The sequence below is a fragment of the Sylvia atricapilla genome, chromosome Z, assembly GCF_009819655.1.
Source record: "Sylvia atricapilla isolate bSylAtr1 chromosome Z, bSylAtr1.pri, whole genome shotgun sequence".
Lineage (NCBI taxonomy): Eukaryota > Metazoa > Chordata > Aves > Passeriformes > Sylviidae > Sylvia > Sylvia atricapilla.
The window spans coordinates 30,442,162-30,586,340 of NC_089174.1; the positions used below are offsets into that span (position 1 = coordinate 30,442,162).

General features: G+C 37.4%; 2 protein-coding genes across 3 annotated transcripts; one reads left to right on the plus strand and one right to left on the minus strand.

Moving 5' to 3' along the window:
• The first annotated feature begins 11,581 nt into the window (after positions 1-11,581).
• TMC1 (transmembrane channel like 1) lies at positions 11,582-75,111 on the plus strand. The gene is made up of 20 exons (XM_066339554.1): positions 11,582-11,615; positions 19,716-19,773; positions 19,914-20,282; positions 26,014-26,154; positions 45,611-45,701; positions 46,391-46,472; positions 49,081-49,187; positions 51,976-52,074; positions 55,690-55,832; positions 58,244-58,388; positions 60,335-60,529; positions 62,520-62,699; positions 62,917-63,069; positions 64,386-64,514; positions 67,727-67,794; positions 69,311-69,550; positions 72,055-72,180; positions 73,678-73,756; positions 73,852-73,987; positions 74,843-75,111. The coding sequence occupies exons 1-20, from the start codon at positions 11,582-11,584 to the stop codon at positions 75,109-75,111; spliced, it is 2,844 nt and encodes a 947-aa protein (XP_066195651.1).
• Positions 75,112-105,201: 30,090 nt separating this feature from the next.
• Positions 105,202-135,874, minus strand: ALDH1A1 (aldehyde dehydrogenase 1 family member A1). Of its 2 annotated transcripts, XM_066340056.1 has the most exons (14): positions 135,790-135,874; positions 135,370-135,488; positions 128,586-128,690; positions 124,587-124,727; positions 121,613-121,742; positions 120,483-120,544; positions 118,744-118,872; positions 116,161-116,274; positions 114,455-114,557; positions 113,712-113,896; positions 111,432-111,596; positions 109,469-109,626; positions 107,904-107,978; positions 105,202-105,764 (listed from the first exon to the last, which is right to left on the minus strand). In XM_066340056.1, exons 2-14 carry the CDS (start codon positions 135,457-135,459, stop codon positions 105,692-105,694), a joined length of 1,530 nt encoding a protein of 509 aa, XP_066196153.1. In that variant the 5' UTR covers positions 135,460-135,488; positions 135,790-135,874; the 3' UTR covers positions 105,202-105,691. The 2 variants fall into 2 exon arrangements, with proteins under 2 accessions (XP_066196153.1, XP_066196154.1); XM_066340057.1 differs by lacking the exon at positions 135,790-135,874 and having other exon boundaries at positions 135,370-135,549.
• Positions 135,875-144,179: the final 8,305 nt, after the last annotated feature.

The window sequence follows — 144,179 nt, forward strand, 5'->3', positions numbered from 1 at the left end:
AGGTTGCAAATGGTGTGTGCATATATGAATAAATTATTTTTTTATGATCAATGTAAAACCAATGAGTAGAGAAACTATCACCAATAATTGTACACACTGATAGGGGTCATGTTGATGGAGGAAAACCTGTTTCCTACTGTACAGAAAGAATACAAAAAAGATAAAATGATGATGTTAGTTAATTAATATAGATACTGAAATTTGAGTTATATATATACACACCGTGTTTAACCATTAGCATAAAAAATGGAATTTTGTATTATTTTTTTCTCATCTGCATTACATAATTATGCCAATGAAATTTTGGCTTTAAAAATTAATCCCTAAAACAGTAGCATATTAGTACAAAAATACAACAAAAAATTTATTCTAGTTTCCTCTCATCAAAAGTCAATCTTTTTTTGTTGAAAATATGTGTAGTACTTTTTAAAACTAAATTATAAGAGAAGGAAAAGGAAAATTAGCAGGAGTAAATTGCTTACAAGAGACTAAGATGTAAATTAGTTAAGACAAATATATATTAGGTTCATCATAAAGTCTAACTGAATAATATGTTAAAATAAGGAAAAAAGTCACAAAAGATCTAATATTTTTTCTTTGTTGAGTTACACAACTTGTATAGCTTCAAAATGGAATTTCAACAGATTTAAATGTCTAAAACCAGAGTAATGATGTGGTGAATAGTGCCCTGCCATGCATGTGGGGACTTGCACTCCAGTGTCTGATTTGAACACTCTTTGAGGCAAATGTTCAGTGTGCTCTCTAGTCACTGGCCTTGACATGATCTGTTCTTGATGGGGTTTTTGCGTCTGGCTTTGCTGAGAAGCAAGCACCTCATGCTTATACCACTTGTTAAGAAGAAACATGATTAGTCACTTAAACATCTAATGGCTAATTTTTTTCACGGATGATACTGTGAAATACCTCACATGAGCACATGCTTTGATTTTCACCTGAGCTAAGGTCTCCACTAATCATCTAGACAACCTCTATGGCAGTTTGCTGGCTCTGCTCAACAATGACTCTTTTTAGTCCTTGAGAAGCTTGATACACTTTCATTTTGTGCTCACAGAATCTCAGAAAGAAAATTACATCACCGTATGCTTCAGTTAATTCCTAGAAAAACACTATAAAATATTAATAGAAGATGCAGAAATAGAAAGAAAATAAAATAGAAATAAAAGAAGAAAGAAAAGAATTGCAATGTTTTCTTACTCACCTGCTCCAGTACAACCAGGCTGAAAACTTGCTGGATGAGAAATGCTGACTACTGTTGTCTCAAGTTTGCCTGTTTTTTGCTTTTTGCATTTTGTTCTCACGCAGCTTCAAATAAACTATGTATATTATTAGAATTGTTTACCTTCCTCCTCTCTAGGAGGAGAATGATGATTGATGGTGATGGTCACCAACGAAGTCGAAGAAGTGGCTACCTGTGTAGCCAATCTTAACCTGTCTATAAATTTGTATATATACGAAGTCAGGAAAATAAAGTAAAAGCTTTCCTGCTTGACCTCCTGCTGGCCTGCGTCGTCCTTTCATGCTCCTAACAGCAGCCGCAAGTGTGACCCTCCGTCACAGACTACAGTTTGTATACAGAACCTAGCTTGTACAGATGTAGTGTCCTGTCACAATATCTCAAGGTATTGATTTGCACAATTTACTAGAGTGTGTTTTTTAGGGTACATAAGATTGACATCAGTGTAAATTAAAAAAAGGTTTTCTAAATCTAATATCTGTCCCAGCTGAAACCAGCACATCCCCTCCTTACTCCATATGATTTGCCTCATGTACAGGTCCTATACAATCCCAGTAATGACCACCCCACTTTCTATTCTTTTATCTAATATACACACATATTGCTCTCTTAGTCTAGGACCATCCCTGAAAAATGTGCATAAAGTATCCACCAAATGTCTGTTGAATTAAATTAGTCCATAAGTTTGGGATCCATATGTTATGGTGGAGAGAAGAGCTGGTGTGTTGCATGGACTTTCTGAGCACCAAGGTTACATCAGGTTTGGTCACTGCTGCACTGCAACTGCTTCTTGCAAGGCTCCTCTTATCATAAGAAGTTTCTCTTATCATAAGTCCTGAAACACGCAACTCAAATCATGGCTTACAACAATTTCAAGCTATATCCATTACAATCTCCAACCTTGGTCCTTTTAGAGCAAGTTACCTGGTTTAACCCTGCAGTGAGCCCCTTCTCTTGTTCTCAGCTTGTCTAACAATGAGGGGCTCCTTCCAGAGTCCACCAGTAGCACAGTCTACATCCTAGTCCTCTGTGGGCTGCTGGTGGATCTCTGTTCCATCATGGTCTCATTCACATCACACTCCCTTCAACTCCTCACACTGGAGCTCCATCCTGTCCAGTATCCCAGCATAGACAGCAGCAGCACCGCGCTGGCCACCACAGTCACTTCACCATGGTGTTCTGGGTTGAGCTGCCTCCTATCCCATATATCCATCCCATATCTTGGATATGTTGTTATGTCTCGCAGCTGGCCCCGCCCTCTTGGGCAGGTGCCTGCAGTTCTTTCTTTTTCTTTCTTGGCTGTTTCGGCTGTTGCTTTAGCTAGCTCGGCTGCTTTTGCCTTCTTCGCTTCGCTTTGCTTTGCTCTCTGGCTGCCCCTGCCGCTGTTTTTCTTCCCCCCCGCTGCTTCTGTTTGGTTTTTTTTTCCCTCCTTCCTTCTTCCTCCCTCCCCACCCCTCCCCCCCCCCTCGGTTTGAACGGGCTCCGGACCTGACCTGACCTGAGAAGTTGGAGAAGTCCTGGGCCAGACAGAGACGCGTCAGCACCCTCCTCATCATCACAGTAACCCGTTTCCCACTATTCGGTGTTGGGGAGTGTATTTTTGTCAATAAACCGGTTTTTCCACTTTCCTCAGAGGTATTTTCCTTCCCGAACCCAGGGCTGGGGGAGGAAGGGGTGGTGGAGGTTTGGTTTAGGGGACACCTTTTGGAGGTTCTTCCCTAATTTACTCCAAACCAGGACACATGGTCATAACCAAAGTGTTCCCAGGCAGAGCACAGGAAGGTGATTAGCAGTACAGCAGCAGCAAAAGCAAAAAGTGGCCACTAACAAGCACTAGACTCTAATATTCAGTCAAGACACAGAACCCCATGGCAAGCACAGGAGTCTGCTCATTTCCAGCTGAACACCGCTAGCAATATAATTTCAATCTAGTACATACCAATCAAATCTGCCATTGTCTCAAGCCCCTCAAGCCTCACATGGGGAATCAAAAAGGATTGTCATAGGTTGACCTTGGCTGGATGCCATGTGGCCACCAAACTGCTCTATTTTTTCCCTTCCCAGCTAGACAGGGTAGAGAAAAAAAGAAAATGAATCATAGGCTGAGATAAGGCAGTTTACTGAAGTAAAGTGAAAGTTTGTGCAAGCACAAAAAGAGGAAAAAGAAAAAAGGGTTTACTCTCTACTTGCCATCAGCAAACAATGTTTGGCCACTTCCCAGAAAGCAGTGTTTCAGCATTTGTACCAGTTGCTCCAGAATGCAAATATTGTAAATAATGAATGCCTGCCTTCCCTCCTTCCCCTTTCCTTTCCTGTTATATCTGAGCTGATGTTATTCGGTATGGAATATCCCTTTGGTTAAATTGGATCAGCTGGCTTAATTGCCCTTCCTCCAAGGACTTCGCTCACTCTAGGCCCTTGACAGGGGAGAATGTTGGAGAGGGAGCACTGTTGCTTTGCCAGCCCTGCTCAGCAGCAGCCAAAACACTGCTGTGTTATCAAACACCTTCCAACCAGTGCAGAGAGCAGCGCTGTGAGGGCTGCTATGGGAAAACGAACTCCAGCTCACCCCAACGCAATAAAAATTATTTGCCCTTAGAGAAGAATTCTTGACTGTCAGTTATTACTACTTTTAATGTGTAGGAGAATCTGTTTCATGATCTTGCTGGGCACAGAGGTGGGACTTGAAACTGTGGTTCTTTGGTCTTCCTTTTTTCCTTTTTAAAAAAGGACCTTTTTAGTGAGTGGGATCTTCACCAGACTATGACCGGACTAGCCATGCAAACCTGATGAATAGCTGCTTAGATATCTCATATTCCAGTTTCTTCAGGATCTGTGGATGCATATCATTTGGTACCACAGACTTGAGCACCTTCAGCTTCCTTAAATGGTCTTGAACTTGATCTTCTATATGAGAATGGGCTCTTTATTCTCCCAGCCTCTGCCTTTTCCTTGTGCCACTCAGGTGGTGTGGCTAGCGTACTTGCCAGTGAAGATTGAGGCAGAATTTTGTTGAATGCCTCAGTCTTCCTCATATCCCAGATAATCAGGTGTCCAATTTCCTTCTAGTGTGGATTCACCATTTCCCCTACTCTTCCTTTTACCGCCAGAACACCTGTAGGAATTTTTCTTGTTGTTCTTGATGTCCTTGTAAAAGTTTAATTCTGTCTTGACAGTAGGCTTCCCAACCCATATTTCCCCCAAGTTTCCCTGTTTCCATATTATCCCTGTTTCTATCATCTGTAGGTTTCCTTTTTTTTTTCTTTTTTTTTTTTTTTTTCTTTTTTTTTCCCAGGAGTTTCTTGTTCATATACACAGGCCTCCTGGATCTTTTGCCAGACCTCCTTTATGTGAGGATGCATCACTTCTGAAGTCCAGGGTGGTGAGCTTGCTTCTTGTCTTTCTCACTGCTGCAAAGGTCTTGAATTGCACCATTTCATGGTCACTTCAGCCTAGGCTTCCCTTGAACTTCACCTTCCTTGTCAGCCCTCCTTGCTGGTGAGAACAAAGTTCATCAGAGCACCTCTGCTTGTTGGTCTTTCTCTCACTTGGAGAAGGCAGTTGTCATCTGTGTATGCTGGGAGCCTCCTGGATTGCCTGTGCGCTGCTGTGCTGGCCCTACAGCAAACATCAGGGTGTTTGGAGTGCCCCATGAGGACCAGGGCTCCTCAGTGTGAGGCTGCTCCTCTCTGCCTATAGATGGTCTCATCTACTTGGTCTTGCTGGTCAGGCATTCTGTAGCAGACCCACACTATTATGTCACCTGACCCATAAGTTCTCAGCTGATCCCTCATCCATCACCAGGCAGAGCTCCACAAACTCCATCAGGTCATCAACATGGAGAGAGACACTGCTTATCCCCACTGCCTGTCCTTCCTAAATGGCTTATGTCCATCCATTCCAACATTGGATTCACAAGAGCCATCCCATTACATCTCTGTGATTCCAGTAAGATCATAGTCCTGCAGGTATGCGAATGTCTCTAAATCCTCTTGTTTATTCCCGATGCTGTGTGCATTTGCATGGAGGCATATGACTCCCTATGAGGCTGGTTTACTATCTGGACAGGTCTCAGCTCTCCCGCTGACCTGTGATCCCTCTCTAGACTATGAGCATCTGTTGCTGGTCCCGGAATGAGACTGGTAGAAATGGGATGGATTGAGGTTCCCCTCTTCTGGCAACTTCAGTTTAAAGCAATATCATTCTTTATTTCTCTGTCTTGAGTTGATAACTTGTGTTTAATGATGGCAATGAAAAATATTCTTTACAATTACAACAAGACAAAAATTTGAAGAGGATTTAAGCCTTCAGCAGGACCTCATTATTAAAATTAAAAGTGAAAAGGACAAGAAATGATATGTTGTGCAAAAGAGTTTGAAAGGAATAGTATACTTGACAACAAACCTCATCCCCTCTCCAATTTTTGATGTACTACATGAAACAAAAAATTCAAGAAATACTTGCATTTTATGAGCATTTTAATTTCAGTTTCTTCATTAAAGGTATCAGAGCTCATTGGAAAGGTTTAGTGAAGCCTAGGGGTGCTCCAGTGCTGCCTCTCCACCTTTGGCTAGGAACGTGTCCAGGCTCTGCAGGCTGCATCTGAAGTGCATTACTTCTGCCCATTTAACTACTTCAATACAGCCCAAACAGTGCTGCTTGACAGGAGAGAAAAAAAATTGTCGGCTATAATTTTGAACTGATTGATGTTGGTAAAATTATACTCCTTCAGGAAGCACTCAAAAATGTTGAATCCTGTCAGAAGACAAGAAGAATCTGCATTCACAGCACAGATATCCTTTTATTGTAATTTTCCTGAAACACTTTTCTCTGTTAAGTCCTTGCTGACCCTGGTTCCATGAACATCTTGACTAACTGATTTTGTCAAGCTGGAGTGAAGAAACTTCTGTGATTCAGTGTAGACACCGCAAGGTCCACGAACACCTTGGGGAGTGTGGAGACTTCCAGGAACACTTATGCTCACTTCTAGGGAGATGCTTTTTCGCTGCACGTGTGTTTGCAACATAACTAAGAGATTCAGATTTTCCTTTGTGAATGATAAGCAGGACATAGCATCCCATAGACAAGTAAAACACGGGGTGTTAGATTCTTTGTCAAACCCAAGAAGAGTATTACATATGCTGGAGTGCCATCTACTGGCTCCTTTCCTCTGTAATAGGTAGATAAAAGTGCCAGCTTTGTGTGTGTGTGTTACTTCATCCAGGACTGTAAGGTAAGTTACATCCCGAGGAGGATCCTTCACTTCTCCCACTGCATCCAGGACTCAGACGCCCAGAGACCTCCACCTCCTAGATCCTCAAAGTCTTCATGTTGGTATTCAGGCTAACACTATACATTTGTCAGCATTCTAGTTCTTCTCTTGTAGTGGTTCTTCCCACTCCTTTCCATTTCTTCTACCTTTGAGGTTATCTTGGGGGAGAATCTCAAATGCCTCCACTGAAACATGCAAACACTGTACACGGTGAAACAGTTAATCATAGAATCACAGAAACGTGGAATATTTCAGATCAGAAGATAGCCATAAGCATTGAGTGCATCTCAGTACTAACCCTAGAACTAGAGCATCATCTATAATCTCCTTGACATCTGATAGACTTTGTGCTGTGACCACTTTCCAGGAGACCATGTTCCAGTGACTGACAATGCTTTCATTGAAGAATCTTTTCCTGAAGACCAATCTGAACTTCCCCTTAAGCAGCTTCATTCTTTTCATCAGCTCTGGTTCCCAGAGAGAAGTCAGCATCTCCCCCTCCACTGCTCCACTTCAGTGGGGTCCCCCCCAGCCTTCATTTCTCCAAGATGCACAAGACAGGTGATACCAATGTTCCTCTTAAGTCTTGTCCTTTAGTCCTTTCACCCTCGCCTTGGCCACCCTCCTCTGAATATACTCCAGAGTTTGATGTTCATATATTGATATGCCCAGAACTGACACAAGATTCAAGGTGAAGCCACCCCAGTGCAGTGTAGAGTGGGACAATCACATTCCTTGACCAGCCAATGATTTTGTGCTTGATGTAGTCCTGGGAATAGTTGGCCCTTTTGGCTGCCATGGGATACTGCTGACTCATGTTTGATTTGCCACCAATCCAGATCCCTAATTCTCTTTTTCTTGGACAAATTCCCTGCCTCTTATCCCCAGGTTTGTACATATGCCCAGGATTTTTCCATCTCAGATGCAGAATCCAGCACTTGCTCTTGTTAAATTTCATATGCTTCAAGGTTTCCCAGCTCTCTAGTCTATCCAGATCTCTCTCTAAACCTCTCTACTTTCACAGAAGTTCACAGTTGCTCCCAGTTTAGTATGGTAGACAAAATTATTGAGTGAAATTATGTTTGATTCCTGTGTCCAGATAATTTATAAATATTTATAAATTTATAAAAATTTATTAAAAAACACTGGCCCTAAATGCCACTCTGTTTGAACCCAAATTACTATCACCCTTTGACCCAGCCCATCAGACCATTGCTCACCCAAAGTATCATCACAAGGGGCTCAGAGATATCTACACAAAGTAAAGATCTCTCTACATGTAGATTTAGGCTGTTATTCTTTTCTCAGTCAATACCAGTGAGGCATCAGAGGAATGTTACTCGTGTTTCTGTTTATGGCATTCCCTAATCAATGTTCAACAGCTGAACTCATTGACTTGAGAATTAGTATTCAAAAATAATGCAAGCCAGCTTTTGGAAGGTCCTGGCATGAAATCAACCAATCTGATTTGTCATCTGACTGTGCCTTTCACCCTCACCAGGGTCCCCCCGGTGCCTGTGTCACCTCCCTGCTAGCACTACTGCAGGGCTGCTGCCCCTGGGGGAAATTTCGACCCCCATCCCATGTTAGCTGTTTCCTGGTGCAGCCTCCCTGCTGCTCCCAGACAAGATTGGCAAAATCATCCACTCGATTGTGAAAAAATGTGGGATAATGAGGGTAGTAGGCACAGACTTACCAGTTAATGCTGTTCAGATTCCTCTGAGTCATTTGAATTCAGAGTTAGGGAAAGATTAACATTAATCAGTACATTAGAATGAAAAAGGCTTTTCTGCTAGCGCGGCAATGTCATGCCTTCAGACTGTTTCTGTATGTACTTCCAGAACTCCCTGATTTTATCATGTCCTTCGACAGGCAGAATATACCTTTTTCATACCTCTAAACAAAATGGCATTTTAAAATCCTATCCTGAAAAGAGTAACCTTTAGCAAAGTCTGTAAGAAAATAATCTACTGCCCTCTGTTTTGCAGTAAGTTTAGAATTAGAGGAAAAAATCACTCTGAAGCATGTAAAAATCAACATTCAGTGTAGTTCATGGTTGTATAAAGGATTTTCAGCCTCTATGTGGAAGTGTGGAGAAGGAAATTACAGTAGTTCTTTGTGCATAAGTCATGGCACTGTAATTTAAAAACTGTTTACAAGCAAAATTGATGCTTGCAGATTTACTGAGGCATTAATGTTTATATAAAACATGGTTAAGTCATCATTCTTTGGTGTCATTGCTCTTTTCCCCAGCTGGATTTATCTGTTTGGCAGATGGATATCACTTCAACAGTGTGCAGAAAGGTATGCAGACTTTCCACTTCATTATTGTGGGTTTTCAGCTGAGGTAGTGATAATTAATTGTGTATTGCCATCCTCAGCTTTTGCCTACCATGAGTGCTTCAGCTCTTGGAATATACAGCAAGGGTTTCTGAAAAAGAGATGCAGATTTGAACAAAGGGAATAAAATGTGACATGTTTGCCAACAATGAAAACATCCACAGTGTTAAACAAACTCACTCAGGACTAAAACCAGTTCTCTAAACCTGTCTAGAGAACCTATCTAAACCTGGGACTATTTTAATATATTTTATTTATTAATATCATTCTATATTGTTCTGATTTCATTGCTATTGTTTAGAGCTAAATTAAAGGGATTTGGGGTTTTTGTTTGTTTGGGTTTTAGTTTGTTTATTTGGTTTGGTTTGGTTCTTTTGGGAGTTGTCTTTCAAGCCTGGTGTACTGTAAAGAGAACCTAGTGTAAACAAGAACTGTTTGTTTTCAATCTTTGATTAGTATTAGAACTCCCAGGGTAAAGGAAAATCTAGCACATATCTCCTTGCCGTGTTAGCTCCAGTGATACGTCTCTCTTCAAAGGTTTGCAGCCTCTTTCTGTCTCCTGTCTCCTGACCCTGGCTGCCCTTTCCCACATCATGTCAAAATTTGACTACTTCTTCTTGTGCTAATACAATTGTTTGTGGACTGTGCTGTGGATGGGATCACTGCACTAAGCTGACTTAAGAAACTGATTATTTGCTTTGATTAGTGATCCAGTCTGCACTGCAGCCCCACAGTGACATATTGATGAGGACAGCAAGTAGTGGAACCTAAAGAAACATTTAACTCTACAGCCACAAATATAAACTACAAACCAGACTGAAAACACTAAGAAGTCATACTGTGATAAAAGGACTTAATGACATCTGATTGCTGACTGAGCCAGGAGACCTTGAGAAACAAATAAAATGGAAAGTGCAATTAATGTATGTCATAGCAAATATTCACCCACAGACAACATTCCAACTGCATGCATAATGGGTTTATATATATATTTAAATACTGCCTTTGCATCTCTGATTTTCATGTTTTGGAGTTATTTAGGGTGAGATTGATAAGTCCGTATTCAATATTTTTTCCCTTTCCTTTTCATATATCCAGCAAAATATTTTCCATTGTGGCCAATAGATGTAAGTGAGGCATTATTAACTTTATATTCTGAAGAAGGCTTGTAACTCCAGTGCTATGGTCCCATTTTGACTGCAATTACAAAATATCTTGTTAGAATTTTTTGAGTCTTTCTTTTTGCAAGTACTTGCAAATCCATGCTCATCATTCTTCCCAAGATGTTCTTCTTTCTGTTATTAAAGAAATACAGATATCTACCAACTGAATTTTTAGAACAAGATTATTACTTTTCTGAATACTTGAAAACATAGTCTAACTAGGGATATTCAGATATGATTTGAATGTTTTCCAAAATTTCCTGTTTTGTATTAGAAGTCTTTCCCAAGTATATAAAAACACAGGATCTAGGATATTATGCAATGACTAATATAAGAATGCAGCAAAAGGAAAAAATACTAGTTCAGAAAATATGTTTTATAGCACAGACTCTTACAACTGTAAAGGCAAACTATCTCCTGGGAAATATTTCAAACATACGATGTCACTGTTCTAAGAGAAATAGCAATATGTTTCAAAACAAAACGAAAACCCCTCCAGCTCTGTGATAAAGCTTGAAAATGAAAAGGTAAGGTAGTCATCCCCACTGGATTAATTTCCAGATAAGCTTCCTTCAGATACCTAAATGACAGCTGCAAAGAAAAAAAAAAAAAAAAAAAAAAAGGCCTTCACAGCCTTGTGTGTAAGAGGATCCAGACATCACTCAGGAGTGTCTGAGAAGGGAGGCTATTCTGCAGATGCTTACGCTCTTTTTCAGCTGGGTCACACTGAAAGAATTTCAGAATAGGAGTTATGATAGAATTGTCTAGTTAAATAGAAGTACTTAATGCAACAATTTTACTAAGAATTTTTTATGTTGTTTTATTTGTAACATATTCTTTCAGATTTTTACTTCCAAACTTGTCTTATATTGTAAACTACATTTTGGCTTTCTTTCATTATTAATTTAGATCAAAGGCCAATCCTGGCAAAACTGGTAAACTTAGGGTGTAATATGTGGATATAAGAGCAGAAGCAAGCGTCTTAACAGAACTGCAAGGAGGTGCAAATGTAAACCAACAGATATATCAAAATCTGACTAATTTTGCTAAGATTTTTTAAATCGGTGTCAGGCTGTTCTATTAAAGCTACACAATTTAAGCATGTCTATGGTAAAAGCTGATTTTTGTGACAGAATAACAATCTGTGTAACTTTCTCCATGTGCAGAACTGTAGATCTGTATACAGCATGAGAGCATACTGATGTGGACACTGCAACCTCCTTCCTCAGTCAGGCACTTAAGCACTTAAACATTAGTGTTAGTCATCAGTAAGTAGGTTGCAGAAGAGGTTTTTCAGCAATAATGATAAAGAAGGTTCTTTGATTCTTTTAATTCTAGCATGCCAAACCTAAATAGTAAACTAAACACTCATGAAAGATTTATCACTTAGGAAATTAGTATCTTCTTATATTTCAGTGAGTGAAACTCCACCAGCACCATCCGTTCAGTGACAGGCAGGATGATATTGTGTCATGCTTCGTCTTGAACCACCCAGCCTTCAGACACTCTCCTCTACATCCAGCACCTGCAGCAGCCCTGTGGAATACCACGATGACTAAACAGAACGAGTCAACAGAAAGAAATGGTAATTAGAAATATAATTATGCAACTTAAGCACATACTCATTTTATGCATGTAGCTCAACAGTGTGAAAATTCTGTTTTCTTCTACTTCTTTTTAATGTAAAATCTTGTTAGTCACAATTAGTTATCTTTTGTTCAGAAATGTGTTTTGTTTGGAAGTTGACTAGTTGTAGCATGGTAGTGTGGCTTTCCACTGATTGGTAAATCAAAAGATTGTGACTACATCCCTGTTACTTGTCTAACATTTATGTACAGTTTGTAGGAAAGACTAAGAAAAAAGTACTATATTGTGGCTTCTGTAAGGTACACAAAAACAATGCCTCCTTTTCTTACTGCTTTCAATATTTATTATGAAATGTCAAAAATTCTTCACAGTAAGATTAACAGTATTTCTAATACTACTCTGGATCTAAGAAATGTTTTTGTAAGATAATAATGCCTAAGGTCTCATTCTGGCAGCGTGCAAGGCAAGTCTAATAGGAGAAGTGCTTCCAGTTTTCATGGGCAGTACTACTCTTTTTAAAGCAAGGATCTCCATTGTATGCAACAAGCATGATTCTTCTTGTCTTCAGCATGGAAGAAAATTACCAGGGACCTTATTCTTTAGGTCTTGCTAAGTACCAGGGCTGGTGCTATTAAACAGGGCTTTCTAGATTTTTTAATCCATAATTTTAACACTCAATAGTAATAAAATACATTCTACTTCAATAGAAAACATCAGAAGGGACTGCTGAGCATTTTGGCAGAATATAACAGGCAGTTCATTTTAAAAGTCCATGGTATTTGTTTTCCTTTTATTCTTATATTTCTTCACCTCAGTTTTTCTTTTCTATAACACCCTTTACTGACCAATTTAGTTTTCAAGCAGTATATGCTAATGGAACTCCTTTAAACAAAAGAGAATCACACCATTTAATGCAGAATAGGCAAAATCCTTAATGACTACAAAAAATTTTTTATTTCCATAAGAAACATTATGCACATGACCAGAGAACATACACATTTTTGTAAGCATTCATAATGAAAAACTTCTAGGGCTAACAAGGTTCTAAGTTTGCCATAAATATCTGAAAAAACCTGACTGAATTGACTTGTATTGTGATTCAGTGACTTTATTATTCATTTGAATTATAGAGCATATTATTCCCATGGCAAGCCAAAACTTCACTCTTTTTACCTGGAGAAGCTAAAGATTTTTATTGCTGAATCATAGTCACTCTTTGATACTTTTTTCCCATGAAGCTTTATCTTGTATATATAACTTTCCATAAAACCTAACAATCTTATTGACAGTTCTGTGTGTATTTGGAGATGAGATCACATAAATAAACTTAGCACTGCATTACAATTTCAGAACACTTGAAAAGCTGGACCTCCATTACAAGTAACTATGAAACACTTTCAGAATGTAGTTCTCAATCCACTTGTGACTTAAAAAGTCCAGGGGCTGGAGTTATATAGCACAGAACTCAGGAACTAATCTAGTAGCAGTTTTTTTACAGGAAGTTTTGTATCATCACTGGAGGAATATTCTTGCAACAGTTTCAAATAATGCATTTTTGCTTTTTTGTATCTTTATCTCTTGTGAAAACATTATTGGTTGGTGATTTTTCTTGGTGGTTCATGTCTGCTGCAAAGTCTAAGATAGCAGGAGATGTATGATTCATTACCCTGAGTTTGTGAATGTGAATTCATTGCTCCTGGCAGCTCATACAGGCAAAGACAACCTAGGGCAAAAGTCTTTGGAGTGGATTTTTCAAAGGGAGCTGTTGGAAAGTGCCTGTTACCCTCTAAATATAGTAAAAAGAGTATGTGGTGAGGTGAATAGCTCTAGTTATCAACCTTAAAAGATCTTTCTTCTCATGATATAGTAAAAAATACAATTGACATCATACCCACTAAAAGCCCTTCATTTTTATCTTGAATTTAAACTCTTTTCTCCATATTATCACATGCTCCTCCCGTTTTAACAGCATTATTAGTGAATGACAATGAGCTAAATAAAAGCTACTTCAGAACTGGAAAAGGCCGGATTGGTATAGTTTACTGCAGTCTCAGACTTCTCTGGGTGCATTTAATAGTCTGATTCTAATTCTTGCAGTAAAGTCTGCAGCAAAAATGGAAAGTTGCCCATCACTAGCCACTGTGTGATGAAGACCAAATGCAAGCCTCGAGTCTTGTTGTTTTACAGTACTCAATGTGCCCTGCAAGCTTGTCAGCTCTCTAGCCTTGGATAAGGCAAAGCACTCCAAGGTTAGATCTTTGTATGGCACAGGTGAGCACTTTTATGCATGTTTCCCTGAAGAGGTGAGATACTGAAGAGCTTCTCATTGAACTGTCTTCCCCTCTATTTTTTGTAAGGTTTATAACAGTAATATCAGATTTTAGAATCCTTGTACTGAAATCATGCAATAAACAACTTATTTGTCCCTGAGGGGAGAATTAGCCTAGAAGAATTCCTGACCCTCAAACTGAGAGACATCTATCAAACCTTGCCATGTGTAAGTATAGCCCAAAAGGAAACCAGAAAGAGGAGAGTGCAATCAGATGATGTATTCTATGCTAGCTACAGTGTCAACATGACCTATGTGAGCTCAGTCTCTGTCCTTTCAGTAGAAAATCAGTAGTTTTTTCTTACTAATAGAGAAAAAATGAGCTATTTATGGATTGAATTGAATGGATTTCATTTTCTCCCTGTGGTCCCCAGCTGTAGATTTCTAACATCAATTTCAAACATTACAAATATTATGTGAGCAAATATTCTTTACTGCAGAGAGCGAAAACTTATTGCCCCAGAGACAATTTCTGGGAACTATTCAGGCATACAGGTCTGCAGGGTACAACATTGTACATTAAGACTAATAAGTCTTCCAAGACCCAGATGTTTCTTATGACACTGAAGCATGAGTATTCTACCTACTTTGATATTTATGACATGGCCAATTTAGATGGGAAAATAAGCAGTATATTATCCAGTTTGTGTGTAACTGAATAGTAATTATTATTTTACTTTATAAATTTATAGCTATTGGTGGTCAGGATACATTTTTTGAGTTGTGTGATTTTTATGTTTGTTCATTGGAAGTAGAATTTGTGACACTGGGAAAAACAGGAAAAATAAAACATGGTCTGAAATACTGAATGTTATAGTTGCTCTATAAAAGTAATTATTTGTGGTTTCTGTGTTTCAAGCTATCTTTTGTGTCCGAGGTGGGCCAAGGTGTTCTTCTCAATGTCTGGAAAGAGACTAAGAGGATGGGGTCTCTAGTGTTAAGGTGTCATATCTTGGATGTTGAATCTGCACTAATTCACTTTTCCAATAGACTTTCTATGATGTCTTGATATATTATTTCTGGTCTATTTCAGAGGTGTTACTTCTAGTGATATTTCTTGTTACAGAAGTATTGTGAGATACTCTCATATATCCATGATTAGAAAGAATAATACGGAAATGTATGTAAATATACAGAACTGAGTACTACGTAACACTTCCCTTTTTTGGCTGGTACTTTCCAGGTATTTATTGTCTAATACAATCTTGCATTTCTGACATTTTCTCTTGTTGAACAATTAGTTTATTAGCTGTCTAGGCTTAGGTCTTTCCAGCACTGAAAAGACATGGTCCATTTCAGAGGAAAACACAGTAATTGCTTACAAGGCTCTGTTGGCAGGTGATACATTTAATTGGCTTGACACTTAATTGAGAAAGTAATTTATACATTTATTTTATAACATATACAAAAAGTCAGACAGCATTTTTTTATATGCTTTGTATTCCACTGAATTTTTTGTTCTACCAAAATGCAGAATTGCTCAGCAGCAGTCAGATTTACACAGTAGTAGTGGCAGCACAGATATTACAACAGTGGGCCATGTTCTATGAGTTAGTTTCAAGAATTATTATCCCTGTCACAGTGAAGGAGCCATAAAACTATGTCAATATAGAATAAGTTTAGCAAACACAAATAATGAAATCTCTGTAGTAGCTTCTGATAGAAGGTGGATGAACAACTTGGAAAAACAAGATAAGGCTAAAACAATTATTTTAATCTGCTAAATGGATACGTCATAGAACAAAGACAATGGTGTTGTGCATTATTTTTCTGGTCTTAGTATTCTCAGCAGCCAACATGTCAATGTTTGTAGCCCTCTCCTGACCTGTCTGATATTCCACCTTGTGTCTGTGACTTGCAGGTTGGTCTCAGCTCATATTCAGGACACCTTCTTTAAGGCTTGTAGTCTTATTTATGGCTACAGTCTAAATAAGACTTAGAGTAAAATGATAGCTTACTTAGATTACACTATCACTGCCCTTAATCTGGAAAGATGAGAAAGTTTCCCTTAAACTACTTGGGGAAAAAAAAGAAAGTGATTGGATTTCCTAACTAAAAGGAGTTATGGACTGTATCTTCAAATATACTTAGTGATACATATGCAAATATATCATCATTAGGACAAGATGATGTATCCTGGAAGGTGTAGCAGTTGAGCTTTTGCTCTGGGTCACACCAATTCAAGTTAGCTGAGTCAAAGGCTGCTATTAGCCTCATGAATATTAACACTGTGAAGATAAGGGGTTCTATCAACCCTTTTCTGGAAAAATTAGTAACTCTAGACAGTGCTTTGTGACAGTTAATTGTTTTTACAGGCGGCTTCACTGAACTTTTGATAAGTGGGATCACATGATCTTTTTAAAAATTCCCAGGATTAGTATATGAATTTCCCATACAGTGAAGATTTTTTTCCTGCAGCGAATACTTCAATTTAACTTTAACAAACCAAAGCAAAAAAAGGACATTTTGAGCCCCTTTAGGATGTTAATATGACACCCAATAAATGCATTCTACTGTTTGTCTATGTTGTACTTTACAGCAGAGCATTTAAATTAAGTGCTAAACTGCATTTAGATATAGTGTCATCATGAAGCATAATTTGTGTTTGAATATTGTTGAAATGCTTCTCTGGCAATTCATTGAGACAGATTTTTTACACAAGCACCTGAATTGCTGCATTGTGAGTTGCATAGCCTGTTCCCTTCCTCTTTGAAAAGTATCATGACTCGAAATAGCATCATCATCATCATCGTGTTGCATATTTTAATGTTTCTTTATCTCTTACTACTCATATACACAGCTAACTATCAACATCGGTCTTTCCATAAGACGTGCAAAACAATCAGACACAAAAAGTTATTAATGCAGCTTGTCTGAAATACAAGTTGCCAGAGGTACCTGCAATGTTTGTGTGGTGTGGGACCCATGCATTTATGTGGTTCAGCACAGTTTTCAGGGGTGACAAAGGTCTTTGATTCCTGCTCCTCAGTGATTTTTTTCTTTTCTAAACAACACCAACTGCTATCACAGTTGTCACAATCAATAATTTTTAGTTCTACCTTGAGCTTTGGCAAAAAGCTCTCTGCATGCATCTGTCATACCCAAGGACCTGGAAGAGGTCTCTTTATTTTGTAGATACACCAGAATGAGAAGGACACCCCTCTAACAGTTTTCATATTAACACACTTTATCTCCATATGAAGTTCAGTCTGGGCATATAATTTTAAATCTTTGCAGGCATAAATTTTGAAGGTGCACTAGTGTTTGCTGGGCATGTCTACAGTACTCATGTCTATAATCACATATAATCACTTGGTCATGCTTCCTAGGTTTTTTTATGGCAATATCTATTTCTGTTTGATTTAAGCCTTTTTTTTTTTTTTTTAATTGTTCTTTATCCCTCATGTGCCTGATAATTCAAATAAAAAAACCCCATAAATATACAGAACCTAATATTCAGGTACACTCGCCCATAGCAGTGTTTACAATGCTTTTTCCAAGCTGTTTGAAATCTGTAAATTAGCTTAGAATTTTATCTCAAATTTTCATGTAGTGAATTCACTATCCTTAGGCTGCTAGAATTAGTATAATAAACAGACTCCAGCATCTATCTTCAACCTTGTTCAAGTCTCTGTGTCTCACAATCCCTTGTCACTGCCACTATTATACCAATAATAATATCATTTTTATGTCAATATGACACTGTAATTATTATGTCAACTCAAGCCTGGTAGACTTCACTTTTGATGCATATTTCAGTATGCACGTGAGAAGCTTCCATATGTTTGCCTGTTGTATGGGCTCATCAGGCTGCACTGAGGGTGATCTCTAACCAATAAAGCGCATTTCTGGGAATTTCTGTTTGGCCATAGGAGATCAGCCAAAGCATTTGTTTTGATAAGAGATAGTGCCCTACTGTTGCATATGAAGTATCTCTTTAGAGGTGTCTGTCTTCATCTTTGCAAGCTATCAATAGCAGCACAATGTGTATTTTATCAAAGGAGATCTCGTTACTGTCAGCAGCAGAAGGCACATGTCCAGGCAGAATAAAGGAGCACTTATTGTCATATTTCAATGATAATATCAAATGACAATATATTTTTGCATAATCTTAAAAATTATGGTGCAGATGCTGTGGAAGTGGTAGAAAGCATTAATTACAATCAGATGTTTTGTGGAGGGATTTTTAGTGGAGTTTTAGTATGCCAGTTAAATCCTAGTTAATCATGCTTTGCCTGTTATTACATAATGAAACAAGACCCTGGATTCCTTCTTGTTTTGCAGCCTGACATATTTTACTCCTTTTCTTTGATCCTAGGCAAAGCCAAGGAGTTGTCCTTCATAGTTAGCCACAGCAGTCCCTAAATAAATCAATTTGTGTATAAATTTTCAATGAGTTGAAAGTGGCTTAGTCAAATTTAAAAAAGAAACTGGGGAACAAGGGAACGTGTGAAGAAAGAATAGAAAGAAAATTTCAGAAATGTTAGAGATGATTGAAAAAGGAGGATACTTGCAATGTCTTGCCAGAAAAACATAACTATAAGGATAACTTTCTGGAGGGGACTTGGACAATGTTCAGGAAACAGATTATGGAATGAAATGATGGTAACATACTTCTACTATTTCATGGTAATATCTGTTAGTCTTCTCATTAATTTCCTACTACCATCTATTTCTATACACACCACCAATGTGTCTAAAGAGTTTTTTCACACATAGAAGCTCAAAAATACCTCAAAAGGGCCCATTAGAACCTGGCTTCTCAGGTATTGCTTCCTGAGAAGAAACTCTCTTAGGGAATATCAGTAGCAGTTTCAGAACACTTACCTGTTAAGTAATATGTTCATATCAACGTATTCAAAGAACACATTAATTAGATATTAATTAGATACTATGATATAATGATATTATGATATAATACATATGAGAGTATTTTTATTATTTAGTTTATTCTCTATAAATCCATGATTGCAGTTTCAAACTGTACCAGACATATAAAATGGATATTTTTCTGCTTATTGGTGGGCAGCACAGACATTGTCTCTTATTGAAAATGAAAAATTAAGCAAGAGATCCACTCCAAACCAAAGATCTTTCTAAGGAGAAGCACTACAATCTTCTATAAATAAACTACATGTCTAAAGCCTTCAGTGTTAAAAACATCTCTTGGGGCAGAGTGGTTGAATAGAACATATATGTGGTATAGCATGCAAGTGAGCTGGATCAAGCTTTGTCCCTGTGCTTAGAGATTTGGTTGTTGGAACTGAGAGTAGGACTACTCTCTCTTCTGGAACTGCACTCTTCAGCTGTGCTGCAGGTCTGGAGCTTTATGCCCTCCAGTCAGTCAAATCAGCAAATGATTCTTTTAGTATTTTTTAATCTCAGCCAGTTATTTACCTCTCATGTTTAAGAAAATCTCAGAGAATTGTCTGAGCAGCATTTTCATTCTTGTTCTCCATATTTTAGGGTGTTTTTAGCCTCTTTCTCTCCTATTTATTGCTTCCATAAGAAAGAGTTCTTCCTAATGTACCTTTGAGGCTTATTTATTTGAGTGCTGAAGGAAAAGTGTAGATGGTTTTTCTGTCATCTTACCCCTTGAAAACTGTTTGCCATTTTCCAAAAGGCTGGGTTCATAAAATGTTGCAAAGAAGTAAAAGCAGTACTTGCCAAAAAAGTAATTGCCAAGAATTTCTTAAAACCTCTGAATTCCTAATGTTTGATCTACCCTTCACATGCACTGACTTTTTTTTTTTTTTTTTCACTTTACAGATGGCAGTGATGACAATAAAGAAGGCAGTGCAGTTGAGAATGAGGAAGCTGCCAAAGGAACAGGTCAGTCATGTGGATTTGAGGCCAGACACAGATGCTTTCTGATTATTAGTAAGAATGAAGGAGGAGGAAAGGTCTTCCTTATGTGCCTTCTAACATGTACCCTCCTCTCATGTGTTTTTATGTTTTTTAATCAATCACGGATAAAGGGAGGAAGAAAGCAACACCAAGAACCAGAAGGACACACGACAGAGAGAGGCATGGTGATGAGGAGGATGAGGATGATGAATATGGGACTAGGAGAACTGGGCATCGCAGGCACAGGAGCCGTAGACGAGGACGAGCCGCTGGAAATGAGGCCAGTGATTCTGATATGGAACCTGAAAAAGCCAGGAAGAATCAGGCAAATCAGAAATCCAAGGAAGATAATGATGAAGACGAAGATGAGAAAGGGGGTAAAAGCGGGAAAGGTAAAAATGAGAAGAAAGGGGACAAAAAGCCTGATAAAAAAGGGAAAAAAGAGAAGGCCAACAAGAAGAAAAAAGACAAAAAGAAATCAGGATCAGGGTAATTAAGGTTTTTTTCTTGTAATAAAACCACAGTTATCTTACATAAAGCCTGTTTTCTCTTATAGCTGTGAAATACCAAGAGTCAATATGACTACTTATTGTGACTGTCAGATTAGAGTTGGACAGATATTCTATGGCCTGCAATGAGGAAATGATGGCTGAGTTAAATGAAAACTTTCCAGAAAAGTCATATCTAGTTATATCTCAAATTTAGGAGCTGTTTTCTAGAGAAAGGGAGAATGACAGAGGAGAAGAAAAAGCAGTAGAGGGAGGTGATAACTGCTGATGTTTTTCTTTTTGCAAAACTAAAATACCCCAAACTCCAAGCTGATAACCCTCAAAAAACCAGAAGTTTTATTTCTAGTATAGAATTAAAATCTCAGTGCCTCTCAGAAGATCACATTTTTGTTTCCCAGCCAGTTTTGAGACAGTTTTTTAAGATCAGTGCCAAAATTTCAAGAACCCAGAACCAAAAACTGAGATGGGATTTTCCCATCTGTCTCCCACTCCCTCTGAAATGTCACTTTTCAACTTTCCAAAGTATCTAATGCAACCTGGAGTCTTTGGGAGACTCCAGCGACAGGGGGCACTTCAGAAAAACATTTCTATTTCTCTGTCATCCTAGCATTCCCTTTATCCTTATTCCTTCTTGTGCTTTTGAAAGGAAGCAACCCTTGGGAGCAATGTATAAGGGAGTAAAGAGTGTTAGGCGCACTTATCTCAGTGGAGAGGGAGAGAAACTTCCATTCCTCATTCAGCACTTGTTACAGCTGTTTGTATTCCCAGAGGCATCACTGGAGAGCACAGCAGGAGTAAAAGGAAAAAAAATACAGTGAGTTATGCTGTTGTATCAGTTTTTCTGTGATCCCATTTCTACAGGTGTCCACTTCATTTCCCTTCCCAATGAGGAGGAGAATGCCTAAAATCTTTCCTTCTGCTGGATCTTCACTTTGGTGGCAATTATACTTCTGTGTGCAGCACAGTTTCCTGCGTTCACAGAAACTGTGAACTGTGTAAACCTATGTTCCTTTGCTTATTTTTGTTTTTATTGTAAACATTTACAATAATTTTTAAATTTACAGTAATTTTTAAAATGCCATTGAAAAAAGACAATTTAACAATGATGCAGTGCTTTTCATTGTCTTCCAAAGTTCTTAATATCAAAATACATGATTTTGGGCTAAATAACTTGAAATTGCTACCTGGAACAAGACTTTGTTCCTAAAGTAGTAAGCCTAACAACATTTGATGAAAAACTGAGGACACTCTCAAACATAACTCAGGAATATTATATTTTTAGACTTAAAGGAGCTGCCAGAAAGATTGCAGAAAATAAGAATATTTTAAAAATATTTCAAAAAGAAAAAACAAAATAATGTAAGAATGAAGGATACCAGGCTGGTGATCAGTTTGGCTGTGATTGAGGTAAAGGGTTTGCAAAGCTTCAGAATGGAAAGCAGGGTTGGCAGTATAGAAATACAGCAAGTCCCTGTGGACCCATCACAACAAATGCTCTCTACTGTTTAAATGCAGATCTTACTGATGCAGTTTTTTAGTTTCCAAGGTGTTTCAGCATGAAATATCATGAAAAGAACAAAAAAGTTGAGAAAAAAGCACAGAAAAAAAATTTCCTTAAATGAAAAGTGAAACTATTTAACAGAGAGAAAATATTGTATTTACTGCTGTCATTGTGGCTTGCGCTAAACTCTAGCAACATTGCCTTTTTTGGTGAGGTCACAGGACAAGTCAGTAGAATCTGCTGCAGTTGCCCTCTTTCCCCTCTCTCTTTTTCATTTAAATCAGGAAAATCTCTTCGTGCACTGCTTATTCTACATAAAGGACATAAGGGAATCCTGGAAGAACTGTGCAGAGATTTTCTGGTTTTGTTATTTTGTTTTTGTCAAGACTTAACTATTCCTCTCTTGGTTAATTTGTTGTAGTGTGTTCTTTCTGGGTGAATTTTAAGTCTTCTGTTCTTAGTTTTTAATGGTTGTCGATGAGGCTGATTGTTACCTGCTATTGAGTGAGGAGGGCCTCCTCTGCACTGTTGATAATCATAAACCCCAAAATATTAATGATAAATTGATCCCTTAATCTCACTGTGGGGGTCTGAGTTGTTCCTGGGTTAAAAAACAGTTTAGTTCTTTACTGCCTTGTTTCATTTTGTCTCGTTGATTTTGGAAACTCTGTGCAGTCATGTGAGAAAAAAAAATATGAATGGGAAAATATTCTTCTTACTGCATAGCTCATTCTGCAGTAAATAAACTGACTTTTATTAGGTACGCTTGACAGTATAAAACTTCTGGGGAAGCTTGGAGGGACATGGAAGATTAAGGCAGTACCTGTTTTTTCCCAACCGAACAGCATTTACTGACAGGCAATGATATGGGGATTATCTGTATAAATAGAATAGAATACATAATAGAATATTTTATAGAATAAATAAATATAAATCTATATAAATGGAACATAAATCTATCTATATAAATAATATATAGAATTATCTGTATAAATAGAATATAATGCAGATTATCTGTATAAATAGAAAAAAAAACTAAAGAGAAAGATTTTAAATTTAGTCAAATTTATTTAATTGCTATGCTATACTTTTGAAGTCATATCAGTCTTATACTGTAGCATCCAAACTCGAAGAATATATTTTCATGGTAATTTTTAATGCTATACACAGAAATAATGAGAAAAGCACATTGCATCCATAAAGAGGAGATGAAGATAAAACCAAAGGATAGATTTATAATAAGGTAGTAAAAACAAACTAGAGATGAATAGAATGAAGAAGCTTATTATGTGTGTAACTTGAAGAAGCACTTGATTTCAAGAGCTCTACTGACTTAGATGTGTATTGAATTGGAACCAAGTAGGGTGGGGGCTTGATGTCAAGACATTTATTGGCACCTGATGCTTTATGTTAGCCTGCAGATCAGGCCAGAACCCTTCTGGCCTTCAAATGTGTGATTAAAAACCTTTTATGAGAGGCTAAGACTTCTGGTTGCAGAAGACAGAATTTTGATTTCCTGATTTGAATAACATGGTGTTTAGCACTTGAGCTAAAGGAAAAGTCTGCTGTCACTCCTCCAAGCATGGCTGCAAGATGTAAACACACTAGAAAATACTGATATCTTAAAGAAATTCTGAAATTTGGATTTTTTAATTATTTTTCTGTTTCCAAAGGAAAGTGAATTATGGAAGATGAAATGTGTTTGTAAAGACAAACAAAGCAGTAGCTAGCAAAGGGCACAAAGCCCATACTATCCTGACTTGACCTCTTATATTCTGTTAAGCTTTCTTTTCTCAGTAAGCTCACTGCATTAGCACAAAGCCCTCATATTTCCCACCCAATTGCAGCATTGTAAACCAGCAAATTTCAGCTTTGAATAACCCAGCAATCTTCCATCAAAAGAAATGTTTAATATCAGGCACGTCACACTGCTTTGTAAAATTCAAGGCAACTAAATGGAACAATGCATTCTGAGTTCTCTCAAATCAGGCTCATTTAATCCTTCTGTTCTTCATGAAGACATGACTCTCCTTGCATTCTCCCTCAAAATTTTATGCACAAATAATTTTGTTATCCTTTACCCATTTGACTTCAGTTTTCATACTGTTTTCAATTTGCTCTTCACAATAGTGGTAGGACAATAAATAGATGTGGTGTTCAGTAGCAGTTTTTCTGTATGTAGTTTTAAGTTTTCTGTGATACTGTTTTCTGTCATGTGAATCCCAAAATGGTAAGATTGGTGGGTACAACTTTCTAAGCTGACAGTCTGTTCTGATACTCAGAGGGTTGGAGCACCTGTCCTACAGGACAGCCTGAGAGAATTGGAATTGTTCAGCCTAGAGAAGAGAAGGTTTGTGGGAGATCCCTCTGTGCCCTTCCAGTTCATTAAGGCAGCTCATGAAAAGGAGGGAGAAAGACTGTTTACATGGCCAGACAGTGACAGAACAAGGGGCAAAGGTTTAAAACTGAAGGAGAACATATTTAGATTAGATGTTAGGAAGAAATTCTTAACTCAGAGTATGGTGTGACACTGGGTCAAGTTGTTCAGAGAAGCTGTGGATGTCCCACAACTGGGAAGTGTTCAAGGCCAGGCTGAGCAACCTGATCTACTGAATGACATACTTGCATATGGCAGAGATGGTTGGAGGGAGATGATTTTTGAGGTTCCTTCCAACTCAAACCATTCTGAGATTCTATGGCTCTATGATAATAAGTAGCATTTTAACCCTTAATATCAGGGTGACCCACAGCTATGGGGGCCTCTTTCTTTCCTTTGCTAACTTCTGTGTGTCTGAAAGTTTTCAGGTCATCCCCTAATCTTTTGCTATAATTAAGTAAAATTTGTGAAGACTATAGGTAGATGACCAAAGAGAAATTTGTATTTTTCTGTTTTCCAAAGAGTAAGTTACTTTTGAAAGTTGCAACTTTCAAATAGTTGCTTTTATTTAATTTGTTTGTTTTAAATCCTATCAGTATTCTTGTAAACTCTTGTGTCACTTGCATAATTTAGATCTCTAAAAAGACCTGTGTAATCTGTTTTGGTAGAAGAAAAATTTTATAATTTTTAAATTATTCAGGAGATAGAACTGAGTCATTCGATAATGAATCATTCAGCTCTCACGTCAGATTTTGGATATCTAACTCTCTGCAAGGTGAAGTATGAGCCAAAGAGTCTGAAAGCTACTTGCTTGATAAAGTCAGACTAAATTTTTCTCCAATGAAGTCAGAAAACCATTTAAAAAAACCCCAAAAATTTGCAGTACAGTTTCAAACATTCAGAAGACAAACAAACAAGCAAGCAAATCAACAAAAGAAACTAAAGAAAGCCCAACAAGAACTGGTAGAAATGCATCACACTGCTATCACCAAGAGGTCACTTAGTGGTAATTGTCACTGTCAGCTTTTTAGAGGAGAAAGTCAGAGTCTATTGATTTCCATTTTATTATTTTCCTGTTCACTGGCATAAAGAGGGGAAGGACCTGTTGGTAATGAATTGCTACATGTCATTATATGAGATGCAAGATTGCTCACAGAAAAGGGTATCTATGCAGATTTTAGGAAAATGAATATTATTTTAATCAGCTATTCTTTGCAAAGATACTGCAAATTGATATATGGACAATAAGTTCAGACCACAGACACAACATACCTGGAGATGCCATTAAAATTACACCTCCTTTCGTGGATTGCTTGCTGCTTTCTTGTGGTTGTGCTGCAATGTATCTTTGAATTTTGAGCATCTATGGTTGTCATTTGTGCATGGGTGTTTAAATTTGTCTTAGCTGAGGCTAAGGTGGTGTTTCTACTCTCTACTGTGACACACTAAGGTGAGGGAGTTTGCTGTTATGGCTGCACTTATAGCATCTTCACTTGACCATTGTGAGTTTGGGTTGGACCCTTAGGAGGCTGATTAAAGTTGCAGAAACCATAAGTGACTCTCAGATTTTACCCCATGAGTGCTGCTCACCGTCCCTGTGGTTTTGAAGGTGTGCTTCTTCACCTTCAGCTTTGCATTTTGTGTGCAGGCTTTGCCTTTCATACTAAAATTAATAATAAGTTTAAATGAAGAGTGCTCTCTCTTCTGTGCAAATATGAAGGCACTTACCTTGTCTCAAATTTTACAGAAATTAACACAAAGTATGTTTTTCTGTGAAAACTTTTGTCTTATGTGAGTTTTGGTGATGTTTTTTGTTCTTGCCTTTATTTGAAGCTCTGATTCTGAATCTGAGGAGGAGCCAATTACAGAGGAGGAGTTGGCCAAGCTGAAAGAAGAGGTAGAAGAAAAAAAGAAACTCATTGCCACACTAAGGAACAAGCCATGGAAGATGAAAAAGAAGTTGTCTGTCCTGAAGTATGGTTTGATTTCCATAATGAATACCTGCTGTCTGCTCTGCACTGTTTTTCTGAATTTTCACTTTAGTTCTGCACCTACTTACAAATTGAATTCAGTCCACCTATTATCTCTTCCCCAGGACGTATTCTCACAATAAGTAAATGGTGTTGTAGATCAGAGCTTTCCTGTCACAGTAGAGATAAAATCAAATATGGAAGGCTAAGATATTTTCGTTATTTCCATTAAAATCCAACTCAAAATCTTTTCCTTTTCTTCAGTTAGGTTGATGCTGATTTATTCTTGCATTGGTGAAATTAATATTTCATTAATATCTCTCAGAAAGATGATGCAATTGCAGGATTACCTCAAGATTGCTAGAGACAGAGGATTTTTCTCCCTAGTTTGACTTTAAGGGAAGAAAAAAATTAACTTATGAAAAAGCAAACTCTTTGAAGTAGAACTTGTACTTTCATGCATTTTTAGTCATGCTGCATAGAAAACTGTATTTTGCCCTAGAAAACCTATTGCTATATTTACTTGGAAGCCAAAAATTAAGTATTCATTTACATTTAAATTTCCACCAAGCACAGGATCTGAGAAAATAGAGAGAACTTTATTCTTTTGACAAAACTGCTATGCTCCCCTTTTTTAGATAACTTATTCACAGTGGCAAAACCAAGACACCAACAAAACATATCTAGCAGAGAAAGGATGGTCTGTCCTGCAGGGAGTTTTTAATATGAACAGAAAACACAGATATGAAATATAGTGTGGAAAGGCTATAGATTTGTCCTTTTTGAAGGTAAGGTAATTTTGGAAAGGGTAAACTAGCAAAGAGATAATGAAAAGAGTCAAAGGAGGTAAAAGGGAACAGTATCTGGGAGATATAGAGTAGAAGCATTGTGAAGATAAGAGAAATTTTGCAGAAAAAAATGAGCAGATTAAATTTTGAATAGTCTACAGCTGAAGAATCCCCATGTACATAAACTTGACATTTGTTTGTAGTCTTACTATGGAGAATGTTTTTATTTTTACAGCTGTTCTATCTATAGATAATTCCTAGTAATTCCAAGGAAACTTCATTACTTGGTATCTCCCTTAGACTATTTTACTTTTTTCTTTTTCATGTGGGCAGTGATCATACTGCAACATGTGGCTAAAGGGTGATCTAGAGACACTTCTTGGGATATCTGGTAAGGAAAGCTGGTGTAGAGGTGATTTTTTCCTCTGTGCTTCCAGTTGTGGGCAGTGATATTGGAAGGAGAAGATGCACCCAGTCTATTACTACAATAATTCACAGAAAAAAATCCTCCTAGAAACCCTGCTAATGCTCTTGAAAATTGAGGAGGTGATTTGAGACAATAAGGACGTCTCCACCAGGGAAAAAAACTTCCTGAACAAACCTTCTGTGATGAAGTTACTACATTAGTGGACAAAGAAAGGACTGTGGATGTCATTTAGCTGGACTTCTCTAAGGTCTTTGACACAGTACCCCAGAAAATCCTTCTCTCCAAATTGTAAAGATATGGATTAAATGGGTGGACTCTATGGTTGCTAAGAAATTTCCTGAGTGGTTGCACCCAGGGAGTTGGTAGTCAATGGGTCAAAGTCTGTTTGGACATCACTGACAAATGTTGTCATTCAGGGATTCATACTGGCACCAGTGCAATTTCATGTCTGCATCAATGACATGGATGGAGGAAATTTGTGGATGACACCAAGCTGAGTGGTGCAGTTGACACACCTGAAGGACAGGATGCCATCCAGTGGGACCTGGACCAACTCAAAGACTGGGCAGCTTGGAATCTCATTAGGTTTAACAAGACCAAGTGCTCCAGCTTTGTTGGGGTAATACCCATCATCAATACAGGCTATGAGGAGAACAGATGGAGAGCAACCCTTTGGAGGACTTGGGGGTGCTGGTGGATAGAAAGTCAAAAAAAAGCCTACAATGTGGTTTTGCCCAGCAAACCTAATGTGTACAGGGCTTCATCAAAAGCAGCATGACCAGTAGGGTGAGGGAAGGGATTCTGCTTCTCTAAACCACTCTAGTGAGATCCCAGCTGGAGTGCTGTGTCCAGATTTGGGGTCTTCAGCACAGGAAAGGCCTGAACCTGCTCAAGCTGGTCTGGAGGAAGGCCACAGAAATGTTCAGAACACTGGACCAGCTTTCCTATAGAGACAGGCTATGAGAGTTGGGCTGTTCAGCCTGGAGAAGTGAATGCTCTGGAGACATCCTATAGCAGCCTTTCCATACTTAAAAGGGGCTTTTAAGGAAGACGGGAACAGATTTTTACAAGATAATGTGGTAATTAGACAAGTGGTAATAAAACCTTAAAGTGAAACGGTAATGAGAACTTCAAGAATTTAGATGCAGATTATATCTAGGGAAGATATTCTCTATGGTGAAAGTAAAGAGACACTAGATGGAGTTGCCTGGAGAAGTTGTGGATGCCCCATTCTGCGAAGTGTCCAAGGATGAGCTGGATGGAGCTGTGCTCAACCTGGCCTAGTAAGAGGTGTCCCTGCTTATGGCAGAGGGTCTGGAAATAAGTGATCTATAAGGTTCTTCCCAGCCTAAACCATTCAACACTTTTCTGATCCCAAGACATACATACCAAAATGCAGTTACAGAGTGTGTTTTTTAGTGTCCTGTTTTTGTAATTGTTTCTTTGGTGCCTAAGTTCAACTGAGTTGCAAAACAAGACCTGGAGTTTTTATACTACTTAAAGTAAAAAATTTATCTTATAAGTGGGCACGCTATTATGATTACAGTTACAACAGTATCAGCGCATTTTAAAAATCTACATTCTGTATTTTAGCAAGTTATGTAAGATTTATAAGAGAATCATTAGTCTGATAGATTGGCACTACAGACACTGTTTTTGTACATATGAAAAATGAATATATGCTGGCTATAAGAGCTTTAAACTTCTAAATCAATAATGTGACTTTTGTATAACCTTGTGCTAGCATTTCTGGCTCTTAAAACTCTTGGTTAGCAGTAAATATTTCCTCTTGTCGTTTGCTTCTTTCCCTGTGAAGGATTCAGAATATCATGGGATGTGTGGTGAAAAACAAAAACGATCTTCTTACAGGTAGAAGAGCAAGTTGCCCTATTCTTTGTCTTCTAGCTTTCACAATTGAGAGATACTTCATTAGAGGAGTTCTCAGCATGATAAAGGTTACAAAATTATATAAGCTAACCCCAACTTCCGTGTTTGTTCTATATTAGCATCTTTTATTTCCAAGAATGGGAAAGAAGTGCTATCCAGTATTACTCCTATATAAGACCAAAAAAAACCCTTTAAAAATATTATTTTAAATGGTTAATATTAGCATCAATTAGGACTTTTCATTTTAAACATTTTTTAAAAAATAAGTGCTGTCATAACAAACAATTTTTTGAGAAAATTAATTTCCACTGAAATCTGTGTTTTTTGGTTTTTTTAAAAGACATTTTAAATAATTAAAAGTTTTTTAAAACATTTTCAAAGGAACATTTTTTATGACTTAAGCTGTATAGGGTGGGAAAGATGATTCACACTTAACTCTAGTGATTAGTTTGTAAAATGGTAAATATTTTCCTTCATTCTTTGGAAAATGCATGAATAAACAATAATTTTAGAACACAGATGTAGAACTAGTTATTCTGCAGAAAAATCCTTCTGTCAAAACATGGCTGAGAGCTCACTGCAGAAATGGCATTCTTAATAGAACTACACTGGCAATTTAGATAAATTCTAACTTCTAATTTACAGTGTCTAAAAAGATACATTTCAGACAACCCATAAATATTCTTTGAAGAACTGTGACTTGATGAGGATGCTGCTCATGAGTATCTTCCTCTGCAGCCTGAAGTTGAGCTGTGTTGATATTGGCAGACTCTAAGCTCAGCTTGAGACATCATGGTCAGACCTTCATGGGTCTGGAGATGTGAAAAAAGAGAGAAGACATGGAGCGGGGTGAAAAGATGTTACAACAACATCCCCACTCGCCTAGGCCCTAAGCAATAGATTTGTTAGGCTGTGGGCTGGGGACACACTGGTCTGTGTTACTGAATACATGAATGTGCCCAGAGTTCAGATTTTTCTCATTACCAAGACAAATATCCTCCTTCAGAGGAGTTCTCTTGTTCTAGTAATTTACCCTCTACTGGTTTACATGGTTTGTGAACAGTGTTGCTTTGCCTTTTCTATGCGGGATGAGAACTTGAGATATTTCTTCTTCTCACTGCCTACTCAGGTCAGCACAAAGTTGCCTGAAGAGCCATCGGGTAATAATGACCAATAATTCTCACTTTCAAAGAGAGAGGTAAAATGACTGATTGATAGACAGAGACCCTTGGGAGTCAGTCCTGAAGGGCAAAGGAGTCCAGGAAGGCTGGATATTTTCCTTTAAAAAGGAAATTGGTAATAATTCAGGAACAGACTGAATGTGCAGGAAGAAAAGTCACTAGGGGAAAAGGAGAACCTGGTTAAACAAAGATATTAGGCTGATCTCAAGAAGAAAAGAGAATCTATTTTTTCTGGAAAGATGGATAGGAAACTTGGGAGGACTTCCAGGATGTTGAAATTTCATGCAGGGAGATTAGAATGGCCAAAGCCCTAGTAGAACCTGATTATTGTCTACTTTTAAAGACAGTAAAAAGTATCTATAAATAACATTTTCAGTAAATGGAGGGTCAGAGAGTGTCTCCATTGCATGTTGAATGTGAGGGGTAGTGTAGTGACAGGTAATGAGAGAAAGGCAGAAGTACTTAATGCCTTCTTTGTCTCAGTTGTCAATATCAAGACTAGCTGTCCTCATGATAGTCAGCTCCTTGAGCGTGAAGTCATTGATGGGGAAACGAGTGAAGCCCCCATAATCCAGGAGGAAGTGCTTACTGTCCTGCTATGCCAATTAGACATGCACAAGTCTACACATCCTGGTGGGATCCACCCCGCAAGAATAAGGGAACTGGTGAAAGAACCAAAACATTCGCAATCATCTACCAGCAGTACTGGTTAACAGGAGAAGTTCCTGCTGACTAGAAATCAGCACATGTAACACTCATCTACAAGAAGGATCAGAAGGATGATCTGGTGAACTACAGGCCTGTCAGCATAACCTCAGTTCCAGGCAGTTTATGGAAAATATTATCCTGAGTGCCATTATGAAGGACAATCACAAGATCAAGCCCAGCTGACACAGGTTGAAGAAAGGCAGGTTGTGGTTTGACAAATTGTTCACCTTCTATGGCAAAGTGATCTGCTTAGTACATGAAGGGAAGGCTGTGGTTGTCATCTGTCTAGACTTCAGTAAAGCATTTGATACAGTCTCCCAGTGTATCCTTCCAGAAGAACTGGCTTGGGTGGGTGCACTCTTCAATGGGTAAAAACCAGCTGTTTGTCTTAGCCCCTAGTGAATGGAGCTAAATCCAGCTGATGGCCAATCAGTCCCCACAGCTCAGTTTTGGGGCCCATATTGTCTAACATTTTTACTGATGATTTGGGCTTGAGAACTGAGTGCACTCTCATTAAGTGCACATGACACCAAGCTGGGTGGGAGGGTTGCTCTGCTTGAGGGGAGGAAGGCTCTGCAGAGGGACAGGCTCAGTCACTGGGCTGAGGACAACTGCAGGAAGTTCAGCAAGGCTGAGTGCTGTGTCTTGCACTGGGGTTGCAGCAGCCCCTGTGCAGTGCTACTGTTCCTGAGGTGAAGTGTCTTGGGAGCTGCTCTTCAGAAAGGAACTTGGGAGCTGCTGTTTGGACAAAAGTCAGCAGTGTGCCCAGGTGGCCACACAGCCGGTGGCCTCCTGGCCTGTGTCAAGAGCAGCGTGGCCAGCAGGACGAGGGCAGTGATAGTGCCCCTGTACTGGGCACTGGGGAGGCCTCACCCAAGTCTGTGCTCAGCTCTGGGTCCCTCACCTGAAAAGGGACATTGAGGGGCTGGACCCTGCCCAGCAAAGGGTAACGAGGCTCCTGAAAGGACTAAAGAACATCTCTCATGAGGGACAGCCGAGGGAGCTGAGGTTGTTTAGTCTCATGAAGAGGAGGCTCATTGCTTTCTACAACTCCCTGAAAAGAGGTTGTGGTGAGTTGGGGGTCCATATCTGCTACAGTGCCTGCAGTGAGAGGACAAGAGGGAGTGGCCTTAAACTGAGATGAAGGAGAGTCAGATTGCATACCAGAAAAAGTTTTTGTGCAGTTAGGTTTGCCATGCACTGGAATAGGATGCAACAGAGAGGTGGTGGAGTCACCATCCCTGGAGATGTTCAAGAGGCATCTGGATCTGGTGTTCAGTGATGTGGTTTAGGGGTTTGGAAGTTACAGTGGTAGTGCTGGGTTGATGGTTTCCTGTAAGGTCTTCCTCTAGAGATCTAGAGATCTAGAGAGATCTTCCTCTAGAAGATCTCTCCCAACCTTGATCATTCTATGTTTCTATGATTTTTGGATTAGAAGAAGGTACAAAAGAAATAGAACTAATAGGCCAGAATTTCAGCTGTTGCAAACTGTAAAACCTTCAAGGAAAGCTATCCCAGTTTAAATCTGGGGGTTGGATTTTGGGAATTGCATCCCTGTTTGTGCACTTTTCTTCCTGAGTTTTGCACCAATATCAAGAAAAAGGGAAGGGTTTAAAATGCTATGCTACTGTTCTTGCCTCTGGTATACTCATCTCACTTCTCTTCCCCTGCTCATAGCATTTTAGATAGACAAAATTTTGTGCTATAAAAACACAAAATGGATTAGGCAGTGGGTAGTTTATATTCAACAGCAATGCTTCTTATTGTGCCATATAAATAGAGGACTGGGCACAAGAATCCAGAGATGTGTTAGCTGTGTTCTCTAAGGAAATTTGAGAACATTTTTTCTTCTAGGAAAATCAGAGAGTGCAGAGTCTGTACTTCACTCAAAATTATAGGATGGTTTGGGTTTGAAGGGCACTTAAAATTAAATTTATTGCAACCCATTTATTCCCTTCCTGCCATTGGAAGGCACGCCTTTCACTAGACCAAGTTGCTCAGTGCCCCATTCAGCCTGGCCTCAAACACTTCCAGGGATAGTGAATCCACAACTTCTCTGGACAACCTGTGTCAGCACTTCACCAACTTCACAGTAAAGAATTTCTTCCTAATATCTAATACAAACTTCTATCTCATTTGGAAGCCATTCCCTCATGACTTGTCACTACCTCATCTAGTAAGGAGATCCTCCCCTTTCTTGCAGGTCTTTTTTGGGTACTGGAAGGCTGTAACTAGGTCACCTTGAAATGTTCCTTTTCCAGTCTGAGCAAACCCAGCTCCTTCAGGCTTTCCTAATAGGAGGCTGGCTCCATCCTCCTAACCAAGTTACTGTAAGAGCAACGTGGTGGTTGTCCTTTGGACTAGCTCCAATAGGTTCCCTTTTCCACTGATGTGGTCAGTCCACCATGGCAGATCACATGCTAGGGACAGAATATATTATGGGGATTTTTCAGTCTTTTTGTAGCATAATTAATTTTATTACAGGACTTAGACTGCCCATTGAGACAGATCAATTGGAAATAAGATATTCTATATACATACAGACCCAAAGATGCATAAGGTACGTGTGTGGGGTGGTGGGAATTTCTCACCTTTTGTTGCACACTTTGTACTCCCATCAATCAGTATTTCATCTCTCTTACTGTGGACATACTGACAGACTGGTTGTCTTAAGGCCAGATGGGTATTAAATAACACTATTATTTGCCCACTATTATTGCTGAATTGCTTTTCAAGAGAGCTATGCTTGACAAAATTTGTTTTGGAGTCTGTTTTCAGCCAATTTTGTAAGACTTACAGAAGTCCTGGACGATCAGTATTTCTTTTTATTGAGCTTTCAGTTCTTAGAGTCTGAAACCTTCCTGAACTGTTACTGAAAAATGTGATCAATCCATTCAAATTGTACTCATTCGCAACAAGCTCTAAGAGCTGTAATGCATCCTCTCTCCAGCACAGAAGTGCCTGAGGTACCATACACCTAGCACTTTGGAAGCTGTAACTCCACACCTTGTATTAATAATTAACTCAGACTTCTCTGGGACAATAATGCCTGCCCCTCTGAAATATTTATTAGTTCTAGCATCTGTCATTCAATTAATAAGCTTTCTCTAAAGCTTCTTTAAATTCACAGTTTGCTAGTGGGGCACACTTCGGCCTATCTTGTGATACAGATAATTTACCTCTAACACATGATACCAGTGATTACAAAGCTTGATTTTGTTGGTCTGCATTGTTTCTGACACATCCTCGTGTTTGTGAAGTCTCATTACTTCCAAGTGGGCATGAATATGTATATACGTACTTTCGGTTTTTTGTTGTGGTTTCTAAAGTATTTCTAAGACTTGCTTATTCATCCTGTTATCATATTTTATTTACAGCACAAAAGAAATGGAGGAAAGACAAAGTTTGACAGAAGTCCACAGGGATGTACAAATAGAGGTCTTTCATTTACATAGTTTAAACAAGGTAGAAATTAGTAATTTAATTACCTTAATTTAGTAATCTGTTGAACTATATTTAATTTAGTAATCTGTTGAACTATATTTAACAAGAACACGGGTCACAGATGTGGAAAAGACATGGGAAGCGTGGTCCCCGACTGAATGACGCCAAGTTGATGCTGAACTTTTAAGGCCAGGAGGTTAAAGTAACTTACAAACCACAGAGGTCAGGAGTAAGTAGTTAGCTGAGTAATTAGTCAGTGGACTAATCTGCTGCAGAGCTGGAGGGGGAAGAAAAGCTAAGAAGAGAATAAATACATATTCTGTTTGATGGCACCAGCATCATAAACAATATGAAAATGTTATTTAGAATGTTATTGGTAAAATTACCAAAATGTAAGCTATGCCTGTAGAACATCAAAGGTAACTTGATTTCCTTTATTCCAACAGTGAAAGAATACTTCCACTATTATTTCACAAAGTAATTTTTTTTTTAAAAGTAATTTCTTTCAATTGCATAACAATAATAAAAAACAACTTAGATTGGAAAGGATCTTATTATCATTGAGTCTAGCCACAGCACTGTCGAGTCCATCTCTGGTCCTAGTCCCTCATCATCACATTTACACACCTTTACGAAATCTCCTGTTCCAATGGTTCCAATCTCAGCCTGTTCCAATGGTTGACAACCCTTTGCTGGAGATATTTTTTATGATATACAATCTAAACCTCCCCTGGAACAAATTGAGACTGTTTCTTCTTGTCCTGGCTCTTGTACCTGAAAGGAGAGACTGATTCTTTCTTCACTACAACCTCCTTTGAGGGGGCAGACTGACTGAGGGTGCCCTTTATCCCCTCCTCCAGATCATCAAAAAAACAGGACTGTCCTCAGTACTGAGCCTGGGGAGTTCCACTTTGTCTGGATGACAGATTTAATTCTGTTCACTCTCTTTTGGCCCTATGACACCTTTCATTAATTATATGTTGATTATTAACTATGTGATGACTTTGACTATAGCTTCAGAAGATTGGAAACATTATTGCCAAAATTTTTAATGCATGTTTGAAACATCTTCTAGTCAGGGTCAGTGTGCTTTAATGGTCAATGCTTTAATGCCAGCGATTCTAGTAATCAAAAAAATAAAAAAATTAAAGTGCATTGTTATTATAACAGAGTAAAATTCAGTGTAAATGAAAATAATACTGCAAGTCCACCATTTGGACTTAGCTGGTTTCTTTCATCATTTATACAACAAACTTTTAAGTATGGGAAAACAATTTATTAAGATAGTGAAAGGAGTTGCTTCATGCTTCTTTGATGAAACATGAAAATAACTTCATATATATTGTGCATATATGTATACAACAGTTTTTTTGGTTCAGTCTTTCTTGTGTAACTCAGCTGACTGCACTTGTAACCACTCAGTAAGAAATGGTTGTTTGTGATACAATGATGATCTCAGTCCAGTGCAGGGAAATGGTATGAAAATCAGTGAAAAATAGATTATAAAATGTTTAGGGAAGAAGGGAGAGAGGAAATTTCAGCCACTGACAAAGAAGAATCCAGGGAAGCACTCAGGAGCATCAGCAGCATAAAATTTGTAGGTCCAGATCACCACATTCAAAAAGCAATTTTTTGGTTTGTCCTGGAGAAAAAGCCAAATACCTATAACACTTGAAGGATTGCTTGGTGGGGGTCCAGGTGGCAGATGAGGATAAGAATGATTAGCTTTAATAGAAAAACTTACAAAATTAATTTCAAACAAGTAAAAAAATGGGTTTAATATAAATAATTTTGTGGAATTTAATAGTGGAAAATTCCTTCCTGTTTTGGCTAAACTTTGTTTTACATCAGAACAAGTTTGTGGAGAGCTTGAGTGTTTCACTTATAGATGAAAAATGGACTTGTATATGCTATTATTGTGGTTTGAAAACAAACCAAGTGAGAGGCTCTAAGTCAGAAATAAAATTTAATGAGAAGAAAAGGAAAAAAATTAAAATAAAATAAAAGCAATAATACAAAAAGAAAAACGACTGACAGAGTCAGAATACAACCTGAGCTGGGTGATGGAAGCAGTCCAGATGAGGTGGTCTTCCTGAAGAAGTGCTCTCATAGAAAGGTCTGGTAGCTCCAGTGTTCTGGGTGTCCAGTGGATAAGGGCTGATTCTACTATCCCAAATCCCAGCTTATATCTTGATGGGAATTCTTGGCTCCTCCCCCTGGGCGGAGCATCTCACAATGGGATGATGAGTCATACAGGAGGTCCTTGATGGCCTATTAAAGAGAGATAACTCCCGGCGGGAGTTATCTCTGAGTCATGCACAAGACATTGATGGGCCATTAACTGAGGATGGTGATAGAAGACATCCTAAACTACAACCCAGGACAGCTATCAAGGTATTTTTAATGTATTTACTGCTATTTTTATATTGTGTCCTTAAATGTCTAACTTATTGCTTCACTCTGGAAAAAAATCAACTTAAAATTTGAAAATTTTATATTTGGCAATGTAATATAATTAGTGACTGAGAACACAAATTTTCTATTCTGTAGGTTTTGGTTTCAGGAAATTTTCATGAACAAGCCTGAACTACCCAGTAATAAGTGGTAGTAGAATACAGTATCTCGACCTGGGAGATTGACAGATGTGCAGTTTATTGAGTCTGCATGGTTTTATGGCACTGTTTCTGCACTGACTGCTGAATTTAGAAGGAAGCTGCCATCTGCTGTAGGGTGTTGTGGTTTTGAAAACAAACTAAGTAAGAGGCTCTAAGTCAGAAATAAAATTTAATGAGAAGAAAAGGAAAATAAAATAGAATAAAATAAAATAAATACAAAAAGAAAAAACACTGACAGAGTCAGAATACAACCTGATCAGGGTGATGGAAACAGTCCAGACGAGGTGGTTTTCTTGAAACAGAAATTTTGTAGAAAGGTCTGGTAGCTCCGGTCCTCTGGGAATCCAGTGGGTGAGGGCTGCTTCTACTGTCCCAAATCCCAGCTTATATCCAGGTGAGAATGCTTGGCTCTTCCCCATGGGCGGAGCAGCTCACAATGGGATGATGAGTCATGGAAGAGAGCCTTAATGGCCCATTAAAGAGAGAGATAACTCCCAGAGGGTGTTATCTCTGAGTCATGAAAAAGACATTGATGGGCCATTAACTAAAGATGGTGATAGAATACATCCTAAACTACAACCCAGGACAATCCACTCCTTATTCTATTACCATCTACAACATGCCTAAATCAATACATTCTTACAGATGAATGCATATATACATACAGAATGAAACCTTACACACTGCTCTCACATAAAATTAAGTCTCCCTGTGGTACACAACGGGTTTCTCCATTTTTCTGCATTACCCACCAAGTGTAGCCAGGTTTTTGAGCAAAGACAATCCCATGGATGGGTCTGCCTTTGCCTGAAGTGGGATTAATCTAAACACTCTTTTCTAAAATGCTCTTCATGTGTACCAGAGGTACTTTGTCTTCATCCACTGTGTGTAAGGGTTCAGACTGGGCAGAACCACCTCGATTGATAGACCCTCGGGTGTTAACCATCCATGTGACTTTTGCTAGGTTTAGTTCCCAATTCTTGAAGGTTCCCCCACCAAGTGCCTTCAGGGCAGTCTTTAATAGTCCGTTGCACCGTTCAACTTTCCCGGCAGCTGGTGCATGATAAGGAATGTGGTATATCCATTCAATACCATGTTCTCTAGCCCAGGTGTTTATAAGGTTGTTCTTGAAATGGGTCTCATTGTCTGACTCAATTTTCTCAGGGGTGCCGTGTCTCCACAGGACTTGTTTTTCAAGGCCCAGGATGGTGTTCTGGGTAGTGGCATGAGGCACAGGGTGGGTTTCCAGCCATCCAGTGACTTCCACCATGGTCAGCACGTACCGCTTTCTTTGGCGTGTTTGGGGAAGGGTGATATAGTCAATTTGCCAGGCTTCCCCGTACCTGTACTTCAGCCATCGTCCACCATACCACAGAGGCTTCATTCGCTTGGCCTGTTTGATTGCAGCGCAGGTTTCACAGCTGTGGATGACTTGTGAGATGTTGTTTATAGTGAGGTCCACCCCTCGGTCATGGGCCCATCGATATGTTGCATCTTTCTCTGATGACCAGAGGCATCATGGGCCCAACGAGCTAGGAATAATTCTCTCTTGTGCTGCCAATCTAGATTCACTTGTGATACTTTCACCTTGGCAGCTTTGTCTACCTGCTCGTTGTTGCGATGCTCCTCATTAGCCCGGCTTTTGGGTATATGCGCATCCACATGTCGAACCTTCACGGTCAGCCTCTCTACTCGGGCGGCGATGTTTTGCCAAATGTCAGCGGCCCAGATGGGTTTTCCTCTGCGCTGCTAATTGGCCTTTTTCTAGCGATTTAGCTATCCCCAAAGAGCATTAGCTACCATCCATGAGTCAGTGTAGAGATAGAGCCTCGGCCTCTTTTTTGTTCATCAATTTCTAAAGTTAGCTGGACAGCTTTAAGCTCTGCAACTTGACTCGATCTACTTTGTCCCTCGGTAGCTTGTGCAACTTGTTGTGTGGGGCTTCATGCTGCAGCTTTCCATTTTTGGTTAGCTTTTACAATTCGGCAGGAGCCATCAGTGAACAGAGCATATCGTCTTTCAGTCTCTGGTAGCTCATTATATGGTGGGGCTTCCTCAGCATGTGTTACTTGCTTTTTTCCTTCTTCTTTTTCAGATGATAATCCAAAAGTTTCACCTTCCAGCCAGTTCGTTATAACTTCCAGAATCCCAGGGCGATTTGGGTTTCCAATGCGGGCGCACTGTGTAATGAGGGCAATCCATTTGCTCCATGTGGTATCGGTGGCATGATGTGTGGAAGGAACCTTTCTCTAAAACATCCACTTCAGCACTGGTAGTCGGGGTGCCAAAAGCAGCTGTGTTTCAGTGCCAATCACTTCTGAGGCAGCTTGAACTCCTTCATAGGCAGCCAAGATCTCCTTCTCTGTGGGAGTGTAGCTGGCCTCGGAGCCTCTGTAACTTCGGCTCCAGAATCCCAATGGTCGGCCTCGAGTCTCCCCAGGCACCTTCTGCCAAAGGCTCCAAGACAAACCATTGTTTCCAGCTGCGGAGTAAAGCACATTCCTCACATCTGGTCCCGTTCTGACTGGGCCCAGGGCTACTGCATGAGCAATCTCTTGCTTGATCTGAACAAAAGCTTGTTGCTGTTCAGGTCTCCAGTGGAAATCGTCCTTCTTGCGGGTCACCAAGTAGAGAGGGCTCATGATTTGACTGTACTCAGGAATGTGCATCCTCCAAAAGCCTATGGCATCTAGGAAAGCTTGTGTTTCCTTTTTGTTGGTAGGTACAGACATGGCTGTGACCTTGTTGATTATCTCTGAGGGGATTTGGCGATGACCATTTTGCCATTTGACCCCCAAGAACTGGATTTCTTGAGCTGGTCTCTTAACCTTGTTTCTTTTAATGGCAAAACCAGCTTTCAGCAGAATTTGGATAATTTCTTCTTTTTTCTTGTAGACCTCCTCTGGTGTATTCCTCTATATGATGATGTCATCAATGTACTGCAGATGCTCTGGAGCCTCACCCTTTTCCAGTGCAGCCTGGATTAGTCCATGGCAGATGGTGGGGCTGTGTTTCCACCCCTGGGGCAGTCGGTTCCAGGTGTACTGCACGCCCCTCCAGGTGAAGGCAAACTGAGGTCTGCACTCCACTGCCAAAGGAATGGAGAAGAAGGCATTGGCGATAGCAATGTTTGCATACCACTTTGCTGCTTTGGACTCCAGCTCGTACTGAAGCTCTAACATGTCTGGCACAGCAGCGCTCAGTGGTGGCGTGACTTCATTCAGACCACGGTAATCCACCGTCAGTCTCCATTCTCCACTGGACTTACGCACCGGCCAAATCGGGCTGTTGAAAGGTGAACGGGCCTTACTGACCACCCCTTGGCTTTCTAGTTTACGGATCATCTCATGTATGGGAATCACAGAGTCTCTGTCAGTGCGGTATTGCCGACGGTGTACTGTTGCTGTGGCAATTGGTACTTGTTGTTCTTCTACTTTCAGCAGTCCCACAGCAGAGGGGTCATCTGAGAGACCAGGCAAAGTATTCAACTGTCTGATGTCTTCTTTCACTACTGCGGCTATTCCAAAAGCCCAACGATATCCTTTTGGATCTTTGAAATATCCATTCCTGAGATAGTCTATGCCGAGGATGCATGGGGCCTCTGGGCCAGTTGCGATAGGGTGTTTCTGCCACTCGTTCCCAGTTAAACTCACTTCGGCCTTTAATACAGTCAGTTCCTGGGATTCTCCTGTTACTCCTGTAATAGAAATGGGTTCTGTTCTTTCATACCTTGATGGCATCATGGTACATTGGGCCCCAGTGTCAACCAATGCCGTATATTTTTGTGGGTCAGATGTGCCAGGCCATGGGATCCACACAGTCCAGTAGATCCGATTGTCCCTTTCCTCTTCCTGGCTAGAGGCAGGGCCCTCCTATTCCTGGTCATCGCATATGTTGTTCTCTTCCTGTAAATGAGTTGCTGAGGTTCCTTCAAGAGGATCAGTTATATCATTATTCTTGTACTGTCTGGAGTTCTGTGCACGAGAGACTGGAGCAACACTGATTCTAGATGAGCATTTTGTGGTAGGTATTTCTCTTTTCAGTTCACGTACCCGGGCTGCTAAGGAGGAGGTGGGTTTTCCATCTCACTTTTTCATATCTTCTCCATGCTCCCGAAGAAAAGACCAAAGGTTACCTCGGGGTGTGTATCTTCTCTCCCTGGCTGGGGGATGCCTGCTCCTAATCACAGAGACTCTCGTTGGCTCTGGTGAGATATTGTAAATTTCTTCCTTAAGTTCTTTTTTCAGTTTCTGATGGCTTTTTTCAATTAAGTTCCTGACTTGCTCAGCCAGTCTTGTTTCCACAGATGAGACATGGGCACGAACTGGGGCAGTGACAGTGTCCTCGTAAATCTTTAGTTTATTAGCCAGGACACCCGTCTTGTCCTCACCTTCTCTCCATTGCAGTGTTGCCAGGTAACGTGAGTACATCTTTGGTCCAAGCCATGTAAATCTTAACCACATCCGTGATGTGCACTGGACATCATCTGGGCTCTTAGGAAATCTCTCATCTGCAAAAATGATCTCCAGCACAGCCAATTCCCTTAGGCATCGGATACCTTGTTCTATTGTGTTCCATTTTCCTTGGTGCACTAGGAGGTCTTCTTTACAAAGGTATCTGTCTTTCACACTTGTTAGCAGTCGCTGCCAGAGGCTGAGAGTTTTTTGGGTTTTTTCAATTCCCTGGTCAATGACCACATCCCGGGACAGTGATCTCAGTTGCTTGGCTTCAGTTCCATCCAGAATGGTGTCATTGGCTGCAGCATCCTAGATGTGGAGCAGCCAGGTGAGGATGGACTCGTTGGTCTGGCGGGTGAATTCCCTTTGCAGGTCAGGGAGTTCACTCAGAGATAGAGAGCGGGTGATGATCTCTGTCTCTGTCTCTTCAGCTGAGTGCGAAGGTCCTGCTCCATCCTCGTCAGTCGCTATGCGGACTGATTTGCTCCTTGATTTCTTTTTCTGAGTGGTGGCAACTGCTACTGGTTTGGGCTGTTCCGGTTCAGTGACGGTTTGTGTGGAGATGCTGACAGCACTTTTGGTTCCTTTCTCCTCTGTGACAGTCTGTGTAGTCGTCGATGCTGTTGCTTTGCTTCTTTTTATTTCTTCTACTTCTTTAAGAACATGCTCCAACACACCATGTAGTGTTTTGATTCTAAGCATGGTGCAGAGAAAACAAAGCAGGACTAACAAGAACATCATGCTGTCCTTGGCATCCAGAGGGTACTCAATATTTTCAAAAATTGCTGTGTCATTCCTGAAAAGTTGGAAAAAATCATTCTTTACTCCTCCCCACAGGGGCTGGGTGAGATTGTTGAGGCTCCAGACGTAGCATCCTAGACTAGAACAAGAATACAAAACTGGGTATATATTCTGAATAATGTTCATTGCCTCAGATTTTATCAAGGAATGGACATAATAGAGCAGTAAAGCAATTTTGGTACCATATCCTGGTCTACGCAGGAGTATTAAGGCCGGCAGATAGTGCCCCACGTTCGGAAAAATATAGAGAGATAGGTATAAGACACATGTAAGCATGTTGGGCATCATAACAGACAGGTGTCTTCTTCAATAAAATTGTAATTTCTGACTTTTCTTTTTGCCTCTGCCTCACGTTGGGCGCCAAAAATATGTTGTGGTTTTGAAAACAAACTAAGTAAGAGGCTCTAAGTCAGAAATAAAATTTAATGAGAAGAAAAGGAAAATAAAATAGAATAAAATAAAATAAATACAAAAAGAAAAAACACTGACAGAGTCAGAATACAACCTGATCAGGGTGATGGAAACAGTCCAGACGAGGTGGTCTTCCTGAAACAGAAATCTTGTAGAAAGGTCTGGTAGCTCCAGTCCTCTGGGAATCCAGTGGGTGAGGGCTGCTTCTACTGTCCCAAATCCCAGCTTATATCCAGGTGAGAATGCTTGGCTCTTCCCCATGGGCAGAGCATCTCACAATGGGATGATGAGTCATGGAAGAGAGCCTTAATGGCCCATTAAAGAGAGAGATAACTCCCAGAGGGAGTTATCTCTGAGTCATGCAAAAGACATTGATGGGCCATTAACTAAAGATGGTGATAGAATACATCCTAAACTACAACCCAGGATACAGGACTACCTTATGTTTGTTGACATAGCAGCAAGATTTAGGATTCTGAGGCTTGAGTTTAAAGGTGACCCTTGGACACAAGTTTCTGAAGATAAACTAATCTATTTTCTCTCACTTACTTTGGAAGCTGAAATCTAATTATAGATTTTTCTGAGAATCAACATGAAAAATGTTATGTGAGCAGTGTGCTGTAAAATCTCTATGGCACACAGAATGGCTTAGAAAATAAAGAATCCTGAGTCAATGTCAATGTTATCTAAATACAGAAAGATCAGACTTAAAAATCCAGTATACAAATGTGACCAAGAAGCACAGGTTTGGAAACAAACGATCTATACCTTAAAAGGACATGACTTGATCCTCAAGGAACACTTCTGAGGTGATGAATAGGTGTGTTATGTAGCTGTGGGGGTGGCTGGGTATTTTTATTTTTTCTAATCCACATCTTTGCTTTCCTTGTTTTATAGAGCAAAAAAAAAAGAGTAATTAGATTAGCATTCATAATTCCAAACATTGGGAAAAAGTGTGCAGAAGTCCTGAGAAGGACAGATGAACTTACACTGGCCCTGATATTTGACCAGCGGTGTTTGGGTGAAAGCATTTGGAAGGAGAGTGCTCAGAGGGCTCTCAAATAAGGAAAGCTCTCAGTGACCGAAATTAAATCCAGTAATTTAATTTTGCACTTATGTGCACTTATTTGGATCCCTGGTACTGCAAACTAAAGCCCCTGTTACAGTGGGTGTCTAAGTCATGAAAGGCCTCAATAGATCTTTAGATTGAAGATAGCCCTAAGAATTTGCAGTTACTTAAAATACAGTTACATCCACAGATTATGAGATTTTTAACTGTTAAATTAAAAACGTTGTGACATGGCTAATGGCCACCTTGTCACATAATTTTAATTCTCCTTTTCTCAACTACACTTCTATACAGTCATTAACACTGCTAGATTTTGCAATTTAACACTAAATTTTTCCTTCCTTGTTTAAAATATACGCACAGAAAATATAGACATGATAATTAATTTCCCTTTGTAAACTTATTTGTTGCAGTTCTGGAAACAAAGAAAGAAATGTGCAGCAAAATCAATATTCATCAATTAGTATTTTCCCAATAATCTACCTTTCCCCAGGTGCTTTTGCAATATCATATAATAATAATAAATATAATACAAAGTGGTTTGAAGTTGTCCAGTGTGAGAACAAAACAGTTTACACCACTGTGTGTACACTGACAGTTAAAAATTCTTAGTCTGTATTCCAGTGGTTTAGGACATTTAGCCTTTGGAGCACATTTTCTCAAGAGAGACATAATGGAAAGTCATAAACGGAAATTGGATTAAATGGAGGAAACATTAGTATGCTCTTGATCTCATCTCTTTATTGTTTTAATCCATAGACATTACGTGTCTTATAAAGAGTGTTAAAGCCTTCCTTTAATCTTTATGTTATTTAACTTTTGTATCTATATTGGCAAAATCTTAGCTTTTTGGGGATGAAAATGAAGCCAATGAAGCTGCATTTCAAAGAAATTACTCTGGGAAGCTGGAGAAGATGGATGCAAAAACTCAGAAGAGCTAAATTAAGTGCAGTATTGAGAAGGGTGGGCACAAGGGAACCAAAGCTCTGGTGTACACACACATATCTCTCCCATCCTGGGAATGCTTCCTGAACTGCCAGTGCAGAGGGGGGAGGTTTGAGTGCATCCAGAGCCAGACTAAGACACAAATGAGATCAAATGTTGGTAATCAAAATTATAATTCACTTTAATTCGCTATCAAAGAAGAGACCAAGGAAGAAATTAGAACAGTAGGAAAAAGCAAAGAATTACAGAAAGCAAGGAAGATGATCACCACCAAGAACCTGCATCCTCCCATGAAGATCCTTCCTTCTTCTGTCGGAATAACTGTTGGAATAGCAAGAATAGCTGTTTGTGCATCACGTAAATGGGCAGTGGCTGAACTGCAAAAGTTAGTTTACTGACTTACTGTGACTAATCATATTTGGTAACCTTAACTGGACATAGGCAGGTCTTAGAGCTCCAAATATGTTTGTATTAGATCAGGTGACTGAAGTTTCTTGTATTTTTGCATTACATATACATTAAATGTATAGTCTTCTGCAAAATACAAAATCTCAGAGCTTTCCTTTCCTAACATTACTACGGGAACAAGATTTTACAAAGTTTTATGAGGAGTAAAAAAATAACATTAATATGATAGATACAAACATAAACATAAATATAAACATAAATATAATTATAAAATTCACTATAACATAATCTGTCTCTCTCTTTTTCCCTTATTTTACAGGGAAGCACAGCTTTTTGTTGAAAAGTTTGAAGGTGCCCTTGGAAAAGGAAAAGGAAAAAAATTCTACGCATACAAAGTGATGATGACCAAGGTAAATTGACTGTTTCAGTAACTTCCTGTGAAACTGATGGGAAGCCTTCTGGAGATAATTGCCATGGCTACTCATCTTCCACAGTAGTATTCCTTGTCTTTCTATGGATTTAAAACTTATTTTCACTGCTCTTTCATCAAAAAAATTATAATGAAAACTTGTGGTTTGCTTTTGGAAAGTTGTCCTCAAAACAAAAATCAACTGCTTTACAGGAATTTGCATGAGTTCAATATCTTGTGAAAGTTAATTTCTCCTGGTGTTGATTGGGTATGTGTGGATTAAATCCAAAGTTCAGTCTTTCCCTTGCAACAGCCCTCTGTAAAAGATAAAGAAAAAAAGAGAAGGAGAAAGAGAAATAGAAAGAAAAAAGGGAAAGGGAAAGGGAGAGGGAAAGGGAAAGGGAAAGAAAAAGAAAAAGAGAAAGAGAAAGAAAAAAGAAAAAGAAAAAGATTGGCATGAAAGGAAGTGGTGAGCTAATAATTCTTCTTGTGGTAGAAATAGGAACTTCACACAAATCCAGTAGAAAACATATTAAAACAAACAAAAGGAGAATGTTCTTCAGAAACAATTATTTTGTGGACACTGTCAAATGATTTTGTGATGATTAAGGGGTTACATTAGCTCAAGGAAGAACTGGAGCACCTGGGCACTGAGATGATTTTTTTTTTCTTTTCTGTGACTCTTTTCAGAAATGGATGAAATTTCAAAGAGATTTTGAAAATTTTAAGACAGCCTGCATACCGTGGGAAATGAAAATAAAGGAGATTGAAAGTAAGTAAGTAAGATTAGGATCGAATATCATATTTCTGATGCCTGCCAAAGAGAAATTTCTTTAGAATATATCTATATTCAATGTATAGTTTAAAATCAATGAGTATTCATTTTTCATTAATATTTATTAAGCTTGATAATATAACTAGTTGGAAATTTTCTTCAGAGAGTATCACTTTACAGATAAAAAAAATGTCATTATTCAGGTAGTAGTTAAAGGGCCAGTGTTAAAATTAACCCTAGAAAAGTGTAATTGGGATTTAGCCATCCACTTTATTCACCTTCACTTTATTTTGTCTGTATTTATGTTACACAGATTACACTATATAGGCTGTACCACAATTATTTATTTATGCCATTTGTTCATTATCTTGAGCTTCGTGTAAGTTGTATTTCTCTCATTGTCAGCCACATAATAAAACAGAGAGAACAGTATTGGTCTTGGATGTCCCAAAAATAAATGAGATGGTGTAGTTGGTTCTATGGGTATATTTGAGAGTAAGGGTCTGGTCACAAGTGAGTTTTGTGTTGCAGTTCCAGCACTGAATTTAAATTGCAGCCCTTTATTTGAAGGAGATTTGACTTAAGTACATGGACCCCTGAGTGAAGGTCTGCCACTTAGATTCCCTTTACAACAAATGCTTCCCACAACAACACAAAGAGCCTTTCTCAGTTGAGTTTGACTCTTCTAGTCCTCCAGCTATCTAGAAAGATCAAGTAACACCTTGAAGCACTGGACTATCTCAGTTGCTTCAAGATGAGAGTCTCTTCTAGAGCAGGAGACTGGCCTCAGAACAAAGGGCATCAAGCTCTGCTGTGCTGCATCCTCATGTTTGCAACAGGCCAATCTGATGCTGGAGCTTTGATGTTTAAAAGAGAAGCTGACAAATTTATGGAGTATTGATATTTAGGAAATAGATGGTTCTTTTCCTTACCGAACAGTATAATCTGTGCAAAAGATAATTTTCCTTAAAAACCAGATATTCGGTATTATCTGCCTCACTGCAGATGCTCCTGATGGATGCATAGCAGAGGTTTCATCAGGATAATTGATACAAGAACTGTAGCTCAGTGCATGAAAAGAAGGTACTCCCAACACAACAGGAGCATAAGGATTTGAGCAAAAGAAATAATGGGACATGGAGAAGTCTAGGAAAGTAATCTGAAATCAGAAATATTCATAATTTCCTGCACTGTATTTTTTGAGTCCATAGCATCCCCCAAAGGCTGCAGTTTGGTTATAATTGGGTAATCTGCATCTCAAAACTAGACAGACTAACTCAAAGTCTCCTGATTTTTATCTCTCCAGAGACTTCCCAGTATGTCAGTCACTGCTAAGCTTGGTCACTTTGCACAGAATTTCAAAATAATGGTTTAATACTGAATGGTGAATAAAGCAGATTCAAAATGCTGAAATCCTTGACAGAATGGCGTGTTTCTTGCTTTGAACAGCTGTGATAAATGTCTCTTTTTGTACTTTGGTATCATTCCTGTGTAATTGTATTAAATTTCCTACTTATTAAGCTGTTTAAGTAAAATATGAATATATGCATCCCAAATAACACAAGATATATTAGCATCATATTACAGACTAAAAGAATTGCCTACACGCCTGCAGAAGAGTTTGGAAATAACACTATGAATAAGTCTCTGAACAGAGAGATCTACTTTTCATTTGCTATCAGCGTGCTACAGGCTTCCAAACTAGCATGTGAAAACCTATTGAAAGGTCAATTCTTCCCCTGCAAATGAATGGCAATGGAACTGAATTTAGTACTTTTCTAACTGACAGCTCTCCTGTAGTCAGCAGAACAGTGCTGAGGCAAGCTGGGGTTGAGCTTTTATTTTTGTTTGCCTTGATCTGCAGAGCATGGGTCAAATCAGGCCCTTGGCTCTCAGAGCTTCCCCTGCATCCTCTGATCTGTGCACAGGCCTGGGTCTGGTTGGGGTGTGTGAGGTCAAATCCCTCACCTAGAGATGGGACTGCCTGCACATCTGGCTAAAGACAAAGCACATAAATAGAAAAGTAGGAGAAAGAAAAAGTACAAACACTTGCAGATAATGTTTTTCATCTCTTGTAAAAAAATCTGGTAAGCACTCTTAAAACAGCACTGACAAGTGTTTCATTGTCTTGGAAAGACTTTCCCCACTGGCTAATTCTGAACTGCTTCCTGTTAAAACTAGGCTGCTTCTGCATGACAAGAATGCTTAAAATCCACATCAAAGAGAAAAACATATAAAAATAATTGAAATATACTTCTAGAGATAACTTAATAATAGCAAGTATCACAGCTTTTGTATGACCCTGAATACTACATTTGGCTAATAATTTTACATTTTTGTTTCTGTTTTCTCAGCCAGATCAAGACATAGTAGTATGCAATATGCAAAAAGTTATTAAAATTATGGTAATAAGGAAAAAGTTAAATTTAAAATAAATTAAATTTAGGATTAATTAGATTTTTAAATTTCATTAAATTAGAATCAACCAAATGTGAAAAGCCTTTCCTAATTTTATTAATTTTATATAAATTTTGTACATCCTTAGATAAAACAACTTAAGAGGACTAGCTAATCTGCCTTTTCATCACATCTCATGTTCTCACAGGTCACTTTGGCTCATCAGTAGCATCTTATTTCATATTCTTGCGTTGGATGTATGGAATAAACATGATTCTCTTTGGACTGACCTTTGGTCTTGTAATGGTGCCTGAGGTGGGAATCTTTTAAATTATTTTTGAGGATTGCTGTGTGGATTTCTGGCTTTGCAGTGAGACTTCATAGGACTAGAGCTTTAAACAAGTTTTAATCTCTTTATGCTCCATTTTTTAAGTATTAGACTGTACTAAGCCTGTAAAGATGGGCTTCTTTTGTGGACAGTTGTCTCTACAGAGAGATGACTGGAATTAGACAGGATAGGAAAACATAAAATATATTTAGGATTGTCTTCTGAAATGGTTTTTGAAGTCTGGGATGACCTAGGTGTGAGTTTTTTTGTTGTCTGGGGGAGTGGGTTTGTTTATCTTTTTGTTTTAGGTGGGTCTGTGCATAACAAAATAGAGGAACTGAGACTAAGAAAAAACCAGGGGAACTATCTCTCCGGAATGTGTATTGCAATAAAAAGATGCATCCTGGGGCTCAGAGGATCCTTTTAGATGCAATACTCACATGCTGATAAAGTGTAACAGGACTGTAAAGTCACTAGAGACCCCTCGTATTTTGCACTGTGCAACGTCTCTTTTAAGAGTGGTGCTAGATCAAATATTGGACTCAGACATGAATTAGTTCTATGAAATGTGATACTTCTTAAGTTTATTTGAGCCATCATAGTGCCCTTCAAAAAGCAGGGCTTTTATGAAATTAAAATTATTGTGCCATCTCCCTGAATTCAATATCCCATATTACTCTTATTTTTCTCATTTTGTAGTAAGCAGATAAGAAAGAGTCAGGTAGGAATTTCCACCAACTTCCCAGCCCAGCGTCTGAGTAGCATGATCTCTCCAGCTAGACCCCAATGAGTCTGTAGGGTTTGATGGTATTCATTATCTGATGCCATTGCAAAAATATCTTTCAATGATTTTTGAGTGGTCTTGAGAATTAGGAGATGTCCTAGCTGACTGGATGCTGGCAAGTCTTGTTCCGATTGTCAAGGAAGGCAAGAAGGAGAACCTCAGAAACTACAGGCCTGTCAGTCTCACTTCAGTGCCTGGTAAAGTTAAGGGGAAGATTTTTCTGTGAGGTATTGAAAAACATCTGAAGAACAATGCAGTGATTTACTGTGTAAGAGGAAATTCTGGCTCTTTTATGAGCCTGTGATCCTTTTATGACAAAGATGATCAAGGGAAGCCAGTGGATGCACTCTTTTTGGACTTCAGTTAAGCTTTCATTGGCTTTTCAGTAGTGTCTCTCCCAGAGTCCTTATGGATAAAATATGCAGTACACAGCTGGATAAACACACCATGGGATGGGTGAGCGACTGGCTCATGGGTCAGGCACAAAGTGCCCTCAGTGAATGGAGTAAAATCAGACTGGTGACCTGTCATCAGTGGAGTTCTGCAGGGCTCTGTTCTTGGCCCTGTGCTCTTCATAAATTGGTTCAGTGTAGGAGTGGAAGGGATACTAAGCAAGTTCACAGGTGATACAAAACTGGGAGAACCTGTTGACTCCCTTGAAGGGAGGGAGGCCCTGCAGGGAGATCTCATCAAAGCAGAGTGCTGAGCAGTCACCAGCTGTATGAAGTTCAACAGAGGAAAGTGCCAAATTCTGTACCTGGGAATGGCAATCTGGCTGTACACACAAACTGGAGAATGAGGAGCTGGCGAGCAGTGCTGCAGAAAGAGACCTGGGGGTCCTGGTCAGTGGAAGTTGAACATGATCCAGCAGTGCCCTGGCAGCCAGGAGGGCCAGGTGTGTCCTGAGGGGCATCAGCCCAGCATGGCCAGCCAGGCAAGGGAGGGGATTGTCCCACTCTGCTCTGAGCTGGGGCAGCCTCAACCTGACTTCTTCCTTAGGTGCCACTATACAGAACAGACATTGAGCTGTTAGAGAGCATCCAGAGGATGATGAAGAGCCTTGAGGGGAAGACATATGAAAAGCAGATGAAATCACTTGGTCTACTCAGCATGAAGAAGAAGAGTTTGAAGAGAGACCTCATCACAATCTACAACTTCCTCATGAGGGGAAGAGGAAGGGCAGGCACTGATCTTTTCTCTGACCCTTGACAGTGCCCAAGGGAATGGCCTGAAGTTGGTTAGGGGAGGTTTAGGTTGAATATCAGAAAATGCTCTTCACCCAGAGGATGCTTGGGTACTGGAACAGGCTCCCCAGAGAAGTGGTCACAGCTCCAAGTCTCAAAACATTCAAGAAGTTTTGGACAATACTTTCAAGCACATGGTGTGACTCTTGAAGATGATCTTTTGCAGGGCCAGGAGTTGGACTCTACAATCTTTGTAGGTCTCTTTCAACTCAGCATATTCTGTCATTCTGTGATTTTTTGAGAAGCCAAAACAATAAATATCAGTGTGAGCCTGGAAAGGACTCCATGAGGAGACATGTCTGAACAAGGTCTTGCCAGCAGGAGGGCAACTGTCAGAATCCAAAAACTGATTCCCTAGCATCTTCCCACACATTTCATTTAACATATCCCAGAAAAATCCCTAATGCAAGAAAAATTAATATTTTGGTCTTTTTAAGATAAACTCCACTCTTTAGAGAAATATGCTTGGACTTCTGTTTTGACTTTGAATGTAAGAGGCACAGTTTGGCAATCCATTGATACTAGCAGAACTTTAAATTTAGAGCACATGACAGAATGCATATGCTAAATGGTTTCAATCTGTAGCATGAGGAGCAGTGAAAGGAATTGCATAAGTAGGTCATTCCCACTAAGCAGTTTAGGAGCACAAAACCAGTCTTTCAAAGAAATGACTGATCACCGTCCATTTCCTTTGCTGCTATTTTGCTTTAAAATATAAATCACTCTCATTTTTTGTTTTGTTTTCAGGCTTTGATGGGTAAGCCATATGGCTCTTTGCCTAGAAAAACTGTCCCAAGAGCTGAAGAAGCAACAGCTATGAATTTTGCTACTCTCTGGGATTTTAGTGTAAGTGCATAATCTTGCAATGTTGCATTATCCACATGATTTTTATTCACAATTACTTCATTATTTAATGTTCAGTTATTTAATATGAAGTATTTCAGGAGACAGTTCACAGGAGAATTAATTTACATTTTTTTTTCACAATCTCTCTGTATAGATGTTTCTTTCAGATAAAAGACATAACGAAGCTTGATGTTCACAAGCATATCTCACTATACGTAGCAACCCAAAGACACATAGGGAAATATCTCGAAGCTTTTTTACCATTCTGAAGTAGTAGATTTCCATTTAAGTGTGAATTTGGTCTTCTGCTTTTATATGTTTAAGATTCTGAGTTTTAAAATGCAGCATGAATTAAGAAAAATAGAAGAAAATATATTAAAAATAACAGTGAGCTATATACATTTTATCCCTTTGATTACATACGATGCCAGTGGTGGATTCTCCTTAGATAGGATAAAGGATTGGAAGATCTTTCTGAAAACCTGTGTATGTAACATTTTGCAGTGACTACTTCCTGAAATGATATTGCATCTAGAAGTTGTATATTTTATTGGCAGTAAGAATAAATCTAAACATGTGGCAGGGAACTTAGGTAATGATAATGAAATGATAAAATGGGAAATAAAAACATCAGGGAGATATTGGAGAAAAAAGGAATTATAGTAATTTGAAGATTTTGTAAAAAGGACAAGCAAGAAGAGCTTTCTAGAGAAGATCCGAACAAGGCTTATAAAATAAAAGTATTTGAGACAAGATGGATGAAGGCACGGTGGAAAGACAGGAAAAGTTTTTAATAATTGCTGGAAAGATAAGCTGGCAGGTGTGAAGAAGAAAGTACAATAAATAAAAAGGTAGCAGTTAACAGAAGGAGAAAATGCGAACATAATAAACATAGAATAAGGCAATGAAAGAGATGGATCTCCTGAAATATTGAGGAGAAAAAATTTCTTGAAGCATGTTGAATTGACAAATATTCCTTGAAGACCATGATATCTTTGTTTAAATAGCACAGGAAATAGTGCCTTTCATCTGCTAGCAATGCTTGTATGTTACCAGGTAAGTTAGAAATAAATGACCACACATCATGTATCAACATATATATTTAATACATATAATATATATAATATATACACACCATATATATATATATATATATATATATATATATATATATATATATATATAATTTTAAACAAAACTCCAATAAAACCCAAAGAACTCCAAGCCCTATGTAAGGACCTATAAAAGGCAGCAGGAAACAATGTCCCCATAAGATAAGCCAACATAACAGAACCTGACATAAGCACAGATGCTGCAGTAAGAAGGAATTAATTCCAGGCCTAACAGGAGTGATGGCTTGGTTGCCCTCTGGACAAAAATTCCCACTGTGGCAAATTGGGAGAAAAGAAGCAAATGCTTGTCCACATGCCATCCCAAGTCATGGGAACCTTGTGGACGCCCGGAACTTGGACTGTACAAAGGTGATACCACAGGAGGTGTTGAGGCCCCACCACTGAGAAGACCAGGGTGAAAAAGGACTGTCAGGATGCCACATGAATCCATATGGTGATAGTGTATCTTTCTACTGGTGATATCTTTCCACTTAATCTCTCTGTCTCTGTCTGTCCATCTCCCTTTCTCTCTCTTGGTCTCTTACACCTCCTCACTCCCATTTCTTTCTCTTCTCTGTCTCTCTCCTGCTCACACTTACTGTTAAATAAAATCTGTACTGTTGAATTCAGAGTATGATCTCTTACGGTCACCTTATTTTGGGCAAAGACATCTCTTTATAAATGGATCATAACACTCCACCACCCTCTAAGACGAGTAAAGAACAGATGAGTTCAACATGCATATTCTGCTTTCTTTTGTGCTTGAAATTGTGCTCATATTACTGACATGGCAAAGGGAAGTGTGTTTGGATTTTGATATATTCTACTTGGAATTTAGTTTTGGCATCTAGTTAAATAAAATATTAGAGTCATAAAATATTACAGTCTCAAATCTTATTGCTAAAGTGCATTCAATCATAGTCTTTTATGTCAGGCTCAGAAAGGAGTGAAAGGGATCTTCCTACTTTTACAGAGATGAAGTTATTTCTATTCTGGTGAAGTGCTGTGGAATCAACAAACTGAATGATACACAGTGCAGGAATTAGCCCTGATATGAAGAACACAGAAACTAAAAAAGCATTTTAATAATTTTGGGGACCCAAAAGGTGCTCCAGAGCTGCATAAGGCTGTATTGAAATCTGAGCTAAAATGGAATTATAGGATGCTTTAAAAATATGCAATATATATACCTTTGAATTTGAATGTGTCCTGACTGGTGTAGATGTTTTACTAATACTTAGCAAGAAATGTGCTCTATTAGAATACTTTCCTTATTAGAGATGAGCATATTTTTATCCTTTATGCATCAGCACATATCTCAAATCAAGTCAGAAGTGAAGAAAAACGAGATGCGTGGATCAAGATATTTTGAACAATATTTATGTGTGCCATATATTAATATTAGATTTTCAGCTTAGAATTGTGAATTAGGTTTTACAAAAATGCCTGTGACTCATAATGTAGAGTAAAAGCTTCAATAAATCAAGTTTATACTTTGAAAAAACAAACAAGAGAAAGATGTTGCTAATTTAAAGGGAAATGAGCAACTGAAAATCAGAAGGGAAACAAACGGTTTTTTAATCCACTAACCCTTAATCTAATTGTATTACTGTCAAAATTATGCATGGTACATCCTCCAATTAAGTGGTCAAATATTGCATATTGCACTTGGAATTCTTACATCCAGTTGGAGGTTTGCCACTGCTGTGCATGCACTGAGCTGTCTTGGTAAAGGCTCTGGCTTTGATCTTCTTCTAGGAGGTGAGTTCTTGCACTAATCTGAAAATTACCAGAAAGTGTTAGTTATTTGATGCATGCAGATGCCAGCAATTTCTTAGAGTTAATAAAGCGCCAGCAAAAATTTTGAAAATCATCTGTCTGACCAGCAGAAGAGAGGGTAATTAATATTAAGATATTTAGAAAATAAGATTGATTTTGAATTGCCGAGGAAGACAGTAAACTTATACTGCATTTTTGACAGTCTTTCAGCTGAGTCTAAGTGTGCAAATAGTCACCCACAAAAAGCCTCTGCCTATTGGTTATCATACATACTGAATGATCACCCAATGAACAGTAGACAACTGTTATTAGACAAAGAATGCATATGATATTTTCATGTCAAATTCATGCAAATGAATTTTAGAAAGGGGGAAAATTAAGTTGAAAAAATTAGGGATTTTATCTGCAAGTAATCTTAAAACAAATTTTGTAAACCAATATGATTCTTTTAGAAGAAGTATGTTGATGAAGAAGTTTTGACCCATTAAATTGTAGATGGATTGTTAATGAAAAATTTTAAAAGATTTTGAAGTTGCCATGAAATATTCTATGTCTTTTTGAAATAAAGGGACACATTTTCTCTTCTGCGAGCTTTATTATTAGTGATATCTGCAGCGGATTTGTATTCAGTGAAATGTATGCTTTAATACATTGCTATTGATACATTTACTGCTTATGCGCATAATTAAGAAAAGTAACATTATGATTTTTTCTGACTTTTCAGGGCTTTGCACAGTACTCTGTACTCTTTTATGGTTATTACAATAACCAGAGGACAATCGGGTGGCTCAAGTTCAGGATGCCTCTTTCATATTTCCTTGTTGGAGTTGGGTCTATTGGCTATAGCTTTATGATTGTCACTCGAACGTAAGTTCTCCTTGCCTCTGGAAAAAAAGTACATTCAAAAAGGCAGCTAATTCCACTGTTGATCCTGGAGATGGTCTTATTTTAAAAAACACTAATTCTAAGTACAAGACAATGAAAGATCAAATGTAAGGTCAAAATTATGTAAGATTCCTTCAACTTGTGTTCATTTATCTGTTCTTCTGCACCAGAAGTTGTGTTACAGTGTTGTGAAAGTGGAAATAAATCTTAACTGAAATAACAAAGCACTTCTCTCCTGAACTTCAAAATTAAAAAGTGAAGTCACAAAGTAAGGAAGAGATTTGTCATCTTTTTATAATACTTAGCATCTAATCGATTTTCAGCTGAAATCCAGGAAATTCAATAATTCTAACTTTAGTGCTACTTTATGTGAATTAAATTCTTTTCTGAAGGAAGAACACAAAAAAGAAGCATATGGCAAATAATTCTGCATGTAGCTCACAGTCCACAGTAAATGCTGCCAGTTAACATAATCTTCAGTACCCTTGGTTCAAGCAATATGACCACCTAACACAGTAGTAGAGTCAGCTCTAGCTGTGATTTTATAAAAAGCCTGTAGTGAAAAAAATACAAAGCTTGCAGTTCAAGATTTGAAGACACTTTTAAATATACAGAAAAATGCACTTAGTTTATATCCATTTTGTTCTAAAGCCAGCATTTTTCACTTGCATGAGCACTAAATTAATTAGTTTTCTGTTTTCAAATTGGCTTCTTGCATAAGGAAGAAACATTTGTGAAAAAAAATTTCTTCAGTCACATGCATGTATTTTTGGACAGGAAGCAAACTACTACAATAAAATAGCAATTGTTTTAGTAAAAAAAAACCTAAATATTTTTGATAAAACATCTGCCAATATTAGAAAAGTCTTAGTCTCAGACAATTTTATTTTAATGACCCTCACTCAGACAAAAAAATATTCCTGATAGCAATAAAACCCTGTAACCAAAAAAAAAAAAAAAGAATACCCTTGAGAAAAAAAAGCATCATATGTGCAAACTTTCCATCTGGCCATATTACAGTAATAATGACCAATATTTGGGTAATCATATAGACTGCAGAGTTCATGTAGTCTTCTGCTTTTTTTCTATTTCTCCAGAAATGAGCAATGTAATGAAAACAGTGTAACAGGAAGTGCTATATTTTTCTGCTGTTGTCTGAAAACTGAGGAAGGTCTATATGAAGGAGATAGTGAGGTTATTAGTACTAATATTTAGATGTAGGGCTCCTCTCTTCAGGTCTTGCAGTCTATAACATAAAATGGAAATATTTCTGATCTCAAAGAAATTATATTCTAACCACAAGGATGTTCATTATTTCATTAAAAACTCTTGAGAAAGAAATATCTTAGTCTATAAACCAAAAGCAGGGCAGACTTTACCAAGAACCTTTCATGATCTCTGACTCTTCTGGATATGACCAACTCTGGTATTGATTTTTGACCTCTCAGAAGGTTTTTCTGTATTATTTACTTACTATTCTCTTCTTAGATTTCAGAGCATGTATTCAATTGGGCTTTTAAACATGTGGTATGTAGAATGCATTAATATCAATAGTGTAACTCTGCTGCATTATTGAGATTGAAAATAAGGGGTGTCTTTTCCTGACCAGAAATACTGAAGACTGTGTGATTTGTACCTCATCAGCACACTCATTCCCTGTGTTTAATGACTTGTATTAGGAGACAAAATAAGCAAAACAATACCATGATTATTACATGAATGAAACTCCTTTAAAAAAGAGAATGTTGAAGACAAGATTAAGTTTAATCTGAAGAAATACTTCTCTGCAGAAAAAAATCTGATGTTTTTGGACACTGTAATATAACTTTTTGTATGTCAATGGGAGATGACAGGGAAGATAGCTGCATGAGTGCTATTTTATATGTTACAGCCACCTTTTCTTCTGTCCTGTTATTTTAGAATATTTATAATATTTTAAATATTTATTTTGTTTTGTTTTAGTTATATATTTATTTTGTTTATTGTTATTTTAGAATATTTCGTTTAGTAGAATTTTTTCTTTTTCTATTTGTGAGCTCTTTAATGAAGTCTACTGCAGTTCAGGATACTCTGCACCTTTCTATTTAATAGGTGTTCTCAATATTGTTTTTCTATAAAGCTTTTATCCAGTAGAGTTTCTGCCAGAGGTTAATGAAATACATTCATTCTTTCTCATCAAAATGTGTGCACTGACTTCATAAAGTGTCTAAATATGAAAATCTTCATCTTGTGCACTTGTTTCAGAAAAAAGATTTAGTAAAGCATAACTGACAAGAAGAATGATGTAGAGATTTTCAGAAAAGAATTCAGAATTTGGGAACCATTTAAAAGTCATGTCCACAATGCAGAGCGAGTGCTAACAAGGTCTTCCTGTGTCTTTCTGTTTTATGTAGAATGGCAAAGAATGCAAATGATGATGGTGGTGGGGATGACACTAGCTTTAATTTCAGCTGGAAAATGTTCACAAGCTGGGACTACCTTATTGGCAATCCTGAGACAGCAGATAATAAGTTTGCCTCCATCACAACAAGCTTTAAGGTAAAACAGAATTTACTAAGGAGTGGCAACATGATTTGGCTTTTATACTGATGTGAATCAGATAGAATCAGGATCAAGAGTTTGGTGTGCTGAGGCTCAGAAAAGTTGGCATAGATACATCCTTCTGGATCTCTGTGTTTTGCCATCAGATTTTTTTATTCTTAATTGTGAAAGAAATAACATGAACATCTTTTGTGTCCTCTCTGCTGACAGTACCAGTTTTAGTAAACTGGTTCTACTGTAAAAATAGTAGTGCTTTTCCTCATCTCTGATGGCTTCCAATTTCTCTGGTATTTATCTGAAAAACGTCTAAAAATGTTGCTCCCTTTTTTCCAACCTCACATTGTCAACTTCTCTTGAAACAGAGAAGAGATATCGTAAGACAAAGTAATAAAACAATCTGTATAGGGCTATTTATGAGAAGAAATGGCCTCAGAATTTTGAGTTTATACTTGTTTTTCAATGTTTTAATTTTCAAATTAATTACAAAATATATCCCAATTTACAAGGCAATGTTCTTTGGCCTCTTTCCAGTGTGTACGGTATGTTGATTTCAAGAGTAATTGTGTAAGGAATCTGGGGCAAGATGTAAGATGCAGGGCTGTGAAAACAGTGGAGGAGATTTATTCTATATGTGGAATGATAAAAAACATGTTTGTGCTGTAGGTTGGCTGGAACACACCAGTGTAGCATGCAAAGGAAAATTTCATTTTGGATGTAATAATGTCCAGGGAATACACAGGCGAAATGTTGTGAGGCAGTGAGGGAGGTGATAAGGCTTGCAGTCACGCTGACAAATGTGACACCACAGGAGCTGGAGCACTGAGCAGCTGTACCTCTCCTGCCTGCAGCAGGGCTACAGCCACCACACCCCCTCACCCTGCCTGCCTCCTCAGCTGCAGGCATGACAGAGAACTGCCCTCAGGGGTAAGTCGTTAAGAGAAGATTCCAAGAAAGCAAATTCTGGAGAAATACTGATTGAAAGCGCTAAATGTGTGTGACCTTCCCTGCCTGCCTGCTAAGAGCAGATACTGAAAGCTATTTGGGAAAGAGTACAAATCAGTCAAGAAAAAAGGCTTAATTTTGTGAAATAAATTAATGAAGTTTTACTGTAATTCTGCAAGCAAGGAACCTCAGAGAGGCTGAAGTCTTGGCTTGGAAGTGGTCATGGGAGATTTGTTTGAAACCTGACACAGTCTCCTGTTTTTTATGTGACAAAACACATACTGTAAAAGGAGCAGAGCCATGAAAGGCAATTATTATGATGCACTTTCCCCTCTGGGCAAATAATCTCTATACCAAAGTCAGAAGCTGTAACAAAACTTCCTTTCATGAGGGCACTCCAGACCAAAAGATCTTTCACCTGGCAAAAGTAAAAACTGGAAATCATCGTCGCCTCAGAGTCTTAATATTTATCAGTTATGATCAAGGATGAATGTGGGGAAAACATTTTATTCTGCAGCTTGAAGCTCTGCACTGTCCAAATTTTTTGGGATTCCTATACCTCAACTGTTTTTTCATTCCTTCTGACTTGCTGACTGATAGAGTAAAATGTTTTCCTCTTTTCTCACAAATGCACATTTTTAAAGCATTACTTCCTTTTCTGACTGACAATCACACATTTATCCTGCTGTATCAATAAACCTCCTATCACTTTGCAAGCTGAAAGAATGTGCTGGGTTTTGCTGCCACATGAGTACAAATGTAACAAGACTCACTGGGGACACTGGGGACCAGGGCAAAGGAAACCCTGGGGAGCCAAAACCCCAGAATCTGCCAGGAGCTAAACAAGAGTTTATGAGATAACATATATTCATCTCAAAACAGGAACCCCAGGTGTCTGTTTGCACCTTTGTAATTTATTTGTCTTCTAGCGATTGAGGAAGGAATGTGGGGCCTTGACCATTAAAGCATTCATAGTATTCTTTTCTTTCTAACAAGTGCAGGAAGCAATCGTGGAGGAGCAGGAGAGCCGAAAAGAAGAAAATATTCATTTGACTCGATTCCTAAGGGTTCTTGCTAACTTCTTAGCCCTATGCACACTTGCTGGAAGTGGCTACCTCATCTTTTTTGTCGTCAGAAGATCCCAGCAATTTGCCTTGGAAGGTCTGGAGAACTACGGGTGGTGGGAAAGAAATGAAGTTCGTGCTATTTCTATAATAGATGTGGTTTGGAACTGTGTTCCTCTGCTTTGCATGTTGCCTTTTTCCCCCTGGTAATTTAAATACTCTGAGTGTGGGTGGGAAGTGTCTAACAAAAGAATTGCTTATGTCTCTCTGCTTCTTACTTCATCAAATTTCTTCTTTGCTTCTTTCAAATATCCCTTAGTATTTAGCTTTCATTTGAGGCCTTTACATTTCCTTCTCTTTGTTCTTAGGAGTGTTTTCTAGACACTGTATGGAATCATGAGATCTCTTCAAGGAACCCACTGTCTTCTTTTGCTGGTCTAAGCAGAGGGATTGATCTGTGCACACAGAGAAAGTTATTTGGGACCTCAGGGATACATACAATTCTGCAGTGTAGCAGCAGCTTAAAACGGATGCTTTCCAGTTTCACTTGCCCTGTCTGAGAGTCCCATGCCATTATTTTTAGTGCCTAATCTGTGTCTAATGCTTTCCTCAAAAGCAGATGCAGCCTGCCTGATAGAAGTATACAGTGAAGATGGTGATTTTGTGTGCTATGACAGTGTGCAGTGTGCACCTGAAGTCAGTGTGCTCTACGAAAACCTGGGAAGATTTTACTTAGCAAAAATGCTACTGTGCATATTGTAAAAATAGTTTGTTACTTCAAGCTTATCTTCTGAGCTGGAGGGCAAAGTACATACCTGACTTAAAGTAAGCCAAAAAGATGCTAACCTCATAAAGTTGATGAGATGGGCCATGATGAAACAAGGAAAACCAATCCAGAATTCTCAACACCAAGGCCTGACTGAGAAAGTAACATTGAAATATGAAATAACCCACCTCTGGAATCCAGAGAAAAAGGGCTGTTGAGAGTGGATTAAGTTACTTGTTATCACATTTTAGTTTGATGGGAAAGGAAACATTGTGTGCAAAACTCGATTTGAGGCAGCACCAGCTTTGAGACAACACAGCTTGGAAGAATTCAGCTTTCTCTCAGTTTAAAGGTGTGGTAACAGATCTGTACTAACAACAACTGTGCTACCAAAGGCTGTTATATCACTTTATGTTATAATCTGGGAAATAAGTAACATCTGTCTTTATGCTCATAGTTTTGCTTTTGTATCTGTAATAAAAGTATACTTCTAAGGTGACAGAGAAGATCTGGAGCAAGTGTGTCTCTTAAAGGAGAGTGGGTAAAGCAACTCTGATATTATTTAGCTAAAAAAATTATCCAATTGACAGGTAAGTAACCTATTTGTGAGTACAAAACATTGCTCTTGATTGATTGGATATTAATATGTAATTGCATAAACATATTTGCCTTCTGAGTGAAATTCACACATTTTCTCTAGTTTATGGATAATTTTTTTATTTTTACAGCATTAATATGAATCGATTGTATATTTGCTATGATCAATTTGAATATATTTGATCAGAAAAAAATCCCAGTACCTAATGTATAACTTACAGTAAACAAAAATGCAGGTCCTAAATATAAGGCAAGCAGAAGTATCTAAAATTTTACATTCTTCATTAAAGTATTGAGCTGCTTTTGTAGAAAATTTTGTTACACTAGATTCATCAAGGGGGTGAACATTGCTTACAGGCAATTATATGATAGAGAAATCCATGATAAATATAGTTTTTGTCATCTGTTCCTGAAAAGGGCTGCTGATGACTTTGTGGAAAAGAACTTTTTCTCTCTGACCCTTCTCCTCTCTATTAATGTTGTAAATTTTTTATCACCCTCTCCATATCAGCAGTATCTAGTTCTGCCAAAACACAGTTCAGATACAATTGTCTAGTGTGTCATGAAGAGGAGGATATTAGTGAAAATAGGGAGACTGGGACAGTGTGTGGATTTCAACTTGTGGTACTCAGACTGGATTTTGGATTTTATTAAATCAAAACCCAAATAAAAAGTAGAAATGGAAATGTGTTTTTCACCCAAATGGATAATAATTTATTTCTAACATTTCACTGTAAACTTCTTTCCCCTCCTCCTCAGGTGAACACGGTTATGTCACTTTTAGGAATGTTCTGTCCAACTTTATTTGATGTAATTAGTTCTCTGGAAAATTACCACCCTCGAATAGCTCTAAGGTGGCAGCTGGGAAGAATTTTTGCTCTTTTTCTTGGCAATCTCTACACTTTCATCATCGCCCTAATGGATGAAATCAACCTCAAGGCAAGATATTTGCTTTCCTTCACCATGTTTGACATGTAGCCAGACAATGTGGAGGACCTCCAGCCAGTCAGAGACATATCAGAGAAAGACATTATTTTTCTGTCCTGTAAATTACGTCCATACCTAAGCTAGAAATGGGAATTTTATAATAGACAAGCTTGAGGGTTGGTAGCAACCTGATGTTGATTTTTTCCCCCTGATTTTTTTCTTTACTTAGTTGGAAGAAGAAAAGATAGTCAAATACAACATGACAATATGGGAAGCCAGTCTGTACAATGGTACTATTCCAGAGAATTCAACTGCCCCTCCGATACAGGTGGATCCTGCTGATGTCCCTAGAGGGCCATGCTGGGAAACAATGGTAGGACAGGTAATGTGCCTGCTTGGAGCTCTTATTTGAAAATAGGTCGTACAGTCTCTTACAGGATATGACATTTAAATCCTCTTTATTTTTGCTAACAAGTGTCATATACATGAGAAAATGTGAGGAGAAGCAGATGTGTGACTTTCTTTTGAACTAAAAGTTTTTAAAAAATTATTTTGTTTTCTTTGAATCCTGCCAGGATTCAAACAGGAAATTCTTTCTTCTGTTAGTTGACAGAATTGAAAGGATTGCTTTTTTTCCCTCTCTTTTTCTCTATCCTCTTAATTTATCTTCCTCATCCTGATGTTATATTTGCCTTGCTTGTCTACAAATTTTGAAAAAATAGAGGAGCAGCTTGAAAGGGACATGAATATAAGACAGCTCTTACAGCAGTATGCGTTCAAGAAGGCATCTCTATCTTTAGCCAAGCAAAATAATTCAAAAAACCAATAAAAGTTTAGTGGAATATCTGCTCAAATATTTCATTTTATTCAGTTGAATATTTATTCTTATTGACCAGCTAGTATAAAATGTGGATTCCAAACAATTTTCTAACATATCTACCCTCTCTATTTAATCCTACTACGTTGTTGTTGATTTGACCATGACATCAAATTCAATATAGAATCAATTTTGCTGTTTCTCCATCACTCTGACAATCTGTCCTTCTGAAAGAACAAATCACCAGCAGGGATCACACAGGCAGAAAAATTAGCCCTCTCTTTTCACTCATGTTGAAAAAGAACACCAAGAACTCATAACTGAAATAATTTTACCCTTAATTTCATACCAGTGAGAGTAATAGCTTTCTAGGCTATTGGGGTAAGGCCTGTTACAGCAGGCTTTGGTGAATCATAAAAAGCCTGAAATAAAAGTAGAAGCATGAGGATTTGCATTAGGATTTTTTTCATTCCTCTCCATATCCACTGGACATTGAAATTCCTCAAAAAATAAAACATTAACTTTTTATTTATTTATTTATTTATTTATTTATTTATTTATTATTAATATATATATATATAATCCCCTCAAAGTCAAAGATTTCTGTTATAGCAGTGATCTTGGCTTGAAGCTTTCCCCAGTTTAATCATACCCTGGAAGACTTATCTGATAATATGAACACAAATTAGAACAAAGGATACCTTCAGACAATGAGGGGCAGTAGTTCTGGCACACTACAGAATCAGAGAATGTAGAAAGGTTAAGAGTTTTGTCCCATTGAAGCAGGATAGGCACAATTACAAATCTAGTACAGTATTTAATTCTTATTGTAGCTATTAATTGCTAAAATGTATTCTAAAAAGAGAATATTGCTCTAACAGGAATTTGTGCGCCTGACAGTCTCTGACATGATGACAACATACATCACAATTCTAATCGGTGATTTTTTGAGAGCCGTCTTTGTTAGGTTTTTCAATTACTGCTGGTGCTGGGACTTGGAGTATGGATTTGTAAGTATCCGATTTTAAATGTCATAACTGCGAAGTGATGGGTAGCAAAGTAACAAAGTTAATTTTCCTTTCAATGCTACAGAGTTAACTTTTGGTCAGGTACACCAACTTCAAAATCCCTGAACTACATGGTGATAGGTTTTCTTGCATTTTGCTTATGTCTTAATATTTGTTTTCTTCTTTGGACTTTGGTAACTTTAGGACTTCTTCAAATTTATTTTTTTTTAATTAATTAATTTACTTATATGTACATTTATTTATTTATTTTACAAGGACAAAATTAATTTTGTTTGCAAGAACACACATTTTCAGCATATTTACTATGTCAACATTTCACAGAATACAATCTCATTGATTGAATAGGGTCTTCTAGCACATAGTTCTTGTGGAGAAAAGCATGAAAGGTCCTGTTCTAGAAGTATTACTCCCTCTCTCTCTGTCTCTCTCCATTTCATTAGAATTAGTTTAGCTGATGTAAAGTTAGTAAGGGCCATAACTTAGGCAGGCATGGAACTCCTCACTTAGGAATTGAGGCTTCCAGTCTCACACTGACCTGATCCAGGTTAAATTTGCCAGCTTCTTATGCTTCGAGGGCTCTGATGCTGGTTTTCATCTTTAAGGTATTGTCAAAGCTTGTGAAGCTCCTGAGGCTTCTTCTACACTTACTGAAAAATTCAGAAAAGTGCTGTGTAATTTAAGGCTATCAAGAGTACCTCTGCACAAGCAGTCATTGAGGCTGTTATTTTCACCTTCTTTTGTCAAAATTTTGTCTTCATACATGTAAAAATCTCTTGCATTGCTAAGAACTGCGTCTTGAGAAATCCCAGTTTTCCAGAGGAAGTGGAAGTTTTTGTGTCTGCTATTGAAAACCTCTTGTTTCTGGTACAGCAATCTCATTGCTACTTGCTGACTTGCATGAAATTTCAACATTATTTCTATATTTTACATTCTGCCGCAAACAGGGCTAATGTAGGGATGGAGACAAAGACCACCAGCTAGTCAGGTTGTGATCAAACAGGTAATAACTGTTACAATATCTAAATTAAATGGATGAGTTTGAATATAGCATGAGCAGAACAATTGGCAGCAACACATCTGCTTGTAGGGGATTCTGAAAACATTTTATACTGGACATTTTTATTTGGCAGAATAGAGTAATGTCTGAAATGGTCTAGTCATTTATGGCCCTCAAGGCCAGTAAACTGCCTGAAACAACAGCTTTCAGAAGTGGAAGCTTATTCCAGCTGGTCGAGGGGTCCGCCGCTTGGGACCCAGAGAGCCACAGCCACCCCAAAGGATGTCTCGCTAGAAACAGCTCCTTGGGGGGTCAGGGCGCTCCTGAGCTGGGTAGAGGGGCTTCTCAGCATCGGGCAGAGCAGTGATTTTTCAGCTTAGTGATTTCAGCTCAGTGATTTCAGCTCCTGCCCTTGTGAGTTAGCCCCTCTTTTAGCCGGCCGTGGTGAGAGAGAGAGAGGTCTCGTGTGGAATTTCCGCAGGTGGTACTTTATTGGAATGGTACCAGCGAAAGGGGTCCAGGGATGAGGTACCCTCTGCCAACCAGAGGAAGCCCAGGGGTTTTTATGGGACACCAGGGTGGGAGGAAAAGAATACAAAACCAATCAATTGTAACAGATCTACATAAGATCCCGAAGGGGCTTGTGGGTCTCCGGACAGGTCGCCGTAACTAGAAAGTTTGTCTTTTGCCTTAGGGGCTCTGGGCGAAGTTGCAAAATTCTTTGTTAACTCCTCAGCTTAGCTCTCTCCAGGGCAAAGCAGCTGAGGCTTCGCCCACTCCTACAGAAGCTGAAACTGGAAATCACTAAATATCTGGAAATCATTCATCTGAACACCTTCTTTAGGAGTAGCTATACTTGCATCTCTGTGGTTAGTGGCCATACATATATATCCATTTATTTTCAGCCTTTTGCTACAAGAAAAATATTTTTGACAATCAAAATGTCATTTGGTGAGGAATTCCAGAGATTAACTTGCATGTTATGTAGGAAGAGTTTCTTTTTATTTGTTTAAGAATTGGATATCAAATTATTTTATCTGTTAATGCTAGCACCTGTGTTACATTACACAGTCATACATTATACATTATACACTTATGTTACATTATATAGTCCTGCATTATTTGGTTCTTTATGATCCAAAATAAAATCTCCTATTTTCTATCCTATACAGATCTATTTAGTCAACAGCTTTTCATGAGTAATATTAGTAACCTATTTAATTTTTCCCGATGCAAGCAGACTCATAAATCCATGTGACATAAATATATCAGTTCACTGTAAACATATATATGTGTGTGTATGTGCACAAAATTATACAGAAAGAGTGCATGAACTTAAAATATTCAAATAACGCAATGGTGTATCCAGTGTTTATAACTGGAAAAGTTCATAAATAAGAAATTAATAATTAAGGTCAAAAAAGAGATGGATAAGTGATCAAAGTTTTGAAAAGCCAGAATGAAGGGTCAATTTATTAGTTCAGAAATAAAAGGCTGACAAAATTTCTTGGTATTTATGTGTCTACACTGGAAATAAAAAATGTATGATACAGGGTTTTCTTCAGCAAAGAAAGAGATAATGAGACCCCATGGAGTTCTTAAAGTTCTGAATCTCAAAGGAAAAATTAGAACTAAATGCTCAAATTAGAAATAAGACATTCATATTAAAAAAATAAAATGATTGGCAATCTCTATCAATTAAGTTAATTAAAATTAAAAGGAAAACTTTAAAAGTGCAATAGCCGAAATATGAAAAATAAAAGAAAAACAGTGCTAGAGTTCAATAGGGTTAAATTAAATAAATGAAATCACATTCATCATATCAGATTTCACTGCTGGTGCTGTACTGGATGACAAAATATTTTGACAACCAGTAGCCACTCCAATGGAAATTTTCTGAATTGTTGATTTAAAATTTACCCAGTACCCAGAATAATTTTTAATTCTCCATTAGCACCTGGATGTGATCAAATGTCAGAAAGATTTTCAGAAAAATGTTCCAAAGTATATTGAATACTACCTTTAGCATTGAATCATATTATTTATTTCATGATTCACTGATGAGTTGCAAAAAGAGGCCTTGTAACACGGTGCCAAATGTGCCACTACTGCTCAAAGTGAGAGTTTTCATCTGCTCTAACTCATCTTAAAGCCGTTTGTGCAAATCTAATGAAAACTTCCATATAATTTCTTGCAGCCATCATATTCTGAGTTTGATATAAGTGGAAATGTGCTGGGACTGATCTTTAACCAAGGCATGATCTGGTAGGTGTGGCAATATATGTTGTATCTGCAGGATGGTGGGATTTTTCTGTATCTCTGAAGGATTTTTCTGAAATCCTGATCATGTCCCATTTCTTTAACTTGATGGAAGTAAATGCAATGTATACCGAACTCTTGTATGCTGCAATCAGTTGGAACAATTAAACTCTAGTTATAGGCTGATCACTATTGGATCACATACCTCAGGATTTTGCACTGAATTGGTAAGACCAGCCAGTAAAAATCTGCATAGATTAAACTTACTCTTTTGTTCACTGACTGCTTGTTGTAGTGTTTTGCTTTGAATTTTAGCCTTTCAGCATCTCTTACCATTATTTTCCCATGTTTCTGTGCAAGAAGATCTTAAAGCAAATGTATATATATTTATCTGTGCTGTCATGTGAATGTGTAAGCAATGTCACTGCTGCAGCATTAGTCCTTAGAGGTGGAGGAGAAAAGGTGTAGATTTTAATTCTATTTTTGGAGTTTACATGCCTAGTAAAGAACACCAGCATGTAAAGTCCTCATGCAAGTTGCTCAGTCTTCCTTAGGAACTGTTCTCTGCAAGCACTGTTTGCTTCTCAGTTCTTGCCAACGCCTAATTTTTTACAATTAATATGACTTGGCTGATCAGTCTTTCTGTCTGGTAAAAGCTGTCACTTCTGTAAAGCCCTTTAACTTTTCATTTAAGATTTATGAAAAGAGGAAGGGGGTATATTAACATAATAAAGCCTGCCATTTTTTTGCAATCAGGTTTTTCCAACCCTAATGTAAATATATTTCCTATTTCTAAAGAGAACGTCTGAGGCACTCAAGGGCAAAGCACCTTGTCATCTGAGCACAAGGGCAAAGACTAAGGAAGAAGTAGGTTCCCAATCACTTGTATTCTGTACCATTCAGGCAGGGAAATGAATTTAGCTGCTCTTCAGTCAGCATGACACAAGAAACAAGGTGTGATAAAAATAAACACATGCCAACACTTTTGGTGTCATAATGATGCAACTCTATATATCAGGGAAAAAAACATATTTTAATAAAGAGATTGTTGGCATGAAGCCCTAAATTTCCCTGACAACAGCACTTAAAATAAATTTTAATTAAACAAAAAATATTCTTCCCTAAAAAAGTGATAGTATATCAATAAAAAATAAAATTATGAATTAAATTATTTTATTTATACCTAGCTGTAAAAATTGGTAATACCTAGTTTTACAGCAATCACTTTTTTCATACAACACAAGCAAGATGCCACCTGGAAATAACATTTCACCAAGTCAACATTTGATTTGCAGAGAAAGAGGACTTTGAAACAAAAAGTTCGAAGAGATAATTCTCTTCATACACTTTCAACCTTTTTTAAAAAAGAGCAAAAGCCAATCAAAAAGCCCCATAAAGTTGCTATATGAATTTCTGAGTGCAGAGTGTGCAAAACACATTGATAGAGGGAATGCGTGGCATACCTGGAAAGACAGAAGTCCTGTAACATAGCGGTTATTTTATTTATTTGCTTCTCTTCCAGGATGGGATCTTTCTATGCTCCATGTCTCCCAGCAATCAACGTGTTCCGCCTGCACACATCAATGTACCTGCAGTGCTGGGCAGTGATGTGCTGCAATGTCCCCCAGGAACGGGTCTTCAAGGCTTCCAGATCCAATAACTTCTACATGGCCATGCTACTCTTCATCCTCTTTCTCTCCACACTGCCTGCTGTGTACACCATTGTCTCCATCCCACCATCTTTTGACTGTGGTCCTTTCAGGTTCTTTGCATTTTACCTCTATCTTTTGCAGTTATTGTAATGACCTGTTTCCACATATTACAGTGAATGATGCAGTAATGAAAAGGTGCCTCTATAATAAACATTAGCATCTGATATGCTGAGTGTTTAATTGAGAGTTTAATGAGAACATTGAGGCTAATTCCCAAAGCTGCAAACCTGGAAAACTGACTAATTCTTTAGAAAGTTATATCTGATGTGTAGAACAGAAAATATTTTGTTTTTGTCAATGTAAAAAAATTATAATTACTGCTGCACCGAAGAAAAATAAATCTTAAGGAGTAGAGCAGTTGTGCTTGAAAGAGATGGCTTTTAGGAAACGTCTGTATGCCCTGTAGGAAGGGAAGATTGGAATGCATGAGGATGTGATAAATGTACTGTGGTTCAGCCTTTGAATGCTGTTACTCCCTCCAGCACACAGAATTTCATTTGTCTGTACTACCACTGTGAAGCTGAATCTGTATCTGAAGTCTTCAAGGCCTCCATAGTAATTGATCTATTCCAAATGCCTAGGTCTGCCCTTCAAATACGTCTTGCATTCAAGGTAGTTAAGACTTTGCCACATTTTCTCCGTCTGTGCACGGTACCTGGAAAGTCTAGGATCATTTTCATCATCTTTACCTGCCGAGTAACATGATATACAAGTATAATGAGTTGTATCACATGACAACAGACAAGACAGGAAATTAAAATTTTTAAAAGTCTTTAGCCTTTGTTTTTGAACAAAATATTAACAAAGCAAGGGTAGGAGAACCATAAAAGAGAGAATCTTGTTGCAGTAAAAGGTTTAAATAATACTGTTGTGAGCAAAATGACATTTTTATGATCCCCAGTCTACTTTGTAAAGGAGTAGAAGTCTCACCATATTAAATTTGGCCAAGGGCAAAATGACAGATTTTCATTTCAACAGTCACAGGTACCTAAAAGAGAAAATCACATGACATGACAAAAATTCTGATGAGACAGAAAATTGCTTGAATTTAGAGAATAATTTTCAACTAAACAAGAGATACAAATCAAGATTTTTTTCTTTTATTGAGTACTAGCAAAAATATTTAGGTCAGATCTGAGTAGCAGCAGGTGATTGTATTGGGTATTAACTAAGTTGTGAGATTACTACTTTTCAAAATGAAAAGGATAATGCTTGCCACTTTTTCTCTGTTATGTGCAGATATATGTTGTTCTTCATCTTCAATGTAACTTTTAACGGGGAGCACTTGAAACTGATGAAGGTTCATTCAGCCTCAGTATACATAATGTTACAGTTCAACAGACAGTGAATAAATACTGATAGAGAATGCCTCTACACTTGAAAAAGAAAACATTTTCCTGTTGGTAACTTAGTGTCCCATTCTTTTTGAAATTTTTGAAACTTTTGGGGTTTAGTTTTGGTTTGGGTTTTTCTTTTATTTTAGTACATTCATTAAATCAACATACACAATTCAACAGAGACCTACCAAGTGTCTTCCCTGCCAGGGAAGACAGGACTGAACTATTGCAGTAGAAAAAGCTTTGTGCATACTGCAGAGCATGAGGAGAGCAGAGGATGGAATTTCTCATCCACTGTGAGTGGGTAGGGAAAGTAAAGAGACAGAACAGGTCTCAAGAATTCTACCTGCAAAGTTTTTATATTACTTGAAAGGGTGTGATAATGAGAATGAGTTAAGAAAAGGACCCTTTTGTAAGAAACTGTTTACCAGAACTGAACAGCAGTAACAGGAAACTTCTGTGACTGGATAATCAAGTGGCAATTTGGTGACAATTCCTACAACTAATTAAAACTACTAATTATAATTGATACACAGAGACCCATTTTTTCCAGTTTTGTCCTAGGTTAAAAACGACAAACTTCTGTGCCCTGAGGAACAGAAAAAGGCAATATAAACAGAAAGAGATTTTCAGAACATCTGTTGATACACTTCTGGATGAAAATAGTCTAGGGAGAAAATACCTTTCTAAATAAGTTGGAACAATTACATATGAAGATAACTAGATTGCTGCAACAACAACAAAAATATCCTGAAACACAGCCACTGATATTTGTAGCATTGGTAGGCACCAAAGAGAGAGGAAAATTAGGCTGAACAAAACACAATTGCAAGCAGACCACTCTTTGATTGTCAAACATAAAAAACAGGATTTGATTTTTTTTCCCCCATATCTTCATAGAAAACAAATAACACTTCAGTTTTTGGTTGATGGTATGGAGTTCACAATTCATACACTGATTCACTGAGGAATAATTTGGGTGATAACCTGGCAAAATCTATCAGCATACAATAAAAATTTTGGTGTCTTTTTCCCCCCCTTAGAATACATAAATACTACTTTTAGACAATATTCCCTTCAGAGTGTAAAAATTTAAATAATGTTAAAATACAATATATTATCCTTTTTCCAGGTTTGATGTTATGTGATTAGCTTATATATTCGTAGTTGCCATAATATTTGTAATGTGATATATTGTCAACTTTTCTGTTTAATAGTGGGAAGACTAGAATGTTTGAAGTCATATCAGAAACTCTGGAGCATGACTTCCCTTCCTGGTTTGGGAAGGTATTTGGCTATGCCTCTAACCCTGGACTTATCCTCCCCTTTATATTGCTGATGGTGTACGTATAGAATATTAACTCAATGCTTGCACTATCTAAGGCTTGCTAAGTTTCTTTCACTCTGAATCATCACTGCCTGAATATCAAAGAAATACATGAGCATATTTAATGTGTGTTTACAGAAAGGTTGATATCTCTTTTTCCAGTGTTTAATGGCTTTCTTCGTGGTTTAGTTATACTTTTAAAAAATATTCCTGCCATAAAAGATATAAAACTACTAAAATGCAAAAGGCCCATAAGGAGTCTGTAGCGCTGTGACATTGATCAGCTTGTCTAGCATGCAGAACAGCACATCATAAATCCCTAGCAAGTTCAGTAGAAACATGAACATCATGGAGCAGATTTATTCTCAGTAACTTTCCGTGAATATGATCTTCAGTGCCTTTAATTGATGAAGACTGTAAATAATGTTGGGCAGGGGTGTGAGACAGGCCTTGGGAGACTTTGTGAAGTAAGGCTGGTAGAGGTGTTTGTGAATGACTCAGCAAGTGTAAAGAAAAATGACCCTGGAATATTTTCTCTTAAAGATTCTACTGAGAGTTGTTTAATCAAGGCATTTTAACCTGCTTGACTGTGTTATTATGTTGGGTTGTTTAGCATACTGCAGAACTAAAAGTTAATTCTATATGGAGATAATCTGGGATTTAACTTCCCATTGCAGAACTGCAAGTAAATATAGAAAATAAGAGCACAATAGAAATTACAAAAGATTTTACATAAGCAATATGAAATATTGAGATGAAATTTTGCAGAGGTCCACTTAATGCCATATTCTATTTAACCCTTAGCTATAAAGGGTAAGGTCTCTAAAAATAAATAAAGAAAAAAAGATGAAAAATACACGGCAAAATCAGGCAAAGCAGAGGAAAAACATATGCTGATTAATTATTTACTGCTTATGTCAATTAAAGACTTCATAACAGATTTTTTCTTATTAAATCAGGATAGTGAAAATTACTGATTTCATAGAGTTGTTACAATAGTAATTCCATACACTAAAATTGAAAATATTCTGATTTTCTTATTTTTCTTAGTAGAAGGAAGTAATAATTAAAAAAAATTAAAGGAATAAATTATTTTGTTTTTCTTGACAGTATTTGAGATTGCTTACTATATTTGTTCAGAAGCTTTCATAAATATGATTTACTCATTTTTAAGATGTCATGTGATTAATTTTTGTAAGTTATTCTATAGTAGACATTCATAGTTAAGCACTACTTAATGAAGCATATTTCTTAAATATTGTAAGACTGAATGTAGGATAGATAATAGATAGAAAATTTTCTTTCATTTTTTCCCTACTGAAAAAAGAGTGACATTTTCATAATGTAAGGAAGCATATTGCTCATTGTCCAAATATTAGTACTTGTTAAGCTCAACAAATGAGAAAAAGATACAGGCCTTATATTATCACAACTTAATGGTTGTTAAAGCAATGTTTTGAGTCTTTTTGCTTACATCATTGCCTAACAAGAAACTATTATTTTTTAAATTTAGCCTGAGCCTTTATTATCTCAACGCAACATCCAAATCCTACAAGGAAGCTAATTTGGAACTTAAAAAGAAGTTACAAAGTGTAAGACTAGAGAATTATTGATTTTTTGCATTTTGCTAAATATTGGAGAAATTGTTTGAATAACTGAAAGATATCTTCTCTCTCCCTATCATTAGCAAGCAGAAGAAAATAAAAGAAGAAATAAACAAAAGGCACAAAAATCAAATGAACAAGAGGAAAATCCATTTGAGACAGAACCACCACCATCAAAACCTAAAGAAGACAAAAAAGATGAATCCACTCCAAACAAAGGTAATATTTGTTTTGAATGTCTCACGATGAGGAATTCATGTATGGGTGATCCTAGTCTTCCTCACTGTCTTGACTGCTTTCTCTACTATAATCTCCTGAGACACCTTCACAACACTGAATCACAAGTATTAGCCTAATCTCCAGTTCACATTTCTTTCTTTTGCTTCTTTAAGAAATATTGCAACATTATTCCATACCTGGCAACACCAAAGTAAAGAGCTGAACTATAATGAACTGAAAGTCAGAGTCCTGCCGAAAACTAGTGATTAAAACCTGGTCTAAGTGTTAGTGATCCTTCTTACCTGTCACATACCAGACAAAGTCTGAATCTTCTACCCTTTTGCATTTTGTTGACCCAGAACTATGCAGGAATGTATTTGTCACATGTGCCAGGTTCACCTAGAGAAAGTGTAATGAGAACACTATAAGCAAGTTTTATCAGAAAGCCTGGCTGGGGCAGGTGGGTGTCAGCTTCTCCTAAAGAGATTTTCCTGGTTGTTTCTTTTCCCTCATCATGAATGCATGCCCTGCAGCCACTAAACTCCCTCAAGCCTAGGAAGGAAGCCCACGTCTTTGTAAAAGCCATGTGTAATTACTGCCTTCATCACCATTGATAGACCATATCTAAGTACATCTTGAGAAATTGCCCACCTGCCCCCATGGGAGCCTTTCAGAAAAAAGTGAATGGAAAATACAGCATAAAGATCATGAAGGTGCATTACCCCAGGTTTGGGGAAGGGGAGGCTCAGACTTTCTACTGCACTCTAGGATAGTCAGCCCACTGCTGGATTTCCCTCTCAGTGAGCTTAGGTCTTGCATGATCATTTATTAATTCTGTCTCCAAACACATTTCAGACAACAAGAAAGGACAGGATGGCAATGGATCAAAGAACAAAGACCAACCAGAAGAAGCCAGCTCCTCTCAGACACTTCAGCATCCTGGCCCTGTTCTGAATGGCCACTATCCTCCACAAGGCCGAGGAGGAAACCTTCCTCCACCATCCATAGCTGTGACAAGGCCACCGGGGCCCAGGAGGCCTGGGGTGCCAGGTTATCCACCTGGAAATCCATGCCTCCCAGGGATGCAGCCAGCAATGCCCAGGGGCCCTCCCATGTACCGATAAAGAGCCTTAAGGGTAGAATAATACTACACTGAAGGACAGAAGCTTTGTCCTAATCCCAAAGACACTCCTGTAACAGCAGAACCTCACTATGTTTGTTGTAAATCTTCATGTGCATAGAAGTAACCCACATGCTTCAGGTTTTTTTGCAGCATGGGATCTTCAGAAAAAAAGCATGGCATATGTCTTCTTGCATTTGAAGGCATTGCGAAAATGTGTTGTCAATAAATTGCTAAAATTACAAATTTTTATTGGGGATACTTGTTAGAAGAGTGGAAAACAATTTATATTCAGCTGACTTTTCTTAAAAGCTTGAAATTTTTTCCCTAATATCTTTTCCTTTTCCTTAGAAAAACATTACAATGAAAACACAGCTGTGTATAAAGTTTATGAGAACCTGTTAAACCCTGCATATATCTTGCCCTCTGCAGGTCACATATGCTTAGCCAAAGATTTCAGATGTTACATGGGGAAATTAGGACCAAAACTAGGGAAAGTTGCATGATTCCATCTAAGTCTCTGTAAAAATGTTAAAAAGGAAAAAGAAAACTTGTAACTATGGAGAAAATTTTAGTTCTATTGCACTACCACTTTCCACTAGTACTAGTTTGGTCACATTCTTAAAGACTAGAAATAAATTTAAAAATCAGAGTGGTAGAGGAATATCTCCTGTGCAGGAAAACATATTTGGGGAGTGGAGGTAAGACAACTATTCATTAATTTCTCCTAAATGCCCTAGTACTATAGAGACATTTAACATTGCCTAAGATTTGTAGTGCACAATCTTCTCTGTGAATTTATGACTGGATAATTGAATTGGTCTCTATATAGTCCAGGGTGGAACGGTCTATTTCGCTGACAGGTTTTGTGGAAACACAGGATAGATGTAAGCCCAGGGGAAAGCTGACATCACCTAATCCAATAAAACAAGTAGATTTGTTTTGTTCTGATCTCATTTCCTTTTTCAGAACACTGGTCTTAATAATTATTCTAAGGCTCAGAAGCTTAATAACAACAAAATTAATCAACTTGCCATCTTCCAAAACATCAACATGACTGCATCGAGGGCCTTCTGTATAACAGAGATTTATTTTGTACAATAGAAAAATCTTAACCATATCCTAGTATAAAACAAGTCTGTGACATCACAAAATAACTTCCACCCAATTAAATTGTGATCTTACTTAAAAAAGGTTTACAAAACCTCCCAGAATTGTCTGTGCCCATAAACCACAGTGATCCAGATACAACTTCCGGCTCAAGCAGTCTTTAAATCAATTTCCAGAGCTTAGTAGGATTAACCAAAGCAAAGTTCACCTTTTACTTTCCTTGACTGTTGTACTGCTTCCATGAGTGTTCACTAGACGTATCTGCAACTGGAGTGCTGTGAGACTTTTATTTTAAGTTATAGAAGGTACAGATAAGTGCACTGTAAGTTGTTTCATCTCTCTGCTCATCTATGGACTTCAGACTCATGGAAAAAGTACAGTAATTCAAGCTGTTTATTAATTGGTGAATTTTCTAACAGGAGTGACTTTTAAACTGCATGTATGTCTTTAGCCCAGAAACAAAAGATTGTCAGTTGTCTCACTGAAGCTAAACACGGGACCCACTATGGTAATGTTTTCATGCTTTCAAAAAATCCCTTTTCCTACAAGCTGGGCTTGATCTATCCTGAAATATTGTTTTACACCAAGATTTTAGTTCATTGTTTGTCAGCATTTCATAATAAGAAAACTCTGGATATTCCTCAGAAAAATGATGAGTTTTTATAGAAAGGTGAAGAAACTGAGTTTAAAGATATTTTATAGCTTGATGAGTTTTTCAAGAGGTGTTGGAGCAAATTAGAGTTGTAAAGTACTTTTAATGCAGTCTGGTTCCCCAAAATGCAGAGGGATGTTTACATCACATATACAGACATGAACAAGGATTTATTGTTCTGTCAGGAGTGAAAATCTTCTGTGGATGTTAAAGGCTTTCTTATTGTTAATGGGTCTAGTATTTCATTCTGTGGGATTGCTTTACATTGTGAATGGAAGAGACACAGCAAAGAATCCACCACCTGGAATTGTTCTGAGGAGCTTTCTGTTAGATCTATATGCTGTACTGATTTTCAACAATCAATGTGTTCTCATAAAATACGTGTATTTGCAGAGATGAGCATGTAATAGCCAATATGAATAACAATAGCAAAGCTAGATGTTGTTCATCGGGATACTGGGACTGAAAATGAGATATTTATTTTTAGTCTTTGATATTTAAACTAAAGGTATTTCATCACTCTGCTCTGTGATGCCTTGATTTCAGTACAATAGGGAAATGTTGCTAAGTTAGGATGCAAAAGGACTACCAGTATCATATCTGGGTGTAAACATTCTCTGCATAGTATTTGCTTGTACTTACATTATTACAAGGGTTTAGATTACTGTAAAAAGCTGAAAGATATTTGGAATGAATAATAGTTCAGGATAGGAATAAATATAATCTCCCTGTGTGTCTGGGGAACCGCTGGATGTACTGATCTGCACTTAAAAGGTCTGACTATTTTGTTCTGCTTATCATGAAAATTTAAAGAAAGGAGCTAGTATACGACATCAAAATATTTTGGTTTCTTTTGAGATATAACACCTCAGTTGCAGTGCATAGTCATAGAAAGTTATGAATGACATCTGTTGGAGTGTTACAAAGATAATAATAAAAAATAGTATAACACACTTTGAGGCTTGTTTTGGTCATTGACTTTTTGTTGAAGTGTTTTGTGCACTTTTACATAATAGTGTCTGCTCTTAATATCACAACTATGTAAATTTTCAGAAAATATTGGTGATTTAGTTTGGAAATTGAAAAAGAAGAGAGATTTTCCAATATCTGTGGTTGGTTTTCCAGCTTGATCCCTTCTTACATGTGTACATTGGTATCGTACACACCTAATGATATGTTCAGTAAATAATGTTCGTCACTTACCATTTAACTCCATTGTCTGCATCCTTGCCAGCTCTCCAAAGTTGTGAAGAGTTTTTAATATTTCACATTCTTAATCCATTGTGAAGAACTTAATAATAATAATAATAAAAGAAATTAGATCAACCATCTCTTTCTTGGAAATAGATTAGAAAAAAAAATCGGTTTTGTAGTTTTGTGTCATTAATAGTTACAACCAGTTGTCTCAAAATATTGCATTGGTTATATTATAGCAGTTATATTGAAAATATTTGATTTCCATAATTCTTAGAGCTTGTAGTTTTCAATTAATATCAATTTACTTATCCAAACAATAATTTTAATATATTGAACTTTCTGACCACAAAATGGTACACATAGTTATCTCAAGTGATTGATCCACAAGCTGAAAACTCTTTTAATGCAATGAATTATCTTAAAGAGAGGGAAGTGGCTAACAGAAGGTTGGGAGGATTAGGTTGGATCACTAATAGGGAATGGCCCTTGATTTTTAAATGTAAATTTAAAAAAAAGAAATTTTTAAAGACCTGGAAATAATTATAGGAAACAAAATCTTCTAAAATAATTTCATAAGTTTTCAAAGTATGAAGGCCAGTTCTTGAGCGAAACACCAATAACCTCTGGAAAGATTATCTCAGTCTAAACCATAACTTATATAAAGTAACAATCTGATCCTTACAGAATGAAAATACGTAGCAAAATTTCATTGTAATTAACATGGGATTAATTTCTTGCTAGCTGAAAGTAAATGTGATATTTCAAGACTTTTTTATTAAATTGCCTAAGAACTACTCTGTGGATAGAGCCACAGGTCCAGGTGTTTTGGATAAAAATAGTTTTAGAAAGTCTGCAAGCCTCACTCGTTTGTTTAAAAGAATTGTATTTAAAACACTGAGGATATTTCCCCAAAAGCTGGTAAACCTGGTAAGCTGGTTGTTATAATCTGATTAGTGAGAGAAGCCTCTGCCTGAATTAAAATGCACACTAGACCATATGCTGAAATAAATAATATTATAAGATCACAGAATCACAGAATAACCTGAGAATATGGATTTTATTTAACACTAAATATGAGGTAGAAACATAAACATTTATAGAAGAGAGGTGGTAGGGATGGAGATGGGGAGAAAAACAGAGAGATCAAGCTGAAGATATCACCACCCACAGATACAGGGACACCCCACCGGTTCTTTTTCACTTTGGTCTTCTCAGTGGTGGGGATCCAAGAACTGTTCTTCTGGGGATACTGCATTTCTACATTCCAAGTTTTGAGCATCCAAAGGATAGTAACAGATGCTGTTCTTGGTATGATATGAGCAGGTGCCTCCTTTCCCACAGTCTGCCATACTGGGAATTTTTGTCCAGATATGTTAGCCATAATGTGATAACCAGCTCTCACCTCCCCAGGTCTGGAATTAGTATCTTCCTGTCATATTTTTTTAACTCAAGTTCTGGCTGTGGTGGTCCATCTTATAACACATTCCTTCTGTGGCCTTGACAGTGTTTTGAGACATGCAATTGTGTTTTTAAAGTCCTTAATGTGTAAATGACTAGGATTGAAAGACTCTCAGATGTCTTCTACAGTTTTAAAGGCATGTTCTGGTTGCTGGTGTATTGCACCATTCTGGCACCTTCCAGTACCTCAGATGGCCACACACAACAATGATGCTGATGGACCATAAATCAGCTATGTTCCAGCTGCAACTGGGTTAAAAATAGACAAGTGTTTGCTGGGTTTTTTAACAAGAAGTTTCCTACCATCACTATTGGCCTCAATCCTACCATGTAAAAGAAGGCTGACGGTTCTGTCTGTGCCACTGCTGCTCCTGAGTGCTCCACACAGATGGGCATTCTCTGCTTGTAAGCTGTGCCCTCTAATATTATCTGCCAAAATAATCTCCTTGGCACTTGGTGTTTCCTATCCTCAAATGAACTTTGCTGCACAGTGGAAAACAAATATTCTGTCGTTTCCAGAAACAGAGGGAAGTGGCACAACATGTACTGGAAGTGAGATACTCCGAGGCACAGTGACAATTTACTATAAATAACAGCTTTCAGAGAATTTTAGTGCCTACCATCTGCCTGTATAATATGATGCTGCTTTCATCACCAGACAGACTAGGAGTAAATCTAATTATATATCTATATCTATCTATCTATCTATTCATCTATCTTTCAACAGCTGACATCCTAAGTTCCAAAGGATGTTATGTCCTAAAATCTGGTGTCCTCTTCTGCTTCAGTATTGCCTCCCAGGGCAATGATAAACCTGTGATTAAGGTACATCGTCCAGACAGCTCCCTATCACCTGGAATCAAAAGAAAAACTTTCCATACAATATTAAAGTGGTAATATAATGAAAAGTCCTTTAATGAAAGTTTTCAGGTGAACAAAATATATCTGTATATGCAATCACAGTATTGGCTTTCCACACTTTTAATGAGTTTAATTAATTAGTATATCTAGCAGGTACATCCTATAGAAGATTGGTTGTCCTGGTAACCTGCCCTTGGGCCTTCCTTATTGGAGAGACTCCAAGGGGTTCTTCACCCCATATTCTGTTATGTCTCCTAAATGCTGTTGAAAAACTGGGTGTCCTTGTTAGACATTCTTTTCTTGAAACTAAGACTAAACATAATTTTAAAGAGCTGGCGTAAATGTGTGAGAAAGAGTAACCTATCATTCTAAAGAGTAAGGAAGTGTTAAAAGCTGTACAGCTGTATATATATAAAAGACAACCCTACAAAACTATAAATATATAAAAAGCAAAAAATCTTTAGGCATCATCCACTCTACCCCAGCCATTTCCTCCCTATCAGGATGCTGAAGTCACTGGGAATCTTAGTCAACAACCTGTAGTCCCCCATCTTCTAAATATTGTCTCAAAGGAGGACTTAAATCTCTGGGCCGTCTCTGCCAGAATTCTTCAGCAGAGATACAAACATTGTCAGTATGGAGCTGTCTCTAACCTTGGCTTGGACTCTGGTTTGGTTTCCCTTTCAACCAGGTTTTTAGTAATGTTTCCATGGAAGGTTGCAACATAATCATTGAAGAGCAGACAGATATTAATGAGAAGTGACTTTCTTTCCCTTTTCTGTGAAGCATTGTGATGAAGTCTGTAGTTCCACTTTCCTGGTGACAAGCTGGTGCAGCTCTGTCCCCTGTCCCAGTCTGACACAGCAGAAGCAGGATGTTTTTCTTTTCCTGAACTGCCAGCTGTCTGCTTCCTTGAGAAGCTTGTAACCCACTCCCAGAGGGCAGCAGAGCAGCTGCTGTTCCTTTAAGCCCCTTTATGATATCCTTTATATCTGGGATAGAATAGGCACAGCATGTCTCTCATGTCTGCATACCCTCTCAGTTCATGAAATATATCCATGATCTTTCTGTAAAACTGGCAATCCCACTGTAGTAGGCATGCATGTTACACTATTACACTGTGCTGGGATGGTCATGACATGGCTGAGGCAGGAGGAGAGTCTCTGTGTTTAACAAGTGCCGTTGGAAGCTCAGACCAGCCAGGCAGTCTTTTTGTAACTGTAGGACTTATTCTTTTATACATGGGCTCCATCATTTCATTCCTCTTCTTATGTACAGATGAAAGAAGTCCCAGTCGCCTTCCTTTTGCTCTTAATTAAGTCAGAGACTAAAATGATATTTGCTTACTTAATGTATGGGTTTATCTTCTTGTCCTAAAATCAGTTCCATATGCAATTTTGCAGAACACCACTAGAATGTCATATGTATGGTTATTTAGTCCTTTACTTAAATGAATCCAGGCTGGCTTTGTTTACTTTTAAAGAATATATGGTATCCCTGACAGAACTCAAATGCTTTCTTAGAGGCACTCACTAACTCTTTGAATCCTTGTCTCTTTATTTGAAGATATTTATGCCTCTCACCCCAATTAAATTTGGTTGGTACAGTGCTTTCTGTGTTTTTATATTCCAGAGTGTTTGACCTAGGAAACAATTTGTCACTAGGAAAGAGTAGTTCACAAGTTTTAACTGAAGAAAGACAAATACATCACACTTACTAGTATATTAACTTGATGAAATTATCCCTCAATTCTTACTGTCTTTCTCTCTCTCCTGAAATCTTGCTCTTTGTCTTTCTTCCTTGTGAATTTGTGAACATCACTTTTAGTTTAGCTTCTACCGTATTCACTCTATCACTCAAAAAATAGAGATAGAGATCATAATCCAGCATTTATGTTCATTGACTGCAGAAGGGCACTTTGTGTCCTCATTTTATTAATTGCTGAATTCGAATTTAAATTATTTAAAAAAATCTGCCTAGCCACTTGTTTATTTCCAGAATTTTGCACTGTGAAATTTTGTGTCCATTTGTGAACATTTTCAGGTAGCTAAGACTTTTTTTTGTTTGTGAGGCTCCCACTGCAAAGCTGCTCCAATCTAACTAGGAGCTACTAATAAGTGAGGATCTAAGTTTGTGAGTACCTAACCTTTAGTTTAACACTGATATGGGCCATCAGATGTGTATTGATCTGTATGCATAATAAGAAATGGTTTTAAAGCTTACAATGAAGTAAAAAGTGCTTTTCTCTCCCCTCAGCGTGCCTCATTAAAAAAAATAAAAGAAACTACATGTGCCTTTGTCTTCTCTCCAGTAGAGGTCAGAACAACATAAAATAATTCCCACCAACTGTGTATTTATTCTTTCCCACCAACTGTGTGATTTATTGTTTGCTAAGGCAAGTAATTGCCTTAGCAAAGAATAAATCCTTCCTACTTAATCCCATAAAAGTCGACAGAATTAAGGCTGCAAAAAGCTTCAGATACTGGGAATTTGTGAAAGTGCCAGAAGTCTGTTGATATGGTGTTTCTGCTGATGCCAGTGGTACATGTTTGCTGTTCTGTGGACATCTAAAAGAAATAAGAAAATTTATAGGCCATCTGAAATAGTGCATGGGAAAATTCAGGGTCAAAAACCTTTCTGACATAAATTAGAGAAAATAACTGGTACTGTAACTCATTGGGAATCAGTCTTTTAATTTCTGCTTTTTAATCAACATTGCTGAATCATACAATCTGACCAGTAGGTACTTTTTAGACCAAAATAGTCCATCTATCTCTCACTAAAAATGTGACAAAATGTGATGCTTGTTCAAAAAGCCCTTCTTAAACATTATTTATAAGCATACAGAAAAGGTAAGCTCCAAACTCATCAAAGGAAATTTTCATTTCAGAATCTTATATTTGGTCAAAAAACCAATGCCCTCTGTCTTACCTGTCTTGTTTAAAATAACTAAGTATTGATTAAGTACTGATATTCCTTTTCCTGAATAAATGTAGTAATATTCAGGGAGACAAGTCTTATGGAGGATAATTCGGGAAATGGTTTTGCACAGCAATGATGTTCAGATAAAGTGTAAACTGTAGCTTCTTCAGCTGAGGTAGCAAAAACTCTGTAAAAATTCATATCATAGTGAATCTGTAATGGCTGAAACACCACAAGAATGAGAGGTTACATGCAAAGATACGATTAAAGAAAAATCCACAGCCTTTAGAAGCTGTGACAGAACAGGACAGAGGGATTTTCCTGCCTCATATGAATTGTCTACGGAGGTAAACACAAAACTGCTTTAAAAACTGAGATATCTCTTTCAGGAGGTATATGAAGGCATATACCCCTTTAGAATTTTCCACATTATGAGTGAACAAGTTCCAGAATGCTTCAGACTTCACATTTCCATTCTCCAACACAAAAAATTAAAAAAAAAATGCAGAAGGAATTCTGTTCTCAATTCAGTCAAAAACAGAACAGTCAGGTGTCATGCACAACAATGGTATACCCAATTCCCTCTTTGTTTTCAGTTGACTATAATGAATAAATGTACATCAGGAAACAATACTCCATCCAGGAAATTTCTGCACCAGAACAAACCCAAGTAACCTAGGCTCTAGCTACCACTATGCAGTGTGAGGTAAATTTGTTTTGTCTTTTGTAAGTCACAAGAAAAATAAAATAGTACGGGAATCTTACAACAAGAAATCAGGAAAACAAATTTCAGGAAAGTATGAATATAAAAGTCATATAATCATAGAATCACAGGATCACAGAATCACAAGAACAGTTCAGATTGGAAGGGATCACAGCGGGTCATTTGTTCCAATCTCCCTGAGCAAGCATGGTCATCCCAGACCACATGGCACAGGATTGCATCCAGATGGTTCTTAAATAATCTTCCTCCTGTGAGGAAGGCTCCACAGCCTCTCTGGGCAATCTAATCCAGTGCATGGTCACCCATGCAGTTAAGTTTTTCTTATTCAGGTGCATCAACCTCTGCCCATTGCCTCTTGTCCTGTTGCTCAGCACCACTAAAAACAGCCTGGGTCCATCCTCTAGGCGTTCTCCCTGATTGATGTGACCCCCTCTCAGGTGCCTCCTCTTGAGGCTGAGCAGGCCCATCGCCCTCAGCCTTTCCTCCTAAGAGAGATGCTCTGGTCCCTTGATCATCTTTGTCTCCCCCATCCTGGACGCATTCCAGGAGCTCCATGTCCCTGCTCTACTGAGGAGCCCAGAGCTGGATACAGCTGCACTCCAGATGTGCCTCACCAGGGCTCAGTAGAGAGGCAGGATCGCCTCCCTGGAGCTGCTGGCAGAGCTCTTCCTAATGCACCCCAGGGCAATACTGGCCCTCTCGGCCACAGGGGCACACTGCTGGCCCACGGACAGCTTGTTGTCCACCAGGATCTCCAGGTCCTTCTCCACAGAGCAGCTCTCCAGCAGGTCAGACCCCAGCCTGTGCTGGTGTATGAAGTTGTTCCTCCTAGGTGCAGGATGCTGAATTTGCCCCTGCTGAATGTCAGAAGGTTCCTCTCTGTCCATTTGTCCTGCCTGTTGAGGACCCTCTGAAGGGCTGCACAGCATGTGGGTGTCGGCCACTTCTCCCACCTTGGAGTCATCACTGAACTTGCTTAGGAGGCATCTGCCCCTTCACTGAAGATATTGATACTGGGCCCAATATTGGACTTTGACAGACACCTATAATCACAGCCCTTCAACTCTCCCCTGTCCCACTGATTATCAGCCTTTGACAGCTACCATTCAGCTAGTTCTCTGTTAATCTCATTTTCATCATCAGGACAATTTTTTTCATAGCATCTTTTCTAGAAATATTTTAGTACTTATGTAGGATTATCTGTATGTACTCTTTTGTGGCATGTCAAAAATAGATAGCAGAATCACACATTTTGTATTTTAGGTGATGCTATAATCTGTATACCTGTGATGAGCTTTGGATAAATTCCAGCAAGGCTGCTTGGATCTGCTCTTTTAATTTGGCTTCTCTTGCTATGGTTAGTATAAAAATACATGGCCACACAGAGTGATGCAGCTGAGACCCCTCTGATGGCCAAGGAATTGATGGATAATTTCCTGTGTCAGCTCCACCTAGCTGAGAGATACAACTGAGGGTCAGTGCCCAATTTCACAAAGCAGGCATTTAACTACCGCTTGCATGGTTTACATTCAGAATAACAGAATAAAATTTTTTCCTATTCTGGCTATTTTGTCTTAAATTAACTGAAGTTTCTGTGAACAAATCTTTCCACTGGTACTCTGTACCAAATTACTCTGGTACTCATATGTCTGTTAAAGTATTCCTAGATGTGCTTAAAAGTTGATTGTTTCAAGTGCCAAAAGCCAGGCTACCCAATATATACCTAATCTGTACAAGGAGTAACCAACTAAGTTTCAGGCTGAAATCCTGTTGTTACCAAAATATCAGAAAATTGTATAGCAGTAGTTATGCTAAGGCTTCTTGGCTAGCATTAGGGCACTAGGCCTTGGGAAGGTAGCCTGGGAATATGCTGGGTCTGTGGAAACAATAATCAAAGGGATTAGCAAAGCATGAAGAACATGCTGTAAGGGAAAACCGTCTTAAAGATAAAGTTTGAAATATTACTAGGAGGGGGTCTAGTGACGGGGAAAAGTAAATTTTGGTAATTAACCTATAGTTTTAAACAAGACAAGCATGTAGAATTTATTATTTTAGGAGTCTGTTACCTAGTAGATGAATGTTTTTGCTTTGATCAAAGAATTTTTCTGTTTGTCATGTAGTATGATGAAGTAATCTTTGTAAAAAGGTATAAAAACCTGAGTCTTGATGAGGGTCCTTGGGAATCCTGATTTGGGACGTTGGTCCCCAGGTCCCCGGGCCCCGAATAAAGCACGACATCAACTGACTCCTTGTTAGTTTGTGTTTTTAATTTCGTTCCGGGCAACAGTTTTCTGGCGACCGCGGCAGGACTCCGAAGGCTGCTGGGGCGGTTCACGAGCTGATCAACTCCACGCCGGCACCAGGTGATTTCTGGGGAGACATCAACCTGTGCCCGACCCCGCGCCTGACGGACGACTGTGAGGTAAGCCCGACAAGTGCTTTATTCCTCTAATAAGGGTGTCGCCCTATAAGACGGGAGAGTAATTCCCGCAGGGCTGGGTAAAAAGACGTCTGTGGTTGTGGTAAAAGCCTAGGCGCTGGCCGTAAGACACGGCAAGGAAGCTGTGCAGGACCAGCACTTGCCGCTCGCAGTGACGAGAAAAGGCAAGAATTGGTGGAATTGGTGGAATAATCAAGTTGTGTGAGTGAGATAATAAAATTGTGAGTGAGTGTTTGTTGATTAAGTGTGTCATGATGCCGTTTAAAAACTTCAAAGCATTGGCGTCCGTAGGTATGGAGATCCCCGATGATTCTCCGCTTGGATGCTTGCTGAAAAATTGGAAAGTGGGTAATTTTGGGCAAGAACTGTGCAAAAAGAAATTAATGGACTATTGTAATCATGTTTGGCCACAATATGAGACTGGGGGAATGCAATGGCCCCGGAATGGTACTTTGAATTCTGATATTATTACTCCTTTGATGCACTTTTTGCGGAATAATGAGAAATGGGATGAGATACCGTATTTGGATTTGTTTTATTATTTGCAAGGAAAGCCGGAGTGGCAGAAAGAGTGTGGTTTGTTGGTGTTGAACGTTACTGCAGATGACAAATGTTTAGGTTGTAAAAGCAGGGAAAATTGTAAGTGCTGTTCTGTCACATTCAAAGAACCTGAGGAGGATGTTTCAATGCTGGTAGCACCCAGTGCTCCTCCTCTGGAATCTTCAGACGAGGGGGATTCAGAGGAAGGGGATGGTAGAAAGAAAATGAGGGAAAAGGAAAAGCCTAGAACTCCTTTATCGGAAAGGACCAGGAGAGGTCGGGTAGGAGGGAAAGGGGGGAGGATGGTACAACCCTCTTTGATGGCTCCTTTGTGAGAAGCGGTGGGACCGCAGGGGGACAGGATAATGGTAAAAGTGCCCTTTTCCCCGAATGATTTAATGATTTGGAAACAATCAGCTGGTTCGTATCGCGAGGACCCGGATCGGGTTGCACGAGTGGTAAAAATGGTTATAAAGACTCAAAACCCTGACTGGAATGATTTGCAGGTATTGTTAGATACAGTTATGGACTCCACTGAGAAAGAAATGGTATTTAGAGTCATGTCTGAAAAGGCTCGGGAAATGCTACGATTGCGAGTAGCAGATGGCACTTTAAATGATTTAGTGCCCAGGGAGGATCCGGAGTGGGATCCCAATTCGACCGGAGGATACCAGAGGTTGAAGGCTTACCAGGAATTATTGATTGAAGGGGTACGGGCGGGGATCTCGAAAACATTAAATTGGTCAAAGTTGTATTCAGTGCGGCAGGAAAAAAACGAGTCCCCATCGGCTTTCCTGGAACGGTTGAAAGAGGTTGCTAGGCGATTTACTAATTTAGAAGTAGAGGAGGAATCAGGGAAGTTACAGCTGGCATTGATATTTATGGGACAGTCACAGGAGGACATAAGGAAGAAATTACAAAAGTTGGAAGGGGAAGAAACTCAGAATTTGGAGAAATTGTTGGAAGTGGCGTGGAAGGTGTATAATAATCGTGAAAAGGAAACTGCTAAAAGACAGCAAGCTAGCATGTTGGCTGTGTTGCAGCAAGCTGCTGAAGGAACTTTCCGAGGGAGAGGAAGAGGCCATGGTAGGGGCAGAAGAGGAATGGGTATGGTGGCAAATGGTGGGAGAGGGGGATTTGGAATGGCAGGGCAGACTGGGGGACGATCGAGACTGGGATTTGACCAGTGTGCTCTATGCAAAAATCGGGGACATTGGAAAAATGAATGCCCCCTTAATGGAGGTATGGGAGATAACGGGGTGGTGTCCATGGGGAGTCCAGGCCAACTGAGTGACGGGAGTCCTTTCCAAAGAGGACCACAAGGTGTCGCTCAAGCCTTTATGATGGGAAGCTATCAGAACCAGAGCTGACTAGACCGAGATTTAAAAGTAGTTTTGGAAATAGAGGGGGAACCACTGGAGTTTCGGGTAGATACGGGAGCCACATACTCAGCTATAAACACACAGGTCGGGCCATTAAGTGATTCTAAAATCCAAGTGGTTGGGGTAACAGGTCAAATAGAAGAACGACCATTTTTGCGACCTGTGGACATTAAATTTGGGGGGAAAGAATTTGACCACCAGTTTTTGTATATGCCCAATAGCCCTGAATCTTTATTAGGAAGGGACTTGCTGTCTGTGTTGCAAGCAAAAATAACATTTGAAAAAGGAAGGGCGAAATTAGAAATACCAGAAGAAAACATATCTAAATTGTTTTTGGTTAGGGAAGTGGAGTCAGTAGAAGTCCCCAAAGAAATAGAGTTGGCTGTGGTCCCCTGGGTATGGGAGACAGGTATTCCGGGAAAATCTAAGGCTGCACAACCAGTAGTAGTGGAATTAAAAGAAGGAGCCAGCCCTGTAAGAATAAAGCAGTATCCTTTAAAATTGGAAGCAAAGAAAGGAGTGGCCCCGATGATATCCCAATTCCTGACCATAGGTATTTTGCAGGAATGTGAATCTGAGTTTAATACTCCCATTTTCCCAGTAAGAAAACCAAATGGTAAGTATAGGTTAGTCCAGGATCTAAGGGCCATTAATAATATCACTAAGGACATTCATCCAGTGGTGGCTAATCCTTACACCTTGTTAACATCTGTGTCAGAAAAATTTCAGTGGTTCTCAGTAATTGATTTAAAGGACGCGTTCTTCTGCATCCCTTTGGCATTTCAAAGCAGGAAATATTTTGCTTTCGAGTGGGAAGACCCAGAGACAGGGAGGAAGAAACAACTCACTTGGTGTCGTCTGCCTCAAGGATTCAAAAACTCACCTACAATATTTGGGAATCAATTGGCTCGGGAATTAGAAGAATGGAAGACAACACAGGTAAAGGAGTCACCTTTCTCATTTGTGATTTTGCAATATGTAGATGATATTTTTCTTGCTACTGCAGATAAGGAGATTTATTTGAAGTTGACCATCGATCTGCTGAACATGCTAGGTCAGGCTGGATACCGGGTGTCCAAAGAAAAAGCGCAACTGGTAAGACCACAAGTTATCTACTTAGGATGTGAAATTTCTCAAGGAGTGCGTAAGTTGGGGGTCAATCGAATTCAGACTATCTGTGCTATCCAGACCCCACAAAATCATCAAGAATTGAGGTCATTCTTGGGAATGGTGGGGTGGTGCAGGTTGTGGATTCCTGATTTTGGATTAAAGGCCAAACCTCTCTACGAGGCTGTGAAAAATCCCGAACTGAAATGGGGCAAGATTGAGGAAAAAGCATTCCAGGCCCTCAAACAGGCACTGAGAGAAGCTCCGGCACTGGGATTGCCTGACCTCAATAAAGATTTTCAACTCTATGTGACCGAGAGGCAGAAATTGGCATTGGGAGTGCTCACCCAAAAATTGGGATCATGGAAACGCCCGGTAGGATACTTTTCCAAACAATTGGACTCAGTTAGTGCTGGATGGCCAGGATGCTTGAGAGCAGTGGCCGCAACAGTACTATTGATACAAGAAGCCAGGAAATTAACTCTTGGAAGAAAAATGGAGGTATACGTTCCCCATATGGTGTTGACTGTTTTAGAACAAAAAGGGGGGCATTGGTTATCCTCAAGCCGGATGTTACAATACCAGGCATTGCTGAGAGAGCAGGATGATATTGAATTAAAATCGACTAATCATCTTAACCCAGCAGAATTCTTAAGAGCAGAAGAGGAAACTGGAGAACTGGCACATGACTGTGTGGAAGTCATTGAGCAAGTATATGCCAGCCGAAAGGACTTAAAAGATGAGCCCTTGGAGAATCCCGATTGGGGACTGTTCACGGACGGATCAAGCTTTGTGGAGAATGGAACCAGGTATGCTGGGTATGCGGTGGTCACCTTGCAACAAGTGATAGAGGCTAAAGTTTTGCCTCCTGGGACCTCGGCCCAGAAGGCTGAAGTCTGGGCCCTAACACGTGCTCTCATATTAAGTCAAGGGAAGAGGGTAAACATATGGACAGATTCTAAATACGCCTTTGGGGTGGTACATGTACATGGTGCCCTTTGGAAAGAGAGGGGCCTGCTGAATTCCCAAGGATCATTAATTAAACACCGGGAAGAAGTAAAAGCTCTTTTAGAAGCTATCCATAAGCCACAGGCTGTTGCGGTGATGCATGTGAGAGGACACCGAAACGAGGAAGGGAAAGCATTCCAAGGGAACCAGTTGGCAGACTGGACGGCCAAGCAGGCAGCCCGAGAGGTATGGACTCAGTTGGTATTATTGCCCATACGAATCAATCCAGCCACACCGTTTATGGATCAACGACCCCTCTACTCGCCAGATGATGAAAAATTGGCAGCATTTGTTCAAGCTCGGAAAAATTTAAGAGGATGGTATCTAACTTCTACTGGACAGGTGGTACTGCCTCAGAGGATCATGAAAACGGTTTTGGAAATAGAACATAATAAATGCCATTGGGGAACAGAGGCGCTGACAAAATTCTTGAAAAATGAGATAATCTCTAACCAGATGCTAACAATGGCTAAAAGGATCAATGCTATGTGCCCTTTGTGTATTAAGAACAATCCGGTGGTAAGAAAACAGGTGCAAATGGGTAAAATACAAATTGGACCACAGCCTGGAGACTATTGGCAAGTAGACTTTTCTGAGTTACCTAAAGCACAGGGGTATAAATATTTGTTGGTTTATGTGTGTACCTTTTCGGGATGGCCAGAAGCTTTCCCTTGCAGAACAAATCAGGCTAAAGAAGTAGTTAAAACGTTATTGAGAGAAATAATCCCTAGATTTGGGGTGCCATTAGGGCTATCATCAGACAGGGGTCCTCATTTTGTGGCAGGAATTGTGCAGGAGATAGCTAGGATGTTGGGAATCATGTGGAACTTACATACTCCGTGGAGGCCTCAATCGAGTGGACAGGTAGAGAGGATGAATCAGACACTAAAAGGGCAGATCAAGAAAATATGCCAGGAAGCCAAAATCCAGTGGCCACAAGCTTTACCACTGGCCCTACTAAGAATAAGAATCAAACCGAGGGAGAAAGTTGGTGTAAGCCCATACGAGATTCTGTATGGCAAACCTTACCATGCATCCACCTATCAGGGAAAACCTCATTTGGTAGGAGATCAAGTGTTGATGAACTATGTGCTGTCACTAAACAAAACTCTTACAGCTATCCGAGGAGCTCTGCAGTGGAACCGCCCATTGCCGTTGGAAAATCCTGTTCACGACATTGTTCCCGGAGATCAGGTGTATGTGAAGAATTGGAACGCTGAGCCATTAAAAGAAACATGGGATGGTCCTCACCAGGTGATAATGACAACTTACACCGCAGTGAAGGTCGAAGGGATCGACAGTTGGATACACTATACCCGCGTAAAGAAGGCCCCATCGAAATGGGAGGTGCAACCACTATCTGCTACCCGAATGGTGTTCAGAGCAAAGCACTGATAACTGTGTTTTTGTATACTGCAAACCTGTCAAATGCTTTTGTGGTAGTGGATGTTCCTGAGCCTTTAGTGGTAATACCTGAAAATGCTACTCTGAAATTAACGTGTCTATTTTCTGACAATCAGGGAGCTGGATTCACTGACATAATTCCCGGATGGAGACGATCAGGAGAGGTAATAAAGGACGGAGTCACAAAATTTTGGGACGAGAATCAGCAAAGAGGAAATACTACCCTTCAAATACCTGGCATTCAGAGACATCAAGGTGGTCAATTTGCTTGTATCGTTTGGATAAGAAACAGTTTTGCATATGGGGATTTTGAAGTAAAGGTTTTGGCTGAGGATGAGGCAGCGGTCGGAGATTACCCAATATCAGTAATACCTGTAAGTACCCGAGTAGATATATGGGATGGCCCTCCGTTGCGGATAAGCTGTATGTTCAGGTTAGAAAAGATTTGTAGGTGGAAGATACAGGTCAAATGGTGGAAACGGAATCAAGCACAAGGATGGGAAAGTCAAACAAAAGAGACAAGCTGGTGGTTGGAAGGAATGACAGGAAAAGGATGGTTGAATATCACTAATCCTCGAATAGGGGAGACAGAAGAACAATATTTGTGTGTAGTGTCCTGTGGGACTAATGGAAATTATGGGTTAAGGAATGTGGAAGCCAGACCACATACAAATGTAGGGATACACCCTCAACATAGTGTCTATAAAGCTGTCAGAGGGAGAGATGTCATTCTCAGTTGTAACTTGGAATCGGGAAGAAAGTTTTCGGATTACGGATGGTGGTTCAAGAGAAATTTGGTTTCTGGGGAAAAATACAAACTACAGGAAAGACCGGAGTTGTTGACTCTGACTATCAAGGATGTGCAGGGGCGGGTAGATGAGGGAAATTACATTTGTTGGATAGCCCATGATGAATGGTGGGGGATGGGGACAATAACGGTGTCTATCTGGGAGACGGAGACAAGAGTGACTAGACAAACATCAGAAATTGACCATTTAGTCAGAAGTGCTGATCAGGAAAATTTGGTGGTAGGACTCATAAGGGATTTTGGTCAAATTCAGAATGTAACAACCATTACGGCTTGTCTACCTTTACCACACGCTGCTGGAGATCCTATACCATGGGGAGTAATCCCTGTGACGAATATGCCAACCATGGTAAAGAACGGGACCCGGGAATGTAGGAATGAATTACACAATCGAACTAAAACGGTAGAACGGCTGACGGTGGTTCGGAAACAGTGGTCAACTCCAGGACCACGTGCAGATTGTAAAGCACTTCCAAATTCGATTTTTACAAAGATAGGTAGATTTAAGGACGTGGGATGGTGTGAATATGATGAGATCTGGAAAACTGATCAATCTATTGTAGAGCATTATTATGAAATGGTATGTCAAGAAAATAAAGTTCAGTGGGAAAATTGGCAGGCCATTCGGGGACCAAGCTTACTGGAGACATATAGTTACTTGGGGGACATAGGATGGTGTATAGAATGGAAAGGTTTGAAAAATCAAACTTATGGGAGGGTCGTAAGGGAAGACTGGGCTCATCGGAAAGGGAAGGAACAATTAGGGAATTGGAACTGCACACAAGTGTTTACATGTGATAGTCCAGAACACCAAATCGGGTTAGTACCAGTGTTAATACTATTGAAATGGGGATGTGAATGTCGAGGATATAACCATACTATTAAAGGAACCTTAAAAGGGACAACTCAATTGGATTGCAAAAATACAATGGTTAGGAGCCCAGGGAATTTAGTTTGGATTATGGGACACGGACAATGGACTACTCACATGCCCATAGATGGTCCTGTCACTCAGATAACCTTAGGGGTACCTACTTTATGTCCATTTTGGAAACAGTCAAAATTAACAAGTGAGGAAATGAAAGGACGGACCCGACGAGAAACCGGAGATGAGTTAGGTCCCGAGGATGAGTGGCATGAACCATCAGGAGGAGTAAAATTCGGGTGGGTATTAGAATCTTTGTTTGCCCAAATTTCAACTTATCGTAATAGGGAAATGTTATATAAGTTAATGGGACAAACCGAAAGATTGGCTGCAGTCACAAAAAAAGGATTCAAAGATGTTAATTTGCAGTTACAGGCAACCACGAGGATGACAGTACAGAATCGTATGGCATTGGATATGATATTACTCAAGGAACATGGGGTGTGTGGGTATTTGAAGGGTAAGGATGACCATTGCTGTATACACATCCCAAATGTGACTACCGAAGTAGAGAGGGATATTAGCCAATTAGACCAAATTGAATCAAAAGTCCAGGAGGTAGAGAAGGAGGCAGAACATAATTGGGTTGGACCTTTATTTAGCACATTTGGAATCCAGATCTCTGGTTGGATCTCTTCAGTGATACAATATATGATCATGATTGTAATAATCATTATTGTAGTAGTAATCTCATACAGGTGCCTTCTGGGAATGATTATCCGGGAAGGAACTCATACCCGGAAGATCATGAAAGCAGTAACCCGAAGTGAAGTAATGGCTCCAACTTCTAGAAGAACTGCTCCTCTGCCGTATGTTGAAACCACAACTTGAAGAATTGAGCATCCTTGCAAAGAAGATTTTTGAAGAATGCTCAAAAGGGGGGAAATGTTACCAAAATATCAGAAAATTGTATAGCAGTAGTTATGCTAAGGCTTCTTGGCTAGCATTAGGGCACTAGGCCTTGGGAAGGTAGCCTGGGAATATGCTGGGTCTGTGGAAACAATAATCAAAGGGATTAGCAAAGCATGAAGAACATGCTGAAAGGGAAAACCGTCTTAAAGATAAAGTTTGAAATATTACTAGGAGGGGGTCTAGTGACGGGGAAAAGTAAATTTTGGTAATTAACCTATAGTTTTAAACAAGACAAGCATGTAGAATTTATTATTTTAGGAGTCTGTTACCTAGTAGATGAATGTTTTTGCTTTGATCAAAGAATTTTTCTGTTTGTCATGTAGTATGATGAAGTAATCTTTGTAAAAAGGTATAAAAACCTGAGTCTTGATGAGAGTCCTTGGGAATCCTGATTTGGGACGTTGGTCCCCAGGTCCCCGGGCCCCGAATAAAGCACGACATCAACTGACTCCTTGTTAGTTTGTGTTTTTAACTTCGTTCTGGGCAACACTGTCAGGTGGAAGCTTTGCACACCACAGTGTGAACAGTCAGGCTAGGGCTCCCATTTCTCTGTCCTAGAGTCCTGGCAGCAAATGGGTTTTGCTGTGCAGGACTCCAGTGTCAAATCTCTGACCCCAGATTTTTTCCCCAGTGTCTATTGCCTGTCCAGAAAATGTCACTACAGCAGCCTGCAACCTGCTCTGTAGATGGCACTTTCTCCTTTCCTTGTGTTTCACCTGAAGCAAAGCACCTGTGCCAGAGACAGACCCCAGAGCCCAGTGATGATAGGGGCTACTCCCTCAAAATGCAGGAAACTTGCTGCTTACCTCTGTGCTACATTTAGTTGTCTATTACTCATCAGTTTCACAATTCTTATCTTGATGCTTAGTGCAGAGGGTTTTTCAGATTTCTTTTCAAGGTTCCTAAAATGCTCACTTGGATATTGAGAGCTCAGGGTACCTTCACGAACAGCAAGATGTCCTACAAGTAATATTTATGGTATTTTGTTGGTCTTCTAGGCAGTCACAGGTGTGTTTTGAGGAGAGATTATAAATAAATATAAATAAAAAATTATAATTTTTAAAAATTATAAATAAAAAGCCCAGATTTTTACAGTAGCTCTGCATAAAATTTATATGTGATTGTGACATAAAATGTATGATTATCTCACAGAAAGATTATGAAATAAAGTATATTTCAATCCTAGTTTAACATGGAATCCTTTCTCATTTTGCAGTACTTATATAATTTTCATTCATGTGTTCCTTATTGCACTGACAGAAAATGCAAGTTAAAGTATTGTTGTGCCATCATGTCCTTGAGGCTAGGAATACTTCCTTTATATAAATCCTTCTGTGGGTACTCTTTTGACTGATTATTTTTCTTCATCTATACATGTTTTTGTTGTTGTTGAGGAAGTGCTTGCATTGCTTTATGGCAAAGGAAAAATGTATTTACCAAGAAGTAGAAATAAGACCCATCTGTCACAAATGTCATAGCAGCAGAAAAAGATGTCACAGATGTTCAAAACATTCTTGAAATCCACACTTATGAGTGCATCAAAGATTGAGCTGATCAAGATGAATAACATCTTACACATTAGTAGGTTATCTGTGGATGATTCTGCTCTTTTTAGCATCTATTTAATAAGTATTGGGAAGAAAGGAGGAAGTATAATAAAATAACACAGAATTTAAATGACTATTTGCATTATTTTGCTGCATAGGTTCACTAACAGCTTCTTCTCATTTGCTAGCTATGAAGCGTCACTGTCAATGTTACTGATGTTTGCAGGCATTTCAGCCTTTTGGACTTGCATTTCTTTTAAGTTTAATATTAGCTATGAATTCTCTGAACCTGTTCATTATGCCAAGTGTAAATTTTTCTTTCTCTAATTTAAATTCTTCCTATGTGTATGCTGACTTATAGTCTTCCTGGAATTAGATATATATATGAAAGAACCATAAATCATATGACTTGGACTTTTTAAGTGATGATTTAAAAATATCATGGGGATGGAATGTTTAATTTACTTTTGCTTTCAAATGTTATAACTAAAAATGCATTCTTACAAATGTTAAAACTTCCTAACTGATCATATTTTGCTACCTATTAAATAATATGAGACATTTTATTTCTACGTTGGCAAAAGGTTCAGTGTGGTTTCCTGCATCAAGCCCATATTGACAGTGCAAGTTTTCTCTTGACATCGAAGTATATTCTCTCTCCTCAGTAGGGTCCTAGATTTATTTTATATCTTTGATTTCTGATTTCTTTCTCAATTTTTTTTTTTTTTTTTTTTTTTTTTTTTTAAGTCTGAGAAGCTTTTGAAAGACAAAATCCTTCAAAATTCTTCTTCCCTGGAGTACTTCTGCCTTCATATGATTCTTGTGAATGAGATTTGACGTTGCAATCGTGGATTTACCAGATGTTTGTAGTTCATTATCACACACATTCACAGGTTTGTGCATCACTACTTGAAAGAAGCAAGATTTCTTATGGAGAGCACAATGACAAAAAAGTAAACAGATTATTTTTGTTTAATTATGTAATGTCTTATTTATACAGTAAGAATTTTAGTTTTAAATATTTAACTTATTTCTGGATTCTCTAAACTCTGATGCTCTTTTTTCTGCCCCCACTTTTCTTTTACATTTTCCTGGCTGAATACCAGTGTTATTAATCTCATCTTCAAAATAATTTATTCCATGAACCATTCAACACAAAGATTAGTTTTAAAGACGTGCATTTTCTTTCAGTGTAAAAGAGTTAAAGTGTATCTTTCAGACAAAACCATGGTCTTTGAAATTAAAACAGTAATGGCATGCAAGCAGTCCTGAGAGAGTAAAGCATGAGATTCCAATGAAAAAATGTCTGTACAGAGCTTATAAATGTTCACAAGAAATGTTTTTCTGAATGGCAAGGTTATCTGGAGCCATCAAAATTAATAAGCTAGTGGCAACTGACATTCCTCAAAAATACTCTGTTTAAAAAATAAATGTGATTGAAAGTTTTGTATAGGCTATAGAGTGTGCAGAAGTGGTCTCTGTTATAGAGAAAGTGTCAGCTTGGGTAATTCTGAATCCTAGATTTATCAGTGAAAGGTATCAAACTCTGCTAGATTTGGTGCTGATGGAAAGTTTTGGAATCTAGGAGTCAACCATTTTAATATACAACTGGCTTCTCCCATACAGGTCTTCATATGACATGAAAGAACTCCTAATGAGCTGTGAATCTCTTCTTTCCATATGTTTTCCAACTGGTTCAGTGCCACAACCGTCCACAAAAATCTGCATCAAACTGACTGACCCCACTTTTCTTATAGGCAGTTGCTTGTTTGCGAGGGAAGTAGGCAATGAAACCATGAAACCTCTGTGACCTTGACCTGGGCAGGCATGTTTGGTGAGACAGAGAAGGAATATGTCTCTTTCTTTCTGTATGTCTGCTCTGTCAGAGTTTTTTATTTTTATAATCTCCTTCTATGAAACAAAATTTTGTCCTGTTCTGTTGTAAATATACTCCATATAAAATTGCTTATGTAGGATCTCGTATTTGTGTTGCACAGGATTATTACTTAAATATAGGGTTTTTTGTCAGTAAAGCATAAGCATGAAAAAAAAATAGAAATAAATGGCATGTGCAATAAACTGATCTCATAAACATTTATTCATTCGGATAAAAAGTTTAAGAAGTGGTGAAGTGGTATCCTGGTATCCATAAAGCCAGAAACAGCTTAAACAGCCCAATTTCTAGCAACAAAAAAGCCAGTGGAGGTTAGCTATAAAGACTATGTATTCTCAGAGGCAGGGAAAAGTGAAAGATAAAATATTGAACATTTTAAAAGGGCCATCTTAGTTGGAGGTGGCTACCTTAGCTAGTGGTGTTTACTACATCACATAGAGAAAAGGACATACACTAGGTGGTTCTTAAGATAATGACGTATTGTCAAACATGACCTATTTTTGTGAATGCATGGGTGTTTTTTCTTTAGGTATAATTTTGTTAAGATAACGTAGACTACTCTGAAGAGGAGTGCAATTACACAGTGCAGGCTGAAGAAACCTATTGTGAGGAATACACATATCCTGCTTTGCTGTGTGTAAGGTTTAGGCTTCCAAGATAATTTCTCATAGAGCTGATCTTCTCTTTAGGTTAATGGCATCCTTCTTTTTTTTGTTTTTAAGTAGAATAAAACCCTTAATATTAGAAAAGATGACTAAGATAATTAAGGTCTGTTTGTTTGCTGAGGTCTAGAGAGAAACATAAAGAAACCTCACTCTTCCATCAGAAAATCAGCAAAAAATATATGACATGAAACAAGCTGTTTATCAGACCATAAGGTACCTTTAACTCAATGGACTCTTTCCATAATGGCTAATTTGCATGTAAATAACTACAAAATTTAATTTCTCAATCATATTAAAGCTAACAAAAAAGCTATGTGTTTAGGGTTTTTCTTACATGGAATTTCTTTTTAAGAGCTGTGAGTACTTCTCTCCTCTATGCCATTACTCTTACTTTGACCATGATTGTTTGTTCACAGGAACTTTTGCCTTAAAAGATAGGCATCAACACAGTGGATAATAAGGGCCAAAGATCCTTTATGTCAGCTCTCTAACACACACAGTGCTTAGCAATACACCATGCTTGTCCATAGTATGAGTTCTAAAGTAGGTGTTAACATGTCTCTGCATGGGACATATTTATGCTCCAGACAGAGGGTTCATACTTGTTTGTTTGACCCTTTTGTTTCATCACACTCCCAAAAAGTCATTCTTGGATATAGGTAATTGTGGACACTGGTGTTTGTTCTGACTTATATTCATGTCAGACATTTTTCTTTTCTAAAGGCAATACATCTTTAATATTGCTCAAATTTTGCCACTCTCATTCTTGCTGTTACCACTGTGTATTCCTTAGTTATAAGCATAGGACAGTACATATTATAAGGAGCTATAATCAGAATGAATGCATAATCCAAAATACTGGGGTCACTGTGGTAAATGTAATGTATAAATTCGTGTATATAATATTGTATCAAAAGTTTGGACTATTAAAAGCTACTGGAGGGCATCTCTGAGATTCCAAGGCCTATTGTGCAAGCTGTGAAACCACAAAATCTGCAACTGAAATGACATAGCCAGACTGGAGATGGCCCGTTCATCAGGGATGGGCCTCCACTTCACAGCTGCTTGACATCTGATATCAATCTTGGTGGGGGATCTGGTGATGATCAAATCAACACCCCAAAGGAGAAATCCGGGAAGACTGTCAAATCATATTTTCATACTTATGGGAACCCCTTTCAAAACCTCACTTGGAAATAAAGGAATACATGAATATTTGGACTTTCAATGGACTTAACCTTGGAATAAATAAACTGTATAAAAACTGTACGTCAAGACCCAGTGTGCGTGGTCGAGGTTGGATGGTACCGTTGTTACTGTCACTCTGCCCACCCAGCATTCGAATGATGTCCAATTTTACTGCGGCCTTTCAACTTGATTTTGGAGAAATTGCTGAATAAATTCTTTTATTTTGAATTGGCTTCTAATCATTTATAACAGTTGCCAACATGCATGAAGGCCATAGGTAAGACCTTGACAGCTTGAGCCATTTGGCAAGGTTTGATGATCAGAGGCACTGTTTTTTTTGCTGCAGCAGGGTTTGTGTTGCATGGGCCATGCTGTATTATCAAAGCTTTTTAGCATAATATGAAAGTATATTAATAAGGAATGTGAAAAAGTAAGGAATTTTTCTGTGCTGATAGAGAAAGGGAGATATCCATGTGCAATACTATGTTTAATAACTTAAAAGCTTGTTAGAGTGTGTCAAATCACTCTTTTTGTCCAGAGCCATCCTGGATTTGTGTGTACTGACCATTTGTAATTGTGAAGTTATTATTTAGTCATAATCTTATGCTCCACATAAAACTATAAGCAATGTGAGAATACAAATTAAAATAATTAAAAGCCCCTCTCATTGCTTCTATTTGTCCTAGCCTTCTTGCTTCTAAAAAATCCTCAGTACTATTAATTTCTCTTGGGAGAGCTGGCGAATCTATTCAGCTTCTGTCAAGGACAATCTTATGGTATTTTGGTCAATAATTCTGCCAAATCTCTCTGCTTTGCCTGCTGGTAATGTGTAAAAACAGCTATGGTCTCTTCCTTTTGCATGGCTGGTTTATAGTACTGTGTAGGTATCATCTCTGTTGCTGCTCTTTGAGGACTGTTTCACAAGTTGGATTTTCAACAGTCAAATCACCCAACAAGCAGTTCTGTTTATTGGATCATTATGCCTACCCTATTTTTCATGCAATGTTAAACTGACTGACTTGGTTTATGCTGTGCTTCCAGATTTTTTACTTTTGTTTCCAGAACACTATATTCATAAAGTCACTGTTTTTGTCTCAGCATAACAAAAGTTATAATTCAGTCCTTTAGACCTCCTACTAAGTTCACAGGGAACTGTTATTTCCAAATTTTCAGAGACCTCTTTTTACTGCTTTATTTTATAATGAGGACTTTTCTAAATAATGACTTTTCATAATGAGGACTTATCTAAATCTCAGTTTTCAGTGGGAGAATATGTGGAAAACAATTCTAACATCAAGAGAACTGTACCATGACTTAAATGAAAAGAGGGAAAGCAGAAGGATCAGGCAGTTCAAAAGCAGTCTGAGAGCAAACATGGTGAAAGAGGGGCTGGAGAAGAACACTTCATCTATTAAAATTCATGTTAAATCTTTCAAAATTATAGTGAGATCTTGCAGCGAGATCTTTCAGAATCTCAGGGTGATCCTTTGCTTTCATTCATTGGACTCCTTATACTTCTGTTACTGCTCTGTTTCTTTTCCCCTCTTTTTCTTGCACTTGTGTATTCTGCTCTTATCTTTCATGTCCCAGATGGCCTACTCTTCTCCCCAAAAAATCTTTTGGCTGCCAAGTTCACATCTTTCAAATTCCTCCCTAAAACCTATTTCATCAAGGAATTTTCACTTTTTATCCAAGCCAGATGCCTTTCTTGCTCTGAATGCTTTCTCCATATCTTTTCTTGTCTGTCTTAAGGCCTGCATATCTGGCAGTCAAAGATTATCAGTAGTTTTCTTTCTTGAAACAGAATGAGAATTCCTTACAAATTCACTATTTTGACTGAAATAGCCTAAGGGTCCTTCTATCCTTCTGTTGCCAATCAAAAGCTTCCTCTCTGTTAAAAAAAGTGTGTCAGAGGCAGGGAAGGGAGCAGCGATCACCTCACTGATGCAAGAAAATGTCCCTAAGGAGCCCAGGTTTCTAGAGCTTGTTTTTCAGTGCTGTATAAAATTGCTTGAAACAGATAACTTTCCAATAAGACTGCAAAATCATGTCCATGGTCATACTTCCATGAATATTAAAGGTGTATCTTTAATAGCATTAAGGAGATGGAAACAGAGTTCACTATGAAAAGAAAAAGTTCCACTTATAATCTGCCAGAATGTTGCTCTACATTATTTCCATAGACAGCTGTTGCCTTTGAGAACTATAGGAAAAATATAATAGTTTCAAAAATAAAATAAAAAATTAATAACTGTTGCTGACACTAGCAGTCAGTATTCAGGTGCCTGACAAAGATGTATAGCAAGCTCATTTATCTCATTAAATTTCATCCTCTGTGAAATACTGACTACAACTTTACTAACATTATAAGCAATATCTATGTAGAGATCAACTAGTGCTTTTCTCATGTTTCATTCCAGTAAATTTCAAGGGTGCTGCTTTGGCACGTATTGGGAGTAACATGTTAATGATTCAATCCCAGAGTGTGCCTCCTTAATCACCTGTCTAATATTTCCAGAGTTTAAGTCCTCATTTATTTTTGTTCAGATCAAAAGTCATCATACCCATGTACAGATGTAGCTCAAAGACATAGCAAAGATATTTCACCATCAGATGGAGACCCTAATACTAGGAGCATAGTTACAAACTCACCTAATTTTGAAAGGACATTTTTTATTAACAGAGTGATTGCTACTAACAGTGTGTGCATCTTTGAGAGGAATCCATCCCTGACCTTTTAGTCAGTAAACTGAAAGCTGAGGAACAAATGGGACCATATTCTTTTTTCTTACTTGGGCATCATCACTGTGATGATGTAAATCCTGTAATGTGCTCATGTAAGCCAAACTGGATATGAAATTTATTGAGCTCTTGTTTCCTGTTTCAAACATATTTCAGCTCTTTAAGGGAATGACACACATATTGAATTTTTAAAGCTTACTCAATGCCAGAGGTGTGTCTCTTTATGCTGGCATCTCTTGGGAACATCTTCAGTGTGTCATCAGATCAATCCAAATCTATACATGACTCTGATGAAAACTTTGAGGTGTTAAACCTTGGCTGAATGACTGTCTTTGCCTCCCTCCCTTTCTCCCTCTTTCTTTCTCCTCCCTTGACCCTGCCACACATAATACACACATTAAAACACTTCTCTGACTCAAGGCATTTGAAAGACCGCAACTTCAAGTCACTACTAGATGTCACATTTTTATCACAATGAAAAAATGAAATTGACAGAACAAGACCATTGCCAGCTTTCTTTTACCCATCATAACTGTAAAACAGGGAGTAAAATATGTATTTACAATATTGTTGGGAACACTATTAAAATATTTTTAGATGCTCTAAGGAGCAAATAGGTAAGTGTAAATAACAGTCCAGTTGGTCCTTCTCCTATATCCCAGTATTACGCTGTGTTTCTCCTTTCCTGGTGTTATATTCCAAAGTCGTTCTTTGCTTGGTCTTGCAGTCACAGGAACTGTAGGTAGGACTAGATTTGCAGTCATATGCTGCCAAAGGACACTGAGGAGAAGGGAACCAGCTGCTTACATAGCACACATTCAGGAGGGAGTTGCTTCAGATTAGCCCTAGTCTGCTTTTAAGACCTGAGAGGTTACAATGGTTGGACCATACCAGAAACCACACATGAGCCTGCTGGTTTAATGTCACCAAAAAGGGACCCCGTTTTGCTGCCTTGTGTCCTTCTTCAGGTAAAGAAGGTAAATTAGGAAGATCAGGAATATAATTTCGGAATCACTCTTCTTGTCCGAGACAAAATGCAAATGTAGGCTTAATGTAATTTGGCTTGTTTATCCTTCTTTGAGACTTCTACTCTTGAATGCAAAAGCAGAATTTGGATGGTAGATATTTTTGAAGACCCACACCAACTCTACAAATCCTTTTTTCCTTTCTTTTAAAATATTAAATTATTTTAAAATATTGAATTTCCTTTCTTTTAAAATATTAATTTCTTTTAAAATATTAAATTCTTCACTGACACTATGTTCATTGCCACTTTTAAAGACTTTCAGATAACTTTGGTATTTTCTTACAGCTTATTTTTTGAGAGTTTTTTTGTTGTTGTTTTGACTTTATTTGGCATTTATTTTTTTTCTATGCCATCTTTTGTCTACTACCTCTGCAGAAAAATCTCTGCTAATTATTTCATAGTATGCTATTGCTTTTGATTCCCTTTTCCTTCTTTTCCTTTATTAGTCTTTTACTTGATTTTTGTATGGGACTAGAATTCAATTTGTTTGAAAACTATATCTAATGAAGTTATTTTAGAGGCATGAATATGGGATTTGGAATGGACACCTTCCAAAAACAGGTAATGTAGAGGCCGTGGAGAGAAATACCTATGCCACAAATTTTATGTCCAGTTCATTGAAAAAGATGTTCTAAGAAGAGGGGTGAAAGTCTCATCTGTGTTTTGTTTTAACTATCTTATTAAAAATAAAAATAGTTAAAAAGTGACCACTGTATCCAAACAAACAGAATCCTCTTTCCTTTCAATACTGTGCAAAATCTCCATACTGCTTAAAATTTTTTGTTGTGCCATGTTCTTATTGATGGGGATGGCTTGTACTGTGTACAAGGCTGCTGTCTAACAAGAGTTTGCAAGACAATTGTTGTCTAACAAGTTTGTAATTGTTTGAGAATTGTTTGTAAAGCTGAGGTTGTCTAACAACATTTGGCTTGTGGCTCTGGATTCAGTCCTGAGAAAACATGAGCCTGTCAGCGGCAGGCTGTTCTCTGGCTGTCTGCAGCCACTGTCCCAGGGTTCATCTGGTGGCTGCTGCTGCTGAGAGCCCATCTGAGGGTGCTGGCAGCTGAGCTGCTAGAGAACTGTGAAATGCCAGAGCTGAGCTTAGGATCAGCTAGGGGCATAGCTGTCTAAAGAGGGGCTTTATGAGAGTAAGCAGCTATAAGGAAAAGATGAGGAAAAAGGATAAAAAGAAACAATGGATTAGAGGAGGAAAGAAGAGGAAAGAGAACAGGAAATCTACATGAAATTATGTGAACACCGAAAAATGTAGCAGGTATCAATCACAAAGGAGATTGCCTTCCCTCCTCTCCTCTTCTTTCATGTTGCTGTTTCTTGCTCATGTGTCTGTTAAGATTTGTTATGCTCTTACCACTGCAAAGCCAAGCACTGGCTCTTTGCAAATTGTCTATTTTCTGTGTGTTCACATTTTTTTCCAGGTATAATTCTGGCAAAATATTGGAGTCTTTAGCTTCCATATACCAGATGTAATTTATTTGTGATGAACTGAACATGCCACTGGTGCTTCTGTTGTACATATTGCCTAGTAGTAAACTTGTGTAGTAGGAAAGAAGGGAGAAGTACTAGGTTTTGTAGGTGAATTTTAATATTTTTAACATTTTACAGATTACATTCATGTAGCATGATGAACAACTTTAATAGTCCAAGCAATATATCTAGAGAAACACAGAAACATCTGCTAACTACTCTTAAGTGCTTTGTTAAGGCTGCAAAGAAAATGCAAGAACTTGCCATCTAACACAAGAGCACATAAATTCAAACTGTACTTGTAGAATATACTGAAAAAGGAAAATTTTCATAACACTATGGAGAATTACAACTGCAAACAAGAATAATTTTTTCTGAATATAAATTTTAAAATGAGTTAGCTGTGAACCAGACATTAAAGATGTCATAATTAATCACATTAATTTTTTCTATATTATTCCTTATAGGTACCTCATACAGTCAGAAAGCACAAAAGGTAATGAAACACTCGGACAACAAAACACCTTAGAATTAATAGGTTTCTCAGATTCATTTGAAGATGTTAATTTCTGCAACTCAAACAGCATTACGAGTTCTTTTGAGGGATTTTGATTGTGACAGTCTTAACTTCTGTGTACTCATGAAGTCCATATTCTCCCCTAGATAAAAGAGAACCAAGAGCAACATTTATGCTAATGCTTTTTATATGAGTTTTGTTCTGGATGAGATTTTCAGTGGTAGTGTGCAATTGGCTGTATGTATAACAAGTACACTGGACATATTTGGAAGACAGCTGTGCAGCTAGATTGCTCTTGGAAACCTTTTGGAAAGCTACAGCAATGGTCTCTTGAGGAAAATGGGAGAGAGTAGTTTTATTTCTGTGAGTGGTATTTAATTTAGAGCATTTCTGAACTGGATTTCTGTACAGCAGATCAGGAACACATTAGATCTTCAAAAGTATGTTCAGCAAGTTATTTGTAAAGCTCTTCTTCTGATGTCAAGAGCTTTCTCCAGAGTCAAAGAATAGGAACTTCATCTCCAGTAAATGGGGGGAAAAAATTATTCCATTGTGAAAACTCACAGACAGTGAAAAAGAGTTAAAATCTTTGACATATTACAAGCATGTTTCACCTTTATGTTTTCAGTGATGACATGAAGCTTGTTTGTGTTCCTAAATATATGACATCTGATGTAGTCAAACTATTTAGACATAATTGCTTGCTCTATGGAGTATAATGTTGTGTAGTTCTCGGTGCTGTCTTATTAGATAGATATATAAGCAGAATAGAAATCAGTTCTCAGGACACTTGTGCTGGGTGAAAATGTTTACTGATTCCCTTCATTTTTAGAGGGGAATTTTATTAGTATATGTCATTCAGTACTTTAATTAGTAATGGTGTTATCACTCCAAGAATTTTTCAGAGAATTTTTTTCTGGAGATCAAGGAAGTCAGTGGCTTAACAACCACATCCTAAATTTTTTCAGTGTAGGTTTTGCACACATATTTCTACTTCTCATAAAAATTGTCACATATTTACAAATTTTCTCATGACAGACATCTATCTGGTGATGATTCTTTCCTTGACCTTTAGTGAGAATATTGTATTGGTCTGCTTTGAACCCAAAACCTTTGTTAGCATGAAAGATTATTTCCTTCAAAATGTATTATTTCCTTCAAATGTTATAAAGACCATTTTTGATAGTCTTTTATTTCCAGCAAATAAATAAAAAAATATTTCCAAAAAAAGCTTTTATTCAGAATTGATTATGGCACCCAACAAAGGCAAAGCTGTCTTTGATAAAATGACGTAAATTGTTGAAGGGTTTCAATTTCCAGTTTTCTAAAGCTCTCAACAGTGGCTTGACTGTTTCCTTTGAAGTCAGTGGGAGCTTTGCCATCAGAAGCAGATTGTGTGCAGTGAGGAGCAAGTATGAAAACACTTGTCTTTATCTCCAAAGAGACTACATAAGAAGAAGCTCTGAAGTGTCTCACCTATACATATATTTTTTAATCACTTCCATGGTTCATTGGAAGTGTTATGTGTTTATCTTAATAAAAACAATGAAGGCTTACATGTACTGGATTTTAGTAATTGCTTTAAAAATATTTTGTTCTCATATGTATGTCATTTTTACAAAAAAAAAAAAAAGAATACAAGTAAGACAAGTATGATTAAAATTGAAACTGGATTAAAACTTAGAAGTTTGAAAAATTTTGATTAATTTACAGTATTTATATGCCACTCTGTTTCTGTTCTGGGAAAAACAAAGTGTCCAAAGACTGCAGAGAATCATTTTCATCATAACTTTTGACCTGGCCAGCACTTGTTGTAAAATATTAGTCTCTCAAATTTTAAGTGAAAAATTTTGCTTAAATCAAGGATTTTGGATAGTCTTGTGTTTTTAAAACCTAGCGTTCAAAGGGGATTTCACAAACTACCCACAGATTTACCTTCATGAAAATAACAGTTTCTCTATAGATGCAAAAACTGTAACCCACAAACACAATGGTCATTTTTGCTTACCAGTATACTGCGACCACAGTAGACTGCAAATGGATCATATTGAAAAAGTGTGCATCTAAGATTTTTTCGTATTTATTTTGTAGAGGAATTGCTGATTGATGCTGCCTCTGACAGTGTGATGGCCCTAAGCACTCTAGAGACTAAATTGACAAAATCTCAAAATGGACATCTTAGTTATATATATATTTTAAGTTGGGGTTTGGAATTTCATTTTGAATTTCCTGTGAATCTACACTTTCCTGTGAATCTACAGTTTTAAAAGTATTTACTTACATTTCTCGTCCATTTCCCGACATCTTAAAACCTCCAAAGGGACACTGAGGAGAAAATGCACTATAGCAATTAACCCTAGAAGAATAGGAAAATTAGTTTTGACAGTGTGACACAACTTTTTTTCACTTCTGAAAAATCAGTGCTTTTCTGTCACCTCTACGGTAATAGTCACAAACAATACCTAAGTTTGCAAAAATATATATAGTTTGAGGTTCAGGTAAATGAAGCACCAAAACCAACTACAGTTATTATCAGAGTATTAAAACACAACAAGAGTCTTCCAGCAGAGAGACAGTCATATCTTTCTGTGATCATTGCAATGAAATTCCTAATTTGTACATAAGCTTTCTCACATTTGATTATCCACAGATAATTCTTCTTCATATAGCTACCCTTCTAGTAGAGAAATTCAGGATATCTTCACTATATATTCAGGAAGTTTTGTTTGGTTCTACTCAGTTAAACTTAATTCTGTATTGTTGTTGAGAGCAAAGACACAATAATAAGTAAGAAAGGAATTCCACACACAAATTTTTAGGTATGAAGAATTTTGGCAGAATGCACATCCTATTCCTAGCCGAGAAGCACTTTTTGTCTTACAACCTTGTCAAATCAAATATTCTCTGTTTTCATATCTTATACTCTATCCTCCTGCTAGTGTACAGGTTTCAAACAAAAGAGATTCTCTTCACAGTTAAGGATTCCTCGACCACCAATCATGTAAGAGGAAATCCCAACTATTCCACTTCTATTCTAAACTTTCTTCCATATAACGAATACCAGCTCTGAAGTCAAGATTGTTAACTTATTTTTGGAAATCACATGTTCTTAGACCACAGGACCTGGGCAGGAATTTGTGCTGGTTGCAAGCACTTTCAGATAAAATATAAATTGGACACAGGTTTTGCATTCAAGTAAAATTGGTTGTTCATCTTCTGATGTATTGCAGTAACTGTAGGGAAATGCAGGTCTTTGTCAGAAATTGTCACTGGACCCTGCTATGCCTCCTGCTAAGCTTCCACTTTTTCATTTTTTAGCTTTTTCTTTTCCATTTCCATATAGGTTGCCTCTTCTTTTCCATTGCTGGAAATAATTGGCCTTTTAGTAGTTCTCCCAGGTTGTTTGTTCAATTACATTTTATCACTTTCCCTTTACAGATGGGTGTTCTGTTCAGGCTAATGGCCACTAAACTTCAGATAATTAATTTCTTTCACAATACCAAGACTGATCTCATAAATTATCTATTGGGATATCCCCAGATCCTGAAGTAAAGGGCACTCTCACAGCATTTCCTTTTGATTCTTTTTCCTTTTAGAAGTAAATTTCCTTTCTTTGACTAGGTTTATGGGAAAATTGTATGAAGACTAACTAAAAGTAATTATTTAGTAACATTAATTAGGAAACATGTGGGAAAGATAAACAGAAGAGACATTGATCCACTTCTATAAAGATGACAAGGAATAAATATTAAAAAAGGCCACCCAAAATACTGTGAATATCTTATAATTCACATATCCATTGACATCTGCAGATCTAGAGCAAGGATTTAAAAAGACATTACTTACCATACTGTTCCAGCCTGAAGGGCAGCTGCAAATGTCAGTGCTTTATCAATGTCTTTGGTAAAAACAGCTGCTGCTAAGCCATAGGTGGTATTATTTGCCCTTTTGATAACTTCATCTATGGTTTTAAACTTCATGATTTGTTGAACAGGTCCAAATATCTGTATCAAACACAAGTAAACATATGAAATGAAATTACTTCATATTATTATTTGAAGTAATTTATGTATTTTAATTTTACTTCTGTCAGATGGTCTTATTCATGAATTAATTCAGTCAAGAATGACTAAAAAATATTATAAATTTGCGTAAAGATTCTTGCAATATGAAGGAAGTCAAGTTTACATATAGTAAATTGTTCATAAAACAATAAATGAACAATGAAAAAAAAAGTGATTAGAAGGCACCCATTATAAAGGTAGTTAACATGGTACCACAATGTGCTACCTATCTACATGGATTACCAACAAGCCAGTTGGTTTGGTTAATCATGTTTTCTGGACAAGCTCCATTTTCAAAGTCAAGCAAGACATGAATTTTTCCTTCACCTAAATTTATTATTAGTCTTTTATCCCTGCAGGTAGCTGCACAACTGAGACTGCATTCCAAGTGAAATAACTAATTCTCCTCTCCGTATGGGTGTCAGGTAAGAGATTAATCCCTCAGGTTCAGCTTTCCTGCTACCACTGTTCAGAGCTCTCAGCCAGAGGTGCCCATGCCTATCACGGAACTCCAAGACTGTGTAGGTTGGGGGGGCACTACGACATCTAACAAATTCTATTTCAATAGACGGTCAGCGTTCTTCTTGAATGAGTTTTTAGTGCTAGTTTCTAGCTAGAGTTGTAAGGATTAATTTCCATAGACCAGAAAACCACTGAACATTCCTCTAGTGTTCAAGTTGTGAGTTTCAAAACTCAGACATTCTTTAAACTGTCATGTTTATCTCTAGCTTCTTTGTTCGTCACACTTAAAATAATGTGAGGAGCAGTACAAGGACTGCTGACCAAATGGTAACAGAATCAAAAAAATCATAACATTGAGTTATTTCCTACTTGACTCATAGTATGGTAGAAGCAATCCAAATTCTCATACAGCTCTATCATGCTTTACTACCTCCTCCCTGTCACAATTAATTCTAAGTGCTCTTGTGTTCATTTTTACTCATGCTGTTGACTCTTGCTGGATGTAGTAAGTATGTTTAGCAGACTGCACCAGCTTTCTAGTATGAAATAGTATAATGGACACCAATTGCAGGCCAATTACAGCAGTTATTAGTTAAGATAAATGTAAAAAAACCACAATGAAGAGGTCATGATTTGACTTTGAGTCTTTATGTAGGGAACTAGCTCAGCACTCCCAAATGTCTCTATTTCCTTCTAGACAATAACTGGTGCCCTAACATTGTCATCTTAATTGGGACAGCAGCAGATTCTTCAATAATGTGTAGACACATCTGCAAATGGATCTAAGTTAAATAACCCCACAGAGAAAAAATTAAATGCAACCAACAAAATGCCTCTAGAAGCACAGTCCAACCAGTTTCTCATATTGCAAAATATGAGGTGCCTAGTGCATACAAACTCCAAGTTACGTGGCTCCTTAGAAAGTGTAAAACATTCACAAATTTTGCCTCTAAGATTTGCATCTCTGTTACAGGTCACTGTGATGTTGATATGTGAGACATGGACAGTATGGAGCAATGCAAACCATTCAAACCTCAGCATTTATCTACTGCAGGAGCCTTTGTTGGCAGGGCAGCCTCATATTCCTCTCCCTCCTTGAACCATCTGGTGAAATGTGCACCAGAAAATAACAAAAGCACTTTAAACACCACCAAGACATAATAGCAGGTTTAATGAGAAAATTTAATATAGTAACTTGACCTTCTAATTGGGTATTTTGTACAGAAATTTAAACAGATTTAAACTCTTCAAGTGAGAGAATATATTGCAGAATATTTTTTTACCTCTTCTTTGGCGATGCGCATATCATCAGTAACATTAGAAAAAACCGTGGGCTGGATGAAGTAACCCTTGTCTCCCCAGGGACCTCCTCCACATTCCAGCTTGGCTCCTTCTTTTTTCCCACTCTCAATTAGCTCCAGAATTTTTTTAAACTGCTCCTTATCAATCTAAAAGAAAAGATATTTCAGGAATGAAAACAACATACACTGATAACAGTTGGTCTTCTAGCTTATTAACCAAAAGCTGTGTCCCTGTGAGCTGGAAAAAAATATGGCTTTGTCTCTGTGGCAATAGATCACACTGAATACACCTGGTATAGGATATTAATTTTTGTTTCTAGAAAGAATTACTTAAAGCATAACAAAAAATCTGAAGTACAAAAAGAGATATTTAATATAATTACCATAAAAAAATGCAGCTACACTCCATGATCACAATTTTCCATTAAATAGGATCATTCCAGTTCTAAAAGGAGTAACTTTTTAAATCTGTAAAATCATTAAGCTTTGGCTAAAGGTTACTAAGAAGAAAAACAAAATAAGTCAAAAAGGCAAATTATGAGACTGGAGGAGTGTGGGAGTGGGCGGAGCCCCGGCTGCTTTGCCCTGGAGGGAGCTAAGCTGAGGAGTTAACAAAGAATTTTGCAACTTCACCCAAAGCCCCTAAGACAAAGACAAACCTCTTAGTTACGGCGAGCTGTCCGGAGACCCACAAGCCCCCTCGGGATTTTATGTAGATCTGTTACAAATGATTGGTTCTGTACCCTTTTTCTCCCACCCTGGTGTCCCATAAAAACCCCTGGGTTTCCTCTGGTCGGGAGAGGTTCCTCGTCCCTGGAGCCTTTCACTGGTACCCTCTCAATAAAATACCACCTGCGGAAATTCCACACGAGACCTCTCTCTCTCTCACTACAGCCGGCTAAAAGAGGGGCTAACTCACAAGGGCATGAGCTAAGAGCACTGAGCTGAAATCACTGAAAGCTGAAATCACTGAGCTGAAAAATCACTGCTCTGCCCGATGCTGAGAAGCCCCTCTACCCAGCTGAGGAGCGCCCTGACCCCCCAAGGAGCTGTTTCTAGCGAGACATCCTTTGGGGTGGCTGTGGCTCTCTGGGTCCCAAGCAGTGGACCCCATCCACCAGCTGGAATAGAGGAGAAAAAAGTCTTTATGCTCATTCAAATATTTTCATGACTACTTTTTTCACATATTTAGCTTCCTAACATTTTTAGTAGGAGTGCATTTACATTTCACATTTAAATTGTAGCATGAAATTCAAACTCAGTAAAGCAACAATAATATGAGAGAGGATTTCTGTTAATTTTATACTAGCTATACACCAGAAAAATGGAGTTTAATTTTTTGAAACTTCGTGTCCTTTGATTTTAAATTTATTCAGCTGAATTTATTATCTTGTATCAAAACATATTCCAGGATATAAAAACAATATTTTTAAATTTCCAAAATCTTGTGTGGCTTTTTTTTCTTTTAATATACTGGGTGTGTTTTACTACTCAAAACTACTGTGATAATCAATAAAGAATATGTTATTCTATTAAAGGCATAGGAGAGGTTTTGTCTCCTACTTTTTCTTTGTGTCCACTACAGCATTTTTATTCTATTCTTTTATTCCATATCCTGTAGTATAAGCTGATGTGGGAATAAGACTAGATGAGAACTATTGTAACAATGCTCTCAAGTGATCTAATGAGTTCACAGCATTGCGATACCAATACTTTTTAATGCTCCATTTTAATATTCATTTGATGGGAAAGCTGTTGGTACAGTCTTTTAACAAAAGGAGAAAAAATCTCTTGCATTTTAATTGTGTAATATTCTAAAACTGAGAGCAGCATAATAAAAGTCTAGTGCCTTGAAAAAGGGGAGAATATATTAAAACATTTCTTCAAGCTAGTCACTTACAGTGGCTTTATCTGAATAAAAAGTTAGCAAGCTCTAACATGACATGGGTGATTGTACTTTCACTTTTACAGATCTTGCATTGGAGCTTTCTCAAAGCATTTCAATTTTCATAATTGTTCCCCTTCAATAATAAAAAGAACTAGAATAGAGAAAGAGACCTTAGGCCTATGATATCGGCACAAACAACAAGCACTCTGATCTCTTCCTCTTTGTACTCCAGACTATCCTCTACAAAACTGTACTTAGCCTTGGACCTACAGCAACAGTAGGTTTAGAAAGGCATTAAATTGTGATGTCATGAATTAGACATAAACTCTGAATGCATGTCCAGAATTATGCTGGAAATATGTAATATTACTCACTTGAGGGCCTTGCTGTACGCCAGGCTTCAAAGGATCCCCAAGAGTATACTTCTTTGCTCTTTCAATGCTCCGGCGAACAAACTCATCATAAATAGGTTCTTCCACAAAAATCCTGGATCCTGCTATGCAACATTGCCCCTGGTGATAGAACAGACCAATATGGGCAAATTCCACAGCAGCGTCCACTGCAAAGAAATGCAGAGTTTGTCAGATCATAAACCTGAATTGTCACATCATAAAATCTTTATGAACATTTGTCACCCATTTAATTTTCCTTTCTAGCACTTTTTATTTTTATGGCCCTTTAAAACACAGATATATAACCATTTACTTATGTCCAAGTGACCCTTCTCAAGAGCATCATGATACATCTAGCTGAACACACATTCAGATATTCTATGGGAAATGTAGATTTAACATTATTTTCCCTGTCAAGAGTACCAAGAAGAGTATTCAGACAGAAAGTTAATAAACCTGTTTAAGATCCTTCTCTCTGCTTTTCATTCTGCATTCATGTTTCATTAGGATGATCATTAATTACATTAAGAGTGAACAGGCTGTCAGAGGTCCATGTCTATTCGGGAGCCATCGATTTTGGTGGCAACCTAACTTAAAATTATGGCATGATCAGAACATATTAAAATTACTTTTTTGAAAATGTTCAAATAATTTACTGACAAAGAAAGGAAAAAGTGCATTGGATTTGCAATAGTGGTAGTTCATATAATAAAATTGCTACTAACAGTCTGCGTCTGCGAATATAATGTTAGGACTTTTTCCACCAAGTTCCAAGGTAACTCTCTTCAGATTGCTCTTCCCTGCTGCTTCTTTAATCAGCTTGCCAACCTAAAAGGTAGGGAGAGGACAGCCTCATGTCAAAAAAGTTTGTAATTACCTCTATAATACTTTTCTAATTTACTCAAAAGAGAAAATCAGTTGAGAGACTTCTACTTTCCCAGTAATAAAATGAAAAAGTAACTTAAAATAAAATAACTGAAAAGAGTCAGGGTGCCGGGGACCCTATGAACTGGAAATATTTGCTAGAAGAGTTTCCACCTGTAATGTTAACTGCGAAAGATACATGGTGCTTTTTTGGTTACCATCACTCTCCTTACATGTACCTTTAATCTAAAGCAGGCACAGGTTACTGTTCTACCAATTACTCCCATTAGGTTAAAATTCCTTTGTTTTATGCATGAGAAGGCTCTTTAATGCACAAAGTTTATAAGATAATCTACACTGGCTGTATGGACACTCTTCCTTGTTTCAATTTCTCTCAGATGACTGAAAAGGAGGAAATAGACACTACAAGCTAGAACCCTACTCTGTTTTTTTCTATTGATGACATGATTAAAAGAACTACTTGCTATGAATTGCCTGGCAAAGCTGCGAAGTAAGATTCTGCCTGTAGTTCTCATGGCTTTGGTCTCTAACTGGCTGTGTGTATCAACCATCAGGCAAACTTTTTCCCTCTGCCAGCCTTCCTGCCATCATTTCTCACTGCTAAATTACACTGCTAGACTAAAACAGTCATCAGGCCCTAGAATACCAAGCTCATCTGCCTTTGGAGGGTCACTGAGAACTGGGAACTCTAGTTGTCACTGTCTATTGGGAACATCTGTGGGATATTTCCCAGATGTCAGGGTTTTGGGTTGTTTTCATTTCCCATTACTGTAGAGCTGAAGGTTTCTGAGAGTAAACATCGCTCTTGCACTCAGTGTATACTGATCCCTGACATGAGGCAATGATATTTATCTTTGGAGTCTACATCCAAGAAGTTAAGAGACCAGATGGCAGCTTTTTCATTTAGCATGCATAAAGACAGACAATATAATGAGCTGTGTCAAGGGTATAGCTAATCCTTAATCCTATATATAGCCTGCAATGAGAAATCTTCAATTATAGCACTCACAGTTCTTCAGAGTGAAGGCTAGGGAAAATTAACAGTGACCTTCCTTTTAAACAGATACATATCCAAACATTCTTCTAAGACCACCCAGATGGTACTAAATATCACTGAAATACCAAAAATCTGTCACCGCACCTAAACGTGTGCAGACTGAAGAATGAGATTTCCTAGGTACATTCCTGTCATCCTGTTGTTAATATACTTAAAGATAACAGAACTTTTAAAAAAAAGATGTAAACAATGTTAAGAAAAATATTTGGTTACAAAGACTAAAATTTAAAATACCCTTGGTATACTAGAACCTATTGTATCTCATGGAATGCTTTTGTTTGAAGGGCTTTCCAGCAATACAAACATTGTTTAAATATGTTTAAAGCTAATAATAACCAACAAATCATTAAATAGACTTTGTTTAGCAAACCAGCAGCCATAAGAAAGACGAGAGTGAAAATAATTACACAGAATAAGTTAGACCTTAAATCATGGCTGAGAATAAGAGGGGCACATTTCCTGCTTATGTTTTCTTGCATTCATTAGTACCTCTGTAGAGCCTGTGAAAGCTACTTTATCTATATCCATGTGGTGAGAAATTGCTGCTCCAGCAGTGGGTCCAAAGCCTGGCACGATATTCACTACTCCAGGTGGAAATCCTGCCTGAATTGGAAGAAAGAATCCGGTAAATTTGGGGAAGGATAATAGCTAGAAGAACATGTGTCACATGGTCCTACCTCCCTTTTCAGTCCTTCTCTTAGCCATATATTTATTTTCAGCCCTCAAACCCCCCAAAATTTCATTCTCACGTGATTTTAACCCTCTTTCTTTCACCTGTCTTTTAGGTTACTGAACTCCCTATTTTTTTTTTCCAAAAAACATATTACTTTAGTTCTTTGTTATTGCCATTTCCAAAAAAAATATATATTTTTTAAATTTTTTCACTCAAATGTATAAAGAAATATTTGTTATTTTCATATCTACTTCATTAAAGCTGTTTGAATCAACGTATGTGCTTGCTGGCTTTTGCACTTTAATATCCATTCTAGATGGAATTTAATGATTGACGACTGAAATTCTGTTAAGAAAAATGATGGAACTCTGAATATAGGTTGAAAGTACAGTGGGCAACATGAGAGTTTACAGCAAAAAAGAGGCAGATCAGCTCATGAAAAAGCAGGCTGAGATATGCACAATTTTTATATCTTGAAGATTTTTTATGCAAATAAGCCTTCTCTATGGTTTAAAACAAATTCATTGTCTCTCAAAAATCCTGTATTAGATATGTTTCATTCACAGCCAAATAAGTTATTTTCTTCAAGCAACTCATCAGGCAAACTCCAAGGATGTGCAAGGAGTAGATGGAATTTTTGTTCATTTATGAAGTACAATCTCAATGACATTTGAGGAGCAAATATAGAATTAAAATACCAAATAGATTAATATCCTGCATTATCACTTCCATAAACATCTTTATAGCACCAAACAGAACTTTGGAATTAATGCAGAAGCTCCATATTTTTGGGAAAATGGTGTATTTCTGGTGGTGAATTGGAGCTCCTAAAACTCATGGCTTGTATGTTGGATACGAGGTCGTTACTTTTGTTCAAGCAACTTCTATTCCATATAGTTTCATGCTCAGATACAGTCTGTCAATGCTTCCTAAGCTAATTTAATTTTCCAGATAAATATTTACCCTGGAATTGATGAGACAGTGAGGTTCTTTCTGTTTGCTTAGGATTGTGTTTTGAATTAATTTATGTAGAGAAGTTTCACTGTGAGTGTTTAATTTTCATGTGTGTTTTAGGAGCTCTTCTCTATGTATTAGTAGGGGAGCTTTATGAGTACTATTAAGCAAAATAGTGAAGGTTACCAGAAGTGACTACATATATATATATGTGTGTGTGTATATATATGTATATATATATAAAGTGGACATTTGGGAACTAGAAAGTTAAATTACACTTTCAGATATTTTTAGAAGTCTAAAGTAGCTACTGAAGTGATCACTGGCAGGGATTTGGGCTTCAATTTTTTTTTTTTTTTTTGTATTGTGGATATTTATCACATTCTCACTTCTGAGCTTTCCTTTCAAGGAATCAGAATATCAGAATATATATTTCATTAAATCATAAGAGAATTGAGTTACTTTCCCTGTGAAGTTACTTTTTTTTAGAGAAATACACTTTCACATACTTATTGTTAAAAATTAATAGAGAAGGTTTCTCTGATGTTTTTAAAGCTATTCCTCCTCCCCTGTATTATCGAACAGGATTTACTATGTGATGCAATAACAGCAGAACTTGGCTCCATTCTGATAATCATTTAATTTCTGTGTAATATTAACACACAGCTAGTCAGTGTGCTCTGCTGAATCACTGTTTTAAAGCAAAATTATAAAATGTGCCATGTCATTTCCATTAAAAACTCTGCAAGGTTACTGAACTGGTGACTATTGACATCTGTGCCAACCTTTGAAACATCTTAGATTGTATTTGTTGATTTTATTGGGAAGAAAGCTTAACTGTTTTGCTGTTCTCTTTGGGTGTTTGTTGGACTGGGCACAATGGTTAGCTTTGGAGACACTAACTTTCTGAAGAAACTAGCACACCTCTTGTGCAGGAGCACAAAGTGTCTTCTCACAGTTTCTGCCTGAGGAGAATTCACAGGTTTCGCAGCTGCCACTAGCTTGATTTTACGGCTTCCTGTTAATAATAAACTTAGGTGGATGAAAACCTTGTTCGGTTAAAAAAAAAAAAAAGCTGTACAAACAGGTTATTTTCTGTGATAACTATGTTAATATAGTCATTGCCACCCTCTTCCAAGTACTCTGCACTTGACTCCTTGTTTGTTTCTGACTTTGAAAAGTACCATGCTTTTGTAATACAAATATATTTGCCAATGAAAGAGTTTACTAAATTGCGGTTGTGAGATTTTTTTGTGTGTGTACCAGGTTGAAAGATATGCATGCTTTTGCCCTGGTTTGGTTTCACTGGTTTACAGCAAGGTAAGTTCCACAGTGCAAGGCTAGGCATGCAATGAGTCTGTCTAGTATTACCTATGTGGCATTTCAGCTGCAGTATACTCTTACATTTCTGAGAGGGGCAAATAACTCTGTTGTTAGTGACTTACCTCTTTAATTAAGGACCCCATGTAAAGGGCACTGAGTGGAGTTTGTTCTGCTGGTTTGACAACCACTGTATTTCCACAAGAAAGGGCTGGGGCAATCTTCCAGATGAACATAACCAATGGGAAGTTCCACTGAAAGACAGACGAGAAAGTATATCCTATTTCTAATACATCTCCAAAATACCTTGGCTTTTGCTATTACAATAGTGCAAATTTTCAACTGGATGGTTGAACTTTTTGTTGAACTCCTTTCAGAATGAAGATGTTTTGAAAAAGAATTGGCAAGCCATATAAAACAAAGCTCAGCTCAATAGTCACCTTTTAGAAATGGAGAAAAGGGCAGTTAAGACTTACCTATTATGTCAGAAAAGAGGAATATACATGCAACACTTCTTTTTTTATCTCCTTGTCTCCTTTCAGACTCACCCCTTCTCCAAAAATAATGGGAGCATAAATAACATAAAGTGAGGGATTACAGGGTTGTCTGCTTTATTCATTGTTAAAGTAGAACTGCATAAGTGAAAGGAAGTGGAAATGGTGAGCTATCAAAAGTGGTTTGCAACATACACATAGTCCTCACAATTTTGGTTTATATACAGACCTTCAGTTTATTGTTTTGTATTTCAAAATGAAGATCTACTCAGAAATACTTAACATTTTATAAGGGAAGTCAGTGTTTGAACTAACTGGAACTTATATTTTCAGTAGATAATTATATTTTAAATGGCAACATCTAGTGTTTCTAGCTCTTTAGGATGGCTTGACTGAGTGTTTTTGAAATATCTTGTGTCTGACCTAAAAGAGGATCGAAAACAGTAGTTCACCAAGCTCTCCTACAGACTAGATGCAAATATATTCAAGCTATGTTCTCCAAATCAGAATGGTGGTCCAAAGATATAACAAATTTTCAAGATCAACTTAAAGACATCAGGAACAAGAGCAGGACCCACATGTTTTAGCAGACTTTATAGACAAAATGATTTTTTCAGAATCTGATGAAGATCAGGTGAGGCTGCTCATAACTACCACGTGTGAGGGAGTAGGTGGATTAGGAGAGAGTAGTGCATACAATTATTTTCACAGACACTCATCAAAATATATATATATATATATATATATATACTTCACAAATAAGTTCACAACTTGAGCTCCTCAAGAGTTTAGAATTATCAGATTCAGGTAGGCCTCTTGAAGCTATAGTTAAAAAGACCAAGTTCAAATGTGGGAATTTAGATACACCAAACGGGAGCTTTTTTGGACACATTCTTTGTGTTGAAACTTGTACCACCCTCATGGTGAATGAACCTTAGCCGTAAACAAAGATCCAGCTGTCTGAATGCTGTATGGAGCAGAACAGATATTTTAGGTCCTAAAGTGCTTATTGTTTATAGGCTTATAGGCTTAAATATCATAGATTGTAAATATTACACTCTTCTATATGTTTGTTTCTAATTAATTCAGTTTCAGCAAAACAATTCCATTTTTCAAATTATTTCATAAGTCAAACTTTTGAGATTTATTTTCTCTCCATATACAGAGAAGAGAGGGACAAGGTTGGACCATAATGACTCATCACAAATTGATGAATCAGAATTACAGCACTCAGGATAGTCTCTATCTTTCAGGACCTGAAAACTTCTGATTAGTAGTGTTTCACAAATGCACTTGCATAGGCAAAATTTCAAAAGCATTTCCATTTGTAACAAGGAACATTTGTGTTTACATAAATGGTTCCTACTTACAGGAATAATTTGGCCACACACCCCAATAGGCTCATGTCTTGTAAATGTAAAAAAGTTTCCATCTATGGGAAAAAGAAATAAATTAGACATTCAGACAAAGCATTTGTGAGGAACAGTTAAATCAGAAAGATGATAAAGTAGGGTACCAAATGTAGCTGGATACAATTTTACCTATAAATGATATTTTCACAGTCTTAACTATGCAAAATCCATAAAATACATCTGGATTCAATGTCTACTTTCCTCATAGCTCCAAGGTTTGATTTTTCCAGTCTTTTTGCAGTGACAACCCTGCTTCTCAGTATGGTATGCACAGCACACCAATAAGCACTGCTCGTTTCTTTTTTCTTTTATCACCTTTTTTTTTTCTTTCAAAAACTTCTCTTTTAAATCCTAGGTACATATCAGACATTTTTTAATATTAGATCATAGCTTAAATGAAATCCATTAGATATAAAATTCTCTTTGATTCAAATAAATATGTGTTCCATTAAACCTAGTATAAAGATCTACATGAGACAAAAATGTTGGAAGTATTTATCACTGTAGTTTTCCCTAACTCCTTCTTTATTACCTTTTCCTTATGCCTTATTTATTACAATTCTTTTCTTTGTCTTTTTGAGAGAATGTAGCTAGAGAGACAATGTTTTCATAGAGCTGCTTAAGGGGAAAGAGAATGGAATGAAATTTTAGCAAATGCTGTTTCCTCATTCCTATCTCAGTACTTTTCCCAGTACGTTATTCAGTCATTGAAGTAAATATTACTGCTTTGTGCCAATCTTTGCTCAAATATGTAGACACCCAGATCTCCCTACTGTAGTCTTGTATAAACTATACATTGCTATGCAAAAGCAACCTACTTAATTTCTTAGATGTACATACAGGTTAAATTATTTTGTCCATAAACAATACTTGTTAGTAGTGCATAGAACAAGAAATAAATGTGAGGAATTACACTAAATGTTTAAACTGAGAATGATGACAAATCTTTATTAACCTATCTTTAAAACTTTCCAAAATATTTTCCATTTGAGATATTTTCTGTGTTACACAGCTTTTAGATTAAAGCCAGTTATTTACAGGTCGTGTTGGCCTCAGTTCTGTAGTTTTGTTATCTCGGAACTACTCACCCATTGGAACAGTACGCCCATGGATTTTATCAGCCCAGCCTGCACAGTAGCGTAAAGTTTTGATACAGGCACCCAAATCCATTAGATAGGCCGTGGAAAAGAGCTTCCCACCATCAATGGTTTCCATTGTCTAAGGACAACAGGAATTAAAAAGTTAATATCAAATACTGATAACGCTTCTTTAGCTTTGTAATGCTTTGTAATTTAGGTTTTGATGGTTCACTTTGAGGATTTTGGGTTCAGAACAAACATTTAGATTAGCTCCCCTCTGAAGAATACATTTCGAAAAGCTGAATTTGCAAGTGAGAAATTTTCATGATGGTTTATTTGTATTGAGTTATGCAGATAACATGATCCTGACCATTACATTTGTAATGGTAAGATTTACTCAAAAACACCTCTCCTATATGTTATTATCAGAGAGTTACAGAGTTCTGCTTTATGTTAAATATTCTGTGAGCACAAATAAAGAGATCAGGCAGGAGGCAGTGCAAATAACTGATGCAAATAAAATGAATGGATTTCATAAAATATCAGCAATACTCAAATCTTGTAACAAAACGCCCTAAATACACCTCGAGTGTTTGATGTGCAAAGGAAAGATCTGAGCCTTCTAGAACTCTTAAGTGAAAAAAATTCATTATGAAAAATAAATGCTTATGCAGAAGAGAGTCTCTAAATAAGGTTACTTTCCAGCCAAATCTAAGTAAAGTGGTTTGGATTAATTTCTATGCCCCTTACTATTGGGACATAAAGATCATGAGAAGTTCTTAAACAAAATCAACATATTTTTGACACTTCAAGACTATTTTTCTCAAGCTTTCTAAAACAGAGAGATTGAGGACCTTCAATTTTATGAACAATCCTGCTACAATATTCAGCAGGAAGAGCCCAAACTATAGTTTTAATATCTAAACTATAATTTCAAGATGTAATCAAAGTGGCATTCTTTAGCATTTCAGGTTGGATCAACAGACTGATTCTCCAAGAACAGTTTTTCATCAACACCTCCTCTGTGAAGTCCACATTTTTAATTAACTGGACACAATTCAGTCACTATAATTGGGAAGAGAACAGAACAGAGAAGACAGCAATCTTGATGGTTCCTAGCAACAAGAACTGATTAAATGAGATATGCCCCTGCCATATCAGGCAATATACATTTCTGTACTGTTTTTGTTCTGTTTTGACATGGGAGAAAATTCTTTCCTGGCCTGAAACTTGTGGAATCTCTAGCTTTCAACATCATAAGAGACTGAATCCTAAGCAACACAATTCTCAGTGGCTCTTTCAGTACCTTGCTTTGACTTACTCTTTCAACTGCCTATCGATAGGTCTGCTGAACCAATTTATTATAAATAAATAAAGCACTGAAATGAAATAATTTTCATCCTGGTCAAATGCATGAACACAGGAAAATGACTTTGCAATGAGCTTTGCATACCTATTTTGATCTCTAGTGTGCAGGAGTATGTGTTATTCATAGTACCAGTTTTACAGGTAGGATAAAATGTGAATGGAGAAAATCTCTCTTCATCTAAGCCTGGAAAGCACTTTATTCATACATACCTTTTCTTAAAAGTGAGATAGTTAATAAAGCGACTAAATTGTAGGAAATATAAATAAAGTCAGTAAAATAGATACTTGGAAGAGGCCTTAGAGAAAAGCAATTCTTTCATATTATGAAAATGGCAAATGTGAACAAAAACTAATTCAATGTTTCATATTTCCTGTGGAAACAAAGATTGTATCTTCATCATCTTTACATTTGTAATGCTTTAGACTGTACAATAAAGAAACTAATGCCAGCTCATCCAATTATTTAATAGACAATATACTGCTCTAATTAGAATATAGTTTCTTAAAATTTTATCTCTCAACTCAAATCTAGCATATTAAAGGACATAAGTTCCACCCATACAAGGTTTCTCCTGAGAAAGTGTACTACAGTCATAAGGACAGATAATGGACAACAGATGCTTTGAAGATTTTACATATCTGAGGGTTTAAATTTTATGAGCTTATCTATAGTATGTTTTGTGGCTAATGGCTAAATTCTTTAAACTGCAACTAGTTCAGTCTGAGTGATGATCCTGAATGTTGGATACTCTTCCTTCTCCAAATTTTTATGCTGCTTGCAGAAAACCAGGATTCATCTTCAACACTAGCAATCCCACCTAAATTTTAATTCCAGAATGTGCTTGAAATAGCAGAGGACTCACCTTAATAGTAGTATCATATGTGGAGTTTGAAACAAGGAGAAGAGGATAGTAGCCTTTATCAAATTGGTGGTGTAATTCTATTTTACATGTCATTTCTTGCCTTAGTGCACAATGGGTATGTGAGAGCATTACAATTTATGTGCCTTGTGTTAAATGTGGTAAAATAGCCCATACGCAGTGGTTTGTAAAGAGAGGACATAAATCCCCAACGCTCTTGTTATTGTTCTTTTAAAAATAATCCATTACTGCCTTTGGTTCTGGTTAAGCTTTATCATTCATACTTGTTGCAAGCTGGAGTTAATGAAAGACAAGTGATAAGAAAATACAGAGTAATGAAATTCAAAGTGTCTTCCAGTTCTGGCTTGTACCATCTATAAGCATGGAGCCAGGCTTTGAATTCAGGCTTTGATTCAGGCTTTGATTTGAGTTTAGGCCTTGATTCAGACTTTGCTTTAGACAAGCATTAACCATGTGATCAGTGTTAGTGTGCCCTTAAGGATCAATGATTCAAATTACTATGGTTGTAGGCAGTTAAGTTATCACTTTAAAGTTAATCAAATACTCAAATACTTTGTGGATAATAGGGTGCAGAGTGCAGAGCAGAGTGCAAGCCAGCTTAGCAATGTCCATTTGCTATGGAGAGTATTGAGACCACCTAGCTTTCCAAAGAGTAGGTGTGCTAGACTCGCTTGCATCTTACTTTAAAAATCAGGATTTTTTCCCTTGTCTTTTTGTTCAGATATCATACTCACAGCCAAAATCAGACGATCTCTTTCGACTAAGTCAGCTAGTTTATTCAAGAGCCTTCCTCGCTCCGAGGCATCCATGGTGCGCCAGGTTGAGCCGAGCTCAAAAGCCTTTCTGGCTGCTTTCACTGCCTTGTCTACGTCCGCCTGTGGGCAAAACGAAAACACTGACATCATCAACAATAAGCCTTTCTTGCTGTTGAATGTGCAAAGTTAACATAAGCTTAACATAAAGTTTAAATAAGAGAAGCAACCCCAATCTAATCAAAATTAGTATTATTAATGTTAAATACGTGGGTTATTTTCTTTCAAACACTTCTGTTGCTATTTCAGTAAGGTAAAATTCTATGAGAAACAGAGGGGTTGTCAAAGTTTCCAAAATAAAAACATATAATAAAATGCTATTTTTAAAATTTAGATTTTTAAGCCCTTTCTATGCACCAAGCTCTTACATTGATGATAATCTCTTTTATTTACAAAGAGATTCCTAAGTCAATAAGGTAAATGCTTAATTACTCATCATCTGAAACTATCTTATAGTGCAATGAAGACCAGATTAGAAAAGCCCATTCTTTAGGATGTCCCATAAAATGAATGTAAATATATTATTAAGGAAGACAAATCAATACATTTATTTTTGAAATATTTAATAAATATTTAATAAATATTTATGCATAAAATTTCTTTAAAAATTAAAAATCAGGCAGTTTTAAAAAGCTAATTTTAAGTATTTTGAAGTCTAAACGCTGTCTTTGCACATATCAGATAACTTGTTGGTCCATTAATGTTTTTTATTGCATATTTTGTTATTTATAATTTGGTTTTCACTATAGAATAATTAACAATGAAACTATCCTGTGCTTCCTGGAAAGAGTGTTCCATGGTTTAAGAAAAAACTATTACTATTTCTCGAAAAAATGCTATTACTACTTGAATTCTTCAATACTTCAAAATTCTTGTAAAATTTACCAATGAAAACAGTGGGTAAAAAGGGGGTTTATTCTAAGTGTTTTGTTGGAAATGAAAAATTTTGAAAAAAAAAGAAAAAAAAAGTTTCTATATATGCCACATATCCCAGAGAAATTTTCATGCAATGTTGGAAGCATATCTTTCAAATATTTTTCTTTTGCTGTTTGCTAATATCTCCTCCAGGGAAATCATTATCAAGGTTGACTAAATCAGTGAATTCAACTAAGTTAACACTGTAGTCAATTGTTTTAAACAGGAACCAGATCTTGAATCTTTAACTGGAGTTGGTAGCTATCAACAAATCTTAAGAAGCTGAAAGAGATTTGTGTTAGTGGCTGGGAAAGCCCGGCACAGGCCTGTGAGGCAGAATATCACAGAACTTCCAAAACTTTTTCCAGGAAATTTGGGAAAAGATAGAAAGGAATATATGAGTAACATTGCCATTCCTATAGAGTAATGCAGACCAGTCACCTACATCAGGTAGCTGAAATCTATAAAATAAAGAAATTATTTTCTTCAGAATCTATCAGCATGTTGTCAAACACCTCATCACTCTCTGTGATTCCTTATCATAAGTTTTCTACATCTTTGCAATAGAATTCAAGGGTTGTGGCTTGGGCTTAACTGGAAAAGGAGAAGGGAAAAAATGTCATACAAATATGACAACATAAATTAAAGTTACATTGTCTGGTATTACTTCTGCTAGAAGTGGAGAAATAATTAAACCCAAGAAAAGCAATATAAGAGTAATATAGGGGCTGTGAATAAAAAATTAATAAAAAACATTGTTCTTCAACTGTATGAAATTTAATTTTATTACATAAATCTACACTATGGGTATAAAGACTCCTTTCTGAGCCATTTAAGATTTTTTCACAGAAGTACCTTTAGTTTACTTGTGCTGACGATTTGGTGAGTTGCTTTATTATTACTAGGGGCCTTTAGGATTAGGAATGCAGCTTGAAAGAGCCATCAAACTAGAAGAAAACAGTTCTCACCCACATATATGTCTGCTCTTTGTAATTGCCTCTTGTTTTAAAAATACCACTGCAAGGCAGTGGACAACCCTTTGTCAACCCTATTGAATACACAAATTAAATTCCTAAAATCTCTTGGCTCATTATCTGAAGTTTAGCCTCTTGCATATTAGGTTCATAATGGCTGTGTAATTTACTAGATCTGCACAATTCACTAGTCAATTTAGTTAATAGCAGTTGTCATTACGTATTAGTTCGAGAAATTATTGAAGAGAAAGCAAACCTGTGTGTTGAATAGTATTATCTCTGTATTAAATGAGTTGTTAGAGAGCTTGTATGGAAAGAAATCTACAAAAATCTTGAATGGTAACTGAACAGTTGCAGGTTATGAGTAATTTAATTCGGAGATGATAAATTATCATCACTAACTGTGCTGAGACACAGTTAGTTTCAGCACTATTTATAATAGCTAGTATTAAAGAAAAGTAAAACCTTTGAAAAACTTCAAGTTTTTAATTTTTTAAAAATTATTTAGCTTCAGGTTAAATAATTAAAATTCAGACTTTCTCAGCCATGTTTTTCCTAAGAAAATGTTTAAAATGCATCTTCATTTGGCCTTCTTAGTGATTTGTGATCACTATTGCTGAAGTGCTGGATAACATTAGAGGCAAAGATTATTAGGAAAGTCATGAGGAGATTACAGACCAGAGTAAAAAAAGATTTAATTCAAAGACAATTCTGATTGTATTTCTCAAAAGGGAATTTTATTTCAGTGTGAATTTCTGTACTCTGAAAAAGCTTTCTATAATGGCAACATTGTTTTTGGTGAGCCTATAACACAGACAAACTTATAAGTTTTACATTAGTTCTACAGGATAAAAAGATGTTTAACATTTTGATGCTAAGCTTAAAAAATGCTTGTTATAAAAACATTCTAGATATGCACATTTCTTGATTAAAATCAATGTATCGTTTTGTGACAAATGTGGAAAAAAAATTTCACTTTTGGATGCAAGATTGACTTTGAAATGGAGATGTAGAAAATTAAATACATATGTGCAAGAACCAAATCAGTAATTATAAAATCAGTTTTATTTCCAGTTAGAGTCATGTGAACTGGAAATAAAACCTGCACATTTGTATTTATTTTCCAAGAATATATTTTTTTAAAAAAACCTTTCTTTGGTCAGCACTTTTAATGCTGTTAAGCACATTTTCTATCCTATTTTAAAAAACTACCACATTCCTTACATTTAAACTATATAGTAGAACTAGAAAGTCCTGCTTGTAAGAAAAACAGACAATAACAAAAAATACAGAGATTAGGGCTTAGGTTTTCATTGAATCTTTGATTACATGGCGTCTCTCTGAAACTTTCCACAACACAATCTCATAAATATATATATAAAATGTTTCTTTGCAGTCTTCAATGATATTTTTAATAATCTCTTTCATTGATTCGACATGCTTCAAGGAGATCAGTTTGAGAGGAATTAGTAACTGTTTGTCAGGCTACTTTCAGCTAAGAAAGTAATTTTTAGGACTATGTTCCAATATGTTTTTCACAAAACAAAATGTTTGAAGGAGGCAGTATTAAAAATACATATAGCTAAAATACTTATGCCAGTGATCATCTTCACAAAATTTGTGAGAAATGATAGGCATTTGTCCTTTTTATATTTTCTGTAAGGAAAAGCCTTCTATAAATGTGTAATGAACAAGATTATATTACTTTGTAATAAAGAAAACATAACAGAAAAAATAAAATCCCAACTAAATTTTTAGATGTCAATGATCACAGATAAGAAAAAGAATCAATAATATTAGTAAAACAAATCAGAAAAATAGTTCTTCAGAATGTTTCTCATATGAGTCTAAGGTAAAGCAGTTATAAGTGTCTTTTCACAAGAAAAAAAAAATGGCTTATTAAAAAGGGGTTTGTGAAAGAAGGTGTACATCTGAGGTGATGCTTTACATCACACAAATGGCTGCCTGTCTTCCTGTTTTTAAGATACACTGAAAATAATGTTACAGCTAAGGGCAATAAAGAAAATCTTACCTTGTCGCCCTCTTCAACATCACAGATTTTCTCTTCATTTGCAGGGTTAAAGACTGCAAATTTTTTACCACTGACTGAATCATGCCATTCATTGTTTATAAATATCTGCAGGAGAAGAAATAGTACAACAATACTACTAACACATATATAGCTGATGTCTGTTATAAGTTTTAGTGAATAAACCTACCTTTCATAGCTGAGAGCTGCCAGATTGATAGATGTCTGCACTAAAACTGGATAGCTGTTACTACATTATTCTGAAGAGATGAGTAATCACATACATACTTAACCAGGATCATTTTTTTAAAAATTTACTTCCTTTGGAGAGGCAATTTTTCTCTACATTGCTTTTGTTTGTTAGTTTGTTTGTTCTATGTCATAAAAATAAAAAGGGGTCCTTCCCCTTTCATGTTGTAAAGGGGTCCTTCCTCTCGGTGAAGTACAAGAGAGGCGCAGCCCTAAATGACCTATGGAAAACTACCTGAGTTTCCCATGCTCATAGGGTTGTTACCAATGAAGGGCCTTTCTGTTACACAGCCTGACAGAAGTAAACCCAGTTCTCAGATTCAGTAAGCATATTGGAATTAAGAATATCTTGGTGACTACTGCTGAATTTAGCTTTGCTTTTATTTAAAAGACTTGATAAATGCACAGCTGTTGAAGAGAGGAGGATAAGTTGCTAATAAGGGTTTTGTACATTGCTTTATGATAAGATATACAGTCCAAAGTTAATAACAAGTTAACCTGTCCTTCTCTGCCTGAACCTCTGTGATCTCTGGGTTCATGTCAGTGCTGAAATGGGTGTGTCATGCTAAGATATCCTCCCACTACCTTGAGACCACCTTCCTGATGCTGGTGGGCTGGTGCCGTCCTTTCTCACTGTCTTCCAGTGCCATTGCACTGTGAGATCTTGATTGTACTTTTCTATGAGGACACGTCAAGCTCTGACTCACTGGAACAGGTATTTTTCAGCTCAAGTTGTGCTTCTCTCTAGAGTCAAGGCATCTTGTCCTACAGTTAGTCACTGGAGTCTAGCAGTGAGACCAGCTAGCACTCTCCACTAGGACAAAAAACCTAGTGTTTCTGCTTAGATTAACAGGAACTTTGAAATAGAAAACCAGAAAATACTTTAGTGTAGGCAAAGTAGACCATGGCTGACTGAGGGCAAGACAATATCAAGACACCAGAACTACAGGATAAATGCTTTTTGTCACAGAAACTTGTGGAACAAATCCTTCCTTCACAGCCACATATGTTCTTAAAATGTGACTGATTTCAGGGAATATTTTTTCTGCATAGTATTAAACCTGGTTGAGAAGTTTTTAACAAATGGTGAATTGCTTATTAATAACCATCAAGATTGATATTATTATTATTTCTAAATGGATATGGCAACAGACTGTTGATATATTAATATACCCTGTACTATATTATTACAGTTCTGTATGTTTCTGTTTGTCTTTATGTGGGCTTCTCATACAGTGTCAGTACCATCTCTGGCATCAGAATTGACCAGCAAACTCCTGATTTAACAAAAGCTATCTATGAAATAAACATTTAAGTCCGTGGAAATTTCTTGCTTCTGATGAAGCAAGTTGTAAGAATATCCACACAAAATTGTAATTGTGGTGAAAGAACAAAGACAGTAGTGAAATGGTTAATATGAAAAAAGACATTGCCAAGAAAAGAGACAAAGTAAAAGGTAAATATTAACATAACTCTGCCATGATGTTACAGTATGCCAAATTCATATCTGTCTGTGAAAAGAATAGTAGAAAAACATACCATTTTTGGAAATATTTAAAGTGCTTGTTTAAGTACTACATTTATAGCACAAATCAATATCACCCATAAATTTATTTCTTATTAATGTTTCTAATACCATTTATGTTTAAAACGTAACTTCATTAAATTTAATATATATACACAATATTGTATCAGAGTTGTATAAATCAAACTACCCAGATGTCTTTCATAAGCTAGATAGCAGCCTTGCAAAATGGGGGTAAGAAAGACAGGGAAGGAAAAAGTCTAAACTCTCATGTAAGCTACAATAGCATATTTCAGGCAGCTGTACTCATTAAAGTGCATGCAGCCATGCTCATAAAATGCTGTGGAGTGCTTGCTACAAACAGGATGTGGATCCCTAAATCCAGGTAACACTGAAGTACCAGCTAACAGCAGCCTCCAGCAACAAGCCTGACCTGCTGAGAAAAAACAATGTTTGGGATCATCTTGCTATAGGTCACAGTGTTTTGTCAGTGAGCCAGAACTCCACTGACAGCTCTTCAGACATAAATGCAAAGGATCTACCCCTCTGTGGCAGGCGCTGTGCAGTGAGTTGTCTGTAGTGACTGGCTATGGCCCAGGAGGTTTAGGGCTACAAATTTTTCCAAAGGTTTAGAAATATTTTTACAGATGTCTTGTAACTGTTACTTCACTGGAATTTTAGAAGAGAAGATTTTTTTCTATTATTATTATTTCCACAACCCAAAGAGTTAATGACTGTTCAAACTTCTTTGGAGTAGAACTGGAAATACAGATTTCCAGTAGATGAGACTGTACATTGTTAGAGCTTAGTATTTTAAATAAAGCACAGGCAACATCAGTCAAAAGGACTCAGATGTCTTTATTCCTCTATGTCATGGGGCAATAAAACCTTGCATTTCTGAAATGATTGATTTCAGTTCAAATGATCTAGTACCATCCATTTGATGTTGAAGTTACCTTCAAAACTACAGCATTTCTTTCTTTGATTACATGGTTGATTTTGTCACTTAGATGACTTAAGCAGAGAATGGAGACACAAAACCTGAACTTTGCCCTTTTTTCTGCATCCCAGTGGTTTCTTTTCCTTCAGTCTTGGAGTATTTTGAAAGAACTGTGAATTCATTTTGAAATATCTGCTAGATGAGAACTGCCATATTTGTATCTGTGCTGAATGAGGGGAGAAAGCATTTTACTCTGTACAGCTTTGCCTCTGACAAACAACATCACAGCTCTGCTGAAAGAAATTTTAGGGTCCTTATATTAGGTTTCATGATCTTATGAAACATAATTTTTTGCTTAATCTTCCTTAGCATAAGGACTGCCTTTTTTGTGGGCTCAATATTATCCAAGCTGTACAGGGTTTCAGGCTCCAGTGTCTCTGCAAAAAAACTTAAAAGTAGAGCCTAAAAAGAATATTTCTGCTGTTGATCTCATATTCAGACTTTTTCTACAGACTCACTGTTTTTTAGGGAGCAATTTTTATATATTTCACTAATATTGATTTACATTATAATTCATACATGGATGTATGAAAAGTAATCGAAAGGTAATGAAACCAAGTAAAATGTGGATCTTCCATAACTTAGCTATTAAAGATAGCTTTTAAAATATGGAAATGAAGGTTTAAGCAATTTTCTGTTTAGATATCAGAAACTCTTCAGACTATCAGTATAAGAAAAAGCAAAGCTTCTTCCCATCCTAAACTTGCCCCTGGCTATAGCATATTTTTTTGTGACAATACTTTTTAAATGAGCCCAGTTTCCTTTTTTATAGAGATAAAAGTGATCACCGGATTTGAACCCTTGCTCATCTGGCTACTCTCAAGCTTTCCCATGTGGACTATGAAGCAGGGAATTACACACCCAGCACAATTTTACAGGTCAGGAACAATGAGGATACACCAGGGCTGAGGCTGGACCCGTGCTGGAGGCAGATCAGCATCACTCCTGTGAGGTGGTGCACAGTGCTAAAAAATTGTTGTACCTGTTCATTCCTGCTTACATAGGTTGTGACAGCCATTCAGGTATTCTTGAGTACAACTCACTAAAAGTTTACTTAGCAGTAAATATTACAGATCCATCTAACACTTAAAGTTTTGTAGCCCAAGAGGAGGCTCATTTCAAGTTCTAATTTACTAGTCTCAAAATATGTCATCGAATCTCATTGTATTCTTTGAGTAATAAAATTAAATATGTGGCATTTATTAAGGTACTACCAAAGAATGAAAATATAAGCTTTAAACAAATATATCAATATAGAAGCTGTTGTGAAATCTCTTTCTTTTCTCCTCTCAGGTTTTTCCTTACAAGAAGCTTATATTTGGCTAATATTTCATGTAACTTCTTTCCCCTCCCTTTCAATATGCTAATATTGATGCAGGAAATACATTTTACTGCTGCAATGGACTAATAATCACAGAACATACGCTTTCTATTAAATATTACGTAATTTATACATAATATAAATGTGGCTCTGTGTCCATGAAGTGGGCTGATCTTAGAAAGAGTAAGTTTCTATAGCACCTTTCTAACTCATTACCTTTCCCCAGATATTCCAATTACATTTTTGAGCTTTTATGCCTAACCTTTGTTTTTGAAGCTAGTGGCTGCAACATTTTAATGTTCAGCTATAATTTTTCTTTAACTCAGAGTATCATACTCTTCTACAGTTCTTGATATTCCACGTGTAGATTAGCAAAAGAATGTTCAGCCCTTTTCTCCCCCTCATGTAATTTGACAACCTAATAATTAACTAATCTGGATTTCCCTGATTAAAGGAGTACTACAGGGTTTAGTGTATGTGAAAGCATCGTGACAGAAAGCATTTGTCAAGCAATCATTGTCTAATTCCTCAGTGTTGACTAAGTAAAATATTTACTAACACATTTTTAGCCAGCTACCAAAACTCCGTGGGTTAATGGAAATCTTTAAAGGAGGTTCATATATGAAACTAATTCAAGATTACTTAATCGTTCAAAATACAAGCTAATTTCAGTGTTTAAAATACATTTGATTTGATATCTGAAAGTCAAATATCATGAAGAATGCTAAGTGATATACCATATGTAAAAGGTTTACTCTGAAATATAGTTATGCCAATCTATAGATTTAGTTAAGTGAACTCTGCAAAAAGTCACAAATGATCCTAATCAAAGAAAATAAAATAGAAAGACTGTTAAGTAAAGAGAGTCCTTGGAACATCTCCTGCAGAACTCTTCAGATTCTTTTGTGATTACAGTTGCTATTATGTAAAGATAGAAAAAGAGAAATTTGAGGTTGTGAGGAAGAAGAATCTGTTTCTACGTGATTTAGTACATCAGCAGTAATTGGTGTGTCCCTCATCTTGATCCTTCCAGTGTTACTAGCCACTCACATCCCATTTTCTAACTTGTATGGGACAGGAGAAGAATGGGTTGGGTAAGAACACAAGAGTGCAAAGACCTTATTAAATTGTGGGGTGTGTGCTGTGTCTGGGGTGACATTTTTATTTTCCTAACTGACTATCTCTCAGTACACAGCTGGGATTTTCAGAAAATCCTGTGGGATATTTGAAGACAGGAGGAAAGCATTGCAAATATCAAATCTCCACAGACATGTGCTTGATTTTTTTAAACAAGTGCATTGCATTTCTACACAGTTAAAATTTATATGCAACTTTTAGGGAAATGGTACCTACTGTCAAGGCAAAATAAATATTTATTATGTGACACTCTCCTTGATTTCACAATACAAACTAGACTTTTCAACAATGCTTGTGGTTGCTATTTTGTACCAACAAAATAGATTTTTAATACTGAGATATTTTAGAAGGATGAAAGTATTTACAGGAATTTTTGTCTTGGTTATTCAGTTACATCAGTTGGTGTTTTTCTCATATTTATTGTTTTCCTTTGGAAAACTAAAAAAATCAAAGAGTGAAATTTTTTTTGAGATAGGAAGAGCAGTAGCGTGCTATCACATGGCAGAACTATATATATTTCCTGTTAAATATTTACAAAGTAAGATCCTGCATGATTTATTCAAAAAAGACATGTAGTGAAACATGGTTAAGTTTTTTCCATTAGAAAAAAGGATAGCATGGAATTTAAAAGAAGTAGTTTAGATGAATACTTGCTTTAAGAAAAGAAACTTAACAGTGGTTCTAGAAAATAACATTATTTCCCTTGAAACACTATCAAGAAAAATAACAGAACTGTAACAAAGAATCTCCAGAGTTAAGAAGTCCTTTCTGGTCAATTCAAACCTGAATGTTTCAGAGGGCAAAGTTTCAGCTAACACTTTGAAAAAAGTTCTAGCAGATATCTGTGTGTTACGATACAATATTATAATATGCAACCAGCAGAGTCTTTTAAAGCTGGAAACATAAATCTGGATTCAGACCTTCTTTATCTGTATATTTTTAACTCTATATGGAAAGAATTTTTTATTTCAAGAAGTTTATGGTAATATTGCATAGTTAAATTGATAGATTAGATTTGGTTTATGAGATACTTGTTTACCTGAAAAGCAAATTGAAAACTAGATAAATTTCCTCTAATGTAACCATAATATGTGACCAGAATTTATTTTATTTTAGTTTCTTTTTCACACTCCTCTTTCTGTGTAAGCTTATCCGGCATAATTATTTGAATCTGCTTATAACACAATGCAATATGTTAACATTTTAACTTGCTGTTTTAATTCACTGTTCTGAAAAAACATAGTAGAAATATTTCATTCTTTGCTCCATTTCACTTTCTGGTAAACTTATCATTGACTAAAATTTGTTTCAGGGGAAAAATAACACCCACACCAAGTGAAAGATGGGACAAGTCTATCATGCATGCACAAATAGGTACTTTAAATTAGGTTAAAATGATCACTGAACATCACTTGCTAGTATGTGTAAAATCAGAATAAACATTTTAAAAACTGATTTACAATGGCTTCCATAGTTCATTTAAAGTTAAAATGAACACATCCTACTGTCTGAAGTGAATGCATAAGAAAGATTAAGAAAAGCAAGTACTACTAACCTTGGTGTACTTAATCTTCAGATCTTTTAATGGTTCTGGCAGTGCTGGCATAGCTGGAGCAGGATTGCCATCTGAGCCTTGTTTCTTCATGTTTTCAGTTGAGAAGTTTGAGGACGTTCCTGAAACACAGGTGGAATAAAGTATAAAGGGAATAGAGTGATTTTTGCCCTGACTGAGCTCCTGGCTTTATTTGTGCTTTTTTATCTGAACCAGCCATGGTATATTTGCATACGAGAATACGATTGGGTGAAAGAATTCATTGCAAAGAGAAAATGACACTACTTATTTTTATGACCAAAATCAACAGCCTTTTCAGTGAGCTGAGACCTCGATGAAGCACATGCTGCTGAAACAATCTGCCTAGGCAGACACTTCGAGTTCCTCACTGGAGAACAGAACTTAAGGCCTGTAAAATCTTACCTGTAAAATTGCTTTCTCTCAGCAGGCAGGTATCCAGATTCTAAGGGAACCACTTTTCGTACTTGAAAGCCGGTCTGAAGGTAAAGACAGACTTGTTAGCTCTGAAAACAAACCTTCTCACTAGAAGGCTGATGAGAATAATTGCCAGAGCTAAAAAACATTCATTAAAACCCAAGCCACCTTAAGTTACATTTTAACATGTTCAGAGTACATTAGAAGTACTATAATTAATGTCTGTTTTGTAGCTCGCAGAGATAAGGGGAGACTATGTTGATAAAAAATCCTTCATGTGTTTTTCAAGAAATGTGAAGGTGGAAAAAAAATTAATCCAGAAAAAAATTCTCCCTAGAAAGAGCTAAGCAAAAACTTGTTGTTCTTTCCTTCTAGACAGCACCACAAATTTAAGAACAAAGTTTTTGACACAGTGCCCTTTGGAATATCTAAGTCCAAACAAATTGTTCAATAGACTAGATTTTTCTACCTTGATTGGAACTCACTTTTTTGTTCTGATTATTCAAAGAAAAACATATATCTTGCACAGGCAAATTGTTTTATACAAGGCAGATAAGATACAAGGAACTTCTTTTTTTCATCAAGTCCTGCCTTTTTTGCATAGTGCTCCTGCTTTTATATGCTAGACTTCTGATCAATGTGCAGTGGATCTACACCATAGATATAGAATGAAATGGTCTTATTGCTTTCATTGAGACTAAATAAATGCTTGGAGAATTCACTGCTCACAGTTATTTCATGTGTCAGGCATCATCTAAACCATCTGTCAAAGAAGGGCCTTTAAGACATCTCATGAGCTTAATTTTCCCATGCATTAATTGTATTTCATATGCTTTCTGAATTAAAATGCGTGCCATAATTATTATTGATGACTTTTGTGTTTGGACATATGGTTTGAGCAAGAGTTTCTGAAATTTAGGTAAGTCCAAGTTATTTCAGGATGACAGAGAATTCTATTGTCACAACAGTAATTTCACATTGAGATGTAAAGAGCTGTGTGAACTGAAACAAGTTTCAGCCATTCACCTTGTCCTGTCAATAAAGGGTACCCATTCCCATTGCTAAAATCACCATGATATTGAAGGTTTCCTGCTCACTTATATATTTTTGGATGCATTCATCAGTTTATCTGCCTTAGCTGTCTGGCTGAAGACATCTGAACACAGAACAGTACATTTTAAGGTTTTCTGAGCAGCATTTTCAGACTCTAAAATTTTGGGTTACAGTGTTTGCCTGCCTTAGAGAATGTCTTCAATTCTCATGTCCCATGTAGAAAAAGGAATCTAAATAGGGTTTGTTCATTTCTATTTGGAATATAACTTTTAATTCCTATTGTGTAGATTTTTTTTTTTCAGATTTAGACAATGAAGTCTACTCTAGCAATCTTCCTGCCACTAATTTCCCCATGAACCACAAACAATTTGTCTCTAGATAATTGCCCTGAAAATTGCACAAATTTGTCTAACTGGAGATGCAAAACAGAGATCAGTGGATTTCTCTGGTTTCAGGTAAAGCAAAGGTCTTTCTCACAGATGAGAATGTTTTAAATGCATTCTCATTTAGGTACCATTGTATTCCAAACTAAAAAAACCCCTTTTAATCGAGAAGTTAGTTATTATAACTTCTTGTGAAAATGATATAATACATCTTTTTTCTGTATCTATAAATGACAGCCTGAAATCTCTGTAGGCAGGCTTTAAAGATGAAATGGCAGAATGAAAATTTTCATCTTTTCCAAATCAACGTTTTGTTTTACACACCATTTATTAATTAAAGATATATTTTACCCTCCCTTTTCTCTTTTTTGTTTCCCTCTTTCAGCCTTGGATTTAGTGAATCATATTCACTTTTCTATGTATTTTCAGCCTAGGAATGCTTTTCGCCTAATGCAGAAAGTATTTTATTTTCCTCATATACCATCTTCCTATTTATTGAAGCTTCTTCTATTTTCATTCTAGGACTTTATCCCCAGCCTGAGTCACAACTCTTTCACATTTCACCTAAATAATGATATGCAATTCAAGAACTGTCACTATTTACAAGACTATACCATTATTTCAAGTAGTAAATTACACAACACTTGGATATTACAGCTATTGAAGCTTACATAGTTTTGTTAATATTTTCTTGGAAATATTGTATTCTCTCTAATTCTTTCCTTTCTTTTCAATAATTTGGTTGTTACTTGTTGCCTTTTCACTGCTGAAGGAAGGAATCCCAGAGACTCCACACTCTGGCAAAGTATTTGTTTTCTGACTTTGTGACAGTGCTTTCTATATTCCAAATCATAACATTTATTCCAGTTCAAAACTACCACATTCCCCTGTTTAATAGAAGTTCAGAGAGGAACAAGAGTAGAGGTCCACCCTGCAAGTTGTGATTGAGCTGTGATATGGCTCGCTGAATGACATTGGCTGTGGTAAAACACCAGTGGCTGCATGAACCTTTGGTCTGACCTGTGTCACTGTGTGCTAGGAAGTTAAGTAAAAGTTTTATGCTAGAAAAAAGTTGTATATAGTTTTTCTATGTGTCTGTTCTCAAGGACTGAAAGAAAAAAATAATAACTAAACACAGTTTACCAAAATACAAGTTCTCTTCATATCTGACCATATAGTGGCACATGAAAAATGTTGTAACATTTTCATTGAGTTCTTTGTAGTCTAGGTGGGGAAACTATTTGCCTTATATTGAGGTTTGTTGCAGTCCCATATTCATTACATAAGATTTAATTTAATAACCAAAAGTGCACAGCTGAAGGCAGAGCGTCTAATTAGGCTAGCTGGCAATCCAACCAATGAAACCAGAGTGTCACAAGAACAAGCCAGATGTGACCTGTGATTGGATTCTTGTCCCTAAACACAGTGTTAGTTGCATCTGTAATGCCCTTCCTAGCTGCCCTGAGATATCAGTCCAGGAGCAATTTTTGATTTTACTTGGCATTTTTATGTCAGTGTATGCTGAGCTAGTACTGTCTGAAAGCCATGATTTTGTTCTATGTTCTTCTAGCATTTCACAGAGAAACATTTCCTTTATATTGTAGAAGAAAATTATTCTGGGAATTTTGTTTATTCAGAAATTACTTTGATTTTTCTCAAGGCCATAAACTCTTGGAATTTTACACTCCATAAGTAGGCACTGTATTTTTTCTCTTTTGTTTTCAGCTCTCTTTTTTGATTTTTTTTTGATGGCTGCCATATTATCTTCCAAGTTCCCCCACTCCAGGTGCCTCCATTCTCTGGCAATAGGGGACAATTGACCTAATCTTAGTATAAAGCTGAAATTTTTAATCATAGTAGTATGAAAATCTGGTCTATAATTTTCTATACGAAAAAACTTTGCTCTTCATATATCTTCATATAATGCTGATCATTAAAGAAATCTGATTCTTATTTTGTTCTAGACATGCTCAAAAGTGCATAGATCAGATGAGATTGCATGTATTTAGCTGTTGTAGGGCATTAAGTGCAAGGATGTTATTGCAGGTAAACAGAGAGTAGATGGTCTCTACGTTTGGGTTTTGTCACTTACAGCTCTGGAAACTTTTCAAGCCAAATATCTCTCTCATCCAATGATCGATCAGAATTACAACCTGAATTCCACAATGCATTCTAAAAGGGAACATAATAACCTAAGTAACTTCTACAACTTTGCTGTAATTTGGAACACTGGAGGTAAATAATCTTCCATGCTAATTATACAGTGCTGTCCAAAGTTCTCTGGATATGCTGGATACGCTGCTGCACTCAGTAGCTGTGTTGCATCATCTATGCTGAATTCAAACTGAGTCTTGAATGCTGACGTATGTGGTTTATAAAACCTCACAATTTAAAAAAGAAAAATCTCGGTTGAGATTATATCACTGTTATGAAAATCTTGATTATCTGAAATATTTTTCTAAATTCAGAGTATATGGGGAGTTCAAAAAGGGAATTATTTAGGGATTTGAGCAGATCCCCTGTTCAAACCAACAGAAATCACTAAGTTAGAAGATCTAAGGATCAAAACTGCCAATATATATTTTGAAAGTGGAAATCTCTGAGAACCACAAAAAATCACTGGATTCTTGTTCTGAAATTCTCTATGCTCTGGTAATCTTCCTTATGACATTGCACTAATGGCAGTAGAACAGAAAGAGTGACCACTGTTTAGTGCGGTGTGGAAAGCCAGACGCATCAGAAATGAGGCAGAACAGGTGTGAAATTCATGTGGTTTTTTCCCATCTAAATTGAGAGTCCAAATCTGGGTAGAATGTGCAAGTTCTCATAACTCTAATTGCAAAGCACTGAAGTAAAAACGGCAAAATTTTCAAAGCTACAGAGCAAATTTCTTTGCCTTTTGCAGGACACTGACTCTCCTGTATTTCTGAAAATCCAAATGTTCCTTTAATACAATTACCTGAATCTCTGAGCACAACTGCAGTTCTTCACTCTTTGTAAGATTTCTGTGATATATATACTCATGGAGTGAGGCAGTAGACAGATGCATATCTGTTAGAGCTTGAAATTTGAACTGTGTTAATGAAAAATCTTTCCCTTTTGCAACCTGGACGATAACACTGCACAAAGAAATGTCTTGGAATACATTTTTCCATTCTCTTCACTCTTGTGACAAGTGACAGGGTTCAAGGAAATGATATGAAGCTGAGTCAGGGAAGGTTTAGGCTGGGTATTAGGAAAAGAGCTCAAGAATAATTTGGAACAAACTCTTACGCACATGGTGTTGCTCTTGGAGTGTCCTGTGCAGGACCAGGACTTGGGTTCAAAGATTCTTGTGCCCCTTCCAACTCCAGGGAATACCTTCAGTGCTTCTGCACTTCTTTGACTTTCATTTCACAATGACATTTCAAAAGTACAAGAATAAATCGTGACAGTGGATGAATTTAGGCTGCTGCATTTCATAATGCTGGTTGGAGGGAAGAGATGCCTTCCAGAGGGACTTGAAAGGTAGACCTATGAGAACCTTATAAACATCAGCAGTCCTGCATCTGGGCCGGGGCAATCCAAAGAACAAAAAATGTGCTGGCAAAGAATAGATTGAGAGCAACACTGAGGAGAAGGACTTGAGGGTGTTGGTGGGGGAGAATATCAACAGTTTTGACAATTTGCACTGGCAGCCCAGAAGGTAAACTACATCCTGGGCTGCACAAACAGAAATGAGGCCATAAGGTCGAGGGAGGCGTTTCTACCCTCTACTCTGCACTAATGACACCCCACCTACAGTGCCGCCTCCAGCTCTGGTGTTCCAGGCATCAGAAGGATGTGGACCTGTTGGAACAAACCCATTCGGATGCTCAGAGGGCTGGAGCACCTCCTGCAGGGAAACACACTGAGGGATTTGGGGCTGTTCAGCTTGGAGAAAAGAAGGCTCTGGAGAGATCTTACAGCAGTCATCAGTAAAAGGGGCCTGGCAGAGGAAAGCTGGAACAGTCAAGTTTCATGAAGACATGTAGTGACAACAGGTAATAGCTCTGACTGAAATAGGGCAGGTTTAGATTAGGTATTAGGAAAAAATTCTGTACTGTCAGGGTGGTGGGGCCCTGGCACAGGTTGCTCAGAGAAGCTGTGGATGCCCCATCCCTGGAAGTGTTCAAGGCCAAGTTGGATGAGGCTCTGAGAAACCTGGTCTAGTGGAAAATATCCCTGCCCATGGCAGAGGGGTTTGAATCAGAGGATCTTTATGGTCCCTTCCAACACCAGTCATTTTATCATTCTATGATGCTAAATACATTTTTAGAATTATTTATTTCTCTTTTTGCTAGCTGGACATCTGCTCATCATGGTCTTGTGGTTTTTTTTTGTTTTTTTTTTTTTTTTTTTTTTTTTTTTTTTTAGAACAAATCATAATGTATGTTGAATTTTGGGAACAGATGTTTTGTTTTTGTGTATGGGACAATTTGCACATAAAATAATGATTAAAATGTGACCATAAAAACTAAATTAAATAAATCAAACTAAAATAAAAGGAACTTGATATATTAGGGGACAATGAAAGATTGAGTAGTGACACAGGAATTATTACACCATTTTAAAAACATTTATCTACAGATGTCATTTCAGTTACATGAAGTAATATTCCTCATAATATAAGTTAGAAGACTGTCTATTTCATCATTACAGCATTTCTTAAAAGTTACAGGAATATTTGGTAGAGTGTACTGTATTTTGCATTCTTAAATTGAAATGACGTGTAATTGTTTTCCTTGTTTTTAGTTTGGTTTAAAAAATTGTATAAAAGTAAAGGATACAAGAGTTTCTGTGGAGAGGGCAATTAAGCAGAAACAAATAAAAAGAACTCAGTGTAGTCTACTGCAACAAAACTGTATCTATTTCTAGAGAGAGAAAAGAATTCTCACAAAACTGGGATATCCTGCAAAAAACCCCATAACTGGTTTGTAAATATCTGTGTCTACATTTGGCCTAAAATATGGAATATAAGCAATTCTATTTTACTCATATCAAGAGAATTTTCCATGCTCTCTTAATTCCTACTTATTATTCAATCCTGACATCAAGTATTTGCCATTAAGGTCATATAAAGAGTCAATTAAAAAGTTATCATATGACAAAGTATGGGTTTTTCAATTAGGCTAAAGTAGTTTTCATGTCAACAGGACAATTTGAACTAATAAATGTCTAATGCTTTAGTAACTTTATCATAGAAGTAAATATTTATATTTTTTCTGGTGATACTGGATGGAATATCTGGTCTGAGAAGATGAGAACTCTTAATAGAACACTATTATCAGAACAATGCATTAGTTAATGAATGAGCATGGTTTTATTATAGACTACTGTCCCAAGTCTTGGCAGCATAGAATGACTTTTATTTAGAGTATCTCTTTGTGAGCCAGAACAAATTTATTCTTGTTTTTCATGTTAAAAATTAAAATAATTTTAAAAACTTTTTTGGTACACAGTTCAAATGAGGGAGCAAGTAATAACTAATGCAATAGTTTAAAGGCTTCTCAAATAATTGATTGCAAATAAAGAGAAAGATTTTATGACACAGGTCACAATAAAAGCTCTTATCAGTGAACTTCATGAATAATTTGAAGCAAATCAATCGAAAAAACTGGTCAGTGTTAGATCAGAAACAGACCCAACACTAGTTATTAACCTACATTGTTAGCAACAATTACTGCCAAGTAATTTTCAGCATTTCCTCCATGAACCTTTGTTTCAAAGCCAAGTTCTAGACAGCCTCAAATGATTTTACATAATTGCTATGTGTGCTTTTTAAGCCTCTGTGTAGTAATTGTGTTCTTCAGCTATGAAAGACTCCCAAGTGAAAACAACCCTCTTTTTTCTAATTTTAAAGTTTTGAAGAGAATCTAAAATAAGTCTCTGTACAGCTAAAATTAAAGTAGCCAGAAGTATATTTAGCATCTACCCCTTCCTTTGATATTTAGAAACAATTCTCTGAATGAATATTCCTTAATTTCTTTACATCGGTTTTTATTATATTCATGTTACTATCTTATATTATTTATAAACATTATCATAACTATGATAGTTTTGAAAAGCTTATGTATGTGTGTTTTGATATAGGATGTATTAGGTCCTGAGTTCTCTGCAGTGAATATAATCCAAATCTTTTTGCTCAAAGTGAGTACCTTTTCCATACATCACAGTAGTTAACTGCTAGAACAGAATTTGAAACTTGCAATTAATAGAAGGCATGAAGAGAATGTCAACTGTAGTTGGAAATGAACTGATGTAAAACTAATATGAAGTCCATGAGTATTTATTTTTGTCATCCTGTCACCCCACTCCTCATTCTAACTTGCTATTTATTATTTATACTATTACTTCCAGGAAGTTCCTACAGAGCTTGCTAGAAAACATGCATCATATAAATAATCTTGAGGTCAAAACCCCCTTTTATAAGACTTGAAATGTAATTGGAACTGTTAAGAAAGAACCATATTTGCAGTAGGAAAGTGACTTATTAGGAATAAGAACTTGGCACAGTGACTAATCACAGAGCATTTCCAAATTAACTATGACACTCAAGTACTTTCCTTGTATTGTAATGTCAATGGAGGATTTTGATGGATTTCCAACTCCCTTGTTTCCCAACTTTGTAGTTTAACTTAAACAAACAAACAAATAATATGAAGCAAGACCTGCCTTTGTTTGCAAATTTCAGGGAGGGTTTCTGTGGAGACTGTCAGAGATAGCTGTTTCTAATGAAAAGTGAACTTTAACCAGATTGTAAATCTGTGAATCTCAGGGCTGGAAGACTAGGACTCAGAATTCAAATTCCAATTTAGAATAAAACTTTTGCAGCACATTATGAAGAATCTCTGTTTCCCAGCTGATAGAGTCTACTCTCTTTCCAAGGTAAGATTTAGTAAGATTAGGTAAGATTTAGTAATA

What these genes read in the sequence shown, in the direction of transcription:
- ALDH1A1 (XM_066340056.1), bottom strand. Translation starts at nt 135,459, where the DNA reads ATGAAGAAACAAGGCTCAGATGGCAATCCTGCTCCAGCTATGCCAGCA. An exon ending in TGGGGTCCTTAATTAAAGAG is followed by an intron (nt 116,275 to 118,743) that starts GTAAGTCACTAA and finishes CTTCCAATTCAG; the next exon opens with GCAGGATTTCCACCTGGAGT. An exon ending in TGCGCATCGCCAAAGAAGAG is followed by an intron (nt 109,627 to 111,431) that starts GTAAAAAAATAT and finishes TGTTTGATACAG; the next exon opens with ATATTTGGACCTGTTCAACA.
- TMC1 (XM_066339554.1), top strand. Translation starts at nt 11,582, where the DNA reads ATGACTAAACAGAACGAGTCAACAGAAAGAAATG. An exon ending in CCATCACAACAAGCTTTAAG is followed by an intron (nt 58,389 to 60,334) that starts GTAAAACAGAAT and finishes TAACAAGTGCAG; the next exon opens with GAAGCAATCGTGGAGGAGCA. An exon ending in TGGATGAAATCAACCTCAAG is followed by an intron (nt 62,700 to 62,916) that starts GCAAGATATTTG and finishes TTCTTTACTTAG; the next exon opens with TTGGAAGAAGAAAAGATAGT.